This window comes from Scyliorhinus canicula, chromosome 7, assembly GCF_902713615.1.
Source record: "Scyliorhinus canicula chromosome 7, sScyCan1.1, whole genome shotgun sequence".
Taxonomy (NCBI): Eukaryota; Metazoa; Chordata; class Chondrichthyes; order Carcharhiniformes; family Scyliorhinidae; genus Scyliorhinus; species Scyliorhinus canicula.
In genome coordinates, this window is record NC_052152.1 from 56,703,462 (window position 1) to 56,825,807 (window position 122,346).

Here is a 122,346-nt window from a genome sequence, read left to right on the forward strand (position 1 = left end):
CTGTGTTCTGAGTGTTCATTGGTCATCCTGTGTGTCAATCAATGACTGTCTGTGCACCATCATATACTTGTGTGTATATTATGACATCTCCCCCTTTTTAACAAATGTGTAAATATCAATAAATAGTGAGTGTGTGTATGAGCCTGACTATGTACAAAGTATGTGAGCGTATTTACATGAGTAGGAGCCTGACTATATACAAAATACATGAACGTATTTACATGGGAAGGTGTCCAGTGCAGATAGAGGGCATACAACAAATTAGGAAGAAACGATATGTACAGATGTGTAAACGAAGCACAAGGCAATGAAACATTCAGTCTATAAATTCAGTCTCTCTGGCGGGTGACAAATTCTGGTTGACCGTAAGGGTGGCACACCACTCATTGTCCGGATCAATGCTCATCACTGGGAGTGGTTTAGCCTTTTTTGCGGAAAGCATCGTATGCTTGGTGATGATGCCCACCCGGAATGGGGATGTGAGGCCCTCTGTGTCGGGATCTGGAACCATGTCGGAGTCTGCAACGGGTTGCTTTACTCACCGGACGTTCCTGTGCTGTTGCTGTGATCGATGTGTGGTGGGCAGTTGAGCAGATCTGCGCAGGGCTGCGTAGTGGCCAAGCTTGCCACACTGGAGATAGCGTCGAGATTTCGCGGGACATTGCAGCTTTAAGTGGGCGGAGCCACAGTTGTTGCACGACATGCCGCCGACGTCAGGACGCTCCGTGTGCCACCACGCATGCGCGGTGCGGTCGAACAATGTGTGCACCTGCGGAGTTCGGTCCTCGGCCTCGCCGTCCCCTCAGTTGTTGCGCACATGCGCAGGAGCCCGGGAAAAGTGCGCAAAATGGCTGCCCTCATCCAGACTCAGGCCCTGGAGCTGTTTTTTTTTATTTTATTTTTTTTATTTTTAAAAATAAATTTAGAGTACCCAATTCATTTTCCAATTAAGGGGCAATTTAGCGTGGCCAATCCACCTAACCTGCACATCTTTGGATTGTGGGGGCGAAACCCACGCAAACACGGGGAGAATGTGCAAACTCCACACGGACAGTGACCCAGAGCCGGGATCGAACCTGGGACCTCAGCGCCGTGAGGTAGCCGTGCTAACCCACTGCACCACCGTGCTGCCCCCTGGAGCTGTTTTACGGCCTGCACCCGCTCTGCATCGTGGGGGCCTTGCCGCGCCGTCTCTGCCGCCTTGATATGGGAGTACCGGTTATTAGCGTGCTCATGTAGGATGCGGCTTCGAGGTCGGTAGCTTCAAGATACAGCTGAAACTTCTACTTAAAAATCTTCCAGTTGGCACCGAGGTTGCCAGCGATGTGGAGCAGCAGGGGAGGGCGGACGCTGTCCATATTACCGGATGGCTGATCGCTGGTCAAAGGCAGATTATCTCAAGGTAGGTCCGTCAAACTTTAACATGACTCACTGGTACCATGATGTGTTGGGTAAGCTGGGTCTGTGAGGACTGCGTTTACTGCAGCAGTGAGAGAGAGACAGGCTTCCAACACTTGGTGAAATGCAACTCTATTTTATTGAACTCTTAACTATTAAACATATTTAACTGTGGGTTGACACTATGCTGAGTTGACTGGAGACCTGAGGCTAACCTGACCAGGCTATCTTACTACATAGGCTCTGACTGTCTCAGAGGCTGCATCCCCAGAGAGCAGGAAAACTAGTGCCCTCTGGCTTTATAGTGACCGTGTCCTGTCTGGTGATTGGCTGCTGTGTTCTGTGTGTTCATTGGACATCCTGTGTGTCAATCAATGTTTGTCTGTGCACCACCATATACTTGTGTGTATATTATGACAGGTGGCACAGTGGTTAGCACTGCTGCCTCACTGCTCCTGGGAACCAGTTTCAATTCTGGCCATGGGTGACTGTCTGTGTGGAGTCTGCACATTCTCCCTGTGTCTGCGTGGGTTTCCTCCGCGTGCACCGGATTCCTCCCACAGTCCAAAGATTAGGTGGATTGACCATGATCAACGCACAGAGTTATAGGGATAGGGTGCGTGAGTGGCCCTAGGTAGAGTGCTCTTTTGGAAGCTCGGTACAGAATCGATGGGCCGAATGGCCTCCTTCCGGACAGTATAGACACTCTGGATCCTATGGAAGGGCCCAAACCCTAACCTCTGAGAGTATTTGTACAGTGGGAGTTTGGGAAGTCGGGTGCTTCTCCAAACCCACAGACAGAGCTTCACCGTGAAGCTACATCGGCCTTTATGGGAAATCTGGTAGCCACTGTTAAAGCTATAAAGCAGATTCAATCTGAAGTTGCCATCCTACATCCAGAGAGCCAGCTGCACCCATCACTTGACCTGCCTCTGTTAAATCCAGAATTGGGCACTCTGGCAGCGGACTGGGGGTCACATTTGGAATTTTATAAATTTTGATCTCTGACCTGACCGCAACCAACATATTGTGGGATTAAGATTCCCCCTCTGCCACTGACCACTGCACACTCTTACAGTGATAAGTACAACTAACTGTTCCAGCTGGCTCCTGCCAGTCAGAGCAACAACAACATTCAATTTTTTGCCTTGTTATCTTTCCAGGCTGCAGCAAGTGATACCAGTTATGTTGGTCAATATACCTGCAATCAAAAGCTGATATCCTCGCTACTAAGACCAACCATTTTACAACAATTCCCATGGATGGCAGTAGTTAGCAGGGTGGTTTTGCTGCTATAACAGATTGCCACAAGATCAGGCTGTGATTGACTGCAGCATGTAGTCATCAGGACAACTCCCAATGAGCCAGTCACCTCTGCATTGAGAGGAGAAGACACTCATCCTGCTAATGTTCAGCTGGTGACTAACCACTTTGAGTGAATCATGCAGTTCTTGTATCCAGTTTCCTTACAGCTGTCATAACACCTGTCCTAGATACTGGATCAGTCCACCATCCTCCCATCATTTGACCCAGGTCAGGAAATCAGAGGTTGGCTGCTTGAGGACAAAAACGTCTGGGCTCTGGAACATCAATGAAAGCTGGGTGAATCGTCATAGCATCTGAGCCATAGAAGCTTACAACAAACAAAGCACTGAACAATTACCTGGTGGGTAGAATGAGGCTTTCTGTTGCACAGGCAACAGAGATGCCCTGCAGATTGTGGGCACCTGCTGCATTCGACACAACTGCATTGTGCAAATGGGGCCTGCACATCAAAAATGCCTTTCTCCATTTCATGAGGAAATTTCTAACAGCAGCAGGAATGGAACTGAAGCTGGTAAGAAACTGCATCAATCTGCAATGAGAGCTCCTCAGCAAGAATTCATTAACCAATTCTTCAGCTGATCGCTTGTAACATTGCTTCAATTGGGCGGCATGGTGGCACGGTGGTTATCATTGCCGCCTCACAGCACCAGGGACAAGGGTTCGATTCCAACCTCAGGTTACTGTCTGTGTGGAGTTTGCACATTCTCCCTGTGTCTGCGTGGGTTTCCTCCGGGTGCTCCGGTTTCCTCTCACAGTCCAAAGATGTGCGGGTTAGGTGGATTGTCCATGCTAAATTACCTCTTAGTGTCCAAAGGTTATGGGGTCACAGAGATGGAGATGGGGATTGGGCCTAGGTAGGGTGCACTATAAGGATTCTATGATGACAAAGTACTTCTAGTATCTGATTAGCATTGATAAACATGACATTTGACATTGCAGGTTGATGGAACTACAGAACTGCACTGCTGACATTCAGTTTAGAAGATATTTCAATGGTTTACCTTGATGCCATCAAAAAATATTTTCAACCACATGTTACCATAATGTTCTTCTTAAAACATTTTTGACTATTCTTGTGCTCCTATGAGTTGCTCCTCCAGTGGCCTCAGCTTGGCTGGTGAAAAGCTGCTGGTGCTCAAATGAGAATACGAGGTAGTTTTGGTCAGTGAATTCCGAGAGCTCAGGCCTGAGATGGCATCACTGCAGGTTGCTGTTGTGTCGTGTGTTCATTGTCGAGCAAGGAATCTACAGAACTGCTGATGACTTGTCCAAACCAGGTTTTTTATTAATGTACACGCGGTGAGGTAACGAGCAGATACAGAGCAAGTTATCACAGAGTTTCTTTAGACTCCCCTGGAACTGCCCCTATGCACGACTGTCCTCATGTACGTCTCACAACCTTCTGGGGATGGCTGGATGTGCCCTGACTTATATCTGACGCTACCTGCTGGTGGGAGGTCACACTGCTGAGTACATGGCTACCTGCTGGTGGGAGGTCACAATGTTGAGTACATGGCCACCTGCTGGTGGGAGGTCACACTGCTGAGTACATGGCCGCCTGCTGGTGGGAGGTCACACTGCCGAGTACATGGCTACCTGCTAGTGGGAGGTCACAATGTTGAGTACATGGCCACCTGCTGGTGGGAGGTCACACTGCTGAGTACATGGCCGCCTGCTGGTGGGAGGTCACACTGCCGAGTACATGGCCACCTGCTGGTGGGAGGTCACACTGCCGAGTACATGGCTACCTGCTGGTGGGAGGTCACACTGCTGAGTACATGGCCGCCTGCTGGTGGGAGGTCACACTGCCGAGTACATGGCTACCTGCTAGTGGGAGGTCACAATGTTGAGTACATGGCCACCTGCTGGTGGGAGGTCACACTGCCGAGTACATGGCTACCTGCTGGTGGGAGGTCACAATGTTGAGTACATGGCCACCTGCTGGTGGGAGGTCACACTGCTGAGTACATGGCCGCCTGCTGGTGGGAGGTCACACTGCTGAGTACATGGCCACCTGCTGGTGGGAGGTCACACTGCCGAGTACATGGCTACCTGCTGGTGGGAGGTCGCAATGTTGAGTACATGGCCACCTGCTGGTGGGAGGTCACACTGCTGAGTACATGGCCGCCTGCTGGTGGGAGGTCACACTGCTGAGTACATGGCCACCTGCTGGTGGGAGGTCACACTGTTGAGTACATGGCCACCTGCTGGTGGGAGGTCACAATGTTGAGTACATGGCCACCTGCTGGTGGGAGGTCACACTGCTGAGTACATGGCCACCTGCTGGTGGGAGTTCACAATGTTGAGTACATTGCTACCTGCTGGTGGGAGGTCACAATGTTGAGTACATGGCCACCTGCTGGTGGGAGGTCACACTGCTGAGTACATGGCCGCCTGCTGGTGGGAGGTCACACTGCTGAGTACATGGCCACCTGCTGGTGGGAGGTCACACTGCTGAGTACATGGCCACTGGCTGGTGGGAGGTCACACTGCTGAGTACATGGCCACCTGCTGGTGGGAGGTCACAATGTTGAGTACATGGCTACCTGCTGATGGGAGGTCACAATGTTGAGTACATGGACACCTGCTGGTGGGAGGTCACAATGTTGAGTACATGGACACCTGCTGGTGGGAGGTCACACTGCTGAGTACATGGCCACCTGCTGGTGGGAGGTCACACTGCTGAGTACATGGCCACCTGCTGATGGGAGGTCACACTGCTGAGTACATGGCCACCTGCTGGTGGGAGGTCACAATGTTGAGTACATGGCCACCTGTTGGTGGGAGGTCACACTGCTGAGTACATGGCCACCTGCTGGTGGGAGGTCACACTGCTGAGTACATGGCCACCTGCTGGTGGGAGGTCACACTGCCGAGTACATGGCCACCTGCTGGCGGGAGGTCACACTGCTGAGTACATGGCCACCTGCTGGTGGGAGGTCACACTGCCGATACATGGTCACCTGCTGGTTATCAATGCAATATTATCTACACTAATATCACCACAGTTGCAGCATTTCAGCTGCTGCCTTAGCACCATAAAGGCCATTGGTTAAAAGAGGTGGCTAGAGAGAAGACATGCAGTCATACTGAGAGAGGACCACTTGTACCGTTCCAGATCTGCCAAATATTCCATCTTACGTTACAACGGGCTGCTTGTCACCCCTGGTAACATGGGCAACTCATCAATGAAATTTAATAGAGGCCCATCAATTAAAATAGCCTAGGCCTCAGACTGATGACACAGGGCAGCAGTTCAAGGGCCCTGCATATCACTTGCCTGAAAATTGCCAGGTGAAAATCTGCCCCCATCTCTAACATATTGGCGAGTTCTACTGGCTACATTATTCCCGAAAGGCAGCATGGTGCAATACATTTGGTAGATGCCGGAAGATCCCTCTTCCGGGATCGACCCGGCTCGCCATGCCTCGTGAGATCTAACGCAATCTCGTGAGACTTGCGATGTGCATCACTTTTTGGCAAATCTACATATTAGAGCGAGACAGCTAGTCCCACTCCTGTGTGTATTCCCACAATCTACCCAAGACATGGGTCTAACTCCCTTGTCTTGGAGATCTCAGGTGAGTGAAGGTTCCCACAAACAGGGACCAGATGGAATGGCACTTGTGGGTGTCTCCCAGGGGATTGGAGGCCCCCAGGTGTGTGCTATCTGGGAGGGTGGCACCCTAGCACTGCTGATGCCACCTGAGCACTGTGGCACTGCCAGCCTGGCACAGGTGGTACTGCAAGTTGGCAGGGGCACTGTCAGGCTAGTTGGTGCTGCCAGGCTGACATTTTTCCTGTGATGGAGATTGGGCCTGGGGTACCCTTTGTGGATACAGGAGGGTCTGAGGACCTGTTTATTAGTGAGTTGGGGCTGGTGGCGTTTGTGCGTCATGAGCGGAATTAAGTTCGGTCTCGGCCATGCGTTCCCCGCTAAGGCCCCCACTCTACCTGAATGGCCATTCAATAGCATGGTGTTTCTTGGTGCTCTGAGAGCGGGGAAACACCCAGCTAATTACACACTACGGGACTCCATTCCCACTCGGGTACATCACGTCCATTAATCTATTTAGGTTGATGCATTGGATTGGCCCATGTGTACAGTGTTCCCTTTTGTAGTTTATGTTTCAGTCAAGCTGACTTGATCATTCTTGAACGCAAGCATTGAAAAAGAGAGGGACTACTGATGGTAGTTCCAAGTTTTTTGACAATTGCACTTCTCTAAATTTAGCATTGATGTTGGCTTTGAATATGCACATAATGTTAGCTGTTATTTTCAAGGGAAGTTCATCAAAACAGGACTAGCTACCAAAAATGTACCTGGGAACCCCCACCGCTAAACAATTGAATGAAATTACATACAGTTCCATAAATAATTTTCCTAAATAGGGTAAGCTCAAATGGTATGCAGTGATAAATCACAAATACCACTGTGTCAGATAATAACATTCTTTATTATTAATGTTGGGTGTTTTAATATGTTTATAATTCGGTAGATTTTTGGTGGCTAATATTACTAGTATCAGAATAAATGTAAACCCCAGTCTGAACCATTGCTCAAGCTGAATTTCCTGCAGTGTATCCCAGGCCTCTTAAGATCCTCCCTGGCCTCCTCCACCAGCTTCTTTAAGTTCCACTTATGGAGCCCCGTCCACTCCCTCGCTACCTGAATCCCCAAGTACCTAAACCTATCCCTCGCTACCGTAAATGGCTTCCCCCTAAATGAGCCCGCTGTGCCAGCTCATTCACTGGGAATACCTCGCTTTTCCCTACATTCAGCTTCTATCCTGAGAACCCTCCAAACCTCTGTCCCCTCATTATCCCCTGCCACTCTGCCGACCCCCTGAGAGTCATCGCCAACGGCTCTCTGGCCAGCGCAAACAACAGCGGCAACAGCGGGCACCCCTGCCTCGTACCCCTGTGTAAGTCAAAGCTTCGTGAGCTCATATCATTCATCCTCACCCTCGCTCTTGACGCCACATACAGCAACCGCACCCATGCCACAAATCTCGTCCCAAATCCAAACCTTCCCAATAGTACCACCACTCCACCGGATCAAATGCTTTCTCCGCGCCCATGGACACCACCGCCTCTGGTACCAGAGCTCTCGACGGATTCATCACCACATTAAACAGCCGTCTTATATTGCTCGCGAGCTGCCTGCCCTTCACAAAGCCTGTTTGATCTTCTGCAACCACCCCCGGGACACAATCCTCCATCCTCCCCGCCAACAACTTAGCCAATACTTTCACATCCGTGTTCAATAGTGATATGGGTCTATACCACCCACATTCCACCGGATCCTTCCCTTTTTTTGGGGATTAGTGTGATTACTGCCTGCTTCATCATCTCCGGCAATTCCCCCTTCTCCACAGTGCATCATTAAATGCCCCCAACAGATGTGGTGCCAGGTCCGCTGCAAATTCCTTATAAAATTCTGCCGGGTACTCATCCGGCCCAGGGGCCTTCCCTGACTTCATACCCCTGATACTATCCAGCACCTCCCTCAGCCCCAGGGGCTCCTCCAATGCCTTCCTCTTTGCTTCCTCCACCTGGGGAAATTCCAGCTCATCCAGAACCACCCCATGTCCCCCTCCTCTCCTCCTGGGTCTGCCTCATAAAGTCCCTGGTAATACTCTCTAAATGCCTCATTTATCTTCTCTGGCTCTGACACCACAACCCCAGCCCCAGTCCAGATCTTCAATACTTCCCTGGATGCAGCCTGCCTCTGAAGCTGGTGCGCCAGCATGCGGCTCGCCTTCTCCCCGTACTCATATTGCACCCCGCTTGGCCTACGCAGTTGCCCTACCGCCCTCCCCGTTGTCAGCCTGTCAAATTGCCCCTGTAACCTTTTCCTCCTCGCCAATCCCTCCACGGCGGGCACCCTCGAATATTCCCTGTCCACCTCCACTATCTCGCTGACTAGATGGTCATGTTCCGCCCTCCTTTCCTGATTCGCATGAACCGTAAATGAGATAATTTCTCCCCGGACCACTGCCTTCAGTGATTCCCAAAAAATGCCCCCCGACACTTCCCCATTCTGCTTGAACTCCACATAATCCCTAATCGCCAACCGCACCTTATCACAAAAACCTCCATCTGCCAACAACCCTGAGTCAAACCTCCACCCCGGCCTCTGCTCTTGTCCTGTACTGAACTGAATATCCAGCCAGTGGGGTGCATGGTCCGAGATAACTATCCCCGCATACCCTGCCCCCTCCACCCCAACCAAAATCTCCCAACTCACTACAACGTAATCAATCCTCGAATACACCTTATAGACATGTGAAAAGAAGGAATACTCCCTTCCCCCGGGTTCTGAACGCACCATGGATCCACCATACCCATCCTCTCCATAAACCACCCCTCCCCTGCCATTCATACCCTACAAGCTGAATTTCCTGTTGGAATGTAGGGAAATGCAAAACTCCTTTGGAACTGAATGTAAGGTTTGTTTGAGTGTGATATATAGCTACTCTGGATGAGTGTAGACAAATTCAGCCAACTTTCTTCTTCCCCATCCATCCAGCTTAAGCTAAGTACTTCATGAGAGTCAATTCGCACCCTCTGTCCTTTGTGTCCGGAATGCCTGGGAATCAATGCACATGGGGTTATGGAGACAGGAAAATCAGCCCCTATGGGTCAGATTCATCTGGTTCCTTTACAAAAAAGAATGACCTGCGTGTGAAAGGACAAACTATCTAGCTATTTGAGTACAACAGAACTAATCACACGAAAATCAACTACTTGTTGGCGGGTAAGGGCCGATGACCTCCTTCCATACTGTATATTTCTATAGTTCTAAGATTCTATATTGGTATCCAAACATCTAAAAGTGCAAGAAGGTGTTTTGTTTTTATTTATTTGTTCTTGGGATGTGGGCATCACTGGTAAATAACATTTAATTTCTATCCCAGGTTTCTCTCAAAAAGATGGTGGTCAGCAGTCGTTTGAATCACTGCAGTCCCTATGGTGTAGATACTGTTCCAGAAACTGTGTGAGAGAGGTGTAATATCACTCTCCTGTCATACAGCCCAAGTCTGACCACAACAGAGCTTTTGAAGACTTTAAAAAGATGAAGGTATTCACTCAGTGTCTGTGTTCAACCATTCATGTGCTAATTGCAATGAAACAAGTCGGACAGACTTTATTGAAGTTTAAAACAAAAAGAGCTTTGTTTTTATTAAGTTAAAAACCCACCCAGGTAATGATAGCAAAATACTTAAGACATAGGAGTGGAAGTAAGGCCATTCGGCCCATCGCTAAAAGGTAATCCCACATGAGGGGCAGCACGGTAGCACACGTGGATAGCACTGTGGCTTCACAGCGCCAGGGTCCCAGGTTCGATTCCCCGCTGGGTCACTGTCTGTGTGGGATTTGTACCTTCTCCCCGTGTCTGCGTGGGTTTCCTCCGGATGCTCTGGTTTCCTCCCACAGTCCAAAGATGTGCAGGTTAGGTGGATTGGCCATGCTAAATTGCCCTTAGTGTGCAAAAAGGTTAGGAGGGGTCATTGGGTTATGGGATAGGGTGGAAATGAGGGCTGAATGTGGGTCGATGCAGACTCGATGGGCCGAATGACCTCCTTCTGCACTGTATGTTCTATGTTCTTCAACCTTTCGTAACCCACTTACATGCAAGCATGCAAAAGTTATACTGTAGGCTGTTACTTTCATAGCCAAATTAAATTTCAATGCTGAACTGTAAAACAAAATTGCGAGTTCACTGTTTATGAGTTGTTTGCTGGTGACAATCGCTGCAGCAGAAGTATTTTCAGGTTTGCCTTTAGGTTTCAGGAGTTGAGTTGAAGCCCGTGTAACTGAAATTGCTGCAGACAATTTAATTTTAAAACGTAACCTACCTTTTCCAAAAAGCTGATAATTCTTGCACTTGAGATTTCTTTTGATGGAAATTCACTATCTCTGTGCTAGATTTTTAAACTAGAAAGATGGAACCTTGACTTGGGAGCGCAGAGAAGGGGCCTCCTTATTGCTTCACTGGTACCTTTTCCAAACTACTCACTTCTTCTTAGCAGCTTGCCTGTTGTATCAAAGAGCTTTCAAAATGTTTACTTCAGTCACATGACCCATCTCTACCTGTAATGGGTTCAAAAGGGGTTTGTTTACGTGATGCCTAAACCAACAGTTGTTTTTGTTTCATGGCCAGGGATGATTTGATTATTTAATGTCCCAGGCGATTAACTCCCCCAAATTAGTCATTATTCTGAATATGAAAAAAGGCACGGTGGCACCGTGGTTAGCACTGCTGCCACACATCTCCAAGGCCCCGATTCAATTTTGGCATCGGGTGACTGCCTGTGTGGAGTTTGCACTTCTCCTGTGTCTGTGTGGGTTTCCTCCGGGTGCTCCGGTTTCCTCCCACAGTCCAAAGATGTGCAGGTTAGGTGGATTGAACATGCTAAATTGCCCCTTAATGTCCAAAAGGCGAGGTCGGGTTACGGGGATAGGGTGGAGGCGTAGGGTGCTCTTTCCAAGTGCCGGTGCAGATTCAATGGGCCAAATAGACTTCTTCTGCACTATAAATTCTATGAAAAATACAACCATTGCTCTGACAGGTTTCTGTCTCTGCTGGAGAGGTAGCCTTTATAGAAATGCAAATTTTATGTCCAGTACATTTTAGTAAATCCTTTTGAAGTGGTTTTTGACATGCTCAGGTGTGAAAATCAATGAAGGTGTTTCGGCATTTTGCAATTGCAATTCACCGTGGAACTTTCCATAGGCTTGCAATACTAGACGTCAGGGGCGGAATTCTCCAGTAATGGGGCTATGTCCCCACTCCCACGAAAAAACACCCGCAAATCACTCTGGATCTACCTGGAGTAAGTGCAGGGTGATTCTGCAATTTCCAGGGGGCCAGCAGGGCCCCGGAGTACTCCTCACAGCTCCGGCTGCCGATACGGGGCCCTCCACTTCCAGTCGGGGGTCCGCAAATGTGCATGGCGGCAGCCTTGGTCGGCCGCACGGTGTAACATGGCCGACCCACACCGCGCACCGTCACCAACAACAGAGACCCCCCCAGATTGCATCCGCCCGCTGATCGATGGCTCCCGATAGGTACCCTGGTCATCCTGGAGGCCCCCCCACCCCTGGTGAAGGATCCCCCCGCCCCCCCCGCACCAGGGTGACAGGGACTGTGTCCACAGCCGCCACGCCGAGTGCCCGCCGGGTTGAACCATGACAGAACCACGCCGGTGGGAACTTGGCCAGTTTACTTTGCAGAATTGCCGCGGGCACCTGATTCAATGGCCCCCCGACCGACGCCGCATCGACCACACACACCCAATTCCCAGCAATTCTCCAGCAACCGCAGAATCGCGGGAGCAGCGTCGGACACGATCGTGGGTTTGAAGCCCATTCTCCGCCCCTGAGCCAAGCGCGATTCCAGTGCAGTGGCTCAGAAAATCCCGCCCACATTTCTTGTGGAAACCATCTTTGGTCATCATCTTTTCTTACTTTTAAACAATCCTTTTCATACAGTTCTGTATATGTTTGATTAGCTGGTGAAATTACAAATTGTTACCATTCATGCACAAGTCACTGCCATTGTGTCAGTATGCGTAGAGCATTGTTTGAGAAGGAAATCCAGGATGTTGACCCGGTAAAGGAGCGGCAATATAGGGCGCGATTCTCCCATCCCCGCGCTGGGCCGGAGAATCACAGCAACCGAGCCACGCAGCCCCGACGCCGGAGCGCGATTCTCCCATCCCCGTGCCGGGCCGGAGCGCGATTCTCCCATCCCCGCGCCGGGCCGGAGAATCACAGCAACCGAGCCACGCAGCCCCAACGCCGGAGCGCGATTCTCCCATCCCCGCGCCGGGCCGGAAAATCACAGCAACTGAGCCACGCCGCCCCAACGCCGGAGCGCGATTCTCCCATCCCCGCGCTGGGCCGGAGAATCACAGCAACCGAGCCACGCTGCCCCGACGCCGGAGCGCGATTCTCCCATCCCCGCGCCGGGCCGGAGAATCACAGCAACCGAGCCACGCTGCCCCGACGCCGGAGCGCGATTATCCCATCCCCGCGCCGGGCCGGAGAATCACAGCAACCGAGCCACGCCGCCCCGACGCCGGAGCGCGATTCTCCCATCCCCGTGCCGGGCCGGAGAATCACAGCAACCGAGCCACGCCGCCCCAACGCCGGAGCGCGATTCTCCCATCCCCGCGCCGGGCTGGAGAATGACAGCAACCGAGCCACGCCGCCCCGACGCCGGAGCGCGATTCTCCCATCCCCGCGCCGGGCCGGAGAATCACAGCAACCGAGCCACGCAGCCCTGACGCCGGAGCGCGATTATCCCATCCCCGCGCCGGGCCGGAGAATCACAGCAACCGAGCCACGCCGCCCCGACGCCGGAGCGCGATTCTCCCATCCCCGCGCCGGGCCGGAGAATCACAGCAACCGAGCCATGCCGCCCCGACGCCGGAGCGCGATTCTCCCATCCCCGCGCTGGGCCGGAGAATCACAGCAACCGAGCCACGCCGCCCCGACGCCGGAGCGCGATTCTCCCATCCCCGCGCCGGGCCGGAGAATCACAGCAACCGAGCCACGCCGCCCCAACGCCGGAGCGCGATTCTCCCATCCCCGTGCCGGGCCGGAGAATCACAGCAACCGAGCCACGCCGCCCTGACGCCGGAGCGCGATTCTCCCATCCCCGCGCCGGGCCGGAGAATCACAGCAACCGAGCCACGCCGCCCTGACGCCGGAGCGCGATTCTCCCATCCCCGTGCCGGGCCGGAGAATCACAGCAACTGAGCCACGCCGCCCCGACGCCGGAGCGCGATTCTCCCATCCCCGCGCTGGGCCGGAGAATCACAGCAACCGAGCCACGCCGCCCCGACGCCGGAGCGCGATTCTCCCATCCCCGCGCTGGGCCGGAGAATCACAGCAACCGAGCCACGCCGCCCCGACGCCGGAGCGCGATTCTCCCATCCCCGCCCCGACGCCGGAGCGCGATTCTCCCATCCCCGCCCCGACGCCGGAGAATCACAGCAACCGAGCCACGCCGCCCCGACGCCGGAGCGCGATTCTCCCATCCCCGCGCCGGGCCGGAGAATCACAGCAACCGAGCCACGCCGCCCCGACGCCGGAGCGCGATTCTCCCATCCCCGCGCCGGGCCGGAGAATCACAGCAACCGAGCCACGCCGCCCTGACGCCGGAGCGCGATTCTCCCATCCCCGCGCCGGGCCGGAGAATCACAGCAACCGAGCCACGCCGCCCCGACGCCGGAGCGCGATTCTCCCATCCCCGCGCCGGGCCGGAGAATCACAGCAACCGAGCCACGCCGCCCCGACGCCGGAGCGCGATTCTCCCATCCCCGCGCCGGGCCGGAGAATCACAGCAACCGAGCCACGCCGCCCCGACGCCGGAGCGCGATTCTCCCATCCCCGTGCCGGGCCGGAGAATCACAGCAACCGAGCCACGCCGCCCCGACGCCGGAGCCCGATTCTCCCATCCCCGCCCCGACGCCGGAGCGCGATTCTCCCATCCCCGCGCCGGGCCGGAGAATGACAGCAACCGAGCCACGCCGCCCTGACGAGGTGCGGAGAATCGGCGCCATTTGCGCCGGCGCGTTTGGTGAGACACTGGTCGAGGGCCCCCGATTCTCCGGCCCGGATAGGCCAAGTCGCCACGCGGAAAAAGCAGAGTCCCGCCGGCGCCATCCATACCTGGTCGCTGCTGGCGGGAACTCTGCGCGAAGGGTCAGGGAGCAACCTGTGGGATGGCTCCGTCTCCGGGTCTGGCCCGCGATCGGGGCCCACCAGTCGGTGGGCCGGCCTCTCCCCCCGGATCTACTTTGTTGCGCGTCCGGCCCCAGAACCCCCGCGCCATGTTGAGTCGGGGCCGGCGCGTTCCGTAAAGGCACCATGCATGCGTGGGTTGGCGTGTCGCCACTGCGCATGTGCGGGTTGGCGCTACCCGCAGTGTATGGCAGGAAGTGAGGCTAGAGAGGCGTGAACCGCTCCAGCGCCGTGCTGGCCCCAGAATCGCTAGTGCCCGCGCCCGTTTTGTGCTGTTGTGAAACGTGACGGCGTTCACAACGGCGCGGGCACTGTGTCCCACAATCGGAGAATCGCGCCCAACGTTCCTACTCAGAATGGTGTGTGACTTGGAAAGGAATGTGGAGTGTGACTTGGTGAGGTTCCCATGCATCTGCAGCTCTTGTTCTCCAAGGTGGTCGCTGGCTTTGACGATGCTGCCAAAGGAACCATGTGAGGTTACTGCAGTGCATCTTGTAGGTGGTACACACTTCAGCCACTGTGCACTGGTGGTGGAGAGCGTGAATGTTTAAGATGGTGGATGGTGTGCCAATCAAGCGGGCTGCTTTGTTCTGGATGGTGTCAGGTTTCTTGAGTGTTGTTGGAGCCACACTCATCCATGCAAGTGGAGAGTATTCCATTATTCTGCCCACATTTCTTGTGGAAGCCATCTTAGGTCAACATCTTTTCTTGCTTTTAAAAAGTCTTTTCATACAGTTCTGATTTGTGACTTGCAGATGGTGTAAAACCTTTGGGGTGTCAAGAGGTGAGCTGGTTGTCACAGAATTTCCAGCCTTAAAGCCACTGTATCTAAATGGCTGGTCCAATGGTAACCCTTGGGATGTTGATGGTGGTGCAGTTTGTGGAATTTAAAAATTCCTTCTCTGACCTTAACCCTTTGTGTGAGATCACTGAACATCTTCGGTCACAACATCAAAGGCCTTGGGACTAGACCTTGGCATTGACCATCACAGCTACCTGCTTCCATTGCCTTTGCACAGTTGGATGGAGTACCTGCCAGCCCCCTCTGTATAGAGCACCTCTCTCCTCCTGCTCCCCAATGCAGCACAGTGTTAGAACAGCTTCAAAGAACCTTTCAACCATTCTCTCTGTCCTGTTGCAGCATTATTCAATGTTCTTTTTGATGACAGTCTTTTGTACCCAATTGCAGTACCTGCTCTAGTCAGAGTGCATCTTCCCATTTGTAATGGGCCAGGGTTTTAGAGAACCCCAAAGTGTATCATGGAGTTCACCTGACCCACAACGTTTAATAGATTGTGGTATGGGGAGCACACGGCCCACTCTACATGTGTGGTAGAGCAGAAATGGAAAAGTATTTTTTAAAGCAAAATAATGTTTATTCTTTGATTATAGTTAACCATTTTAAAACATACAGTGAACATCTTAGCAACCATTAATTCAAAACCAACCCCCAAAGAATACAACTCTAAGTAATCCTTTATCTTTCCTTTTAACATAATTTAACATAAGACTTAAAACACCTTTTACCAGAAGCACATCAGGTTAAAGTCACTACTGTTATTAGTTTTAAATCACCAGGATGGATTTACAGTCTTTAGATTACAGAGAGAGACTCCAATACACCTTCTGGCTGTGACTGCAGTGATCCAGCTCTGAAAACAAAACTAAAACACACCCTGCAGCAAACAGCCTAAAATGAAAGTAAAAAACTGACAGACAGCCCAGCTCCACCCACTCTCTGACATCACTGCAGTAATAAACACCCATTTCTTAAAGGTAATCTCACTACAGATATTTATATACATAGCCATTTATAAACACCCATTTCTTAAAGGTACTCTCACATGACACTTTACAAGGGACAGGCTGGCTTTAAGTAGTGCTAGCGTCATGAAAACTGATGTACACAGCCACTCAACAGCAGGTTCAATATTGGTTCCACAAAGTTTGTGTGGCGCCTGTATCGGAAGCAATGGGTACAGGTTAATTAAACATTGTCGCACTTGCACTCATTTTCCAAACCTGGTCAATTTTGTGGTCAAGGCCTCCTGGGGTTCATACTGTTGAGATCCAGACTGTTAGTCATTGCCCTAGGCCTCACCCCGAGGTAAATTGAGGGAAATGGTTTCTTCTCCAAGCACTATCTGGTAATACAGTCCTTAAGATCATAATAAATAGGAACAACAGTAGGCTGTTCGGCCCCTTGAGCCTGTTCCGCCATTCAATAGGATCAAGGCTCATCTGACATTCCTCACGTCCACTTTCCTGCCCTGTCCCAGTAATCCTTGATTCCCTTACTGATCAAGAATCTATCTCAGGACTCTGCACCAACTGCTCTCTGTGGCAAAAGGTTCCAAAGACACTCAAGCATCTGAGATAAGAAGTTCCTCCTCATCTCAGTCTTAAATGGCACCCCTTTATTCTGAGACCATGCCCTCTGGTCCCAGACACTCCCATGAGGGGAAACATCCCCTCAGCATTTACTGTTAAACCCCTTAAGAATTCTGGATGTATCAATGAGATAACCTTCTGTATAACAAAGCTTTTTCTAACCTCCAAAATCCCTTGCATTTAATCGTATATTTTCTTCTCATTCTTCACCCCTTAATGATTAGAAGCAATCTGTTTCCATCTGCTCTGTATCAAAGGCTTCATAATTTGAAACACCCTCTATCAAATCACCTTTTCATCCCCTCTGCGTTAACAAAAGCAGACGTAAAAAATCTGCTGCTTTACTAATGTGCTTCATAATGGTCCTGTTTGTACCTAACAGAAACCGTCAATCCACCCAGCAAAAAATACCTGGCAATATGGGACAACAATCTGTGTTTTTAACCTCATGCTGTGCTACAAATTATTTAATAACTGTTGTGTTATGCTGCTTCGTGTAGTATAAGGTGCTGCCTTGATGTATGCTTTGACAAAGGAAGCTCCAGACTATGAAATGAGTTCAACTTATTTATTGAACTATTAACACAGTTCTTAAATGAGTTTGACTCGCTGCTAATCTAACTGTAGTAACTCAGTCTAACTGTACCAGCCTGCTCTAAGACATGTGCTGGGTGTGATGCTGCTGATCAAACCTGATGTACTCTCTAGATGCCTGTCTGTGGAAAGAGGCAGAGCATGTGTGCCCTGTCCGTTTATATGGGTTGTGAAGTGCCCCCTTGTTGTAATGCCACCTCTGGGTGCCCTGATTACCCATTGGTTGTGTCCTGTTATAATGACCCATTGGCTGTATGTCTGCATGTCATGACATCTCTGGTGCTCCCTCTAGTGGTTACTTAGTTGTAGTGTATTTACATTAACCCCTTGTGTATATACAGAGATGCATATCACCACAATAACAATACATTGTTCTTGCACATAAACACATCACAGAGTAAAACATTGGGTAAAAAGCATTGATAAAGGGAGAGTTTCCTGATTAATATTTACAGTTTCAGAGGACAATGGTTTACTTTAAAATATTATCTGAAACAACACGCACAGAATCACCAAAATAACATCAATGAAATGAAATGAAAATCGATTATTGTCACAAGTAGGCTTCAACTGAAGTTACTGTGAAAAGCCCCTAGTTGCCACATTTCGGCACCTGTTCGGGGAGGCTGGTACGGGAATGAGGTGACACAGGTTTTACCATTAGGTAGCAACTTCAAACTGAAAGCAAACCCATTTATTTTCTTCATACACATATCCCCTTCCCAATTCATCACTTCCCCTCTGCTCCTAATTATTTTATGCTGAGGATCTCGGGATGCCAGCAGCTCTCCAGTACTTCAATCAGCCATTTGCCTTCTGTGCAGTGAATATTGGTCTCAGCTGTGACTCAGTGGAAGCACCCCAGCCTCTGAGTCAGAATGATGTGAGTTCAAGTCCCACTGTACAGGGACCTGAAATCCAAGCCGTGCCTCACTGCAGTACTGAGGGAGTGCTGCCATGTTCAAAGTCCCAGCTTCAGGTTGAGATAGCAAATTGAAATTTATCTTCCATCTCAGATTAATGAAAAAAGATCTCATGGCACTATTTGAAGAAGAGGAAGGAAATTCTCCTGATTAAATTGTCACTCTCAGGCAATAACTTAAAAAGAAAAAAGTTATCCAGTCATGACGTCAATTCTGTTTGTGGGAGCTTGCGGTGGTCAAATTGCCTGCTACATTCCCCACAACAGTGTGTTACGAAAACCTTTAACTCACGGTAAAGTGGAATCGATTGGCGAGGGAGATGTGACCTTCTATGAAATTTGCCCAGAGACAAGTCTTTTGTGACCCGGTTGCCAAGGGAACAGAGGCCCAGGTCAAAACTTACTGAACACGGGGTGCAGGTGAGACACAAAGGAAAAGGCACCTGATCTTGCTGTACATAGCTTTGCAGACTCCAGGAGTCAATCAGACAAGTAGATCTGGGGAGAAAACCCTCAACAGGTGCAAGAAACAAGGAATGTTTTGGGGTTAATTACCAAACAGAGTGTTGGTGAGGATGAATCCTCTGTTTGAAGAAATGAGGCTTGTGGAGATTTAAAAACCAAAGAGTCGCTAGTGGGTGCCTTGCTACTTGAAGCCAAGTGGATTATGCTCAGAAGATCAAGTGGAGGGAATATGTTTAAAAGAACATATTCTTTTTACCGGAAAATTTACCGTAGTGATGCAGGGAGAAGATATCCTGTTAGAACTGAGAGGATTTTAAACACAAAACTACAGGTGGAATCTTGTAGTGGCATCAGGGATTTCACGTGCCAGCTGGAGGGCCAGCAAGAGGCCCGTGCTGCCTCTTTATAAAATAAAAATCCAATTAAGGGGCAATATAGCGTTCCCAATCCACCCACCATGCACATCTTTGGGTTATGGGCGTGAGACCTACGCAAACACAGGGAGAATGTGCAAACGCTACACTGACAGTGACCCAGGGCCGGGATTCGCTGCCTCTTTTCAAGTCGGTCTGTCGACCCACAAGTCAAACAGGCAGTGGTGAGGCCACCGGCAAGCCTTCCACTGGGATCAAGATCCCGGGGTCGGATGTCCCAACTAACAAGCGCTGCCTGCCATTCAGACACTGCTGAGGAGGCCATCGCCTTGCCGGAGGGACACCTCTTGGGAGTCCTAAGATTCCGAAGGACATAGGCTACAGTTAAGTAATGTGGGGGAGGAGGGCAGTTTTGTATGGTGTGATCATGGGGGAAGCAGGCAGGGGATTTGGAAGCAAGGGCAGCCAAGTAGATCTCAGCAGACACCCCTGTTCCCAATGTCCTGTCCCTCAATCACAAAGCTCTACCCAGATTCACTTGTTACGCACATCGAATAGTGACAAGCCTGCTTGTAGTTGGGTCAACCACAGCAATTACGGGATGAGACCATTAAGAGGTCATTAATTAACCACTGAAGGGCCTCAGTTGGCAGTGGAGTAGGAAGGCCTTCCAGCCCAGAACTGAATTCTGGTGGAAGCGAAAAGCAGGAAGGGTTCAGGTATACCACTACCCATCCCAAGTAAATGGCCCTCCCACCTCCAAACTTGCCACCAGTAAGAACAGAATATTCCTCTCTTCATTTCTACTCAAAGTGAAGTGTAATGAATAAACATGGCATGGGGTTTTCAATTGTGTTAATGAGATCATAGGGAATAATCTATAATTTAGTGTATTATTTGCCTATTAAGTAATGTTTAGTCACTTTGATTTTAGTGCGTTTGTTGCAGTAAAAGTCTTAAAATGTGACATTCTGTCACATGATTCTTTGCGCTGATCACTTGGAAATTCTCTTTCTAAAAATTATCATGGAATTCCTGCAGTGGAAGAAGGATGAAATTTGTCCCTTTGAGCCTGCACCAAGCCCCCGAAAGAGCACCCTACCTAGGCCCACGCCCTATCCTCATAACCCCAGTTAACATTTTGGACACTAGGAGGCAATTTAGCAAGGTCAATCCACCTAACGTGCACATCTTTGGGCTGTGAGAGGAAACCGGAGCACCCGAAGGAAACTCACGCAGGCACAGAGAGAATGTGCAAACTCCACACCGACAGTCACCCAAGACTCCCGGAACTGTACCCAATTCCCTGGCACTGTGAGGCACTGTGCCACCGTGCCGCCCGACCTCAACAGAATCATAACAGGTGACTACACTGCAAAAACACTTCATTGCCTGGGGGGAGGGGGGTTCCGAGGTCGTGAAAAGTGCTACATAAATGCAAACCTTTTTTCCCCTCTTTATCTTATATAGGAAGAGTCCAACCCAATCAAATTCCACTATCTAAAAGAGGGAAGTACCATCTGATCTTTTTCTCCGTATTTCAGGCGTGCTGAGAAAACTGTAGCAGCCTTACTGCTCCCACACCTCAAACTGGAGATTGAACCTGGGATTTTTTTGCCAATTGTGTGGTGTAATAATCCACTGGGAAATTCATTTGTTAGCATTTAGATGAACATTATTGTTTACATTTTTTGGGGAGCTCTTTATCTTGAATTCATTATAATGGAAAGTGAAAAAAAAATGCATTCAAAATCCCATAGTTTTGTTTGGTGTTCTTTATGTGGAAAAAAAATCTCATAAAATTTTTAGTGAGTCAGATTCACATCATCCGAATGGATTTTAGTGTTCCAGGAAGTGGGACTTCCTTTAAATTACTTGGTCCATTAAAACAGAGTGGAAAACCACAGGAAAGGGCTGCAGGTTTTAACTTTCGAGGAAGTGACATTAACTCTGGGTGTACATGATAAATACTGAAGATTGGGATCTAGTTAACACTGATTCACGTAAAAGAAATGTGAGCAGTCATTAAGGCACAATTGATGATCACAGGGAAAAACAAAACTTTTTGTCTGTGATTATTTATTTGATTCTTTTACAATGGAAGCCGAACATAGTTTCTGCAGCCTGTAGTAAGTACGCCACCCAGACGAGCTATATATACATAACAGGATCAATGCAAATACATTCTTCAGCAAGGTCCTGATATTCATCAGGTGATGCTGCCATTGTCCTTGCATGGTGACCCATCAAATAGACCACGCCAAAAGTCAATGGTCCAAGCCCTAGAATGACTGAATCCCTGCAGTGCAGCAGGGGGCCATTCAGCCCATTGAGTATACACTGACCCTCTGAAAGAGCACCCTACCCAGGCCCACTCCCTCGCCCTATCCCCATAATCCCACCATGAAATTTATCATGGCCAATCCACCTAACCTGCACATCTTTTGACAGTGGGAGGAAACCGGAGCACCCGGAGGAAATCCACGCAGACACGGTGAGAAAGTGCACACAGACAATCACCCAAGACCTGACTCAAACCTGGGTCCCTGTAACTGTGAGGCAGCGGTGCTAACCACTGTGCCACTGTGCCGTTCTATATTTAAATATAGGCATCCTGTCGGGGCTTTTCACAGTATTTTACCCCCACCTGCCTGCAGAAACTGTTTGAAGTTGGACAGTTGAAGTTGCTTAGGCTACCTACCTGGTAGGAAACCACCCGAAATTGGTCATAGTGCATTTTCACCTGCTTCAACGAGCCCAAAGCTGGTGAGGACCTTTTCTACCTATAGGTGTCAGGTCCTGATGACATTATCAGACTCCAACCACAATTTTAACTAGTGGTCTAAATCGGTGTGGCTTTCTGCAAGATGAAACAGCAAGAGGAGGAGTCATACCAAGAGGCAAAAAGAGGTGTATCTTTTTTTGGTTGTGGGAGTAATTGGAGCATTAGGAAAGCATGGGCCTCGCTTGGCCGGATTCTCACCCTACACGCCCCACGGCGCACCACGGTAGCACAGTGGTTAGCACAGTTCCTTCACAGCTCCAGGGTCCCAGGTTCGACTCCCGGCTTGGGTCACTGTCTATGCGGAGTCTGCACATTCTCCCTGTGTGTGCGTGGGTTTCCTCCGGGTGCTCCGGTTTCCTCCCACAGTCCAAAGATGTGCAGGTTAGGTGGATTGGCCATTCTAAATTGCCCTTAGTGTCCAAAAAGTTTAAGTGGGGTTACTGGGTTATGGAGATAAAAGGTATAGGGTGGAGGCATGAGGCTTAAGTAGAGTGCTCTTTCCAAGGGCTGGTGCAGACTCGATGGGCCGATTGGCCTCATTCTGCACTGTAAATGCTATGATTCTATGATTCCAGGTTGTGAGTGGCTTACAAGCCATATTTCCCAGTCAGCTGACAAGATCTAAATGTAACCCATGCCTCAATCCAGGACCAGGGTATTAAGCCAGTGCTAAATTCAAGACTATGGATGGAATCTTGTGGAGGCAATGGGGTATTAGCTATCGGTTGGAGAGCCTGTAAGATCCCCACGTCACCTCTTTACGGGAAAACCCGTTGCATCTTGTGCCATCAGGCACTTGACAGGCCAGTAGCAGGCCTCCCCCAGAATAAAGGATCGTGGGGGTGGCAGTCCTGCCCTCCGAGAGGTGCCGTCCAATCACAGGCCAGCAGCTTTTCTGTACTCAGCAGCGCCACCAGGGAGGCAGTGGCTGCTGCTGTTATGACATCCACCAGAAGCGTCAGATCTCAGATCGAGGGGGAACCCAGGCATGGGTGAGTGATGGTAGAAGCGGGGCATGGTGGGGGTCAGCAGCAAAGCAGGGGGTGATTCTCAGAAGGCCCCTCTTCCTGATGCTGGGCCCATGGATCAGGCACTGATCCACTGGTTTGCGTGTCATGCTACATACATGGCGAGCAGCTGCCCACCACTGGGTTAATACTTGCAGCGGTTGGATGAGGCCCTTAAGTAGGCATTAATTGCTTACATGGGGTGAAGGCTGTGAGATCCCCCACCTGCCAACCTCCTACCCAATTAAATGACACTCGGTCATCAAACTCATCATGCAGGAAGGCACAAGATTCTGCCCTCTACTATTGTTGGTAGCTATGGGCAACAACCATCTGTGTAATTTCTGGCTAGTTCATTAGCTATTACAGATGCTGGGCCTGATTTCAGTCTGCTGTACCATCAAGTCTTCCTATGTTTGAGGTAGGCAGTGGAAGAAAATTCTCATGACTCCTGCATATTGGTTCTGTTCCCTTGCCCAAAGGTTCTGGGGCATCCCCAAGGGGGCAAAGCACCTGTGCCTGTAATAAGTGCAAGTGTTGGGTTGCCATGTGAATGAGGCGGACGGGCTTACTCGGCAGGCCTTCCAGATCATTTATTTTCACATCTATTGGGAAAACATCATTTCAGAGAGGCACCATAAGAAATTGCAGGCCGCTCTTGTGCCTGATCCCATCAGGTCAGAGAATGAGAGGCAGCAGCAAAATGGGGTTGCCCTCAAAAGGTAAATCAATTTTCCCCTCATAGGTCCTAAGGTTTATTTATTATGGAAGCCTTTTGTCTGCTTTTCTTAAACAGTAATCAGCGGGTCTGTACGCGGAAACCATAACAATTTCAGAACAGTTGGATTTCAGTCCCCAATTCTGGGTGCAGTCCTCCGCTAATGAACAAATCTACACTTGGAGAACACTTGGAGTCCAAAGATGTGCAGGTTAGGTGGATTGACCCTGCTGAATTGCCCTTTAGTGTCCAAAGATATGCAGGATACATGGGGTTATAAGATTACAGCGATAGGGCAGGGGAGTGAGCCTAAGTAGGGTGCTCTTTTGGAGGGTTGGTGCAGCCTCAGTGGGCTGAATGGCCTCCTTCTGCACTGAAGGGATTCCATGAAAAATCAGGTTAACTAACACAAATAACATAAAACCGGAAACCCAGTCCGGTCAGGTTAGGTCATGTCAAGTGGAGCTCACCTCAGTTGCTATTTGTTGAACCTGTTTCTAATTAGAACATAAGAAGGAAAACACGGGTTGCTGTTTGTCTTGTCAAATAAATTTGGAACTGTATCGTGGGTAGTATTGCATAAAGAGAGCATCAGACAGAAGCCAACAAAGACAAGGGACTAGTTAGAAGATTCAGTGAAATTGAATAGTCGTGTTAAGAAATAGGGGACATGTTGTAACAGTTTGATTTCTGTTGAGAGTTATAAAAGGGATGTATTGAAAAGCAGGAGTGAAGAGTGTATTTATTGTTTTCATTCAGTGTTACTCATTGGATTGTTTAATGCTCGATTCATTTGTCAAATGAATTACACCCTAAACCATGTTTTGACAGTGAACATCTTCCACACCTGCCAAAGCTGAAAAGATCACGTGACAACACAGGCCGGAATTCTCCGGTCGTCGGCATTCGCTTTTCCCACTGGCAGCGCACACCCGGCCTTGCGGCGTGGGGTGACGTCAATGGGAAATCCCATTGACAAATGACGAGAATAGAGAAGCCCTCCACCAGCGAACGGCAAACCGCCAAGAAACACGCAGCTGGAAGAGCGGAGAATCCAGCCCATGGCATGGTAGCACAGCGCTTAGCACTGATGCTTCACAGCGCCAGGGTCCCAGGTTCGATTCCCGGCTTGGGTCACTGTGTGGAATCTGCACATTCTCCCCATGTCTGAATGGGTTTCCTCCGGGCGCTCCGGTTTACTCCCAGAAGTCGCGAAAGAAGTGCTTGTTTGGTGAATTGGACATTCTGAATTCTCTCTCAGTGTACCCGAACAGGCGCCGGAGTGTGGTGACTAGGGGATTTTCACAGTAACTTCATTGCAGTATTAATGTAAGCCTACTTATGACAATAATAAAGATTATTAATGTAATTCAGTAAGCTAGAGTACAATGACAAAGCTTCTCTATTTGATTCTGGGTCTCACGGTTCACATAGATCCTGGACAGGTAAAGGCAAACTCTGGTTCAGGGGAGATGTAAGATCCATTTGCTGGAATGGTCAGTAACTGACCATTCAAGGAGTTAAAAACCCAAAAACAAATGATCATCATGGAGAAATGCTTAGCTGCTTAGCACTTTGTCCATTTATTCCGGATTATAAACATGTGAGATATTTCCAGTAATGATTTATGTTTGGTTAACAGTCTGTGTGCATTTCTACCATTCCAAACCTTTACAGTAATTGGTGAACCAAAGTATATTTACCAACTATGCTCTCTGATTTTCCTCACCTCTATATTTTCGCTATCTCCTTTTCAATGCTCTCTCTCTCTCTGTCCATTTGATTGTCCCTGATAGCATGGTCTTTTTAGTTGGTATTTCCTCTTACAATATTTTCATATGTGTTTCTCTCTCGGACCACTTCTTCATCTTCTCTATCATCTGTTTGTTATCTGTTTCATTGTCCTCTTTCTTTTCTACTGAGTTATCTGTGCTCACTGTTGTCAGTCAAAACCCAATCTATAAATAAATAAATGCACACAGAGAGCCTGATGTTCTGCAGATTCCTGCAGAATGCCTCACCGACATACTAAAGCAAAAGTCATTTCCCCCTTTCCATGAAAAGGACAATGATTTATAAAAGAAAACATACACCTGAATAAATAAGTGTGTATTTTTGGTTTAGATGTTGATTTATGAAGTAAACAAACCACTCATCACACAGCCAACATAGTTCACACATTTGCAATCCGTTCTCTATTTAGTGGTTTATTTTCCACCATGTCCTGATGGACTAATCTTTTACTTTCTCTATTCAGGACAATATTCTAGTCTCCACTCATTGGGGCCGTCTGCAGCTGAGCTCGAGTCCTTCACCTTCTGTCTCAGAGATGGGAATACTGCACTAAACCAGAGGCTCGCTTCCATCTCTTTATAAAGATCCCTATAATATCATACTTTCATAATATATTTCCAGTGAAAATGTTTAATCAATATTGGTGGATGTGAATGACATCTTGCATTTAAATAATGTCTCTCAATCCTCCCTCGGCATATCTAAAGACACAAAACAATACTAAGGGAAAAATTGGGGAGACTGAACCATGAAGTAGGGAGGAGGAAATTACCACAAATCTACCTTGAAGTAAGTGAGATTGCAGCAGAGAATGTCGGAAAATATTGATAGGTGAGACCTATCTCTGGCTGACTGTGGGCACAATTTAATGGCCTAGTCGCGCCCAACGTGGTGATGCAACAAGACCATTGAATCTTGTAAGAGGCCTCTCGCGAGATTCGTGGGCTTGAAACAGATTTAGCGAGATCCCATGCGCGTCACTGAGCTCGTCAGTGCAAGAAATGAGTTCCGTGCCAAGACCCCCAAAATATGGCAAAATTCCATTAAATAGCGGTGTTAAACATGCACAAAACGGGACTCTCTTTTTGTCCCATTAAATCAGGTCCTGCTCTTCCTTCCTTGCCAGAACAGTCATCGCCCAATTCTTCCCCTCCAAAGACACAGGTGCAAGGCCTAGGTTTCTACTGGATCTCCTTGCATTCCACATTACTACCACTTACCAGGCTAGAAGCCATTTCCCGTCTTCAATAATAAATAACAATAAAAGTTTGAGTCTTGTTCATAAAACTCATATTTATAAAAAAAACAGCAGAGGAGGCACTAAACCCCAAAAGTAGAGGTAAATATCTAAATGATGGGAGAGAGCGTTTTGATGCAGACACCTCTCTACCATGTGACTTCAAAGACTTACCTGCTGAAGGTCTCCGCTGAATCCTCCCTCGCTCCAATTATCAGGATGTTTTTGCCCCTTTAGCCCTCAAATCAGGTTTTGAGTGTTGTGGCAGCATGCCTGAGGCAGACTGCTGGAATGTACTGACTGGTACTGGTTAGCTCCCTCATGATGGCAGGTATTGTGCCAGAAGCCCAATTCACATGTGTAACAAGCCCTCATCCAGAAGAATAGATTACGATTAGAGCAGACAGAGAGGAGTGAGCAGGTATATCACTCCTGACTCAGGCAGTTCAATAATCATGTGATTAAATATTAATATCACAGAATAGAATCATAGAATCCCTGCAGTGCAGAAGCAGACCGTTCAGCCCATCGAGTCTGCACCGGCCCTTGGAAAGAGCACCCTACTTAAGCTTAAGCCAACACCTCCACCCCATCCCCATAACACAGTAACCCTACCGAACCTTTTGGTCACTAAGGGCAATTTAGCATGGACAATCCACCTAACCTGCACATAGAACAGTACAGCACAGAACAGGCCCTTCAGCCCTCGATGTTGTGCCGAACAATGATCACCCCACTTAAACCCACGTAACCCGTATACCCGTAACCCAACAATCCCCCCATTAACCTTACACTACGGGCAATTTAGCATGGCCAATCCACCTAACCCGCACATCTTTAGACTGTGGGAGGGAACTGGAGCACCCAAAGGAAACCCACGCAGACACGGGGAGAACGTGCAGACTCCACACAGACAGTGACCCGAGGCCAGAATTGAACCCGAGTCTCTGGACCTGTGAGGCAGCAATGCTCACCACTCTGTCACCATGCTGGCCGTATGTTGGTTACTTCACTTTTTGGTTTTACCATCCACTGGGCATGGCGTACAAATCACGGTAACCACAACATGTTCTATAAATAGTGGGCACTGTAGTAGTTACTTTAATTTTTAATGGCATTTACTTATTTTTTATCTGGTCGAGGAAACTCTTTGGTTAAAGTCAATTTTCTGATGAGCTAGCAGACAACGTACAGCCAATTGAGGTTCCACAAAGTATTATGTACTATTGGGGGAAAAAATGCCGCTCAAAAATAAATTCATAGAATCGCAACAAAGGTTCATAACAGTAGCCAATATTTAAAAAACTGGAAAACAGATCCTTAAAAAAACTCCATTCCCTCATAAATTTTCCTTCCAGCTTACTAAAGATGTGCAAAGAGAACATCCAGCATTATTCCATTCCAAACAGACAACAGGTTCCACTGGGATTCATTTAAATCCACTGTTATCGTAATGAAGTTGAGGCCTCATTTTGGTGAGTATATCTGAGGGCTATCTTAAAGGTGTGCCAGAAACTGTACTCAACAGTCACGTGACACCAATCTGCCTAGCTGTGTAGATCTGAATATTTCTTCTAGTCTGTACAACCTAACTTATTTCTGCATGGCTCCAGTCGAGGCTAACTTTGGCACACGTTAATTTTTATCTTTCATCAGCCATTTCATATGTAAATGCAGTAGCACTAAGGAAACACACCAGAACGTTACCCATGCTTTCCGACAAAGATGCAGGGATTCGGGCAACAATATCCAGCTCATTGTGAAATGAGCCACTGGCTCACACAATGGTTTTCGCCCTCTGCACAGGTCACAGCAATTTCACCCCGAATGCAATTTACTTTTCGATATTTAAGCACACAAAATGGTCAAAAGTACTTTAGTGTCTCCCTGCAACACTGAACTTTTCCCTAATTTCTATGATTCACTCCTATTCATTCATGAGGAATGCTCGCTTTAAACATCCAACAGTAAAATATTTTCAAAAAATGAGTGGTGCTTTCATCTGTTAAAAATTCCCCTTAACCACACTTCTGACACATTGCACGTGTCTCTGCCACAGGACATGCCTTTGTGTTTCAAATTGAAATCATAAGCCTGGGATATACAGCTGTGCCAAGGTTGTCATAAAATTATACATTAGACAGCAATGGAGATTATCAACCATGTTAAATTCTAGCTTCAGGCAGCTCACAGCTCTAAGAAGCAAAGTCCAGCTCCATTGGATTTTCACGCTCTGAACAGTATGTTTTTCACATGTACCTCAAGTAGATATCTATATTTTCACATTATGCATTATTCAGGAAGTTGTACATAGTTACTGAAGTACAGAATTGTGTAAATCATATTGAAACACCGGTACAGATTGCCTTGCAATCACGTTGCTTTGAAATAGACACAAGTCTCACGGTCCGTGTGGAGTTTGCACATTCTACCCATGTTGGCGTGGGTTTCGCCCCCACAACCCAAAGATGTGCAGGGTAGGTGGATTGGCCACGCTAAATTGTCCCTTAATTGTAAAAAATTAATTGGGTACTCTAAATTTATATTAAAAAAAGACATAGACACAAGTGAATGATATGCATTAAAATACTTGACTCTGATTACTCCAGGGATATCTGGTGCCAATGTCACCAATGTCAGATTTTAGTAATCTGAACCCTAGTTTTCTATCACACGTTGCTAAAATAAATTGACTTGATTGGCATTTATATCATTTGCCACAGACAGAACAAGAGTTATTTCTAAATATACTAAATACAACAATGACTAGATGTTGAAAGCACTTTGTCAGCTGTAAACCCCATGGGAACATCTAGCATTGTGAAAGGTGCTATATAAGTCCCTTCCTTTAAATATGTTGTTAATATTTGCAACCTATGGACGCGTTTGGGGGGGGGGGGGGGGGGGGGGGGGGATTAGAGGGATTATGGGGATCCAAGAGGAATTTGGCAGGTTTTCGGGTTATAAATTGAATATGGGAAAAGCGAGGCCTTTCCGATCCAAGCGCGGGGCTGGAAAAGAGGCTGGGAGAGATGCCGTTCAAGGTGGTGGGAGGGAGCTTTCAGTATTTGGGCATCCAGGTGGTACGGGAGTGGGAGCAGCTGCACAAGTTGAATCTGGTTCGGCTGATGGAGCAGGTGAAGGGGAACTTTAGAAGGTGGGATATGCTCCCGTTGTCACTGGCGGGGAGGGTGCAGACGGTGAAGATGAAGGTTCTCCCGAGGTCTCTGTTCATATTTCAGAGCCTTCCTATTTTTATCCCCACGGCTTTCTTCAAGAGGGTGAATGTGGTGTTTTCTGATTTTGTGGGCGGGTAAAACCTCGCAGGTGAAGAAGGTGCTGCTGGAGTGGGGTCGAGGAGGGGGTGGCAGTGGTACTGAACTTTGTGAATTATTACTGGGTGGCGAACATGAAAATGAAATGAAAATCGCTTATTGTCACGAGTAGGCTTCAATGAAGTTACTGTGAAAAGCCCCTAGTCGCCACATTCCGGCGCCTGTTCGGGAAGGCTGGTACGGGAATTGAACCGTGCTGCTGGCCAGCGATTTAGCCATGTGCTAAACCAGCCCCTACATAGCAATGGTCAGGAAGTGGGTAGTGGAGGATGAGTTGGTGAGGGAGCGGGTCTAGGCGGCCTCATGTAGGGGCATGTGTTTAGCAGCACTGTTAACGGCACCACTGCTGTTCTCGCCGGCACGGTACTCTACAAGCCCGGTAGAAGTGCTGCCCTGAGGGTGTGGGGACAGTGGCAGAAGCATATGGGGTGGAGGGGCCATTGGTGTGGGCACCAATTTGTGGCAACCATCGGTTTTTGCCGGGGGGGTCTAGATGGGGGATTTTGGGGGTGGCAGCGGGCTGGGATCGAGCGGTTTGGGGATTTATTTATAGACGGGGGCTTTCCGTGTTTGGGAGTAATTGGAGGAGGAGTTTGAGCTGCCTGGTGGGAATGGGTTCCGTTACTTTCAGGTGAGGGACTTGGTGCGGAGGCAGGTATCGACCTTTCCGCACCTCCCGCCCCAGGGGGTACAGGACAAGGTAGTGTTGAAAATGGAGTGGGGAGGGAAAGGTATCGGAGATTTAGAAAGAGCTCATGAATTGGGAGGGAGCCCGATATGGGAAGTGAAGCGAAAGTGGAAGGAAGAACTGGGCAGAGTTGGACGTCAGGTTATGGGAGGATGCCCTGTGTAGAGTCAACGCGTCCTCATCATGTACCAGGCTTAGCCTGATACAATTTAAGGTGGGTCACAGAGCGCACATGACTGTGGCCCGGATGTGCAGGTTCTTTGAAGGTGTGGAGGAGAGGTGTGGGTGGTTTGCAGGTGCGCCTGTGAATGATGTCCATATGTTTTTAGGCATGTCCGAGGCTTAGGGGATTTTGGCAGGGATTTGCCAACATCATGCCGAAGGTATTAAAGGTTAGGGTGGTTCCGAGTCCAGAGGTAGCGATTTTTGGTGTGTCGGAAGACCCGGGAGTCCAGGTGGTGAGAGAGGCTGATGTTGTGGCCTTTGCCTCCCTGGTAGCCGGAGTCGGATCTTATTGGCGTGGAGTGATTTGGACCCCCAAAATCGGGGGTATGGGTTAGCGACATGGCTGGGTTTCTCAAGCTTGAGAAGATCAAGTTTGCCCTGAGAGGATCAATGCTAAGGCATTGGGGAAAACGATGCTCCAATTTGTATAAATACAAATGGGTCATAAATTTACATCTATTTAGCAGGCCCGGTACCCTATGCTCTGTCCTCCCATCATTCTCCTGCCCCCACAGTTGAGAATCACGTGGGCGAGGCTCACTTGTGGTTACCCCCTTGGGCCACTGCGAGGTCCACCACACCAGGGCCAGAATGGTAGAGACAATCCAAAGGCCAACCCCACCCTGCACAGCTACCTCCAACCCCTGGATTGCCTGGATGCTCCAGGTACCCCAGGTACGGGGGTGACCTGACCCCCCCCCCCCCCCCCACTCCAGGGCCCCTGGTATTAAGAAAACCCCGCACAGGGACTCCTGGTATAGAGGAACCTCCCACAGAGAACCCTGAGATAGGAGGAATCCCCCACAGAGACTCTTGTGATCGGGTGATCCCCCCACAGGATCTGCTGATTAAAATGACCTCCTAGGATCCCCTCACAAACAGAATCCCCCGAACCTCCTGACTAAAGGGTCCCCCAGGGACCTCCTGGTAAGTGAAGCCCTCCACAGACCCTCCATCCAGAAAAGAGACCCCTGCCTGGAATCTAGAGAGCAATCCAGACAGGGGCTGTGGGAAGCATTATAGCAGCTCCACGTGTCCATTTCTGGAAGGAGAGCAGCTGTGCCTGCATCTGGTTCCCATAGACCCACTATCTGCAAGCCATTCATATCTTTCGAGTAGTGGTCTGTGAGTGACAGTTCGTAAAAAACATCTGCTGCTTTGATCCATTCTTATCCTTCTCACTTCTGGGGCGGGATTCTCCGTAGCCCTTCGTAACGCGGGTTGCCTGCGAGAAAAATCGGTGTCAATCACTCCGGCGCCGGGGCCTTCTTGAAGGCCGCTATTCTCCGTTCCCGGAGGGGCTAGCAGCTGACTGACGCGATACGCGTCAGTTTCACCAGCTGCGGAAGTGGTGAGACCCGGCGTTTTTTGGAGGATAAGGAGGAGAGAGACAGGGGGGGGTGTGTGTTCCGGCATTTGGGGTGTGTTCCGGCATTTTGGGGGGCGGGGGGGGGGGGGTGTGTGTGTGTGTGTATGTTCCGGCATTTGGGGGGGGGGGGGGGGGGGGTGTGTGTGTTCCGGCATTTGGGGGGGGGGGGGGGGGGGGTGGTGTGTGTTCCGGCATTTGGGGGGGGGGGGTGTGTTCCGGCATTTGGGGGGGGGGGGGGTGTGTGTGTTCCGGCATTTGGGGGGGGGGGGGTGTGTGTTCCGGCATTTGGGGGGGGGGGGGGTGTGGTGTTCCGGCATTGGGGGGGGGGGGGGGGGGGGGTGGTTCCGGCGTTTGGGGGGGGGGGGGGGCTGTGTTCCGGCATTTGGGGGGGGGGGGGGCTGTGTCCGAATTTGGGGGGGGGGGGGTGTGTGTTCCGGCATTTGGGGGGGGGGTGGGGGTGTGTGTGTTCCGGCATTTTGGGGGGGGGTTGTGTTCCGGCATTTGGGGGGGGGGGGGTGTGTTCCGGCATTTGGGGGGGGGGTGGTGTGTTACGGCATTTGGGGGGGGGGTGTGTTCCCCCCTCTCTCCTCCCCCCCTCCCCCCCCTCTCTCCTCCCCCCCTCCCCCCCCTCTCTCCTCCCCCTCCCCCCCTCTTCTCCTCCCCCTCCCCCCCCTCCCCCCTCTCTCCTCCCCCCCCTCCCCCCCTCTCTCCTCCCCCCCCTCCCCCCCTCTCTCCTCCCCCCCTCCTCCCCCCTCCTCCCCCCCCTCTCTCCTCCTTCCTCTGTTAGTGGGGGGGGGGGGGGGGGTGCGGCGTTAGTGGGGGTGTGGGGTGCGGCGTTGGAGGGGGGTAGGGGTGGTGAAGGGGGTAGGGGTGGTGAAGGGAGGGGGTTGGGGTAGGGGCAGCTGCGTGCAGAGGGGGGGCGACGGTGCATTGGCCCCGGGCATCCGTCGCCCCCCTCCTCTGCACGCCGCTGCCCCTACCCCAACCCCCTCCCCTCACCACCCCTACCCCCTTCACCACCCCTACCCCACTCCAACGCCGCACCCCCCCCCCCCCCCACTAACGGAGGAAGGAAGGGGGGAAGGAGGAAGGAAGGGGGGGGGGGGGGGGAGGAGGAAGGAAAGGGGGGAGGAGGAAGGAAGGGGGGGAGGAGGAGAGGGGGGGGGGGTGTGGGTACCGGCCTTCAGAGGGAGGGGGACGGGGTGTGGGTTGCGGCGTTGAGGGTGGGGGGTTGCGGCGTTGAGGAGGGGGGGGTGGAACCCGGCGTTGAGGAGGGGGGGGGAACCCGGCGTTGAGGAGGGGGGGGGGGAACCCGGCGTTGAGGGGGGGGGAACCCGGCGTTGAGGAGGGGGGGGGGGGACCCGGCGTTGAGGAGGGGGGGGGGGGGGACCCGGCGTTGAGGGGGGGGAACCCGGCGTTGAGGGGGGGGGGGAACCCGGCGTTGAGGGGGGGGGGAACCCGGCGTTGAGGGGGGGGGCGGTTGCGGCGTTGCGAGAGATGGGGGGCGGCGTTGGAGGGGGGTAGGGGTGGTGGGGAGGGGGGTAGGGGCGTTGGAGGGAGGTAGGGGTGGTGAGGGTAGGGGGCAGCGGCGTACAGAGGGGGGGGGGGCGTTGGCCCCGGGCATCCGTCGCCCCCCCCTCTCTGCCCGCCGCTGCCCCCAAACCCCCCCCGATGCCGCAACCCACCCCCCCCCCCCCCCCACCGATGGCCGCAACCCACCCCCCCCCCGATGGCCGCAACCCCCCCGATGGCCGCAACCCCCCGATGGCCGCAACGCAACCCCCCGATGGCCGCAACGCAACCCCCCGATGGCCGCAACGCAACCCCCCCCGATGGCCGCAACCCACCCCCCCGATGCCGCAACCCCCCCCCCCCCCCATGGCCGCAACCCACCCCCCCCCCCCCCATGGCCGCAACCCACCCCCCCCCCCCCCCATGGCCGCAACCCACCCCCCCCCCCATGGCCGCAACCCACCCCCGACACTGAACGGCGTCAGCCATCATCAATGGTTGACGCCGTTTTAAACCAACTCTGATTTGCGCCGACGTGACCCGTGGCCACGTCGGCGGGACTTCGGCCCATCCGGGCCGGAGATTTCAGGTCAGTGCAAATAAAATGAAATCCCGCCGGCGCCAGCTGTTTTCACAGGCCGCCGACGGGATTTGCACAACGCCGGTTTTTTTCCGGCGGGAGAATTACGAAACCTGCGGGAGCGGAAATGACGCCGCTTCCCGCCAATTCTCCGACCCTGCGTGGGGTCGGAGAATCCCGCCCCTGGTGTCTAAGTAGTGAAACCAATATATTGGTAAACATTGACCACATCAAAGAGATGTAAGTGCACTAAATACATTCCAATCACTTCCACGTGTGATTTCACTGCACATACCTCTCTTTAATGTGGTCACTGTTTACAAACTTTGGAGTTTCACTACCCAGATCACTGAAGTGCAAAGGGATATGAATGGATCAAAGCAGCAGATGTTTTTTACGAGCTGTCACTCACAGACCACTACTCAAAAGCTATGAATGACTTGCAGATAGTTGATCTGTGGGAACCAGAGGCAGGCACAGTTGCTCTCTCTCAACGAATGGATACTTGGAGCTGCAAGGTAAGTATTGCAGCTATAATGCTTCCCACCGCCTCTGTCTGGACTTCTCTCCAGCTTCCAGACAGGGCTCACTTTTCATGGAGAGGGGGGATCTGTGAGTGGGGGGGGGGGGGGGTCTTTGGAGGCAGTTTCTTTAGGCAGAGGGTCTGGTTGGGAGGGTCCCAGGATTAAAAGGGTTGCTGTGGAGCCCCCCCCCCCCCCCCATTACAGGGGTCCCTCTAGGAGCCCTGTATTATGGGGGGTCCCTGGGGGTTTCCCCTTTACATGGGTCTTGGGGGGGGCTGTCCCCCTATTACAGGCTGGTTTAGCTCAGTGGTCTAGACAGCTGGTCTGTAATTCAGAACAAGTGCAGCAGCGTGGGTTCAATTCCCGTACCAGCCTCCCCGAACAGGCGCCGGAATGTGGTGACTAGGGCCTTTTCACAGTAACTTCATACTTGTGACAATAAAAGATTATATTATATATATAAAAATTGGAAAGCGGGTTCTGGGCTGGGTGATAATTAAGTCCAGGAACCTCGTGTTCAGTGTGCTGAGTGGCCTGAGTGTGTGGTTATGCTGGTTGGTGGTGCTGTACTCTTTCTCTGACTGGTGCCCTTTAGTGTGAGTGATACGGAACGTTCCATCAGTGTGCTGTGCTTGTGCAGGTCTCTGGAACATTCTGCATGTTCATTGGTGTAGGGGGCCTGTTTCATCAGCCATATGACTGAAGATCTGTGTCACCTGTTGGTGCAGGTTCCAATATCAGCTGGAGGTGACGGCAGCTGTGTACATAGTGGCCACCCTCTGGGGCAATCGCAAATTGTTCAGTTGCAGGACGTGGCTGTGTACCACTGCCAACTGGTCATGGCTGCATGTGGACTGGATCCAGACCATTTGACCAGATGCTAAGGGACTGGGTCTGTGGGCATCTCGATTATAGTGTGTTTTCCTTCTCAATCCGTGTTGCGTAGGGGATTATTTGTGATTTGCTCAAAGTCCCATGTGTGTGCAAAGTTGAGAAAAATTCTGTAGAGACAAATTGGTGAGCATTGTCTGTCATGAGTCTCTGAGGGATGCTTTGCGCGGCAAAGTGACTCCTGATTTAGATGATGACTGTGGTACTCATCGTATCTGGCAGACAGTCGGGTTTAAACCACCCAGAATACAAATCAACTAAGGTTAATGCTGTTTACAATTCCATCTGAAAATATCAGCTCCTGTGAATGACCATTGGAGATCCAGGACCTCATGCAAATGCAGTGGTCCTTTGGCTTGATGCAGCTTGAGTGCATTGCATGGTGCACATCTAGAAACATCCCTTTCCACGTCTGCGTACATGGAAAGCCAATATAGTGATTCCTTGGCACTGTATTTGGTTGCTTCCAAACTGGGATTCCCTTGCTGAAGTTGTTGGGTGTACTATCACTGAAGAGCACTAGGGTTGATGAAATGCTGTCCATGCAGTATCAGTCCATCCTGTACTATTAGTTCATCTCTGATGATGAAGAATGTGCAGAGATCATGGGGAAGCTCAGTTGCAGACTCTGCCCAGCCATTCGTGATGGCACAGCGAATTGTCTGCATGTATTGTCCACTTGCAAAGTGTGTTTGAGTTCCTGAATTCGACAATAAGTCAGCATCTCTGTTGTCATGCTGTCTATGTTTTCCTCATGATCTGTCTGGTCTGTGATAGGCAGGAGGGCTCTGGAGAGGGCATCAGCCAGGTACAGCTCCTTACCACGTTTGTAGACAATACTGGAATTGTAACTTTAGCATCATGCGTTGCAGCCATGCAGATGCACTGTAGGGAGGCTTTTTCAGATAATTATGAGTAGCTGATGATCGATTTCAATAGTTGCAGGCGACCATATATGAAGTCATGACATTTCTGACAGGCAAAGATTAAAGTAAGAGGTTCTTCTTCAATCTGTGCATAAGGAGTCTCAGTGTCAGTGAGGGCCCTTGAAGTAAAGGCTTTTGGTCTGCCATTCAGGGTGCAGACTGTGCCAACGCCTTGTGGGGAGGCACCTGCTGATATAAGTGCAGGTGCTTGAACGTCAAAGTATTTTAGCACCAGTGAGGCTGTGAATGGCTGTTTGAGTCAGTTGAAGACTGCTGTGTGGTGCTCTTGCCAACACCATTCGGCATCGGGGTGGAGAACATAGAACATAGAACATAGAACAGTACAGCACAGAACAGGCCCTTCGGCCCTCCCCAGAAGTTAATGAAGAGGTCCAATGACCTCACAATAAAATGGGATAAACTTAGAAAGGTAAACTGTCACACCAAGAAAGAGCTGTAAAGCGTGCTTATCCGCGGGAATGGGCCATCCGTTGTATAGTTATTGTCTAGATCGGGCTTTACATCATCGGCTGTGAGTAAATGGCCCACATATGGAACCTGGTTGAACCTGATCTGCATTTCACAGGGTTAAGCTTTAATTGGATGGTCCTGATTCTGTTAAGGACGAGACAAAGGTGTGTATGTTCTTGCATAGTACACCCCAAACAAGATTGTCATCAACAATGATCTTGCAAGGTTGGCCTGCAAAGAGTTGCTCCATGCGCTGCTGGAACACCTCACTGCAAGTAGAGATCACATAGGCAGTACGAAGAGCATGATATGTACCTACAGCAGGTATGAATGTGGTTAGTTTCAAGGATTCATTTAACTGAATATGCCAGAACCAGCATTATGCATGTATGGTATCACCTATTCTATTGGCTTCATGGGTTGATGTCACCTGAACAGTGCCTAGTTCACGTGCACTGGGTCAATATATATCCTGACTGGGCCATCTTCTTTCACTGCAGTCACCACTGCTGCAACCCAATCTATGGTCTAGTCTACAAAAGTTACATACATCTAGTACTGTCATCCGATGCAGCTCATTGATTACTTTCTGCTTCGTGGCTTCCGGTACTCTTCTCAGAGCACAGAAAGTTGGTGGCACCAAGACGTCTAGTCTCAGGGGCTAGGCCGGCAGCGAAGGGGCTTGGCACCGCGCCAACCGGCACCGAAGGGCCTCCACTGGCCGGTGCGAGTTGGCGCATGCGCGGGAGCACCAGCGTGTGCTGGCATCATCCCAGAGCATGTGCAGGGGGGTTCATCTCCGTGTCGGTCATCGTGGAGGTCCACAGCAGCCGACGCGGAGAAATAGAGTGCCCCCACGGCACAGGCCCGCCTGCGGATTGGTGGGCCCCGATCGCGGGTCAGGCCACCGTGGGGGCACCTTCCGGGGCAGATCTCCCCGCGTCCCCCAAGGACCCCATAGGCTGCCCGTGCAGCCAGGTCCCGCCGGTAAGTACCTGTTGTAATTTACGGCGGCAGGACCGGCCTAAAACGGGCGGCCACTCAGCCCATCGCGGGCCGGAGAATCGCCGGGTGGGGCCGCTGCCCCCGCCAAATCCCCAGCGCCGGAAAATTCAGCAGCCAACGGGGGCGGGATTCATGCCGCGCCCCGGCGATTCTTCGACCCGGCGGGGGGTCGGAGAATCCCGCCCAGTCTTTCCAACGATGCCCACAACACATTAAAGAATAAAGAAAAAAAGTGGAACTGATGGGGATCAAGTGTTAGTGGCATCTCTACTACGCTTCCTGACTTCACTTGTAAATGGCCCAGCTCTAATTAAAGAATATGTGCCCTAGTTCTGGTTTGTCCTACCAGAGGAAATCATTTATTTGTATCTATCTTATTGAACCCCTTTACCATTTTAAACAACTCAATTAGATCTGACCTCAATCCTCAAGGAAATGCAAATAAGTTTGTGCAATCTGTCTTCAATCACTTCCTCATGTTCAAACCTTGTAAGAGAAAGGCTGACATTCCATTCTCCTTGGTATTTGAGAAATCTGAAAAGAAACAACTTACTATTATTACTGACTTCACGACTTCAGGATATCATAATGCACTTTTCAGCCAATTAAGTACTTTCATCATGTAATCACTATTGTAATGTAGGAAACACAGCAGCCAATTTTTGTAGAGGAGAGCCCCACAGTGGTGAGGAAGCTGATCAGGTAGCTTGTTCTGGTGGAGATAGTTTGGGGATGGATGTTGTTGGACACTGACAGAACTCCCTTCCTCATCTTCATATTGTGCCCTGGGAGCTTTTAAATCCACCAGAGACGAGAGATGGATTTCAATTTATTGTTTCATCTGAAAGATGGGACCTAACTGTCCAGCATGAAAGGTGGGCAGCTGCTAGTTTTACCAGCTGCCAGAGATGGACAGATACCAGAATGTGGCCAGAGTGACACCAACACCCCTTGGGCCCATGTCAACAGGTCTTAATACTTCAGCTCCCTGGTCCACACTGCCCAGGGTCTTGCTCCCAGGGCCCCGCACAAACTCGCCATTGGCCGGGGTTTGCGCACACATGTGCGATTGGCCCCGAGTCAGTCACATGGTCCATGCTGCCTTTTCCCTTAAAGAGGCTGCGCTACCACAGTATGTTATTAAGAATTTTTAATTGCTTTGGGGTGAAAGGTCAGAAGGTCAGGTAGGCATTTTTGGTAAAATAACAGCTACTTCATTCCATTGGCTGGTGTAAGCTTGACGGGTGGTTATTTTCAGCAATTGGAACTTCACAAGTACACTGACTATACGAGGCAGTGGGTTAAAATGGGGTTTGATTTACACCTTCAAGTCTCAGTCAACTGTTGCAAATGGTGTTTGAATAGTTAATTCACTGGTTTCAATTCATTGACATAATTATTCATAATTGCGTGCTCACGTACCAGCCTCCCCGAACAGGCGCCGGAATGTGGTGACTAGGGGCTTTTCACAGTAACTTCATTTGAAGCCTACTTGTGACAATAAGCGATTTTCATTTCATTTCATTTCATCAAGTTAAAGGAATGGAGACCAGTAAAACGGATTGTCACAATCAGGGGCCAAAAATTCAACAAGCTTTTGAGTTTAATAATCAAGTCCCACATCTCATGTGTCCAACTTGCTGTGTGTGACTTTTGGGAGGTCAAAGTGGCAAAGACAAAGCGACATATTTAAAGTATTGAAGTGAGATGGCAGGCTGAATCTTGTAAATTAGACAAAGCTCCAGCCCTAACATTCACCTCACTCATATCGATGGATGTACAGCTTCACTACACACCTGACCTTATTTGGAATCACTTTCAAAGCAAGGTAAATGCTGTTTAAGATTTCATTCCCAATAAGCATCTGTCTACATCTCATTCATGAACAACCTGTATTTTTCGTCCTGTGCATTTATGTCCTTTTGCTCAAGTCTTAATGTTGTAAGCAACACTCTCCTGCCACCTAGGTGATCGTTCGAGCATTTCAAGTTGCAACTACTATAGTTAGGAGGCTGACACTTTCCACAGTGGAATGAGAACAATTTTATGAGGGAGCAACATCTATAGGTTCAATGGTACCTCAGGCAATTTGATTTTTCCCATCAATGCACAAGGTAATATTACTGGACTGAGCTGCTAGCGAAATAGGCTCCTCAGTGGTAGCAAAGATTCAAAACATTGAAGTGTTGTTTGTTGGCTAGACGCCAGTTTGTGACGTGCAGGAAATTGGGTGTCCCAGACCCCACTTAAGACAGCCAGCACCTCTTAAAGGGAAGGTGTATTGTTGCAGTAGGCATAAGGACAATATTCTCAAAGGGATAAGGTAGCTGGAAAAGATGCAGAGAAATAGATCATGCTCACTAATGTAGTGGTTCCAGATGGTTGGCAAATGAAGGGTGATCCTGCAGCCCAAGGGCAGAATGTTTGATATCAACCTTACCTTCCAGACAACGATAGGCAAAATAGTGGGAAGAGATGTTTAAAGAGTTGAATGCAAGGAGCTCAGTCCCCAGGCCATTGCTTCAATGCTGCAAAATGGTTACGGACCCCAGCAGAGTTGGCAAAGTTAGAATCTTACCTCTTGCTTCAATCTCTTTCTGCTCACACCTGTAGATCCAGCACTTACAGCCCTCTCCTCCCCTGCTTCCATTCCTTCCCCTACTAATGCATGCCAGATTTCACTCCACTTTATTCTCTGCTGCACCTCCTGCTCTCAGTACTCTTGCAACAAAGGACAAGGGTACAGTATAAAGAGATAACAGGTTGAATATGTGAATATGCAAATATATGACATAAATGATGATGTACCACTGATGTCAGTCAGTCATGTGTTCGACTCTCTCTTGTGAGAGAGAGAATTCGGGAGAGTGAGAGTTTTGAATCTTGCCGAGGGACGCTGCAAGTGTCAGGAAACATGAGGCCAAACGCGCTCGCTTTGGGACTTTGTTCCCTTTTGGGGAGATCGTGTCCAATGTTTCAAGTTTGTGTGACCATTCTATTCTTATTGCTAAATGCAACCTCCTCAGCTTCTGAAGGTCGAACTTCCACTTATGTATAAAACGTTGAAGATTGTTGTGTGAAAGACAGTGGACGAAATTCTCCCCTACCCGGCGGGGTGGGGGGTCCCAGCGTAGCGGAGCGGCGCCAACCACTCCCGCGCCGGGCCTCCCCAAAGGTGCGGAATTCTCCTTTAGGGGCTAGGCCTGCGCCGGAGTGGCACCCGCTCCGCCGATGGTGCCAAAACTGGCACCAACAGCCTTTGGCGCTACGCCGCCCGGCGTCGGGGCTGGCCGAAAGGCCTTCGCCGGTCCGCGCATGCGCCAGAGTGTCAGCGGCCGCTGACGTCACCCCCGGCGCATGCGCGGTGGAGGGGGTCTCTTCCGCCTCCGCCATGGTGGAGGCCGTGGTGGCGGCGGAAGAAAAAGAGTGCCCCCAAGGCACTGGCCTGCCCGCCGATCGGTGGGCCCCGATCGCAGGCCAGGCCACCGTGGGGGCACCCCCTGGGGTCTGATCCCCTGATACGTTTGGAAATTAAATTAACGTACAACCTTGGGTTTAATACACTCCTGGAGAAATTCAATAAACAGCTTACCTGTTCTTAACTTATCTGTATGTCGAAGTATGTAGTTGTAATCCCAAATTTGGTCTTTGTTGCATCTCTGTCTCAGGTATACAGATCGTTGTTTGGTAGGACAGAAGTCGAGCATTACTGAAAAGAAAGTACATTTTTGTCAAAACTTTGAACAGATTGGTGACAGGGTTACTAATTTATGCTGTGCCCTACACTCTGATTGGTCTAAGGCAGTGGCAGACTGGCCAGGGTGTCAGCTTGCCCAATGGCAAGTGGGCCCCTGATGAAGTGGGCCCCCTATATCAAATAAAAATGCAATAAAGAAACAAACACAGACAACTGTTTTAGTAATAAAAAAGAATAAGAAAAAAAACAGAACAGGACACAAATAAGCAGTGCATGAAAAGGAACGAAGCAGGGGAGGTGGTGGAAGGATGTGGAATAGGGGGGCCGGGGTCGGGCATAATTAAGGAAATTCCATGTTTTCAGCAAGAGTGTGTGAATTTAAAGATAAAGTTACAATTCGTGATTTGAGATGGTCGGCAACTTCAAAGGATATCAAGCAGTAGTCTTGGTTCAGCCGGTACATCGGTCCGGGGCCCTGAGAGCCAAGAAGCGGCCCGTGAATCTCTGAAGGGCCCTTAAAAATTATAATTAATTAGATAAATAAATCTCCAACTTCTTTCCTGAGATTTGTATTCTAACTTAATAAAATATAATTGTTTTTAAAAAGAGCAATACCAAATAAAAATGCAATAAAGAAACAAACAAATAATAACTGAGCGTATGAAGGAAAGAAGCAGTGTTAAATGGATGTGAAAAGGAGTGGGGGGGGGCTGGTTCACCCGGGTCGGACATAGTTGGAAATCCACGTTTTCAGCAAGAGTGTGTGAATTTAAAGATAAAGTTACAGTTCGTGATTTGAGATGGTCGGCAACTTGAAAGGATATCAAGCAGTACACAGGGTTGTGAGGTCACAGAAAAGGAGAAGCGGTACCTTTGACCGTGAATCATGAGGTCAAGGATATTGAAGTGATAAGCCATGATCGGTAACTCAAAGGGTTGCGACTTGTAACACTACACTGGTATCAAACTGGACATGTTAACTTTGGTTGTGGGAGGGGCAGCACGGTGGCTTAGTGGTTAGCACAACCGCCTCACGGCGCTGAGGTCCCAGGTTCGATCCCGGCTCTGGGTCACTGTCTGTGTGGAGTTTGCACATTCTCCCCGTGTCTGCGTGGGTTTCGCCCCCACAACCCAAAAATGTGCAGAGTAGGTGGATTGGCCACGCTAAATTGCCCCTTAATTGGAAAAAATAATTGGGTAATCTAAATTTATAAAAAAAAAAACTTTGGTTGTGGGACCATTCTTAATGTCTTACTATAGTCGGACCAAACTTCTAAGTTTCCACAGTTGTCTCAGTTGTTTGCTGGTGTGAACACTGGACAGTGGATTGTCTCCTCTTCTGAAGCTGCATAGGCCACAGTAGTATTGACTAATGAACATAGCCTATTGAAGTGTAAGTAAGTTATTTTATATTTTTTATCAAGTAGGGGTTTATCTGGCGTTCCTTCAAGTTATTCTTGCAATCATCAATATTCATTTTTCCCAATGTGGGGTATTTTTAATTAAGTTTTTATTTCAGGAATATTACCCCTACCAGCATGGAAAAGAAAAAGCATAAATCTGGGTCACTAAAACGCAAAGAACAAAAAGAAGCAGAAAGGAAGGAATCAGCCAAGCGATGCAGGCCTAATACAGAGTTTATAATACCACAAGCACAATCCACATCAATATCCAGTTCTGCAACAAATAATCAAGAAGCAAGAAACAATGCTCATGGTGATGATCAATGACATGTGAGTTACAAGAACAGAGAAGAGCTACTTTGAATGTAGAGACAAATACAAGTGCATCCATTACTAATCAACCCAGGCCCAATATTTCTCCTAGCTTCCTTGTTCCGGTATCTGTACTGCCTGTAGTTGCAACATCTGAACACATAGCTTTAACTAGTGACAGGGAATCAGATATTCCTTCAAGCATAAATGACTTGGTTTTTGAAGCACATCCTGTAAATGAACCTACGCAAGAAAATGAAAGATCAATTACTGGAATCTTCCACTATCCATCACAAGCAAAGCTAAAACAGTTTTTTGCTGAACATCCACTTCAGCCACTTGATGATCTGCCATTTGATGCTCGTTTGTATGAGAGGAAAATTATGAATGACTCAGTCCCAAGAAAATGGCTAACATATAACAAAGAAAATAGATGCTTATATTGTTCATACTGCTTAGCCTTTGAGTTTCCCAACACTTGTAATCCATCACCCTTTGTACGTGGCTTTAGTGACTACAGGCGTATTAGCCAGAGCTTGACTTTACATGAATCGACAACAACACATGTCAGAAATGCTCAGCAATATATCAGTGTGGTTAATGATGGCACCTTAGATAATTTTTTTGCAGCATCACTAATTAAAAGGAAAGAAGAAGTATTGAAGCTGAGAAGTATTGTCATGAGGATTATAGACATCATAAAGATGTTAGGCAAGCAAGCACTTCCTGTTCGAGGTCACAGAAATGAATCGGCCTACACTCTAGATAATGAGGTTCTGAATCATGGCAATTTTTTAGCTACAGTGCAGTTGATGGCAAAATATGACCCCATTATGGCAGCTCATGTTTCTGCAGTGCAAACCAAGTCTAAACAAAGAATCAAACGATTAGAGCAACAAGGAAAGGCTCAAAGTAAAGGCCGTGGTGGACTTGTTACATACCTGAGTAAAACAACTATAAACATGTTAATCAAAATTATGAAGAATATGATACAAGAAAGAATTAGTCATGAAGTTTCTCAAGCAAAATATTATTCTATTCAGGTTGATTCAACACAAGATAATTTATCCATCGATCAGTTTAGCATTATTATTCGGTATGTGCTTAAAGGTATTATCTGTGAGCGACTACTTTCAGTTGTGCCAAGTAATGATGGTACAGGACAGGGACTTTTTGATCTATTGATTGAAACATTACAGCATCTTAAAATTGACCCCCAAAAATGTTTATCTGATAGCACAGATGGCGCTGCAAGCTACCATGGCCAGTATAATGGTTTACAAAGTAAAATTGCTGATGTGGCTGATCAACATGTTCATATATGGTGCTATGCCCATGTCTTGAATTTGGTGATAATTGAAACAACAAAATGTTGTGTGCCTGCAGTTTCTTTTTTCAATTTGCTCCAGAATATAGCAACTTTTGTGAAAGCATCATACAAGAGAATGGCTGTATGGATAGAAGTTGTTGGAAAACATCTAGGACAAGAAAAAATGAAACGGTTAAAGCTAATTGGTGAGACCAGATGGTCAGGAAAATCCAATGCAGCAACAACTATATTTGGACATTTTGATGATGCCGCTGCCAGTACTTTCGTAAATCTATTGACATGCTTATCAACGATACAAAATTCAGAAAAGTTTGATGCAAAAACAAAACATGAAGCAAATGTTTTACTTCAAAGTCTTCTAAAGTTTGAAACCATATTGACAGCATTTACTTACTTGTATATATTTGACCCCGTTATCAAGTTTCTACAGACAAGTGGTTTAGATATGTTTACTGCATGGAGTTTGGTAGATTCAGCTACAACAAAGTTGAAGGAACAGACAAGAACATTTGATAACGTTCACAGCAAGGCTTTGGAATTTGTAAATAAATGTAATGACAGGATTTCACAGATGAATATGGATGAAAATCAAACATTGGAAATTGATGCATTGGAAACAGCATTGCCAGTTAAGAGGCAGAGGAAGAAGAAAAGAATGGCAGATGAGCTTATTGATGATGAAAGAAATTCCTCAGATTCTCTAGCTGATTTTCGAGTAAATGTGTTTAACCTAATAATGGATCGCATTGTCCAGTCACTAGAATCACGCTTTGTACAACACAAACAGTTGTATAAAGATGTGTCCTGCTTGGACCCAGCAAAGTTAAAACTATTGCAGAGAAGGGCCTTAAAGATGAAGCATTGGAAGGTATTATTAAGCTGTTTCCACAAATCAGCAAAGATCAAGTAATATTGGAATTGTTTCCTTTTGCTTCAAACTTTGACGTATTAAAGCTATTGCTTAATGATGGTGAGAATATGGATTCCAGTTGCAACAATTGTAAAATTTGCAGCACTTGCCCATCGTGTGTACTAAAAATTCTGGCATCCAACAGACTTCATGACAAGGCATATGATAACCTTTATGAACTTTATAAAGTCATCTGCACACTATCAGTTACTCAAGTCCAATGTGAGAGGACATTTTCAAAGCTAAAGATCATAAAGACAAGGTTAAGAAATTTGCTGTCTGAGGAGAATTTGGAATCATACATATTGCTATCCATTGAAAAGGAATTGTTAGATGAATTGGATGCAGAAGCAATTATTGGCAGATTCGCACAATCATCTAGTGAACACAAACGATTGCTCTTAATATAGTGGACTGCATGCAATGCTCTATTGTGCTTTTGAACTATCTGTTAACGTGTAAATTGTGCAGTAAACTATTTAAAAATATCAACCAATTACTTTTTAAAAAATTTAAAATTAAAAATTCAATTATAACATTCTGTATTTACATTTGGTATCTACTGCCAGTAATATGTACAGTACATGTACACTGTAATTACTAAGAAATACACATTTTTTCCACAAAAATTTTAATTGTACCCTTTTTTCCATATGTATTTTTTGAAAATTTTATTTATTCGTTATGAAAATTAAATGATAGCATTGAAGTTGTGGGTGGGCCCCCTTTGTCTCCTGGCAACCAATATTTTTAGACCCAGTCTGCCACTGGTCTAAGGTGTGCAAACAATGCATTCTCTATGGCAACACTTCTACCAATCGGAGTCCACTTGCTGGCTGGTCAGCACTCTCCCCTCATGCCAACTTCCTTTCCTGATTGTCTTACAGGAAGTTGGTCATTTTTCCATTTTGTTATTTAAGTTTATTGGAATTTCAAATCATCAATGCCTTTTCAATCATCAATACAGCAGTAGATGGTACAGCTGTAATGGTCTTCTCTGAAGTTGAAGATCATTCCTCTGCTGAAGCTCTTTCCTGCTGCAAGGGAGCAACAAGTTCCTCTGAAAGTCCTGAGTTCTCTTCTAGTGCCAGAGGGTCCCAAGGTCGAGTTTCTCCAATCTTTTCTCTTGGATCAGACTTTTGTTGAAAAGTCCCTGTTATTCTTGCAGTTCAGTCACAGTGCAAGCTATATTCTGCTTCACAGCAATGCTGGCAGCAATGACGCTGAAGTGCTGTCCCATTCTTCAGGTGATGATGTCCTACCAAATGCAGAAGAAAAGCTCTCATATCTCCAAGGCATCTTCCCTAAGGGCTCAAAATACTGTGCAAGAGAATCCCCCAGGACTGTCACTCAGGAAGGGGAAGAGGAGGGGTTGGAGTCGGGTAGAATCTGTTTAAAGGGAAATGTAATGTAAATAGTTAAAGATAAAGTTTCACATTGTTGTTCAAACGAGGATAGTATACTTGGGGTGAGATGTGGTATAATGGGTTAAGAAATGGAATATGATGTCAGTCATGTGTCAGGCTAGAGAGGGAGAGAGGTTGGAACATCATGCCTCGGAGCATCATGCCTTCTCCATAATCTGTTTAGATGTTATACTAATAAATAAATGCTGAGCAGAATGAGACTTTTTCCACAGTCTGTCTAAGATCAAGTCCTTACCTGGAGTCTAAGAGAGAAGAACCAAACCGCCACGACAGACACTATTGGAAGACCTACTGGTCGCAAGTATCCTAGAGAAAGGGAACTGTAGTGACATGTATGACCGACTGGTAGATAGGGACGACACCGTACTGGACGCAACAAGAAGGAAATGGGAGGACGACCTGGGGATGGAGATAGGGTGGGGACTCTGGAGCGAAGCACTGCATAGGGTCAACTCCACCTCCACGTGCGCAAGGCTCAGCCTGACGCACTAAAAGTGGTACATAGAGCCCACTTAATGAGAAACCGTATGAGTAGGTTCTTCCCGGAGGTGGAGGACAAATGTGAGCGGTGCCAGAGAGGCCCGGCCAACCACGCCCACATGTTCTGGTCTTGCCCCAGACTTGTGGAGTACTGGACAGCCTTCTTCGAGGCTATGTCCAAAGTGGTGGGGGTGAGGGTGGAGCCATGCCCGATAGTGGCGGTCTTCGGGGTTTCAGACCAGCCAGATCTATTCCTGGGGAGGAGGGCGGACGCCCTTGCCTTTGCCTCCCTGATTGCCCGCCGTAGAATCCTGTTTGGCTGGCGGTCAGCAGCACCACCCAGAGCTGCAGACTGGCTGTCCGACCTCTCGGAATCTCTCCAAATGGAGAAAATCAAATTCGCCATCCGAGGGTCGGACGACGGCTTCCACAGAACGTGGGAGCCATTCATGCAACTGTTCCGGGACCTGTTTGTGGCCAACGTACATGAGGAAGAATAGTCGGGTGGCCAAGAACCAGGGGAAAATGGGCGGGAATCGGGGGAAGGTAGCCGGGGGGAGGGGGGGGGGGGGCTACGGGCTCGGTATGGGGGTTTGATGGCAAGCCAAGGCCCAAAACCAAACTATAAATAAATGCCTATAAACATGTGCCTCGGCCATATTGGGGAATGTAAAATATGTATGCTGGCTAAAGGGGGCGGCCACAATTATTGTTATGAAGATGCTTACCTGTAAATATTCATGTAAAAAATTTTTGTGTTTTCCTTTTTTTTTTTTCCTCTCTCTAATAACTTGTAATTTGTCATATATAAAATATGAAAACTCAATAAAAAAACATTTATAAAAAAAAAAAGAGAGAAGAACCATCTAAGAACAAAGGGCATAACCCACTGGCTGACAAACATGTCTGCTTGTTAGAGCCTTAGAATTCACAGTTGTGAATGGTAGTTGAGAGGCATTCACAAGGAGGAATGTAAAAGTTCTCCATGAATTATCTCAGATCTTTGACAATCTGGTATCATAGAAGCAAGTACCAGAACCTTTTATGTTTCTCAACTGATCCTTTGTTCTTCCGAATCTCCGTACATTGTGCTATAGATTTTATCACCTCCCTCTGATCTCACTGAGAAAAAAAGCAATAACCATCTACAGTCTTCCATTTGAATTTATTCTTTCCCAGGATCTCAAATTTATTGAACTCCTTCCCACCCTCATCTGTGCTACAGCCTGTTAAGACCTACGTTTAGCTCAAATCATCCCTAACTGTTAGCATAACCAAGATTCGCTGAGTCTCTTCATTGCTGATAGTATCCTTACTGTGAACTTCAGTTTCTCAACAGAAGGGTTTTAGAATGGTGACCCTTTGTCAGATAGAAATGGCAAATACGACCATCAGAAATGTACTCAGAGGTTCTCCCCACTGACTGTCATAATTTAGCAGAAACCCATCAGAATCCTTGTTCATGTCATTTATCTGGAGTTTTCCAATCTTTTATCCAATGGTCGAATTTTCTTTGCCTCTTGTGCATCTTAACTAAATGAGCAACTGGAACTCCTATTTATTAGATTGCTGCTGATTTGGGGATCGCCAGTGAAATTCCTGTCAAGACTCTTAATTAAAGTGGGGGATGGGAGGGAGTGAAGCACATGTGATTAACACATGAAATATAATTCCTGATAGGATAGTGAAGGTTATAATAATGACCTCAGAAAAAATTTTGAGAAAGCTGCCATTGGCCGCCAGTGGGAAAGGTCAGAAAAACCTGCCCATGGTTTCTGATGGGCTTTGGAGTATATATTTTTTTAATTTATTCATTCTTGGAAAGTGGGCGTCACTGGCTGGGCCAGCATTTCCTCCCCCTCCCTAATTGCCTTTGAACTGAGTGGCTTGCCGGGCTATTTCAATGGGGGCAGAGTCAACCTGTGTGGGTCTAGAGTCACATGTAGGCCAGACTGGGTAAGGACGGCAGATTTCCTTTGCTGAAGGACATTAGTGAACCAGATAGGTTTTTACAAATTTGGTGTCATGGTCATCATTAGACTTTTTAATTCCAGATTTTTATTGAATTCAAATTTCACTATCTGCCATACTGGGATTCGAACCCGGGACCCCAGAGCATGAAATGAAATGAACATCACTTATTGTCACAAGTAGACTTCTAATGAAGTTACTGTGAAAAGCCCCTAGTCGCCACATTCCGGTACCTCTCCCGTAACAGCCTCCCCGAACAGGCGCCATAATGTGGCGACTAGGGGCTTTTCACAGGCATTACCCTGGATTTCTGGATTACTAGTCCAGTGATAATACCACTACTCCACCGCCTCCCCAAAATTGTGATGCACAATTTGGATGACCAGTGTGTCCTTTCCTCTTCATCACTGCTCGTATGTTTATATGTTTGTGTAGAGTGGCACTCAGAATGGCGATAACCTGTCCATTAAACTGCATTGTGCTTTGAGTTCAAACATCTTAATGGTGAGGCAGAGCCGTGACAGAGAAGGAAAGAAAAGGAAGCAAATCTTATGAGGAAAGGCTGAGGAACTTGAGGCTGTTTTCGTTAGAGAGAAGAAGGTTAAGAGGTGACTTAATAGAGGCATACAAGATGATCAGAGGATTAGATAGGGTGGACAGTGAGAGCCTTTTTCCTCGGATGGTGATGGCTAGCACGAGGGGACATAGCTTTAAATTGAGGGGCAATAGATATAGGACAGATGTCAGATCTTTACTCAGAGAGTAGTAAGGGCGTGGAATGCCCTGCGTGCCACAGTAGTGGACTCGCCAACATTAAGGGCATTTAAATGGTCATTGGATAAACATATGGATGATAAGGGAATAGTGTAGATGGGCTTTAGAGTGGTTTCACATGTTGACGCAACATCGAGGGCCGAAGGGCCTGTACTGCACTGTAATGTTCTACGTAAATCTGTACTCCAGAACTCAGTACCTTGTGGGACATTCTGCCCCATGTGCCCAAATATGTGCTGGTTCATGAATAACCACAGCCTGTATGGGAATTGAACCCCCGCTGCTGGCCTTACTCTGCATCACAAACCAACTGGCTAGCAAAGTGAGCTAAACTAGCCCCCTCTTTTAATTAAAGCATTGCAAGCTGTCACCTTGAAATGGCAGCTTCCTGTTTTGTATGCTCCATGACACCGGGCCTCAAGTTTGATGAAATTTATATTGTTGAAGTTCAAAAAATCTGCAAAGAAAAGACTTGCATTTAATCATGGCCTCAAGATGTCCCAAAGCACTTTACAGCCCATAATAACTTGTGAAACGTAGTTTAGACGGTAACTATAGGAAACATAGCAACCAATTTGTACACAAGGTCCCACAATCAGCAATGAGATAATCTTCATCAGAAAGGCCATCAACCCAAAGGGTTAAGTCTGCTTCTCTCTCCATAGCTGCTGCCTGACTTGTTGAGTATTTCCTGCACTTTCTGTTATTATTTCAGCTTTTCAGCACCTGCAATATTATGCTCATGTAGGAGTTTTCTATCTACGTATTCCATTAATTGACATGTATACTGCTTAATACTGAGGTTAGTAACAGCACAGACTGGACCCAAGCTTTTTCATGACTCTCAAAAATCTTCACTTTTTCCTACCTGGATTGTTTTCTGTCCCCAGTGTCCAACTCTGTGGCTGTAAAATCCTTCGGATGACCTTTCTATTGGCCTCTCGCCTGCTCCGACCTCTCCACAATTTTACGGTGGGACAGGCAAGGCCTAGGCCAGCCTGCCCGCCCTTGCCCCATTTGAGGCCCTTAAGCCAATTAATGACCACTTAAGGGCCATTGCCCACACGTCCTCAATTTTCAGGCTCTCAGGAGAAGTTCAATGGCAGGCAGGAAAGTGGGGGGTAGACCTCCTATCAAAATCACATTCGTCTTCCCCCCCCCCCCCCCCCCCCAGCTCACAAGACCTGGTCGCTGCAGCTGCTCCTCCGCTCCCCCACCTCTCCACCAACATCCCTACCCACCTCCATGGACCTACCCCCACCCTCCCCACCCTGAGACCCCCCCACACACTTCACTGGTCCTGGAATCCTGGGACCAGGACTCTAAGGGGCCTACATGTAATGCCAGTCCTGACCACTGTAGCTTCTGGTGCTGTTAGGACTAGAGAGTTGCCAACCAATCAAATTGGCCGGCAGCTCTTTGTGGCACAACTTCCTCCCAAGAAAGGGGCAGAATTCCCATCTCCAGGCCATTAACATTTGTTGGAGTGTCAAAGGGCAGCCAGTATCAGCGGTAATCCACACGCCACCAACTCCTTGGATGGCAGGAAGAGAAACTCCGACATCTGAAAACTCCTGGCCCATATCTCTTTAATAGCACATAAATATTATGGATGAAAACATACACACCATTCATACATTCAAAAAACAGGAAACATATAAAATTCCCTGACCTCAAAGACAGATGAAGCATAGTATAGATTAACCAGCAGTAAATAGGACATTCCTGAAATGTTGGTCATTGCCTAAGCTCCAGTGTTGCACTCCACACGATTGCTCACATGTGTTCATTTAAATGCAGAATAATAGGGCGAATCTGAACACACAGTTCTCTATGACATTTATTATGAAAGTCGGAACTACTGAATGGTATTTATTTTAATGTAGGAGTCTGACAAACAAGGCAGATGAGTTGTGGGCACATATTAAAGCATGGGGCTATGATGTCATTGCTGTTACTCCGGCATGTTTGAGAGAGGGGCAGGATTGGCAGCTCAAGGGCAGCACGGTAGCATAGTGGTTAATATTACAGTCTCAGGGCGCTGAGATCCCAGGTTCGATCCCAGCTCTGCCTGTGTGGAGTTTGCACATTCTCCCTGTGTTTGCGTGGAATTCGCACCCACAACACAAAGGTGTGCAAGGTAGGTGGATTGGATATGCTAAATTGCCGCTTAGTGGAAAAAAATAATTGAGTACTCTAAATTTATAACAGAAAAAGATTGGCAGCTCAATATTCCAGGATAGAGAATCCTCAGGTGAGATAGGGAAGGAGGTAAAAGAGGAGGTGGTGTCACAATTTTGATGAGCAATAAGGCGAGACAACGGGCTGGATTCGGCAATCGCCGACGCCAAAACCGTGTTCGCCAATCGGCCGGAGAATGCATTTTTATGCTGGAATCATGGGTGGCACTGCTTTTCCGAAGCTCCGCCCTCTCAAAAACGACATACTTGAGGAATATGCCACACGTGTCGGGACGGCCTCAGGACATCACCTGAGGCCATCCCCTGATGCTCCGCCCCTAATGTGCCAAGTCCCCGACGGCGTGGGACACGTGTCCTCACAACTTTCGGGGACCTTGCGTGGCAGCTGCGGACTGTGTTCAGCGCCGCTACAGTCGGGGGGGGGGGGGGGGGGGGGGGGGGGGGGGGGGGGAGCCGTTCCGCTGGTAGCGGATGCTTTGGTGGAGGCTGGGGTGACTGGTGGGCGGGTGGTCCGGGGATGGCGAGGGGGTTACAGGTGGGAAGTTTTTGAAAAGCCCAGTCCGTGCACGGCTGGCACCATGTTGTACAGCACGGCCGCCGCCCTGCGCATGCGCTGCCACGGACCCAGCCATTCTGTGTCCTTATCGGCAGGTAAAGCCAGCTTTACGCTAGCCCCCACTGGGCGGAGGATCTACCCATATGGCTTCAGTTGAAGAACTTACTAAGATTCTGAACTGGATTATCTGATTCTGTGGCTATGTTATGAGGATACGTCTGGTCTTTTGGTCACTTGAGTGGATTGGTAGACATTTAGGTAAATCTGTGACAGAAGAGTGGGACATATTCGAGAAGGAAATAGGGGGAAATACAGGGCAAAAATGTTCAATCAAGAAAAAGGGTAGGGCCAGCAAATCCAGTGAACCTTGGATATACAGCATTGGATGAGGAGAAAAGGGAGGCTTATGACATATATCAAGTGCTCGAAATAGAGGCATATAGAATGTACAAGAGAGAACTTAAAAAAGAAATTAGGAGAGCAAAAAGGGGACATGAAAGGATACTCGTAGGTAAAATACAGGAAAATCCTAAGCTGTTTTACAAGTACCTTAAGGGTAAAAGGATAACTAGGGAAAAAATAGGGCCCATTAAGGACCACAGTGATAATTTGTGTGTGGAGCCGGAGGACGTAAATAGGGTTCTAAATGAATACTTTGCGTCAGCGGTCATTTGCGAGAGGGACAGTGTGGATATAGAAATCAGGAAGAAGAACTGTGATAAAATTAAAGAGATTAACAGAGACAGAAAGGAGGTTCTGAGTGGTCTGGCATATCCCAGGCTATTGAGTGAGGCAAGGGAGGAAGGGATAAACTAGGAAACTACAGGCCAGTCAGTCTAACCTCAGTGGTGGGGAAATGATTGGAAGCAATTCTGAGAGTTAGAATTAATCTGCACTTGGAGAGGCAGGGATTAATCATGAACAGTCAGCATGGTTTTGTTAAGGGGAGGTCATGTCTGACCAACTTGATTGAGTCTTTTTGAAGAGCTGACCAGGTGTGTAGCTGAAGGAAATGCATTTGACGTAGTCCAATTGGACTTCAGCAAGGCTTTTGATAAGGTCCCATATGGGAGACTGATAGCAAAGTTAAGAACCCATGCGATCCAAGGAAATTTAGCAAATTGGATCCAGAATTGGCTGAGTGGTAGGAAGCAGAGGGTGATGGTCAAGAGGTGTTTTTCCGACTGGAAGCCTGTGTCCGATAGGGTTCAGCCGTGTTGGGGCCTTTGTGGTTTGTGGTTTATATAAATGATTTAGATATGAATCAAGGAGAGTGATCAGTATGTTCGTGGATGATGTGAAAATTGGTGAGGTAATAAATAGTAAGGAGATTAGTCTTAGATGAAGGTGGTGCACAGGGTGCATATGACTCGGGGGAGAATGAGTGGGTTTTTTCAGGGGGTAGCAGATGAGTGCGAGAGGTGTGGGCGGGGGCCAGCGAATCACCCGCACATGTTTTGGGGTTGTGAAAAATTGGGAAGATGCTGGACGGGAGTGTTCGCGGTCTTAGCCAGGGTAGTGGAGAAGGAGGTGGACCCGGACCGTTTGGTGGCGATATTTGGGGTTTCAGAGAAGCCGGAGCTCATGGAGAGGAGGAAGGCCGATGTCATGGCCTTCGCCTCTCTGATTTCACGGCGGTGAATTTTACTGGAATGGTGGTTGGCATCACCACCGGGGGTAGCGGCTTGGTTGGGTGACCTGTACAACCGGTTGGAGAAGATAAAATATGAGTTAAGGGGGCTCATCAGGGGAGTTTGAGAAAAGGTGGGGGAAGGTTTGTGACCGTGTTTAAGGAGCTGTTCGTCGCAGGAGGATGAGAGGTGGGTGGTGTGGGGAGGGGGGAGGGTGTGAAAGGGGAAAAAACTGGACAGACTGTGTCTTGTTATCCTCTTGACGTAGCATAAGCTGCTTCCTTGATGTACACTCTGACAAAGGAAGGTTCAGACTTGGAGATAGCTTTAACACATTTATTAAACTATTAACAATTCTCCTACTTGGATTCGACTCTCCTGTGAATCCTGCTATAGCTACTCAGACTAACTAACCAGTCTGCTACAATCCACGTGGTGGGTATGATGTGTTTCAATCAACCCTGTCTGTACTCACTAAGTGTCTCCACTGGAAGGAGAAAGATCATGTCTTGTCTTTTTATACGGGTAGCCCCCTTGTGGTACTGTCACCTCTAGATGTATTGTGAATGCCCATTGGTTGTGTCCTATCTTACTGACCTATTGGTTGAATGTCTGTATGTCATGATGTCTCTGGTGCTCCCTCTAGTGTTTATCTAGTCTAAGTGTATTTGCATTAACCCCTTGTGTATTTACAGTGATGCATATCACCACAGACTGTATTGCTGATTGTTGGGAAGTGTGTTTCCCGGGGTGTTTATTGGCTGTAACCGGTTGTGATACATGTTTGTAATAAAATACATTTTTTTTTTAAATTATGAGGGGCATTGATAAAGTAGACAGGAAGAAACCTTTCCTCTTGGTGCAGGGATCAAGGACCAAGGGGCATAGATTTAATGTCAGAGGCAGAAGGTTGGAGTCTGAAGCACACTGCCAGAAAGGGTGGTGGAGGCAGAGACACTCATAACATTCAAGAAGTATTTAGATGTGCACGTCCGATCCCAAGGTACACATGGCTATGGGCCAAGTGTTGAAAAATGGGATTAGAATAGGTGATTGTTTTTGATGATGCAGACATGGCCGAACAGCCGTTTCTATACTGTAGACTCTATGACGCTATTGGCTCAAAGACACGAAGGACATTATGATTTGCAATCATTTGTGGTGGAATTTAATGTGTCGTCACCCCCTCTCTTTTGGATGTGGATTGGGGAGGTGGGGGGGGGGTGCGTATGATCTGTTGGGCATGTGCAAGGTGGAGATTCGCTGCCCTCCTGCCTCCCTCCATTCAAATCCAGGGAGGGAGGTCTTGCAGGCAACCTTTCTACCAGGGGGCAAATTGAGGCCCTTAAGTAGCCATTTAAGGACCTCATCCACCCCACTGTCACTGATATGCACATAGTGACAGGCATGGGTCCCCCAGCCTCTCCCCTGATGAGTGAGATTCCTGTTGTCCTTTTAATGTCTTTTATTTTGCTAAATTAGTCAAAATTTGGTGACATTGAAGAAATTGTCTTTTTAATTTTTAAGGTTTTTAACAAATGTTCTCTCCTTTGTTCTCTCCTTTTCCCATGTCATGTAGAATCCGTGGCTGAGAGAACAGCTGGGCAGAAAATCTGCTTCCAGTTCTGAGCCAAAATCATCCTGAATCTGGTGACTGGAAAATAGGGTCTGGGGCCAATCTTGCATCAGTTTCCCTCACTCTCTCTCTCTCTATGTCAGGCCTCTACTGGTGCGATCAAGAATTCCACATTTAAAGGTCATGGTCACTAGCTATGTTCCACAAATCGCCTGCTTCCAATTAGAAACTATACACTTTCCAATTTTAATGTTGGAAGTGTCTTTGAGCCAGTTTCTGAGAGATTCATTCAGCGATTCCTACCATCCCAACAATGCTCCATTCCTGGTGTCAACCATTCAGTTGCAAGGGATATTGCTGCTGCAAACCCATACACAGTCTCAAACTTCAAGAAATGTAAAATAAGAAAGAGGTGTTGGGAACACAACACAGTGTCTGAGTTTCAGACATGGGAGGGTTAATAATGCAGTCCAGGCGCAGTGTCACAGGCTGCTTGCTCTTTGGGCATCTGTATTCTTGCACAAAAGTTGAAGCACTTGTCAAGAGGAAGAAGAAGGCTTATGTTAGGATGAGACATGAAGGCTCAGTTAGGGCACTTGAGAGTTACAAGTTAGCCAGGAAGGACCTAAAGGGAGAGTTAAGAAGAGCGAGGAGAGGACACGAAAAGTCGTTGGCGGATAGGATCAAGGAAAACCCTAAGGCTTTCTATAGGTATATCAGGAACAAAAGAATGACTAGAGTAAGATTAGGGCCAATCAAGGATAGTAGTGGAAAGTTGTGTGTGGAATCAGAGGAGATAGGGGAAGCGTTAAATGGATATTTTTCGTCAGTGTTTACACTGGAGAAAGACAATGTTGTCGAGGAGAACACTCAGGTTCAGTCGACCAGGCTAGATGGAATTGAGGTTCAAAAGGAGGAGGTGTTAGCAATTTTGGAAAATGTCAAAATAGATAAGTCCCCTGGGCCAGATGGGATTTATCCTAGGATTCTCTGGGAAGCCAGGGAGGAGATTGCAGAGCCTTTGTCCTTGATCTTTATGTCGTCTTTGTCGACAGGAATAGTGCCGGAAGACTGGAGGATAGCAAATGTTGTCCCCTTGTTCAAGAAGGGGAGTAGAGACAACCCTGGTAATTATAGACCTGTGAGCCTTACTTCGGTTGTGGGTAAAATGTTGGAAAAGGTTATAAGAGATAGGGTTTATAATCATCTTGAAAAGAACAAGTTGATTAGCGATAGTCAACACGGTTTTGTGAAGGGTAGGTCATGCCTCACAAACCTTATTGATTTTTTTGAGAAGGTGACCAAACAGGTGGATCAGGGTAAAGCTGTTGATGTGGTGTATATGGATTTCAGTAAGGCGTTTGATAAGGTTCCCCACGGTAGGCTATTGCAGAAAATAAGGAAGTATGGGATTGAAGGTGATTTAGCGGTTTGGATCAGTAATTGGCTAGCTGAAAGAAGACAGAGGGTGGTGGTTGATGGCAAATGTTCATCCTGGAGTTCCGTTACTAGTGGTGTACCGCAAGGATCTGTTTTGGGACCACTGCTGTTTGTCATTTTTATAAATGACCTGGAAGAGGGTGTAGAAGGATGGGTTAGTAAATTTGCAGATGACACGAAGGTCGGTGGAGTTGTGGATAGTGCTGAAGGATGTTATAGGATACAGAGGGACATAGATAAGCTGCAGAGCTGGGCTGAGAGGTGGCAGATGGAGTTTAATGCGGAAAAGTGTGAGGTGGTTCACTTTGGAAGGAGTAACAGGAATGCAGAGTACTGGGCTAATGGCAAGATTCTTGGTAGTGTAGATGAACAGAGAGATCTCGGCATCCAGGTACATAAATCCCTGAAAGTTGCCACCCAGGTTAATAGAGCTGTTAAGAAGGCATATGGTGTGCTAGCCTTTATAAGCAGGGGGATTGAGTTTCGGAACCACAAGGTCATGCTGCAGCTGTACATAACTCTGGTGCGGCCGCACCTGGAGTACTGCGTGCAGTTCTGGTCACCACATTATAGGAAGGATGTGGAAGCTTTGGAAAGGGTTCAGAGGAGATTTACTAGGATGTTGCCTGGTATGGAGGGAAGGTCTTACGAGGAAAGGCTCAGGGAATTGAGGTTGTTTTCGTTAGAGAGGAGAAGGCTGAGAGGTGACTTAATAGAGACATATAAGATAGTCAGAGGGTTAGATAGGGTGGACAGTGAGAGTCTTTTTCCTCGCATGGTGATGACCAACACGAGGGGACATAGCTTTAAATTGAGGGGTGATAGATATAGGACAGATGTCAGAGGCAGTTTCTTTACTCAGAGAGTAGTAGGGGTGTGGAACGCCCTGCCTGCAACAGTAGTAGACTCGCCAACTTTAAGGGCATTTATGTGGTCACTGGATAGACATATGGATGAAAATGGAATAGTGTAGGTCAGATAGGCTTCAGATGGTTTCACAGGTCGGCGCAACATCGAGGGCCGAAGGGCCCGTACTGCGCTGTAGTGTTCTATGTTCTATGTTCTATGATTGTGTGCCAAGATATGTGGCATCCATTAATTTAAATATTTCCGTGGCCCTCCTAATGCGCAGTCCATAATTTGAGAGCACAGTTGTGGTTAGGAACAGGAATAGTGGGGACTGGAATGATGTGTACTATCAGCTATGAAAGGCTGCTCATTGCCATCATTCCTTGTTTCCATGCAGGATCAGTGAAAGCGTACAATGGTAACAAGAAAGGGTGGACCTATGTCCAGAAGATGGTACAAGGGGCAAAATGTTTTACTTCACCCAAAGTGTCCAATCTAAAGAGATGCTGATCTCTGCAGCTTGGATGCTCCAAGTGAGGGGGTGCCCCTCAATTCACTTCATCTTCCACCTGGAAAATCAGAGGGGGCGTGCCCTCAATTTCCTACTATCTACTTCAATAGATGAGGAGGCATTTCTGATACAATTGGATAGAACTGAAGGAGGAATCACAAGGTGAAACTGGAGAAGCAGCCAACCAAACAGAGCTGGGAAAGGAATTGGACAGTCATAGAATCCCTATAGTGCCAGAGGAGGCCATTCGGCCCATCGTGTCTGCACCGACCCTTTGAAAGAGTGCCCTACCTAAGCTCACCCCAGCCGCATCCCTGTAACCTCACCCAACCCACGCATCTTTTGGGCACTAAGGGGAAATTTTACCATGGTCAATTCACCTAACCTGCACCTCTTTGGATTGTGGGAGGAAACCAGAGGGCCTGGAGGAAACCCATGAGGACAGGGGATAATGTGCAAACTCCACACGACAGTGACCCAAGCCCAGAATTAAATCCGGCCCCTTGCGATGTAAATGCAGCAGTGCTAACCACTGTGCCACCCTGTCGCCCCGGTGAATAATAAGGTCACAAGTAATAAGGCCTCGTCTCAATTGCCTCAGAGGGTTATCGAGGAATTTCCTAGATTTCTTCTCTCAAATCAGCCTGGTGTTTTTATCCATTGTCTTTTGTCCTCATCCAGGAGATCACGTAGTTCCTGGTGGGATGGAGTGTATTGTGATGCACAAAATATCACAATTATGTGGGACAGGTTGGGTGAACCGAAAGGCCTTTTTCTATCTGTTATTATTCAAATGTCCAGAAATCCATACTAAGGGCTAAATCAACATAAAACCAATCTATCCTTCAACAAGAATGAATTATCTTCACTTCAGAAATTAAACAGCATAACTAGAGCAATGTGCAGTGCTTTATTTCACCAATTGCATGCTGGGTTCTGTTTTACTTACGCACAAAATCCTACCAGGAAGGTTTTGCCCGCAATCTGTGAGTTATGAAAAAAAATTAGAATGGAACTCTCTGGAAAACATTATGAAATAAATGTAAACAAAGAGCTTTTTTCCCGCGGAAATAGTTTGAAATAAAAGTTCTGAAAATGTTGGAAACATTGAAATGCTACTGGTACATTTTCCACGTATTTAAGCTCCTTGTTATATAGCACAAAACTGCAATGGCCACAGATTTGCTACTTGCTGGAACGCCAGCACATACCTTTGCAGCTCAGAGGGAGAGATGCTCTAAAAGCACTAGTACCTTTCAAAGATCAAATGTGATAACCCTGCTCAGCTCTGATATCACTCTGGCAACTGACAGCTGTGTTACCATGTTTTGCACTACAAAGGGGAAGATTTTAGGTCCATAATAGCAGCAAGTCACTGCGATGCCAGTAACGAAACATTTTAATTAAGAGTGGTGAAGTTAATGCCATGTTACTGATTCTATCAATGAATTGGTTAAAACAGGAAACCATCATAGAGTCATACTGCTGGCTTTGCCACTCAGCACCATCTGGCCAGCAGAAGGTCTGTTTAAATGTGAAATAAGGAAGTACTGTTTTTTAAAGCTCCACCTCTTGTTTGCTTTACAAGTTTGGCACAGAAGCATTCCGAGATTTCCTCCCAGCACACACAAGCAGCCAGTCAACTTATCCAACGTCTTGTTGGTATCCAAAATGTGGCCAGTGTCTTTGACAGCTTTCCAAAAGCATTGGAAGATTCTGCTATTCTCCTGTGCATGATCTCTCAGTGTTAAAACATCTGGCAAATTAGTCTTTAGCTACTCGAGAAATCTATTGGTTATCAAAGCAGTCCATTGTATTGAGGGTAAATCTCAAAAGTCCCATTCACAGAATGGAACTTGCATTATGCTGTGGTTCAGCATTACTGCAAAAAAGGTTAGTGTTCAGATTAACAGTTATTTACTCATTTTGGACAGCTTGAAAACACTCGAGTTTAAAAATTTAACAGTCAGAAAGGTTTCTGATAAGATAGCCCCAATATTTAATGAGTATTTTTAACCATGTACTCAATCCTAAACTTTCTTCTCCACCTGAAACTAGAATTCTCAATAAAGGCAACAAATCTGCATTGAAATACTAATCATAGAACATACAGTGCAGAAGGAGGCCATTTGGCCCATCGAGTCTGCACCGACCCACTTAAGCCCTATCCCTGTAACCCAATAAGCCCTCCTAACCTTTTTTTGGTCACTAAGGGCAATTTATCATGGCCAATCCACCTAACCTGCACGTCTTTGGACTGTGGGAGGAAACTGGAGCACCTGGAGGAAACCCACGCAGACACGGTAGAACGTGCAGACTCCGCACAGACAGTGACCCAACGGGGAATCGAACCTGGGACCCTGGTGCTGTGAAGCCACAGTGCTACCCTCTTGTGCTACCATGCTGCCCCAAATCTTTGTGTAGTATTTAATCAACTCACTGTTATTCACAGAAGGATCAACAAGGTATAAATTCAACAATGTTGTACTTGATTCCGAGATGTACAATGGTCACCAGTGTGCCAATTTAGCAGGGAAAAAGCTTACTCCCCCATCTGCACCGATGTGCAGGCAACTAGGGCCTTTCTGTTGGCAACAAACATGAGGACAAACTTTATTTCAATATTGAAATTAGGCTTCTGCACGCATTTACGACCTGTAATGTGCAAACGGTGTCTTGTATGGTCTAACCAGCAGTCCTCAAGAGAAGCACTAGAGGCCACACAAACAATTGCCCCAAAACTTTGGGAAATTCCATGATTTGTGACATCGGAAGGAATAGGGGTGCCCTTTTTGATTTCACAAAATGACTGCAGGCCGCATGCACAAAGAGAAGTTATTGCTCTGCTTAAAAAGCTTCCACATAATTTCTGATTGAAAAAGCCAGGATATCCTACCATTATCTACACAGAGCAGATGAATATGTTGAAGTTATTGTGCTGTGTGGAAATAGGAAAGCAGATGATGTGACCTATCACATTTCTGCACTGGCGAATGTGGGGAAGTACTACCATAGCAACCAAATTATCAGCATGCTCCATACTTCCTCCAAGAACAATCAACTCACGGATAGAGGCTGGTGGACTGACAAATACGTCACTCCTGTTGTTGTATCTACCTCAAAAATACTTCATGCTCCATTTGCAGAAGTTAGAATTAACTTTCTGGAGAATTGTTGATGCACGGTTAGTAAATGTGTATGAAGCAATTTCGACTGAGTGTTAAAAGATCTGTGAGGAGAACTTGGCAGATATGTGGAGCTGTGTCATCTTGGCCTTGACGTCTCTAGCACCCATGGCATTAAGCTTGAATACAAGAGCTAAAACCATTGCTAACATAACAAGGTTGAAACCGGTCTACAACTTTGGCAGGAGCTTTCTGGGTTTGGACAAATGCAACGCCTGTATAGGGACATCTCTGTGCAGGAAGTTCTTCAAAGAAGAAATCAGGTGAGATTAGAGGAAAAGTTGATTACAAAGGAATCATATTGGCTGACTATAAACGCCATCAGGTATGAGAGCTAAATATATTCTGAATACCATAAATCGTAAGTATGAAGTCTAGACCTTAAAAAATTTGTTCACATTGAAAATGAAAAGTACGGCAATGTTCATATAGTTTCTAGGACAGGATGAGGTGTTTTATGTGGGCTCAGGAAAATATTGAAACAAATCTGTACAAAACAATGGAGGTGCAGCCCTACTTTGGGATTTTGAATTTATTGTCTTCAGCTGAACAGAGAAGCATAGAAAATAAGAGCAGGAGTAGGCCATTCAGTCCTTCCAGCCTGCTCCACCATTCATTATGATCATGGCTGATCATCCAACTCAGTAACTTGTTCCTACTTTCCTCCCATATCCTTTAAATCTTTTGCCCCAAGAGCTATATCTAACTTTTTCTTGAAAACATGCAATATTTTGGCCTCAACTACTATCTGTGGTAGCAAATTCCACAGACTCACCACTCTGTAGGTGAAGACATTTCTCCACATCTCAGTTCCAAATGGTTTACCCTGTGTCCTTAGACTGGGCCCCAGTTCTGGACTCCCCACCATCAGGAACATCCTTCCTGCATCGACCCTGTCTAGTCTTGGTAAAATGTAATAGTTTTCTATGAGACCCCCCTAATTCTTCATAACTCCAGTGAATATAATCCTAACTGACTCAATCTCTTCTCATACAACAGTCCTGCCATCCCAGGAATCAGTCTGGTAAACCTTCACTGCACTCCCTCTTTAGCCAGAACATCCTTGCTGAGGTAAGCAGACCAAAACTGCACACAATATTCCCATTGTGGTCTCACCAAAGCCCTGTATAATTACAGCAATGCTGCTCCAGTACTCAAAATTCTTGCTATGAAGGCCAAAATACCAGTTACCTTCTTTGCCACCATTTTCAGCAACTGGTGTAGAGGGAAACCCAGATCTCGCTGCATATTCCCCTCTCTCAATCTAGCCATTCAGATAATAATCGGCCTTCCTGTTTTGCCTTCAAATTGCACAATGACACATTTATCCATGTTATACTGCATCTGCCGTGCAGTTGCCCATTCACTCAACTTGTCCAAATCTATGCTGAAGCATGTCTGCATCCTCCTCACAGCCCGCCCTCCAACCCAGCTTTATGTCATCTGCAAATTTGGAGATGTTCCACTTGAATCGTAAAATTCAGAAGCATTTGGAAGGTGAAAAGAAACATCCTTGGAGAGCAAAAGTGACAGGTGGGACTACCCCCTTTGGGCTCTCACCTTCTTGCTCAATAGTTCAGGTTGGAACTTCTCCTCAAGATTGGAGAAATGGGGGGTGGGGGCACAGTGGTGGCAGCACTGGTCAAATCAAAGGGTAGGGCAGAGAACTGGATTTTTGCCCCCTCTTTTATTCCTTTGATACAACACTTTATTTGACACTATGGCCAGGGGGGATATCGGCCCATCATTGGTGGTTTCTCTTTTTAGTTTAATGCCTGGTGTGATATAAATTAAATTGAAACTTTATTTATCAAAAAAGTTTTGAAATATTCCAGAAAGACTGAGCATAAGCCAGAGTCTATCTTTTCACTGTAAATGCATTAAGTAAATGACAGAATAGTTGTTTCCTGATCCTTTGAGAATGAGAATTGTTTCCGGATCTGTTTTAACCCCTCCTCAACAAATCCGTTTTGTTTTAGCTTCCTTCCCAATACTCCACACTAATCATGAGATTAAAAAGAACTCTGATGCTGGAAATCCGATAATTAGTCATAATTAATTGGGGGTGAAATTAATCTATGCCAGTACCTCAAAGTGGGCTCAGAGTGAATCAGCTATCTTCTTGTATAAAACAACTGCTGATTGGCTATGAACGTACTTCACACTACTGGCACAGATCATTTCCCCCCTCCTAGAGGAAGTTACCCTCCTTGCCTGCCCACTTCTCAAACCGAGTAAACAGTGATGCAGGCAATATTGAAAAAGTAGGAAGGTTTTCAATTAAAATAGAGAGAGGGAGAAAAAAGGACATTTCCATGGTAATGGATGTGTAATGTCCACAGGGAGAGATAATGAATGATGCCCATTGAGCTACATATGCCTTTCCGACCAGCAAATCATGCACCACATTTCTTTCTGTTTTGAGCAACTATTGCCAGGTCTCCTTTGTGCATCATGTCATGAACATTATGAGAAAGGTGATGTCTCAATGTATGAACACACAATGTCAAAAAAAGTGAAAACATTCCAATTTGGCCTCCTCAAGCCCATTTCTTTCATAAGCTCAGGTATATCTTTGTGGTGTTTTTAAAGGATAGGCTTGCAGACACAAAGGCACAAACAAACACAAGCTTTATTAGAAAGGTGTTTACTCTACAGGCTGTTAGGTAAGACACCCCATTTGCCCACACCCAATGGTGCCATATGATCATATGATCAGACTCTTAATGTGTTCCAACAGTATGAATACACAACACTTTCCTCACCCTTTACATTAGAGATTCCTGCAATGAAACACATAGGGCGCTATTTAATGGCACCGCTGCGCTCGAAAAGCAGCTCGCCGCAATCTACCTGGATCTACCTGGCTCGCAACGCCTTGCGAGATCTAGCAAGGTGTTGCGATGTGAATCCTGCCCATTATGGGCGGAATGACTTTTAGCAAATCTTCATATTAAAGCAAAACAGCTAGTCTCACTTTAATGTGCAGATTCCTGAGTTACCCAAGGCACGGAATCAATTTCCCTTGTATTGGAGACCTTAAGTGAGCACTGTTCAGTACTGGTCTCCACAAATGTGGAGCAGGCTGGCACTGTCAAGGTGCCCAGGTGGCACTGGCAGGGGCAGTTCCAGGGTGCCAGGTTGGTGCTGCCAAGGTGTAATTTTGTGCATGGGGCTGATTGGGCAGGGGGTGCCATTGTGCAAGTGTTGGCATGAGTGCAGGGGGGCCCAGGGACCCTTCCATAGTTCATTGAAGCTTCCCGAACTCTTGTTATATTGAACAGTTCTGGTGAGCAGAGCTCTCCTCAGTACAGAAAACGGGGCGATGCACAATCTCTGCCACACGTTCCCCGTTGAGGCCATTTATCAAATGTGAATCACGTTTTATAGCCTTGTGTTTCTTGGCACAGCGAGCTAAACAAGCTCGCTATGGGACTTAGTTAAATTGCACCCAATATCATGTTAACAATCAAAATTTACAATATGAACAAATTTTTAATTTTAAAAATAAATGTATAATACCCATTCCTTTTGTTTCTAATTAAGGGGAAATTTAGCATGGCCAATCCACCTACCCTGCATGCCTTTGGGTTATGGGGGGTGAGACCCACGCAGACATGGAAAGAATGTGCAAACTCCATACGGACAGTGACCTGGGTCTGGGATCGAACCCGGATCCTCAGCGTGTGAGACGGCAGTGCTAACCACTGCACCACTGTGCTGCCCCACAATATAAACAATTAATAAACACCACTGTCAATGAGTTAGATGTTTCAGAGGACATGTGGTTGCCGGTGAACCTAAGGCATCTGCTTTTTTGTGTTGACACCAACCTCTGGTATTTTTGGTTTAGTTTGGATGTCACCTGTAGTTGTCTCAACCGTAGTTGACGTTGTGTTCGGAGGTTGACTTACTGTTGTAGTATCCTCAACTGGGTACTGTCTTCCACAGTTCTTTCTGATATAGTCAGGTTCTCGGGAATATCTAGATCTTCACTCGTAACAGTTTGTTGTAGACTCTCGGTTGACTCTGTCTCTGGCAACCTTGTTCTTATTGCTAAAAGTTGGTCAGCGTGTCTTCTCCATACTACATCATCCCGAGTTTGAACTGTGTAGGAGATGGGTCCTGTCTGTGCTAAGATGATGGCAGGATCCACTTCTCAACAGTGGTATGGTTCCCTGCCAATACTTCCTGTCCTTTCGGAAAAACACAGTGTTTAGCCATGCTCTCACGTCACAAAACCTGGCTTTGCTCTTTCCTCTCAACAATTTCCCTTACCTTAGGTGGCTTCAGCAAATCAAACAATGTGCACAACTAATGTTTCGCTATGAGTAATGCAGGAGAACTTTGGGCTGTCAAATGTGTTGTATTCCTGTATGTGCATCAGGAATTGGCTTTGTGATTTTGACAATGATCCTTGCTCGCCCATCACCTTCAATGAATGCTTCATTGTTTGAATAAACTTTTCAGCCAGCCCATTGTGGCAGGATAATAAGGAGGGGATCAGATGTGTTGGATACCATTCTCCTTTAGATAATTTGATTTCTTGCAAATATAATTGTGCCAACTGTCGCCAACAAGTTGTTCAGGGTAACCAGATTTTGCAAAAATCTCACTCAGTCTTTCTATTGTTCTCTCCAAGGCCACAGTCTTCATAATGGTGACTTCAGGCCATTATTTCAAATGCGTGTCTACCACAATGAAAAGCATTTGTCCTTCGAATGGTTCAGCATAATCTATATGAACTCTAACCCATGGCCTATCTGGCCATTGCCATGGGTGTAATGGCATTAGTGGTGGCAGGTTTCAAACCTTTGCACAAGCTCATGTCATGTGAGAGTACCTTTAAGAAATGAGTGTTTATTACTCCAGTGATGTCAGAGAGTGGGTGGAGCTGGGCTGTCTCTCAGCTTTTTACTTTTGTTTTAGGCTGTTTGCTGCGGGGTGTGTTTTAGTTTCGTTTTCAGAACTGGATAGCTGCAGTCACAGCCAGAAGGTGTATGAGTCTCTCTCTCTGTAATCTAAAAACTGTAAAGTGATCCATTGGTGGTTTAAAACTAATAACTGCTCTCAGTCGTGACTTTAACCTGATGTGCTTCTGTTAAAGGTTATGTTTTTAAGTCATATGGATGTTAAAAGATTACTTAAAGGATTACTTAGTGTTGTATTCTTTGGTGGTTGTATTTGAATTAATGGTTGAGAAGATGATCACTGTATGTTTTAAAAAGGTTAACTTTAGTTCATAGAATAAAAATTGTTTTGCTTTAAAAAAATACTTTTCCATTTCTGCTGTACTGCACCTGTAGAGTGGAACGTGTGCTCCCCATACCACAATCTATTAAAAGTTGTGGGTCAGGTGAACTCCATGATACCCTTTGGGGTTCTCTAATCCCTGGCCCATAACACTGAACACATGCCTACCTTCTCCTCAATTTCGCTATCAAGCTCTGGCCACCAAAAGTAGCTTCTGGCTATCTCCTTTATCCTTACTACCCCACAATGACCTTCATGAAATTGGTTTAGGACATGTTTCCTGAACAAAGGTGGAGCAATGACTCTCAGTCCCAGTGGAAATAGCCTGCCTGTACAGATTGTTTGAGTCTTTGGATAACATACGGCTTCAATTTGGGCTTGCCTCCACTGTCTTGTCACAAAGTGCAATGCCCACAACTTCTGACAGTGGTAGATTATTTATGGTATAGTTCTTAACTTGTCCTGCGGTTACAGGGATGTTATCAACTTCTTCAAAATAGAAAATACTACTTTTTTTTAAAAAGTATTTTTATTCCAAATTTTCAACATTTTCACAATTTACAGCAAATACAAAATTCTGCCCCCACACCCCCCTACCTCCCCCTCTCCCCCCCTCCCATCCCAAACCAGTCAACGGTAGCCAACTCTCCAAAGTAAAAAATGAACAAACCCCAACTATTGTAGAACCCACTCCCCCCCCTCCCTCAGAGCAAATTTCACTTTCTCCAGGGCTAAAAGGTCCAACAGGTCCTCCCCTCCAGGCCGAGGCACGAGGTGGAGAAGCTGACTTCCACCCCAACGAGATCCGCCTGCAAACAATCAGCGAGGTGAAGGCTAAGACACCAACTCTGGCCAATCTGACACTCCGAATATGGCTTCCAGGGGACCAGGCTCCACATCCACACGCAGAACCCCCAAAATGGTGCTGAAAACCGCCCTCCAAAACCCTCCAGCTTCGGACATGCACAAAATATATGTATAAGGTTTATAGGCTCCCTCCCACATCGCTCACAGACATCCTCTATCCCCTCGAACAGCTGGCTCATCCTAGACTTTGTCAGGTGCGTCCTGTACATAACCTTCAACTATCAGCCCCAGCCTCGCACACAAAGTCGAGGCGTTTACCCTGTGCAGCATATCATGCCACAATCCCTCCTAAAGTGTTGCCGTCAGCTCTTTCTCCCACTTTGCCTTAACCCCCTCCATGGACACCCCATGTTCCTTCAAATTCCTCCCGTAAATTGGCGAGATGACACCCCTCTCCAACCAGCGTCTGCAACCCCGATCCTCGACATGAGCCTGCGTCCATCCTCATCCACAAAGCCCCCACCTCTCTATTCCATCCCTGAACCTTCTCTGTATTCGCTGCCCAATGTCTCTCTCCCCCCCCCCTCCTGCTGTCCCCTCTGCAGTATCACCTTCATTATCCTCACCACCTTCTCCACCCAGACTAACGGGGAGACCAGCCTGTCCACACCATGAAAAATGCCTTGGGCAGTGACCGACAGGCACTGAAACAAAAACAAGAATTGTGATAAAATATTCATCTTCACTGCTTGTACATGGCCCACCAACGACAGAGGAAGATTATCCTGCCTCAACAAATCAGCCTTCACCCTCCCCACAAAGCTAGTAAAATTGAACTTGCGGAGACCGCCCAGTTCTGGGCTACATCCACCCCCAGATACCTTAAGTGAGATACTGCCAGGCGAAATGCAGCCCCCCCCCCCCCCCCCCCCCCCCACACACCTGCAGAGGAGACCATAAAGTACTCACTTTTCTCTAAGTTCATGTTGTACCCAGAAAACATGCCAAATCTCTGATGCAACCCATTGGCTGGATTCCCCGAGCCTCCGCACTGGAATTGCGCTCGGAGCGGGGGGCAGGGAATGGCCGTTTACCCGGAAATCGGGACTGGCACCGCTGAAGCGACTCTCCGGTCCCCGGAGAATCGCTCAGGAGTCACTCGCACGTGATCTACGCAGCGCAGCTAGGGGGCCATTGACAGAGCCCCCCCCCCCCCCCATGCAAAACTGGCCGAGTTCCTGACAGCGTGGTTCTAACCACGTATCGGCCATCAGAACCCAGGGTGGCAGCTACGGACTCAGTCCGCAACCACCCTGGTGGGAGGCGGGGGGCTCAATCACCGGGGGTGGGGGGCCTTATGGACGGCCAGGGGAGTGATCGGGCGGCACGGATCCAAGAGCTTCCCAAAATACGGGGGGGCCTATGTTTTTGATGATGGTCCGTGGTGCGAGACCACCATGTCGCAGAGCGCGGCCATTGCAGGCTGCCGCCGTGCGCATGTGAGGGGTCCCGTATCCGCAGCCAGAGCTGTGAGAAGCACTTCGGGGTCCTGACAGCCCCCTGCAGGTAGGAGAATCGCTCAGGACTTTCTCAAGGAAAGTCCAGAGTGAAACGCCAGCGTTTTGAATCTCTCCCACTGAGGAGTCAAGCTGTAAAATATATAACAAGTTATCCGCATACAAGGATGTATGCTCCACCACCCCCCCATTTCATACCCCCTTCCACAATCCCAAACCCCTAAGTGCAGTGGCCAAGGGTTCTACCGCCAATGCAAACAGGGTCATAGGGCACCTCTGCCTCGTTCTCCGGTGCAATGCAAAATGCCCTGAATTCATATTATTCATGCCCATGTTCGCCATGTGCTCCTCATACAACAACTGCACCCAGGTCACAAACTTCGGCCCAATCCCACATTTCTCCAACACCGCCATCAAATAACTCCATTCCACCCGATCAAACGCCTTCTCCGCATCACCACCTCCGTTTCCCTTCCCTCTGCTGGAGAAAGCACCAATTCAACAGCCTCCTCACATTCGATGACAACTGTCTGCCCTTATCGAGCCCCATTTGATCCTCTCCACTCTCACCTTTGGGAGACATCCCTCCAACCTTAACGGCAGCACCTTAGCAATACCTTGCCGTCCACATTCGGTTGAGATATGAGCCTGCATGACCCACATTCCACCGGTTCCTTGTAATTCTTTTGCAACAACGAGGTCGAGGCCTGCCCCATCATTTTAGGCACGACCCCCCTATACATCGCATCCTCAAACATTTCCAGCATCAATGGTGCCAGACCATCCTTAAATCTTCTATAAAATTCGACCGGAAACCCATCGAGTCCTGCCGCTTTCCCCGCCTGCATCCTCCTGATTGCCATCTTCACCTCCTCCAACCACGATCAGCTCTTCCAGCCCTGCCCTCTCCACCTCTCCCAACCTAGGGCACTCCAACCCGCCCAGGAACTCTCTCATCTCCCGCTCATTCTCTGGTGGCTCCGACTTATACAAGTCCCTGTACAACTCCTCAAGCACCTTGTTAATCTGTTCCGGAGCCACCAGCAACTCCCATGTCTTGTCCCGAACCGTTTCCCTCACTGTGGTCTCCCTACGGAGCAGACCTGCCAACACCTGCTTCTCCCTGTACTCATAAAAAGGCCCCCCTCTCAACTGACGCATTGCTTTCTCGCGGACAATAGATCCAACTTCATCTGCAGATCCTTTCTCTTTGCCAGGAGCCCCGGATCAGGCCCCCCCCCCCCCCCCCCCCCCCCCCCCCCCGTGTACTCCCATCTACCTGCAAAATCTTTTCTACCAACCTTTGGTGTTCTTTCCTCTCCTCCTCATCCACTTTGGCTTTAAACGAGATCACCTCCCTCTTCACCACCACCTTCATAGCCTCCCAAACTACCGACCCGTGAAACCTCCCCCGTGCAATTGAACCCCACGTACTCCTCAATCATCTTTCCAATCTTGTCATAGAAACTCCGATCCGCCAACAACCCCACATCCGTCCTCCACCACAGCTTAAGGGCTGCCCCCTTCTCCAATACCATGCCCATCCAGTGTGGAGAGTGATCCGAAATCACAATTGCTGAATACTCTGCCCTCTTAACTCCAGCCAACAGCGCCTTTCCCACCACAAAATAGTCAATCCTTGAAAAACCTTGTGCACCGGAGAGAAAATTGAATATTCCTGATCCCGCAGGTGTAAAAGTCTCCACAGATCCAACCCCCCAATCTCCCTCATGAGCCCAGACAATGTCTTTGCACCCCCCCTGCCCCCAACAGTGTCAGTGAGCGTGGCTGGGACCCTTGCTGCAGCATATGTTCCAATCCACCCCTACTATCAACTCACGGTATCCAGATTTGGAATGGCAGCCAGCGTTCTCTTCATGAACCCTGTATCAGCCTAATTGGGGGCATATACGCTTATCAATACCACCACCAACCTCCTCTCCAGCGCACCCGTAACAATCACGTACCTGCTCTGCTGATCTACCACCACCTTCGCCATCTAGAACCTCCCCCGCTTACCCACCAAAATCGTCACCCCCTGAACCCCTACTATCAAACTGTGAATGAAACACCTGGCTCACCCAACCCATCCTCAGCCTCATCTGGTCCTTGTCTTTCAGATAGGTCTCCTGCAGCATCACCACATCAGCTTTTAAACTGTTCAACTGCACAAAAACTCCCACTCTCTTCACTGGTCCCCCCAACCCCCTCATGTTCCAAACCCCCATTCTGACCGGGAGTCCCCTGCCCCCACCATTTACTCCTCCCAGGTCCAGCGAAACCTGCTCAACCAGCCTCCAACGACTGTGACCCCCTCCCCTTCACTAGCTAAACTATGTTAACTAGTGCAATGAACCCTGCCAGAGCCCTCCCTCCTCCCCACACCCTCCTCAGTAACCGACCCATGTGCCCAAAACCACCTCCCTTAAACCAAAAAACAAAACAGAACCGCACCCATAAGGAAAATACAGAACACATGTAAATAACCTGAACGACAAATGTTCCTGTCCAACTCATAGCAGGTGGTTCTTTTCCCTCCCCCACCAACTCCACAAACATCTTTGCAAAGTGCTCGGTTGACCCCAGGCCCTCCACCCCCTTGCGCAGACCCAGGATCCTCAAATTTTGCCTCCACGACCTATTTTCCAGATCCTCCACCCGGCTCTGAACCCTTTGTTGACCTCCGCCACCTTCCGCCGCTCCTCACCCGTTGAGGTGATCTGGTCACTGTGCTGCCACAGAGTCTTCTACTTCTCTCCTTGCTCCTGCACCTCGACCGACGTCTTCATCACTGCCACCTTTATCCACCCACTTTTTAAGCAAAAGCTGTCATCTCCCTCCGAAACACCTCCAAATGCTTGGCAAACAGTCTTTCAAACTCCACCAACATCACCCTGGTCAGAGTTTCAATGTGAGAGGACTAGCCCCTCCATCTTTCTTTCTGTGAGGCTGAAAGCAAAACTCGCCGGAGGACTTTCACTCACCCCCTTCTTTCCAGGACCTTTCTTCTGGGACTTCAATATTTCCCAAGCTCCTTATGACTTCCCACACCAGCTTGCCCAAACACTACCCCTGAGACCGGACATAAAAGTCCAAAAAGCAGAGATTCCAGCAGGAGCCACCTAATGTTTGACCTCCACCTACATGTCCACAGCAGAACGGATCAACAGGAAATATTACTACACAAACTATTTATTGATGACTGATTAGGTAAAGGTAATCTAAAGAATCCATTAGCGTTTCCATGGAGATCTGATTGATGATATTTTATTGTGTATGTATGTGCTGACACAGTAATGCCCATCTCTGCATCTGGCTCACTGCTAGAGATGGAATACCAGTGTACGGCCCAAAGTAAATTTCATTCCATATGGGTATTAGTAAAAATGTTTGATTCCGAAAATGATGCCTAGAGCTTCTTTCTCTATCTGCATAGTTAATTTCTGCTTTGTTCAAGGATCTTGATGCAGACACTATTAGCTTCTCTTCCCCATTGGGCATTATTGTGCTCCCACCGTATAAGGTGATTCGTCGCAAGCCTGTTGCAAGGATAACTTTGGATCAAAGTGTGTCAGGATTTCTGACTTTAGTAGCGCCTCTTTAGCTTGTATGAAGGCCTTCTCACACTGATTCCCCCATTTCCATTTCATGTTTTGATACAATAAGTTGTGTAAAAACTTGAGAATAGTTGCTACATTAGGGACAAACCTTGCATAATAGTTTAAAAGCAAATTACTGCAGATGCTGGAATCTGAAACCAGAAAGAACATGCTGGAAAATCTTAGCAGGTCTGGCAGCATTTGTAGGGAGAGAAAAGAGCTAACGTTTCGAGTCCAGGTGACCCTTTGTCAAAGCTTTGTTGGGCTTCCTTAACTACTAATTCCATAGAGATCGTAACTTCTACAGCCTTCCTTAGGTTTAAGTTGCTTTCTGCCAACAGCTTTGTTTGGATTGGTTTGTTTCTTAACCCAAGCATTAATCTGTCCCTAATGATGTCGTTCAAGATATCTTCAAATTCACAGTATTCAGCTAATTTCGTCAAAGTAGCAACAAACTATATGATTGATTCACCTTCTTGTTGGTTATGTTTAAGGAACCTGAAACTCCCGGCAATGATCAAACCTTACTTACTACTAACAGTGCTCCCTGTAGAATTCCAGATCTTTCCATGCAGAGTACGTGGCAAGCTTCTTTGCGATGTTATTCCCTCCTAAATCTGCATTTAAATTTCAGTCCCTTCAATGGCTACTACCGATATTTGGCACCCCTCCATCACCAGCTTTCATGTGGCAAAGTTCTGAGCTTCTTAATGATTTTCGGATTTCCATAATTACATGGATCGACGATTTTTCTGTACTTTCTTTTACTTCTCCGGGAGTCTGCCAGGGTAGTTCTGAGTTCCTCATCGCCAGTCTTCTTTGTGGTGTTTTTCAAGGATATGCTTCCAGGCCATGAAGGTACAGATAAACTAGAGCTTTATTGGAAAGGTGTTTATTCCTAAAACAGGCTGTTAGGATAGACTGCCTGTTTTCCTGCGTAAACAGCAGATGATGTCATCAACACACCATGTAATCAGACTCAAAGTGACCTTATTCTAACTAGGAACAAACAGGAATGCAAAACAATCTTCCTTTTTGCAAACTTCCTAAACGTCTTCTTAAGAAATAGCTTGCATTTATATAGCGCTTTTCACGTGAAAAAGAAGTCCAATACAGTGTTAGAAGCAGCTCTGGGAAGGTTTATTGGGTGAATACCAGGTATGAGTATGTTGCCTTATGAGGGAAGGCTGAATGGGCTAGGTTTGTATCCACTGGAGTTTAGAAGAGTCTGAGGTCCTGAAGGGTATTGACAGGGTGGATGTGGAGAGGATGTTCCCTCTTGTGTGGGAGAATCCAGAATTAGGGGTCATTGATTAAAAACAGATTAAATTCCTACATTCATTAAACCGGGATCATTGGGACTGTTTCTGGGGAAGGTGGGACCTGTATAAGCAAGACGGTCTACATCTGAACCATAGCAGAACTAACATCCTTGCTAGTGGGTTTGCTAGTGCTGCTGGGAGGAGTTTAAACTAACTCGACAGTGGGAGGGGACACAGACTGTTAGCAGAATAGGGGCACAGCATAATACAGAAAATCAATCAAGTCAGATGGAGTACAACCGTATTAAGTTTCAAGGGAGTAAGGTAATGCTGGATGGCCTCTACTTTAATGCCAGGAGTATCACATCATAAATAAGATGAGTTAAAGGCGAGGATTGACATGTGGAATTGTGATATAACAGCCATCACGGAGACGTGATTGAGGGAGGGGCAGGATTGGCAGCTCAACACCTCAGGATATAGAATATTCAGGCAAGTTAGGGGAAGGGGTAAAAGAGGAGGAGGCATTGCATTATTAGTTAAGTGTCAGTTGCTAAAGTAAGGAGAGATGTTTGGAGAGGACATTGAATGAAGCTTGGTAGGTAGAGCTTAGGAACAAAAAAGAGGCAGACACATTGCTAGGTGTTTATTACAGACCAGAAGATAGCCAGCAGGAAATTGAGGAGCAAATATATGTGCCATTCACAGCGATGTGTAAAAATAATAACAGTAGGGTAATTATATTAGTTGATTTCAACCTTTCCAACATTAATTGGGATAGTCATAGTTTTAAGGGCTTGATCGAGTGGATTTCTTAAAATATATACAGGAGAATTCTTGTGGTTAATATGTAGAGTCCAACAAGGGACGGCGCAGTGCTGGACCTAATTCTGGGGAATGAATCCGGACAGGTGGTTGAGGTGATGGTGGGAGCATTTAGTGATAGCGACCACAACATGGTAGAATGTAAGCTTGTTATGGACAAAGAAATAGACAAGTTGCAAAAAAAGGTTTTGGATTGGGGAGGGCGGATTTTTAGTAATATACTGTAGTATCTGTCTAAAATAGACTGGGAACAGCTGTTTATGAGGCAATCTACATAAGAGCAGTTGGGGAGTGGCATTCAAAAAGGAAATGGGGAGGATGCAGGCCCAACATGTTCGCTCTCCGGTGATAGAAAGGAGTAACACGCCCAGAGAACCATGGATGACCAGAGATTGTCAGGCTATGATGAGAAGGAAAAGAAAGGTGTTTAGCTCGTACAAGGGGAGCAAATCAATGGAGGGATTAGTGAAGTACAGAAAGTGCAGGGTAGAGTTTAAGAAAGCAATTAGGAGAGCAAAGAGGGGATATGAGAATGTTCTTGCTGGTAAAAATAGGGAAAATCCAATATATTCTATAAGTATATCAATGGGAAGATGATACCCAGGGAAAGAGTAGGGCATATTAGTGACCAAGGGGGCAATCGCTGGGTGGAGCCAGAGGATATTGATAGGGTACTGAAAGAATACGTTACATCTGTCTTCACCCAAGAGAATGAGGAGGTAGGTATGGAACTCAGGGAGAGAGACTAGGAGATTCTTGAGCAAATTGACATAGGGAGTGATAAGTTATTGGAGGTGTTGACAGTCTTAAAAGTGGACAAATCTCCAGGTCTGGATGAATTGTGTCCCAGGTTACTGTGGGAGGCAGGGGAGGAGATTGCAAGAGCTCTGTGGCCACAGGGGAGGTGCCAGAGGACTGAAGAACAGCTAATGTTCTATTTAAGAGAGGTTTACAGGGAACTATAGACCAGTAAGCCTCACGTCAGATGTAGCAAAATTATTGGATAAATTTCTGAAGGAGAGAATCTATCTCCACTTGGAGAGGCAAGGTTTGATCACGGTCAGGCAACATGGCTTTGTCAGAGGGAGGTCATGCCTAACAAATTTGATTGAATTTTCTGAGGAGATGACTGGGTGTGTAGATGAGGGTAATGCAGTTTATGCAGTTTATATTGATTTCAGCAAAGCCTTTGACAAGGTCCCACATGGAAGACTTATAAAGAAGGCAAATGCACATGGGATACGGGAAAAATTGATACGATGGATTCAAAATTGGCTTAATTGTAAGAGACAGAGGGTGATGACAGAAGGCTCGTTTAGTGCCTGGAAACCAGTGTCCAGTGGCACCCAGGGATCTGTGCTAGGTCCCCTAATATTCAGTATTTATATCAACAACATAGATGACAATGTGGAGGTAGGATCAGTTTGCAGATGACACAAAGATTGGCCGGGTGGTTAACAGTGAAGTTGAGTGTCTTGGATCATAGGAAGATATGGACGGGATGGTCAAATGGGCAGATAAGTGGCTGATGGAATTTAACCCTGAAAAGTGTGACGTGATACGCTTTGGAAGGAATAATTTGACAAGGAAGTATTCAATGAATGGTATGACACCAGGAAGTTCTGAAAAACAAAGGGACCTTGATGAGTTTGTCCACAGATCTCTGAAGACGGAAGGACAGGTTAATAGGGCCATGTAAAAAAAAAAGCATATTGGGCACTTGCCTTTATCAATTGAGGCATGGATTACAAAAGCAGGGAGGTCATGTTGGCGTTGTATAGAATTTTGGTGAGGCCACAGCTGGAGTACTGTGTGAAATTCTGGTCACCACATTACGGGATGAATGTGATTGCATTGGAGGGGGTGCAGAGGAGATTCACCAGGATGTTGCCTGGGTGGAACATTTAAGTTATGAAGAGAGGTTGGATAGGCTTGGCTTGTTTTCGTTGGAACAGAGAAGACTGAGGGGCGACCTGATCGAGGTGTACAAGACTATTAGGGGAATGAACCCCTCAATTGAAAGGTCGGTCATGAGGGGACAGAAGCTCAAGGTGAGGAGCAGGAGATTTAGGGGAGATGTGAGGAAAATCCTTTTTACTCAGAGGCTGGTGATGGTCTGGAATGCACTGCCTTGGAGGGTGGTAGAAACGGGTTGCCTCACATCCTTTATGAAGTACCTGGATGAGCACTTGTCACATTATAACATTCAAGGCTATGGGCTGGCAAATGGTATTAGGTAGGTCTGTCAGGTGCTTTTCATGTGTCGATGTAGACTTGATAGGCTGAAGGGCCTAACCTGCACTGTATGATGCTGTGAGCATGCCTGGTCCATGCTTGTGGAAACCAGTACTAACCAGTACCCTGTTGAGGCCTCACAGGTGTGACCGTTGACTCCCGGACGCCAGCTGAATGCGGTGTCAGTATATTTAAATTAACCTCATGTATCATTTAAATAAAATTACCTGGATCACGTCCGTGCTGGGCGTGATTCAGATCGCGCAGGGTGTAGCGAGTCAGGAGACTCGGGATTGGTGAGACATCAGGCCCATTTGGGGCTCTCCCGGGATTCACCTGTCGTGCCTGGATCCATGCCGGGCGCAATGCAGTGGCTGAATCGCACCCTGTATGTTTTCAAGCAGGAGTTAGATATAGCTCTTGGTGCTAAAGGGATCAAAGGATATGGTGGAAAGCGGGAATTGGCTACTGAGTTGGATGATCAGCCATGATCATATTAAATGGCAGAGCAGGCTCCAAGGGCCAAATGGCCTATTCTTCCTCTTATTTCCTATGCTTCTACTTGGCAGTGAGGTAAAGCTAAGTAGTGTCAACGTACATATGGATACCAATACCAAAGGTGGAATTCTCCCACCCACACGACGGGTTTGGTGGCGGGTGTGAGCGGAGAAGCTAGCAGGAGCTAAAATGTCTGAAACCCCCTCCCAATGGCGGGTTTATGATGGGTCAATCTTATCCTGGCTGGTGATAGCTGTTTGGTGCTGTGGCAGGGGCTGGAAACTGATTCGAGGGATGAAACATTGTGTTCAGCTTCAAAATCAGTTTTTCCTCAGCAATTCAAAGAAAACCACTTAATCGAAAAATGAAACTTTAACCTTTGTGAAGAACAATTGAGTTCTGCACCTAAGACAATTAGTTTGCTTGATGATGTCATCAGTAAATGCACTAACACTGAAAGGATAAAGATTTGTGGCAGATTAAAGCAGTGTGTTCCTATATGATGTAGAGTAATTTGTACTCCATTTCCATGTTTCTACATCTTTGGTACAAATCAATCTACTTCTTGCAGATTTGAGAATTGGCTGTCTGCAGGCTTAAAGCTCCCTCCCAGCAACAAGAAGATGTATTTTGCAAATTACACCGCTGATACTGAGAGCTGGAAGCCAGTCATCATCTCTCGGTTACAAAGCAAGTATCAGAATGATCTTTTTGATCGGAAAATTTGCATCTCAGCATCAAAGAAAGTTACATGCAGCATTGAAAATGTTCTGAGAGGCACTGAACGTTTCCAGAAATGGCTAAGAGCTGATCGGCTCACTGCTGAGCTAGTTCAGGTACGTTACTGGATCACTCACTGCAAAATAGAAAATAAAATAATAAATAAATATCACTTATTGGCACGGGTAGGCTTCAATGAAGTTACTGTGAAAAGCCCTTAGTTGCCACATTCTGGCGCCTGTACGGGGAGGCTGGTACGGGAATATATGACAAAATCTCTCTGATTATACTAAACAAAAATGGTCGAGTACCCTGTTTCATATCTGTAGGAAAACAGATGATCGCCAGTCTCAACTGTGAGTTATAGAAATTACCAGCTATGACTGGGACATCTTAAAAACAATTTAAATAAAAATACAATACGTGCAAATATTCAGTATGCCATGTTCTGCATAAAGTTGATAGCCATCAGCAAGACATATATTTTCTTACATTTCCCTTAATTGTATGAATGTTGCTAACCCCCATTGAAGCATGTAGGGTTAATACATTTCTGGAGATGTTGATCAGTGTGGTAGGTTGGTGGTTAATGGTGGGGAGCTGGGGTGGCAGAGAAACTTTGTGTGAATGTTTTCTTTTGAAATAGTCAATTGTGAAAACATTTACTCCACCCCTCATACCTGTTAGATGTTATATTTGTCACTTGACTGTTGGCCTTCAACCCCATTGCATATCATAATATCGAAACTACACTAACACACAATGAAACATGAAAGTTCCAGGAACTAACATTTGATGATGTTACAGCATAACATTTACTGTGATTGGGAGATGTATAAGTAAATCTATGGGTGCACAGATTAGTAATAAATCACATTTAAAGTGAAATAGTTGCCTAATTTTGAACTTAAAATTCAATTTTATTGGGAATCATTTCAGATCAGAGGAACAACATAATATAATATATGATAATCTTTATTGCCACAAGTAGGCTTACATTAATCTTGCAATAAGGTTCATAGATTTAATAGAATTTACAGTGCAGAAGGAGGCCATTCGGCCCATCGAGTCTGCACCGGCTCTTGGAAAGAGCACCCCACCCAAGGTCAACACCTCCACCCCATCCCCATAACCCAGCAACCCCACCCAACACCAAGGGCAATTTTGAACACTAAGGGCAATTTATCATGGCCAATTCACCTAACCTGCACATCTTTGGACTGTGGGAGGAAACCGGAGCACCCGGAGGAAACCCACGCACACACGGGGAGGATGTGCAGACTCCACGCAGACAGTGACCCAAGCCAGAATCGAACCTGGGACCCTGGAGCTGTGAAGCGATGGTGCTATCCACAATGCTACCGTGCTACCGTTACTGTGAAAATCCCCCAGTCGCCACATTCCGGCGCCTGTTCGGGTACACAGAGGGAGAATTCAGAATGTCCAAATTACCTAACAGCACGTCTTTCAGGACTTGTGGGAGGAAACCGGAGCACCCGGAGGAAACCAACGCAGACACAGGGAGAATGTGCAGACTTCGTACAGACAGTGACTGACCTAAGCCAGGAATCGAACCTGTGACCCTGGCGCTGTGAAGCAACAGTGCTAACATTCTTCTTGCTACTTCCTGTTTGCACCTAAAAATTAAACCGTAATGGGGTCAAATCTGCACAAATGATTGACCTCCTTGATAGACCACTGTTTGTCTGCTAATTTCTACTTTCCAGCACACTTCGATTTAAGGAGCTGGGGTTCCTCCCAGAAATAGCCAAAGACCTCATCCATAGTCTGGACTTTACAGTAGTAATGATGGGGACTACTGCCAGCTGGTTTAGCACACCAAGCTAAATCGCTGGCTTTTAAAGCAGACAAAGCAGGCCAGCAGCACGGTTCGTATTCCCGTACCAGCCTCCCCAGACAGGCGCTGGAATGTGGCGACTAGGGGCTTTTTACAGTAACTTCATGGAAGCCTACTCGTGACAATAAGCGATTTTCATTTTTCATTTTCATTTCAGCAATCACTGTCGTTCCTCCTCTGAAGCAGAGAAGGGCTACTGCTATCTGCACATTGTGCAGTTAAATGTGGAAATTCAGAAATAGCTCTCAGTGATTCTTTGCTTATGTTGCACTGTTGAAGATCCCTCAATCAATTAGAAATCACTAAACTGATGAGATTGTCTGCTTTTATGCTATTAGCCTCACCTAAACCCCTGTAAAACATTGTGCCTTGTTAGATGAAATGAAAGTGAATTCTTAACATTGTATTAACTTCATAATTGCTTCTGGTCCTGAGAAAATAATATTATATTTGTGGATTGTCATATTTCTCCAATACCAATAAAAATTGGATATTTGAAAAAAAAAATTTTAAGAGTTTGTTTCTGATATTTCCGTTTCTGTCTCAATCCCATGTGAATGTTTTAGTGAGCTCATTTGCTTTTTGTAAAATTTAAATTAACGTGAAGGAAAATGAGTGAATTTACTTGGTTAGACGTCTGCCAGGCGACTTGGCTGCTGCCTGAGAAATCTGAGCCAAAATGATTCCGCATGAGGTCCACCATTAGATAGGATAGGATTTTACCACCCAGTGATTGTACAATATAAGTGTAAATATTAACACAAACAGAATTGAAACTGGATACCTGAGTGATTTTAGTTTTAATTAATATTGCCTCACTTGTGTACTTATCATGGAGGTTCTTCTATACTGTCATGTGTCTTTTTTAAATCACAGAGTCTCCCTAGCCCTTTCCTGAGATGTCCATCCCAACGATTGTTGGACCGGATTGTTCGACGTTACGCTGAAGTGAGGGATTCAGGAAGTGTCCTGATGCGACAGTTCTCTGATCGGGATAAACTGCGCCTGCTCTATACCCTGTCTGTCAACACCCACCCCATTGTCCTACAGGTACTATTCCTTACAATTACAGCTGACTTTTAATGTCACTGCTCTCTCTCTCTCTGGGTGAGGCACAAGTTTTACTCTGGAATCAAACTTTATAATAAAAAAACTTATTCAAATATTTGATTAGAATCTATGTTTTGTCTTTTTAGACGGAGCAGAAATAATATAAATTATCCGATAAGATTTCAGATATTGAAATGGACTTTCAAGAATTTATATATCGGTGTCTGCCTGTTCACTTGGTAAAGTTAAAGTAATAATAATAATCATCATTTATTGTCACAAGTAGGCTTCAATGAAGTTACTGTGAAAAGTACCCGAGTCGCCACATTCCGGCGCCTGTTCGGGGAGGCCGGTACAGGAATAATAATAATAATCATCATTTATTGTCACAAGTAGGCTTCAATGAAGTTACTGTGAAAAGTACCCGAGTCGCCACATTCCGGCGCCTGTTCGGGGAGGCCGGTACAGGAATTGAACCCACGCTGCTGGCCTTGTTCTGCATTACAAGCCAGTTGTTTAGCCCACTGTGCTAAACCAGCCCCATTCAGTAATCAAAACTCCATTATCCCTTGACATCTTTATTGCCTTAAAAACGCTGAGCTTAATGAAGACAATAAACAATGTGGGGAACCAAGTGAGAGTGAGAAAATTAAAGTAATTAACCCTGGCAAAGAAAAAAGTACACATGAAATTAGTTAAACTAAAAGCTATCAATTCCCCCAGACCTGATGGCCCACATCCTTGGGTTTTAAAGGAGATGGCTGCAGAGATAGTTGAAGCATTGAACATAACAATATAAAGTAATAGGCCATTCAGCCCCTGAAGCCTGCTCTGTCACCAAAAGGATTACGGTTAATCTTCTACCTCAACTTTACTTTCCTGCCCTCTCTCCATGTCCTTCGATTCCCTGAGTATCCAAAAATACATCAATTTCTGACATTAATATACAAAATGATTGAGTATCCATGGTTGTCTGGGTTAGAGAGTTCACAATGATCATAACCCATTGAGTGAAGAAATTGTCCATTGTCTCCATGCTATGTGGCTGACTCCTTATACTGAAACTTTCACCCATAATTCTAGACTCCCCAGTCTAGCAAAACGTCCCAGCATCTACCCAAACAAGCTCCTTAAAAATATGTTTCAGGGAGCTTACCTCTCGTTCTTTAACATCCAGGGATGTTAGGTGGGAAATTTGGCCAGTTGGGTAACAAACTGGCTAACTGATAGAAGACAGAGAGTGGTGGTGGATGGCAAATATTCAGCCTGGAGCCCAGTTACCAGTGGCGTACCGCAGGGATCAGTTCTGGGTCCTCTGCTGTTTGTGATTTTCATTAACGATTGGATGAGGGAGTTGAAGGGTGGGTCAGTAAATTTGCAGATGATACGAAGATTGGTGGAGTTGTGGATAGTGAGGAGGGCTGTTGTCGGCTTCAAAGAGACATAGATAGATTGCAGAGCTGGGCTGAGAAGTGGCAGATGGAGTTTAACCCTGACAAGTGTGAGGTTGTCCATTTTGGAAGGACAAATATGAATGCGGAATACAGGGTTAACGGTAGGGTTCTTGGCAATGTGGAGGAGCAGAGAGATCTTGGGGTCTATGTTCATAGATCTTTGAAAGTTGCCACTCAAGTGGATAGAGCTGTGAAGAAGGCCTATGGTGTGCTAGCGTTCATTAGCAGAGGGATTTAATTTAAGAGCCGTGAGGTGATGATGCAGCTGTACAAAACCTTGGTCAGGCCACATTTGGAGTACTGTGTGCAGTTCTGGTCGCCTCATTTTAGGAAGGATGTGGAAGCTTTGGAAAAGGTGCAAAGGAGATTTACCAGGATGTTGCCTGGAATGGAGAGTAGGTCATACGAGGAAAGGTTGAGGGTGCTAGGCCTTTTCTCATTAGAACGGAGAAGGATGAGGGGCGACTTGATAGAGGTTTATAAGGTGATTAGGGGAATAGATAGAGTAGACAGTCAGAGACTTTTTCCCCGGGTGGAACACACCATTACAAGGGGACATAAATTTAAGATAAATGGTGGAAGATATAGAGGGGATGTCAGAGGTAGGTTCTTTACTCAGAGAGTAGTGAGGGCATGGAATGCACTGCCTGTGGAAGTAGTTGAGTCGGAAAAGTTAGGGACCTTCAAGCGGCTATTGGATAGAATAATTAGGGTAGAATAATGGAGTGTAGATTAACTTCTTAAGGGCAGCACGGTAGCATTGTGGATAGCACAATTGCTTCACAGCTCCAGGGTCCCAAGTTCGATTTCGACTTGGATCACTGTCTGTGTAGAGTCTGCACATCCTCCCTGTGACTGCGTGGGTTTCCTCCGGGTGCTCCGGTTTCCTCCCACAGTCCAAAGATGTGCAGGTTGGGTGGATTGGCCATGAAAAATTGTCCAAAATTCTATGATTAACATAGGACAAAAGTTCGGCGCAACATCGTGGGCCGAAGGGCCTGTTCTGTGCTGTATTTCTCTATCAAGTACTGAGCTGTAGGGCTCAAACAGCCATCACAACAAAGATCCGAAATCGACCAGAGGTAGGGTGCAAGGTGAGGGCCGGAGGAGGGAGGGTGGCCTGACAAAGTGAAGACGAGTGGGGGGGGGAGCAGGGAGGTGTGAGGGCTCATGATATCTAGTAGTAGGCACCAAGGTGGATGAAGATGAACAATGGAAGGTGGAGGGAAGACCGAGTGGAGGGAAGCTGGACCACTACAAGGTTGCATGAAAAGCTCATAAACGCGGGGGTCAAAGAAGTACCAAAGTGGATACTGTAAGGGGATGCATGAGAACTCCAGATGGGGTGGACAAAGATGCAAGTGCAGGTGATGGGCTCAGGGTGAGGGTGAATGTATTGAGGAACAGGCTTCTTTTTGAGGCCCGAGCCTCTTCCCACGTGGAGTGGATCATCTCTGTCTGGGACTGCACCACATCACGCTGCGACTGTGCCACCACCCTGTGGGTCTGTGCCACATCAGCCAGTGACTAGGACACCTTCCTCTGGGGCTGGGACACCTCGCTCTGCGTCTGTGCAATACTGGTCAGCATCTGGGCAATGCCGCCGTTCCCAGCCATGGCCTGCTGTGACTGGGCCATGCTGAGCGCTGCTGCAATTTCCAGGTGGCTCTGGCACATGGCAGCCCTGTCCTGGGCCTTGGCGACCACCTGCACAGAATGCCCCAGGCCTAGGATTCAAAGCTAAAACCATCGTACCAATGCCTCCACGTGTGGTGTCGGCCTGGGTGGCACGCATGACCGGCACCACCCCTTGCTCCTGAACGCGGATGGACTCCTCCACCTGCGCCTGCAGGTGCTGGATGCTCGCTGACATCCCGTCTTGTGGTCCCTGACTGTCTGACTGCATCTACACTGTGGCTGGGACTGGATGTTCCAGAAGCCCGGGACCCGTCTGGACAGCAGCTGGTTCCTGTCTCGGCCTGCCCAATCAAGGTGATAGTCTCGGAGATGGTGGAGGGTGTTGGAGACAGTGATGGACGGTCAGTGTCACCTCTAACCCGAGCTCCGGGGCGTCCTGAGTCTTGGGCGGAGGGCTGGTGTTCGTGCTGCTCTCCCCGTCAGTGCTCGGCTGGCGGGAGTACCGGATCTGGCACTGGCTGGGGGCGGGGTCACTGGATGGACTGGCCCCATGTTCGGCAGGTCCTGTAAGACACAACGGGCCAGGGGACGGTAGGGGGGGTCTGCGTGAGGCAGTGAGGGGGATGATGGGGTGGGAGGTGAGGGGGATGTAGGGGTGTCCACACACGTATCCTGGGCAACCATTACTCAGCGGGGTCTCATTTGCTCGCCCGTGACAACTCTCCAGCCCGGCAACGTCCCTTTGCTCTGGGCTGCTGTCCACGACCAGTACCCTCTGCTCGGGAATGGTGAGGGTCCGCAGTTCTGCTGGTCCCCCTCCAGTCTTCTCCCACTCCCGGCGGTTGTGCATGGTCTGCTCCCTATTTTCTGTTTTCTGTCCATTAACCAATCCTCAATTAATGCTAATACACCCACAACCCTGCAAGCACTGATTTTGTATAACTGCTTATGCATCACCTTGTTGAATGCTCTTTGAATATCCAAATATCAACATCATCAAAAAACTCTTACCAGATTTGTCAAACATGATTTCCCTTTCATAAATCCATGTTGACTCTGCCCAATAGTATTCTGATTTTCTAAGAGTTCTGTAAAAGCTGCCTCGGTGTCCTTGCGCTGTGTGGAAATTGTGTAAAGCTACAAAACATGAAACAGCCCTTCAGCCCTCATCGCCTCCTACACTCCACATGCACCACCCATGATAACCCCTGACCTCAACCCCAACCCTGACCCCTCATTCTGCCCATGACAACCTACTCCTCTTCCGTGGCTCTTTATACAAACAGATGAATTAAGAGGAGGAGTCAGCCATTTGGCCCTTCGAGCCTGCTCTACCATTTAATAAGATCATTGCTGATCATCTGACTGAGGTCTCAAATCCACATTCCACCTACCTACCCCCAATAACCTTTGACTCTCTTGTTATTCAAGAATACATCTACCTCTGTCTTAAAGATATGCTATGACCCTGCTTTGTCGAGGGAAGAGTTCCAAAGGCCTATGAGCCTCTGAGAGGAACCATTTCTTCTCATCCCTGCATGAACTTGGAGACTCCTAAAGTGTATTTCCTAGTTCTAGTCTCTCCCATATGGGGAAGCATCCTTTCAGCATCCATCCAGTCAAGTCTCCTTAGGATCTTTGACAAAGAGTCATCCAGACTTGAAACATTAGCTCCCTTCCCTCTCCGCAGATGCTGCTCAGATTGCCCAATGTTTTCTGTTTGTGTTTCAGATTCCAGCATTCGCAGGAATTTGTTTTTATTTCCCCCTCAGGATCTTGTATGTTTTAATAAAATCGATTCTCATTTTTCTAAACTCCAGTGGATACAAGCCCAACCTGTATAACCTTTCCCCATAAGATAATCCCTTCATCCCAGCAATCAGTTGAGTGAACCTTCTCTGGACTGCTACTAAGGCATTTATATTCTTTCTTAAATTTAACAACCATACCTTCAGTCCTTCATCCAAGTTATTTATATAAATGGTAAAAATTAGATGTCCCAGCACTGATCCCTATGGCACACCATTCAACACATCTAGCCAACCTGAAAGAGACCTACTTATGCCTATTCTCTGTTTCCTGTTGATTAGCCAATCCTTTATCATGCTAATATGTTACCTACCACACCATGAGCCTTTGATGTGGCACCCTGTCAAATGTCTTCCGGCAATCTAAGTATAGCACATCGACTGGTTCCTCTTTATCCCCACATTACTTTTTACTTCCTCAAAGAACTCCCAATAAATTAGTCAAACATGAATTTTCCTCTCAGAAAAAGTAAGCTGAATCTACCTGATTGCATTAGATTATCTAAGTGCCTCACTAGACCTCCTTAATAATATATTCCAGCAATTTCCTTATGACAGATGTTAAGCTAACTGACCTGTAGTTTCCTGCTTTCCCTTTCCCTCCTTTCTTGAATAAAATAGTTATGTTTGCTATTAATCTCATGGGATTTTCAAGAGTCTAAGTTTGGAAAACTAAAACCAATGCATCCACCATATCAGCAGTCCCTAGAATGCAGGCCATCAGGTCAGGAGGACTTGTCAGCCTGTGGTTTTAATAATTTTCTCACTACCCTTTCCCTACTGATTGTAATTGTTTTAAATTCCTCCCTTTCACCTCCTGATTCAATAATTACTGGAATATTATTTGTATCCTCTACAGTGAAGACAAATACAAAATATCTGTTCAATTCATCCGCCATTCCTTAGTTTCCATTATTAATTCCCCAGACTCACTCTTTAGAGCACTAACTTTAATTACTCTTTTCCTTTCTAAATGCCTCTAGTAACTTTTATGTTTCTAGCTAGCTTCACGGGCAGCATGGTAGCACAGTGGTTAACACAGTTGCTTCACAGTTCCAGGGTCCCAGGTTCGATTCCCGGCTTGGGTCACTGTCTGTGCGGAGTCTGCATGTTCTCCCCGTGTCGGCGTGGGTTTCTGCTGGGTGTTCCGGTTTCCTCTCACAATCCAACGATGTGCTGTTAGGTGGATTGGCGATGATAAATTGCCCTTAGTGTCCAAATGGAGTTATGGGGATAGGGTGGAAGCATGGAGGGTGGGGTGCTATTTCCGAAGGGTCGGTGCAGACTCGAAGGGCCAAATTGCCTCCTTCTGCACTGTAAATTCTATGATTTTATGATTCTTCTCATCCTCTATTTTCTCTGTCCTATTAATTGTTTAGTCAATCTTTGCTGTTAACCATAAGACCATAAATAGGAACAGGAGTGGGCTGTTTTGGCCCCTTGAGTCTGCTTCGCCATTCAATGGGATCATGGCTGATCCAACATTCCTCATGTCCACTTCCCTGCCCTTTCCCTGTAATCCTTTATTCCCTCACTGATCAAGAATCTATCTCCACCTTAAATATACACAAGGACTCTTCTCTACAGCTCACTGTGACAAGGAGTCCCAAAGACACAACCCTCTGAGAGAAAAAATCTTCCTAATCTCAGTCTTGTATTGGCACATCTTTATTCTGAGACTATGCCTTTGGCCCAAGACACTCCCATGGGGGGAAACATCCTCTCTGCATTTACCCTGTCAAATCCCTTAAGAATCCTATATATTTCAATGAGATCACCTCTCATTCTTCTAAATTCCAATGAGTAGAGTCCCAACCTGTTTAACCTTTGCTCATAAGACAATCCCTCCATATCGGAGATCATTATAGTGAACATTCTCTGAACTGCCTCCAATGCAATATCTGCCCTTGCATAAGGGGACCAAACCTTTTCTCTCTACTCCAGATGTGGTCCCACCGGTACCTTCTCCAGCTGCAGCAAGACTTCCCTACTCTTGTACACCAACCACCTTGAAATAAGGGCAAACATTCCATTAGCCTTCCTGATTACCTGCTGCACCTGTGTGCTAGCTTTCTGTTTTATGCACAAGTATCCCTAAGTACCTTTGTGTTGCAGCTTTTTGCAGTTTTTCTCGATTTAAATAATACTCTATTCTTTTGTTCTCGCTTCCAAAATTAACAACTTGACATTTTCCACATTATACTACACTTGCCAACTTTTGCCCACTTACTTAACCTATCAATATCTCTTTACAAACTGTATCCCTCTCGCAACTTGCCTTTCCACCTATTTTTGTGTCATCTGCAAATTTAACTACAGTACATTCGCTTCCTTCCATTAATAACTATTATATAGAACATAGAACAGTACAGCACAGAACAGGCCCTTCGGCCCTCAATGTTGTGCCGAGCCATGATCACCCTACTCAAACCCACGTATCCACCCTATACCCGTAACCCAACAACCCCCCCCTTAACCTTACTTTTATTAGGACACTACGGGCAATTTAGCATGGCCAATCCACCTAACCCGCACATCTTTGGACTGTGGGAGGAAACCGGAGCACCCGGAGGAAACCCACGCACACAGGGGGAGGACGTGCAGACTCCACACAGACAGTGACCCAGCCGGGAATCGAACCTGGGACCCTGGAGCTGTGAAGCATTTATGCTAACCACCATGCTACCCTGCTGCCCCAAACATATCTATATGTTCTTTATATTCCTTCCAATCTTCTAACCTGCTGCTCACCTTTGCAGAATTATATGCTTCTTCTTTTAATTTGATACCATCTTTGATTTCCATAGTGAGCGATGAAAGATGTTTTCCCTGCAGTTTTCTTTCTCAATTGAATGTGTTTTTTCTGAGTATTCTGAAACATCTCCTGAAATGTCTGACACTGCATTTCTACTGTTTAGTCAGCTCTGCTCTCGTCCTCATAATTACCCTTATTTAAGTTTGATTCACTAGTCTTAGATCTTCTCTTCCTCAAACTGAATGTGAAGTTCAATCGTATTATGATCATTGCTACCCAGGGACGCTTTCTCTATAAGGTCATTAATTGATCCTGCCTCATTGCATATCCTGTATTGCCTGTCCTCTGGCTGGCTCTAGAAAGTGCTGCTCTCAGAAACTGTCCAGTAAACACTATGATCTCATCAAACAGTTTACCTTTGCCAATCTGATTTATCCAATCTATATGTAGATTAAAATCACCATGATTATCATCATACCTTTCTCACAAGCCCCCATTATCTCTTCCTGAAAACTTCATGTGGTTATTGTCCAGGGGCCTATAAACTAACCCCACAATTGACTTCTTACCTCTACTATTTCTCATCTCTACCCAAAGTGTTTCTACATCTTGATCTGCAGAACTAAGGTCATCTCTCGCTACTGTACTAATGCCATCCTTAATTAACAGAGCTACCCCTCCACCTTTTCTAGCTTGCTGTCCTCCATACATGTAATGCACCTTTGAATATTCAGGTTTTAGTCTTTGCTATCCTTTAGCCATGTTTTGCATTCCTACCTTCCTGTTTCCAACCGCTGACTAGAATGACTTCCGCATCAGTGTTCTTGCCCCTTCCTGATGCCCCACAACATCTGCACCTCAGAGTCCAGCTCAACAACTTTGAACTGTAGTTCCTGTGGTTGTCTGGAATTGCAGTGCTGTCCACATGCTGTAAGTAGCACTCCAGGGAAGAGGCAGGGTGGTCGGACAAGATTTGTTGTTCTTGCTGATAGCACGAACGCAGTAGGCTGAATGGCAACCCTCTGTCATAACTGTTCTATGATTATATAATTTCAGTGTCCTTATACACGCATAATGGGAATTAACATGCAGTTATAGAAAAGGGCAGAGAAAACCTCCAGGCCAATAAATAAACAAACCTTTCTTTTTTTTTAAAATAATTTTTATTGAAATTTTTCGATACAAACATTTACCCCTACTACATTTTAAATTATAACACAACAAATCCCCCCTGGAAAATCCTCCCCACGCCCTCCCCCGCGCGCACCCCCCCCACCCTCCCCCCCCCCCCCCCCCCCCCCGCGCTACCCGTCTAGCAACCAAACCGTTTTTCCCTTTCTGCCGATGGCCTCGGGCAGTCGTTGCCCGCGACCCCCCGCTGACGTGCTCCCTTCGTTCCTATCCCCCCCCCCCCCTCCCTCCCCCCCCCCCCCCCCCTTTCTCCCCGGGTTGCTGCTGTTTCGGCCTCCAGTTCCTATCTCTGATCCAGAAAGTCAAGGAAGGGCTGCCACCAGCCGGAAGAACCCCTGTACCGACCCTCTCAGGGCGAATTTGATTCTTTCCAATTGGATGAAGCTTGCCATGTCGTTTAACCAGGTGTTAACACTTGGTGGCCTTGTGTCCCTCCACTGAATCAAGATCCTTCTCCGAGCTACCAAGGACGCAAAGGCCAATATTCCGGCCTCCCCTGCCTCCTGTACTCCTGGCTCCACCCCAACCCCAAAAATCGCTAGCCCCCACCCTGGTTTGACCCTGGTTCCCACCACTCTCGATACCGTCCCCGCCACCCCCTCCCAGAACTCTTCCAGTGCCGGGCACATCCAGAACATATGTACATGGTTCGCAGGGCTTCCCGAACACCTAACACACCTGTCCTCACCCCCGAAGAACCGACTCATCCTAGTCCCCGTCATATGGGCTCTGTGCAGCACCTTAAATTGGATGAGGCCCAACCTTGCGCACGACGACGACGAATTGACCCTCTCTAAGGCATCCGCCCATGTCCCATCTTCTATCTGCTCTCCCAGCTCCGCTTCCCACTTGTCTTTCAGCTCCTCTATCGATACCTCCTCCACCTCCTGCATTATTTTGTAGATGTCCGAGACCTTCCCTTCTCCGACCCAGACCCCTGACAGCACCCTATCACTCACCCCTCTATCGGGAAGCAAGGGAAATCCTTCCACCTGTCGTCTGGCAAATGCCTTCACCTGCAGGTATCTAAACGTGTTCCCCGGGGGGAGCTCAAATTTCTCCTCCAGCTCTCCCAGGCTCGCAAACCTCCCCTCTATGAACATGTCCCTCAGTTGCCTGATGCCCGCCCTGTGCCAGCTCTGGAATCCCCCGCCAGTGTTCCCCGGGACAAATCTGTGGTTCCCTCTCAGTGGCGCCGCCATCAGACCCCCCACTTCCCCCCTGTGTCGCCTCCACTGCCCCCAGATTTTCAGGGTGGCCGCCACTACCGGACTCGTGGTATACCTTGTGGGGGGGAGCGGCCATGGTGCCGTTACTAGCGCCCCCAGGCTTGTATTGCCGCAGGACGCCCTCTCCATACGTTTCCAAGCTGCCCCCTCCCCCTCCATCACCCACTTGCGCACCATCGATGCGTTCGCCGCCCAGTAGTATCCGGAAAGATTGGGTAGCGCTAATCCTCCCCTGTCCCTACTCCGTTCCAAGAAAATCCTTCTCACTCTAGGGGTGCCATGTGCCCACACATAGCCCATAATGCTGCTAGTTACCTTCTTGAAGAAGACCCTGGGGAGAAAGATGGGCAAGCACTGAAACAGAAACAAGAACCTCGGGAGGACCGTCATTTTGACTGACTGCACCCTCCCTGCTAGCGACAGCGGTACCATATCCCACCTCTTGAACTCCTCCTCCATCTGCTCCACCAGCCTTGAAAAGTTCAGCTTGTGGAGGGTCCCCCAGTTCCTTGCCACCTGCACCCCCAAGTACCTGAAGCTCTTTACTGCTCTCTTAAAGGGGAGCCGCCCAATTCCCTCCCCCTGATCTCCCGGGTGTATCACAAAGACCTCACTTTTACCCACATTTAATTTATATCCCGAAAAGTCCCCAAACTCCGCTAGTATTTCCATTACCTCCGGCATTCCCCCTTCCGGGTCCGCCACATATAACAACAAATCATCCGCATAGAGTGATACCCGATGTTCCTCCCCTCCCCTTGTCAGTCCTCTCCACCCCCCTGAACCCCTCAGTGCCATCGCCAACGGTTCGATCGCTAATGCAAATAGTAAGGGGGATAGGGGGCATCCCTGCCTGGTACCTCGATGGAGCCCAAAATACTCTGACCTCCTCCCGTTTGTAACCACACTCGCCATCGGGGCCGAATACAGCAGCTTCACCCACTTGATAAATCCCTCCCCAAACCCAAACCGTTCCAGCGTCTCCCACAGGTATTCCCACTCCACCCTATCGAATGCCTTCTCCGCATCCAGTGCTACCACTATCTCAGCCTCCCCCTCCACTGCTGGCATCATAATCACATTCAACAGTCTCCGGACATTTGTGTTAAGTTGTCGTCCCTTTACGAACCCCGTCTGGTCCTCATGGATTACCCCTGGCACACAATCCTCTATTCTGGTTGCCAGGACCTTTGCCAACAGTTTGGCATCTACATTCAAGAGGGAGATAGGCCTGTAGGACCCGCACTGTACAGGGTCTTTGTCCCGCTTCAGGATCAAGGAGATCAGGGCCTGTGACATTGTCGGGGGCAGAACCCCCCCCTCTCGCGCCTCATTGAAGGCTCGCACCAGCACTGGACCCACCAAGTCCACATACTTCTTATAAAATTCCACCGGGAACCCATCCGGCCCCGGCGCCTTCCCCGCCTGCATCTGGCCTATCCCTTTAACTAGCTCCTGCAGCTCTATCGGCGCCCCCAGCCCCTCCACCCGTTCCTCCTGGACCTTTGGGAACCTCAATCTATCGAGGAAGTTCTCCATTCCCCCCCTCCTCCTGGGCGGCTCAGACCGGTACAATTCCCTGTAGAAATCCCTGAAGACCCCGTTCACCTCTTGCCCCCCCTGCACCACGTTCCCTCCCTTCTCTCTCACTCCCCCAATCTCTCTGGCTGCATCTCGCCCACGCAGCTGGTGCGCTAGCATCCTGCTCGCCTTTTCCCCGTACTCATAGACCGCGCCCTGTGCCCTTCTCCATTGCGTCTCCGCCTTCCTAGTGGTCAGTAGGTCAAACTGGGCCTGTAAACTGCGCCGCTCCCTCAACAGCCCCTCCTCTGGTGTCTCCGCATATCTCCTGTCCACTTCTATAAGTTCCCCCACCAGTCTCTCCCTCTCCTGCCTCTCCTTCCTTTCTCTGTGTGCCCTTATGGAGATCAGCTCTCCTCTGATCACTGCTTTCAGGGCCTCCCAGACTACCCCCACCTTCACCTCGCCCGTGTCGTTCGTGCCCAGATATCTCTCAATGCCCTTCCGGACCCTTCCGCACACCTCATCGTCCGCCAGCAGCCCCACATCCAGGCGCCACAACGGGCGCTGGTCCCGTGCTTCCCCCAGTTCTACCTCTACCCAGTGTGGTGCATGGTCCGAAATCGCAATGGCCGAGTACTCCGTGTCCTGCACTCTCGAAATCAGCCCCCTGCTCAGTACAAAAAAGTCTATTCTGGAGTACACCCTGTGGACGTGGGAGAAAAAAGAATACTCCCTCGCCCTTGGCCTGCCAAATCTCCAAGGGTCTACCCCCCCCATCTGCTCCATGAACCCCCTTAGCACCTCTGCCGCTGCCGGCCTCCTATTCGTCCTGGAACTCGATCTATCCAGCCCAGGGTCGAGCACTGTATTGAAGTCCCCCCCCATGATCAGGCCCCCTGCCTCCAGACCCGGAATGAGGCCCAACAGGCGCCTCATAAAACCCGCGTCATCCCAATTCGGGGCATACACATTCACCAGCACCACATTCTCTCCCTGCAGCCTACCCTTCACCATCACGTACCTACCCTCCTTATCTGCTACCACCTGCGCCGCCACGAACGACACCCTCTTTCCCACCAAAATCGCCACCCCCCGGTTCTTTGCGTCCAAGCCTGAGTGGAACACCTGTCCCACCCACCCCCTTCTCAGGCGTACCTGGTCTACTACTCTCAAGTGAGTCTCCTGCAACATTGCCACATCCGCCTGCAGTCCCTTTAGGTGTGAAAAAACCCTTGATCTCTTGACCGGCCCATTCAGCCCCCTCACGTTCCAAGTAATCAACCGGGTCGCGGAGCGACCTGTCCCTTTCCCCTGTCTATTAGCCATGTCCTGTCCCCTGTTCGCCCCGGGTCGACCCTCCCCTTCTGACCCGTTCCCCATGGCGATGCCCCCCCCCCCCCCCTCTCCTCCCGTTCTTCCCTTCCCGTCCTCGGCCTTTCCAGCAGCAACCCGGTATCCCCCCCCTAACCCCCCTTCCCCCCCCCCCCCCCCCCCCCCCCCCTGGCTAGGACCCCTCCTAGCCGCGGTGTATCCACCATCGTACTCCCGAGAGTCAGCTGATTTTCGCTGACCCGGCTGCCCCTGCCACACTCCGACTCCTCCCGATGTGGGGGGGAGGGGCCTCCCCCCCCTTGCCATCCCTCTCTGACCCCGCTTCAGCGCGGGAAAAGCCGCCATTGCTGGCCACACCCCACTCTTCTCTCCTCCCCCTTCCTCCGTCCCGCGCGCGGGAAACAGGGGAAAGCCCGCGCTTTCGCCCGGCCACACCCTACCCCGCCATCTTCAATTCCACCCCCGTCCCCATCCAAGCCCATAAAAAAGCCCCCTTAGAGGAGGTATCGATAGAGGAGCTGAAAGACAAGTGGGAAGCGGAGCTGGGAGAGCAGATAGAAGATGGGACATGGGCGGATGCCTTAGAGAGGGTCAATTCGTCGTCGTCGTGCGCAAGGTTGGGCCTCATCCAATTTAAGGTGCTGCACAGAGCCCATATGACGGGGACTAGGATGAGTCGGTTCTTCGGGGGTGAGGATAGGTGTGTTAGGTGTTCGGGAAGCCCTGCGAACCATGTACATATGTTCTGGATGTGCCCGGCACTGGAAGAGTTCTGGGAGGGGGTGGCGGGGACGGTATCGAGAGTGGTGGGAACCAGGGTCAAACCAGGGTGGGGGCTAGCGATTTTTGGGGTTGGGGTGGAGCCAGGAGTACAGGAGGCAGGGGAGGCCGGAATATTGGCCTTTGCGTCCTTGGTAGCTCGGAGAAGGATCTTGATTCAGTGGAGGGACACAAGGCCACCAAGTGTTAACACCTGGTTAAACGACATGGCAAGCTTCATCCAATTGGAAAGAATCAAATTCGCCCTGAGAGGGTCGGTACAGGGGTTCTTCCGGCGGTGGCAGCCCTTCCTTGACTTTCTGGATCAGAGATAGGAACTGGAGGCCGAAACAGCAGCAACCCGGGGAGAAAGGGGGGGGGGGGGGGGGGGGGGGAGGGGGGGGGGGGGATAGCAACGAAGGGAGCACGTCAGCGGGGGGTCGCGGGCAATGACTGCCCGAGGCCATCGGCAGAAAGGGAAAAACGGTTTGGTTGCTAGACTGGTAGCGCGGGGGGGGGGGGGGGGGGAGGGTGGGGGGGTGCGCGCGTGGGAGGGCGTGGGGAGGATTTTCCAGGGGGGATTTGTTGTGTTATAATTTAAAATGTAGTAGGGGTAAATGTCTGTATCGAAAAATTTCAATAAAAATTATTTAAAAAAAAAAAAAAGCCCCCTTAAAACGAGAGGAAGAAAAAGAGAAAAAGAAAACACGCATAACCAACTTGCACCCCCCCCGTCCCGCCTCCCCAACTTAACAATATAACAATATAAATAACAAATCTCAAATAAATACATAAATACATAACTATGCCTGCATAACTAAATAACTACCCAATAATAACGTATTTAACCATCACCCTCCATCGAACAGAACAGTAACCATAACCCTTAAAGAACAGATCAAAAAACAGTAAAAAAGCCCCCCCTACAACAACAATAATTAAGGGAAGTTGGCAACGGGAAGAGACACACAAAAAGGAACAAAGAAACCCCCCATAACACAAGTTTCAAAGAAACCAAACGATCCATCAACTTTAACCAAGTTCCGACCTGGCCTAAGAAAGACATGGGCCACTTGATCAGTCAAGGGTACTCGGGCGGCCTCGACCGCCGGCGTTCCCAAGTTCTAGTTCAGGTCCAGCTTTTCCTCCCGAACAAAAGTCCATGCCTCCTCTGGGGTCTCAAAGTAATGGTGCTGGTCCTTGTAGGTGACCCACAAGCGCGCTGGCTGCAGCATTCCAAACTTGATCCTTTTTGCGTGCAGCACTGCCTTCGTCCGGTTAAACCGGGCCCGCCGCTTTGCCACCTCCGCACTCCAGTCCTGATATATCCGCACCGTCGAATTCTCCCATTTGCTGCTTTTCTCCCTCTTGGCCCACCTCAGCACTTTCTCCCGATCACAGAAACGCTGGAATCGCACCAGCACCGCCCTCGGGGGCTCGTTCGCCCTAGGCCGCCTAGCCATGACCCGATATGCTTCTTCCAGCTCCAGAGGCGATGGACCGGCCCCCTCTCCCATCAGGGAGCTCAGCATCTCCGCTACATATTTCGGGAGATCAGGCCCCTCCAGGCCTTCTGCTAGGCCCAGGATCCTCAAGTTCTTCCGCCTCATTCGAGTGTCCAGCTCCTCAAAGCGGCTCTGCCATTTCAGGTGGAGTGCCTCGTGCACCTCCACCTTTCCCACGAGGACCGTGGCCTCCTCCTCCCTTGCAGTCATCTCCTGCTGCAGCTCTCTTATCGACGCCTCTTGGGTCGCCTGGGCCCCCATCAGCCTTGTGGTCGTCGCGTTCATAGACTCTAAGAGTTCCACTTTCAGCTCCGTAAAACACCGGAGGAAAGCGGCCTGCTGCTCCTCCGCCCATTTTCTCCAATCTTCTAGTGCGCCACCGGCCGCCATTTTGGTCCTCTTCCCCCGCTTTTTTCGGGGAGCTGCTGCCGCTTTTTTTGTCGCCCCACTCCGAGTACCGACCATAAAGTTGGTCTCACTCTCCTCAGGGAGCCTTCCCCCACCGGGATTCGTCTTTACAGTACCGTCGGGGCCCTCCAATCGGCCCTTAAACACCTTTGTCGCAGGAGCTGCCAAATGTGCGACTTAGCTGGTCATAGCCGCAACCGGAAGCCTAAACAAACCTTTCTTTCCAATTATCAAAACCAGTCCAGACCATAAAGTCTTTACATGATTCAATCTCTAGCCCAGTCAAGAACCAGTCCAACTCTCTCTTGAAGGCAAAATGGCAGCACTGACTGCAGCAGCTGTCCATTATTAACCTAATTTAATTACTGTTTGTAAGGGACAGAACTTCTTAACAATTCTTTCAATGAATTAGAATTACAAAGTGCCCCACTACTATCCTGCAAAATTGACACTGGTACCCTTTCAGCTTTTTCCAGGGTCAGAAGGATGGCCATTTGTGCGCTACTTTGGATCTTGCGGTCGAGTAATTGTGACTTCGTGGATGAATCCAATCAAAACATTTTACAATGCATCTCTGGAGGTTACTGCAGACATAGCCTACCAGCTGCTGAAAATTACCCACTCTCTGAGAAACAATGATTTGAATTATTTTTTCTACTATACCAGCGTCCATGATAACATGTTTGGCAGTTTTGAGGATGGACGTCTGTACATCACAGATGCCAGCGGAATAGGTATCATCGATAAACAGGAAGGTAGGTATTTTTGCTGTGGCTTTTTTTAGTTACTAGGCCATCCATTACCATTAAATACTGCCAGAACGTTGTAACGTTTTGTACAATTCACTCCTGTTACTCCATTCCCTCTCTGGCAACCTCTGAGGGTGAACTATCCTATTCATGAATAATTGACTCTGAGATGAGCTACCAATCATATATCCACACTAGGATCACCTACCTCCATCTCCTAATCCCACCCCTGCTTCAGCTCAACTGCTGCTGAAACAGTCATCCAGGTCTTTGTTACCTCCAGACTCCATTCTCAGCCAGGCTCCTATCGTCTACCCTCCAGAAACCTAAGCTCATCCAAAACTTTCCTGCGTCTTTCCTAACTAACATCAAGTCTTGTTCACCTATTATCTATTGGCCCACTGAGCTACATTGTCTCCCAGTTAAGCAATGCCTCAACTTTCAAATTCTCATCCTCATTCTCAAATCCCAACATGGCCCCTATTCTTCCTACATCTGTAATCTCCACCAGCTCCACAGTGCTCCAAGGTCATTGTGCTACTCGAATTCTAGCCTCTTACACATCCCAGATTTTAATTGCCCCACCATTGGTGAGCAAGCTTTCTGAAATTTCCTCCTCAACCTCTCCACCTGTCTGCCTCTCTTTCCTCCCTTAAGACACTCCTCAAAATGTTACACTTTGACTAAGTATTTGGTCATCTGCTCTATTATCTCCTTATGTGGCTCAGTGTTAAATTTTGTTTGTTAACACTCTTTCAAAGCACCGTGGGATGTTATATGATGTGACACTATAACCATAGTTTTTATATCAATTTTTTTTTTTAAAGTTTACATGATTTATATATATTTTGAATTGCTAATGCATTTTAATGAGTTGTTTTCTAGCATTCATCACTCCTCAGTTGCACAACCAGTCCCTGTACAACGGAACCATTCCACTCTTTAATTATCCTTACTTCTACTTTAATACATCTTAAGACATAAGGTGACTCCTCTTTGAGAACATAGTGTAGCCCAAAAATATTGGGCGCCGTATAACGGAAATGTTTCTGGGCGCGCTGTACCTGAATGCGAACAGAGTCCGGTAGCGAGCACGTTTAGCTGGGCGTTTTCCGGTGCTCGGAGCGTCGAGAAATGCCACGCTATTGAACGCCCATTCAGGTAGATAAGGGGCCTCAGCGGGGAATGCCCCAACGAGGCCGCATTTAATCCCGTTTTCTGCACTGAGGAGCTACACAAGCCGGAATTCATCAGTGCAGAAGGACATCAGGATCTTGCGACCCCCCAACGTGACCCCCACCCCCCCCCCCCCCATGCCCCAATTCATCTATAAAGGGGTCCTCAGATCCCCACACAAACCCTGCATCCACGCAGGGTACCCCCTGGCCCCAGGACTTGATGTGAGTTAGGAGTGATGCAGCAGTGTTTCCGATGAGCTTGGGTTTCTGGCAGGTAGACAATAGGAGCCTGACTAAGAATGGAGTCTGGAGGTCATAAAGGCCCGGATGAAGGTTTCAGCAGTGTGATTTAACACAGCCTCGTCATATTGCCTCGCGCTACATCAATTGCTGTGCGTATTTTGTGCACAACAATTTATGTAGGGGTTTCAAAACTTTGACAAAGGGTCATCTGGACTCGAAATGTTAGCTCTTTTCTCTCCCAACAAATGCTGCCAGACCTGCTGAGATTTTCCAGCATTTTCTCTTTTGGTTTTAATCAACTAGGTTGTTGACAGTGCTCCAATTCAATTTAATCCTTTCCAGGCAAGAGCAGCCAAAGAGAGCTGGAAAACTTCCTCACACCATGTGGGTTGGTAACTGTGCGGTTTCTCCACTTAGCTGAACTTCGACTGTGATGTAACCTCTCAGCGGTATTATCTCTTTAGTATATCTCCTAAGATCACATAGAACATAGAACAGTACAGTACAGAACAGGCCCTTCGGCCCTCGATGTTGTGGTTAAATTTCTGCTGGTTTTTAAGGCAGGTGATTAAATTTCTGTTCTGAGGTGGTCTCAGAAATAAGGAGATGGCAGCCCCCGTATCAACCTCCATTTTAATAGGTTGACCATTCAACTTTGGCACTACCCAAAACGGTGGGTCAAATTCAACCGAAACAAAGTGTCATTTTGGGTGAGTTTGTCAGGGTTTCTCAATGGCGTTTTGGGTGAAATTCACACCTCTATTCAACAACACATTTTTGGAGCCTTGGGGAGTATCCCTCCAATTAGAATATTTTTATCACTCGGGTGCTGAACTCGCCGGCCAGACCGTCTCCTCAGAGATCGGGCAGCCATTTTGAAAGGGTGCCCTGATCGATAATTGAGTTCAAGAGTCCCCCACACCCCCCAAGTGTGGACACCCTGCTAGGGGTCACTGAAATCCCCCCTTTTCAGTCTTCCGCACTCCCCCTTTTCGGGCAACCCCTTTCAGGACTCCCACCCTTCATCTCTCCAACCTTTATGAGGCCCCTTCATACCCGCCCTTCACCTCCCACCCTTCATAATCCCCCTCCTCTCCCCTTTCATGAGCATGGCCCCCTCAGGCCTCTACCCCTGGCAGTGCCACCTTGGCACCCGGGCACCCCGGCACTGCCATCCTAGCACCTTGGCAGTGCACCTGCCAACCTGACAGTGCCACCTGTGAATCCTAGCAGTGTGGCAGTGCCACGGTGTCTAGCTGGTTGTGTCAGAGGTAGAGCCAGGGGACTACCCTGCCCTGACCACCCAGGGGTCCCCGATAGCCTTGGAAACGCCGCAGGTGCTGTTATGCCTGGTACACGTTTGTATGGATCAGTACTAAACGGTGCCTGGTCAAAGCCTCGCTGGGGTGCCATTAGTTCTCGGGCGCTGGGAGAATCCGGTGCAAACATATTTAAATGAGCCATACAAGGGTGAGATCCAGATTGAGATGATTTGCTACGTTGGGTTGAATCTCACGAGACGTCTTAAGCATCGCGAATCTCGTGAGTGGCCGCTATCTCGATTCAATGGTCTCATCACATCAAGTCAGTGCGATGAGGTCGGCAAACCACACCCTGTGTGACTCACCCTGAACTGATAACATGTTCGACTTTAATTCTTCATCGGAATGAAGTGTTTTAGTTTCATTGTGGTCATTATTCTCTTCTTGCACATTATGAATTTTCTTAACTGAATTTGGTTTGTTTCTTCCTTTGAATGAGTTCTGCATTAGATTTTGAGTATTCTTCTCCAGAGAAGTTATTTTATTCCAGCAAGCTCTTGCTGTGTAGCCAGTTTTGCCACAGTTTTTACATTGGCTGTCCTTGCTCCAGAAATCAGCCTTTAAATGGTTCCATTTTGCACAGCGAAGACACGGCTGTTGCTGGGTAGACTTCTTCTGGGCGGCAGCCACTTTAAGGATCCTCGTGCTTGCTTCGGGCTGAGAAGCCCCCTGAACCATGACCTCCATTGAAACAGCATCGTATGCAGGTTGCAATGTACCCACCGCGTTGTGTCCGAAAGGCACGTGGCCGGTTGATGCCAAGAACTCCCTCTTCCGGGATCTACTCAGCTCGCCACGCATCGCAAGATCTAATCCGATGGCGCATAATGTTACGATCTGAATCCCGCCCATTTTGGGTGCGATCACTATTTTGCAAACCTGCATATTAGAGCGAGGCAGAAGCAAATGGGTTTGATGCAAGATTACTGGAAGTTTATTGAATTGGTCTTCAATGTACAAGGTGTCACATTAGACTCCCTAAAAGCCCACAAAGTAGCCGATGGCACCACACTTGTCATGTGACTCCGATTCTAAAGAGACATTGCACACAACTGCAAAACTCACATATATAACATTCTGGTGCAGTGCCTTTCATTGAGTAATTATTAAATCTGTGCAGTAATACATCTAGTACCTCTTCTCTGGATTATTTTAAAAGATGTGAAAGGAATTCATCCAAGCTAGGGGCTTTGTCCTCAGAGTTTGATTAGTTTACTCAATACAACCCCTTTTTAAAAATGTAAATGAATTTCTCAATTTTCAGATCATCATTCAATGCCTTGTCCACCTTTTCTATCTCACTGGTAAATCCGGAAGAAAAATAATTATTTAATAATCTCTCTGTCATTACCTGCAAACTTTAGGCCAAACTTTGAGGTACTGGAACTTTAAGAAAATGTGTGGCCATGTCATTTCTAAATCTACTATTAATAATAATAATCTTTATTGTCACGAGATGGCTTACATTAACATGAAGTTACTGTGAAAAGCCCCTAGTCATCATATTCCGGAGCCTGTTCGGGTACACAGAGGGAGAATTCAGAATGTCCAATTCACCTAACAGTACATCTTTCAGGACTTGCGGGAGGAAACCGGAGCACCCGGAGGAAACCCACACAGACACAGGAAGAACGTGCAAACTCCGCACAGACAGTAACCCAAGCCGGGAATCGAACCTGGGACCTTGCCGCTGTGAAGCAACCGTGCTAACCACTGTGCTACCATGCTGTCCTTTCACTGTTTTCCAATATATTAATCTGTTGTGTCCACAAATGCCAGTAAAACTATACCTTTTAATTGAAAAATATTAATGCCAGAAGGCATTTTATTTTGAATCATGTGGTATTTTAAAACATTAGTCTTTAACCTAGCTAGAATTTAATTATGCAATAATTTAATTATTTAATACAAGCCTGTTAAAACATGAATTATAGTCAATCTTACTACTGATTGGGGGATGATATCTAGAGTGATCACTGCTTTTCTTGATTTATATTTATTACCTAGACCTGGGTGCATCGGGCACTGTTTCAATATTTGGAGTAGGTGCAAGACTTGGAAGCATTGTGAACTGTGATGATGGGGTAGTGATAGACATCTAGAGAATATAGATAGGCTGGTGGAAAGGACAGACATAAGGCAGAAGAAATTGAATGTACAGAAGTATGAAATGATACATTTTTGGTCAGAACAACAAAGAGGTGATTTGAAACAAAAGGGTGCAGAGAGACCTGTGTGTATATGTTCATAAATCACTGAAGGTGGCAGGACAGGGTGGGGAAGCAGTTAATAAATACTCTTGAATCCTGAGTTTCAGGGGCATAAAATACAAAAGCAAGTAAGATATGAATCTTCCTAAAACATTGATTCAGCTTCACCAGGAACATTTTAGAAACGATGCAGAATTGCTGAGAACCCGGGTTCGAATCCCGGCCCTGGGTCACTGTCCGTGTGGAGTTTGCACATTCTCCCCGTGTCTGCGTGGGTCTCACACCCACGACCCAAAGATGTGCAGGTTAGGTGGATTGGTCACGTTAAATTGCCCCTTAATTGGAAAAAAAATAATTGGGTACTCTAAATTTATTTACAAAAAAAAATAAAGAAAAGATTTACAAGAATACAAACAGCAATTAGGAGCAGGAATGGGGCCACTCAGCCATTGGGTCTGCGCCGCCACTCAATGAGATCATGGCAGATCTGATTGTAACCCCAACTCCTCATTTCTGTTTATCCCTGAAAACCATTCATCCCCTTGCTTACCAAGCATCTATCCACCGCTACCTTAAAAATATTCAAAGACAGGGCAGCAAGGTGGCGCAGTGGTTAGCCCTGCTGCCTCACGACGCCGAGGTCCCAGGTTCGATCCCGGCTCTGGGTCACTGTCCGTGTGGAGTTTGCACATTCTCCCCGTGTCTGCATGGGTCTCACCCCCACAACCCAAAGATGTGCAAAGTAGGTGAATTGGCCATGCTAAATTACCCCTAAATTGGAAAAAAAAGAATTGGGTACTCTAAATTTATTTTTAAAATAAATAAATATTCAAATACTGCTTCCATTTCATAGAACATAGAACATACAGTGCAGAAGGAGGCCATTCGGTCCATCGAGTCTGCACCGACCCACTCAAGCCCTCACTTCCACCCTATCCCCATAACCTAATAACCCCATCTAATCTTTTTGGACACTAAGGCCAATTTATCATGGCCAATCCACCTAACCTGCACGTCTTTCGACTGTGGGAGAAAACCAGAGCACCCGGAGGAAACATACGCAGACACGGGGAGAACGTGCAGACTCCGCACAGTTTTCCTTTTCAGGGAGAGAGTTCCAAAGAATCTCAACACTCTGAGAGAAAAAAATTGTCCTCATCTCTCTTCTAAATGGTGAGCCCTTCTTTTCAACCTATAGCTCTAAGTAATGAATTATTTCACAAGTGGAAATATCCTCTCCACATCGATCCAGTTAAGACCCCTCAGGATCTTATATGTTAAATGGTTCCAAGGATGAGAGACTTAAGCTATATTGTCAGATTGGCAAAGCTGGGGCAGTTCCCTTTGGAGAAGAGAACGTTGAGAGGAGGTTTGTTAGACGTTTTCAAAATCATAAGGGTCTGGATAGAGTAAATGGAGAGAAACTGTTCCCATTGGCAGAAGGTCAAGAACGCTACGGCGATAACAAGAGAATCAGAGGCGGCATGAGGAACACTTCTTAATGCCACAAGTGGTTTGGATGTGGAATACACTGCCTGAAATTGTGGTGGAGACAGATTCAATTATGGTTTTCAAAGGGGAACTGGATAATTATCTGAAGAGAAAAGATTTTACTGACCTACAGGGAAAAGTGTGAGGAGTGGGACAAACTGAGTTGTTCTCGCAGAGAGCTGACACATGGACAATATGTTGAATAGACTCCTTCTGTGCTGTAACCATTCAATGATTCTACTTTTGACACACTCAAGGAAGTTGATAAACATATGAGGAAGGAAGAAGCTGGATGTTACCCTGGTAGTGTGATCAGGCTTCTGTGGAATATAAATACCAACATAGATGGGATGGGCCAAATGGCCTGTCTCTATGCTGTAGATTCAATGTAAATCTGCCAGCAGGTTACATAAACACTCTGCTGCATTTCACATCTTGAGGCCATCTCAGCTAAGGAATTATTGTTCAGTGGGCAAATGCAGCAGGGTGTTTTCTCCAATCTATTAGCCTGATTTTCATCATTCTTATGTCCTTCTCTATCACCATCTCAAATCTCATGATATTATGACCACTGTTGCCTATATTTTCCCTACTTTTATTTCTCTTGTGTCTTGGTTCATTGCCCATTATTAGATCCAATAGAAAATCTTCCCTTGTTAGGCTTTGTAAATATAGGAGTCATGCACACATTACAGCAAGTATACAATGCATTTGTCAAATAAACAAAAGTTTAGGGTACCAATCATTCTCCAGTTCGTTCCACAAGGCAATGCCTTGACCAATCAAAGTCGACCTGCCTGGTTTGAATTTGAATAAAACAGGGTAGTTAACTCTTCCATGCTGTATTCTCCACGGCAATCCTCCACCAATCAGAGTCCACTTGCCAACCAATCAGCACTCTAATCTCATGCAGTATGAGTTGTTGTTTCCCTTGTTACGGTTGGAAAAGTCTTGTCAAGTATCCTGATGAGTTCAACTTGAAAAGTTTTGATAGCATGTCTCTGTTTTCATCAAAACCCCAGTCCTTTATCCCCTCCACCTACCTCCTCTGTCCAATTAATATCACAGAAATATTTTTTACTCAATTCTACAATTTGTCTGTGTATATTTTTTCCTCTATCTCCCTTCCACTGTTCGGTCGTCTGTAGTCTTCACCTGTTAATGAGATTGATCTTTTATTATCTTTTATCTCTATCCATATTTTTGTCATGCTGATAGCTGAACCCTTTTCTATACAGACATTTTGATACCCTTACTCAGCCCAGTTATGCCAACTCTCGTTTATCCTTCTTATTTTTTCTGAATATGTTATGTCCTGCAATATTTATTTCCCTGTCTGATTATCCATAACCATGTCTCAGTAATGTCTTTAATGTGTGGTCCCTCGAACTACATGGTTGCCACCAGCTCCCCTGTTATATTACAGGCACCGGCAGTGAAATTGGAGGTTGGCCTTCTTGTTCAAAGGCCAATGGTGTTATTTAAGTGTCCATTTGAAGGCATATTAACAATGGAGGGTGGGCCTTTCACCAGTAATCATCTGATGAGCATTGATGGCTTCCTTGCAGGCTTGGGAGAGGTTGCACCTCCAATCGGGCACTTTGTGACTCATGGAAGGGCCCCTGACAGCAAAGGTGGTCCATGCAACACTCCCTTGCCCTCACCCTTCCCTCACCAACCACCCCACCCTGATCCAGAGCTTGCCTGACAGGCGCCAATGACCTCCGACCCCATTTACCTTGCTTTGAGAGCAGGGTCAATGATGCTGCCCCAGCAATGACCACCTGGTGGCACTGCTGAGACTGAAGATCCTCAGCCCTCCAATTGTTTGGCAGCTTTTGGAGGCGGTCTCTCGATCAGCAAAGGGATGTGAATCACAACGGCAGCTCATTAGCTGTTAGATTGACAGAAAACTCAGCGGGGGCATCCCCAAACGGCCAAGTCGGGATTGCCCTTGTCTTTCTGACCGAAAGTCAGCGAAAACACTGCCTTGAAAAAAATCCTGGCCACTGTGTGAATTGTTGCACCAACATTTCAACTCATTCAAGCCATTTACTGCAGTAAACACATTTACAGATTGGAATCAAATTGATTGTTCTTTCAACATCAGGCTAGTTTTGTGTTTGTGTATTTTAAATCACACATTAAGATTCCTTGTGCTATATTTCTGCAGATAAGGAATTTGTACATGATATGCCTGGAGAAAAAGATGTCTTCTCCTGTTTGGCGTCAGACTGTAAGACGGGCCTTTCACCCTGCGACAAGGTCAATGAGGCACAGAACTTCATAAAGATTTGCAAGGACATCCTCTCTCACTTACTAGCAGGCAAATTCAGTTCATCTCCATCGCTCCAAAAGAAAATAGACAGATTTCTGGAGCTCTGCAGTAATGAGATGCTCTCCCCCAAGGTTACCCTTGAGGCAGCTGGCTGGCTTATGGAGTTGTTAAGGTCCCAGCGATCTTGTGATCCTCGTTTTGAATACAGATATCCAGAATGTAAATACATTAAAGGTTATTGATACCCAACACGCTGTTATATGTGTTTTGCTTTTTGAAGGTTGGACTAATCCTACAAGGGTTATGAGTTTGTTTGAACTGAAATGAACGAATGGCATTGGTAATAATTGCATTCTAATATGGATGCCACGGATGCAGTCCAGTACTGCTGTGGTTATGTTATTTAACTGGTAATCCAATGGTTTGAGCTAATAATCCAGAAAATGTGAGTTCAATTTCCACCATGGTAGTTTGTCAATTTGCATTCAGTTTTTAAAAAAAAGATCTGAAAATAAAAAACTGGCGTCAGTAAAGTCACCATAAAGCTGACAACTGAGAGTAGAATCTGGTTAGGGTGGAGGGCCCCGCAACGGCCAAGGGCAGCAAGGTGAGTGAGCGACCTGCTGGAGCTCTTACACCCTGAGAAGGTAATGTTTGCCATTAGGGGGTTGGAGGAGGGGTTCTACTCGAAGTGGAGGCTGTTCATCTCCTTCTTAATAATAATCTTTATTAGTGTCACAAGTAAGGGTCGCACCGTGGGTAGCACTGTTGCTTCACAGCTCCACGGTCCCAGGTTCGATTTCCAGCTTGAGTCACTGTGAGGAGTCTGCACATCCTCCCCATGTGTGCGTGGGTTTCCTCCGGGTGCTCCGGTTTCCTCCCACAGTCCAAAGACGTGCAGGTTTGGTAATTTGGGAATTCTCCCTCCGTGTACCCGAGCAGGCAGCCGGAATGTGGCGACTGGGGGATTTTCACAGTAACTTCATTGCAGTGTTAATGTAAGCCTAATAGTGACAATAAAGATTATTATTTAAAAAAAGTAAGGTTACATCAGACGATACAGCAGGAGTGGAGGTCGCCTGCTGTGATTCCTGCCCTGTGACCTCAGACCCCGTTGGCGGGCGTCTTCTAGGGCTGCCAGGCCTGGATGGGCCCCGCTGCTGCTCGGGTGTCCCAGGTGGCGTGGTGTCGCCCTGTGCTGCCGCTGCCCACCAGATGGGCCAGGGACAGGAGCGGGGAGTCCAAGGTGCTGCAGTGATACACTCTCTTATTTATCTTCAAATAAGAGTCACAGGTCTGGTTGACTGGAAGTGTCCAAAAATACAACTTCATTGCTATTCATTCACCTCGACTCTCTTATATAAACATATCAAAGCTTAGATCAAATAATACATCAAAACATAAGGAAGAGAGTTAAACAAAAACATGAAAATATTAGAAAATCAACAGATGGTTCAGAATTCCTTAAAGGATAGATTCAGAACAAAACTTTAATCATGAAGCCTTATTCTTAAATAAATTCTTATGGCCCTTTCACTCTCATTGCTTTCTAATTCTCAGCTGAAGTTTCCTGATTTATTCAAACAACTGTCTGTCACTTAGAACGTGGGGCTGGTTTAGCTCACTGAGCTAAATCACTGGCTTTTAAAGCAGACCAAGCAGGCCAGCAGCACGGTTCGATTCCCGTACCAGCCTCCCCGGACAGGCGCCGGAATGTGGCGACTAGGGGCTTTTCACAGTAACTTCATTGAAGCCTACTCGTGACAATAAGCGATTTTCATTTCATTTCATTTTTTAAATTGTGGCACGTCAATTGCAGATTTAAAAGTAAACATCAGTTCCAGAAGCCTGAAACCAGTCTGGATGGCAGCTAGTCCCTGGGGTCAGGGATTTGGCAGGTTCGTGATTGGGGTTGATGAGGCCTACATGCCACAGCCACACTTAAATGGTCCTTCCCGCACACACACGCCGTCCCAGTCAACAAGATGGCTGCAAGGAGAGCAGCGCCACGGTTCAGGGACGCTGAGCTGAGCGAGACACCGTGGAGGAGAGGCAGATGATCCTATACCCTGGCCCGGGAGGAAGGCTGCCAGGCGTCGCCATTCACCGTCCCTGGGCGAAGGTGGCAGTAGCGGGCAGCAGCGTGGGTAACGTCGCCCAGACTGGCATGCAATGCCGTAGGAAACTCAAAAACCTCCTCAGGGCGGCCAGGGCTGCTCCGTGCTCCTGGCACTAACCCCGCCCCCCACACACACCCGTAATCTGGCTCCTCTCCCCCGGGGGTCAGCTGAACCCCCACCCTGCCCCACATGTCAGAACCCATACCTGCCGCCATGGCCGGGTCCCTGGCCACTGAGGCCACCATCTACCCTAACGCTGGGCTGCATTCGCGGACCGTCTAACACTGTCATTGTATGTGTTTCCACCCCCCCCCCCAGGAGAAGACCAGAGGGGCACCATCAGATCTGCGGCCCCTCTCCATGCCCAAGTTCAGTCCCCCGCCCGAGACACAGGACACACCGGAGCTCAGGTGGAGGACACGGACTTTCCGTTGCAGCGGTCTCCAACACCCTCCAGCATCCTAGAGACTAGCACCTTGATTGGGCACTTTAGTGAAGAGGCTCCTGGGACACCTTCTGGTGTGCGCCACAAATCGTATCCAGTACAGCAGGTGGAGGTAGTGGTGCCGGTCATGCATGCCACCCAGGCCGACACTGCACGGGTGGCGTCCACGATGGAGGCATTGGGGGCGACGGTTTCGGCTGGCAATGTCGGCGGCTTTGCTCTGGTACTGAACGGCGTTGGGCAGATATTGGGCAAAGTGGCCCAGTCCCAGAGGGCATCCTCTAGCTGTCCACTGGCTCCAGCGGGATGGGCACATTCCAGTGCAACAATTGCCAATTGTTGGCTGGGAGGGTGTGTGTGGGGAGTGAAGTGTGTATATACGGCTGCAACTTGTCAGCCTCCTGAGTGTCAATCACAGACCTGGTGAAACTGGCACCGTTTTTTATTGGAATTGATTGTGTTCCATGTGGTGGCGGTGCTGGCCTCTCCACAGTCGCTGAATCGGTCAAAGTTCAGCATCAGTTTTGCTGTTGGGGAAGTCCATGAATCCTGCCCCGGCATCAACACTTGGTCTCAGGAACGGTCCAGCCGCGTAACTTATATTTTTTTATTATAAAACATGGTGGACCAGAGTCATAGGACCGCTAATTAGTTTTAACAACAAGAAATATTTTTTTTAAATATCAAAAAATTGGATTATGATATAATCTGCTTTTACTCCCCCCTTAGTTTACTAATGACACACAGGTTTTAGGATTAACATGGATTACAAAGTGCATCTTAATCTACAAATAGTTTCATTAACACGCAAAGTCCTTTTTAAGCACACAAGATGACTGTGGTAAGGCACACTCCACTCTGAACCCAAGTGATGACTGTGGATTTTGCCTCAAAATCCCCCAGAATGTTCTAATACCGTGAGCCATCTTGCCTCACTGAACGTCGGCTTTATTACATTTCTTTGTTTCCATAAAACAAAATGGAGGTGCCCACACTCTAGATTCTTGTAAAACGCTATGAGGGGTTTATTGAGAGGTGTTGCTTGTACAATCAAAGATGGTGATCTCCCAAAGCCTACACAAACACTCTGCTGACGTCATTGCACATCACGTGACGTTTAACCAGCAGGAATGTAATTTCTGATACATAACACCTCTCCCCCTTTATATCATTAGTGTAATGACAACAATTAACATTTAGACAACTGATCCACTATGCATTATTTCTATACATATATACAATTCAATAAGCCTCTGTGGTGGACATCTACTGCTACTTGGCAGAATTTGGTGTTTTTGAACATGGCTACTTGACATCCCTGAAATGTTCTCATTCCTTTCTGTAGATGGTACTTCTTGGGTAGTTATTTCAGTATCTGTCACTATAGGTACTGAAAAGTCCCCCAAAACGGAATCTGAACTCGTCACTGTACCTGGTCTTCAATCCGAGGTGCAGACCTCTAGATTTTCCAGGGGAAGAACCTTTTGAGAAGTTTCTGTAAACTCACTTCATGCAGCAAGTAAATGATCAGCATGATGTCGCCAAACTCTTTCATCATCCATCTATAAGGTGTATGATATTGGACCTGAGTTTGCTAGGATCATAGCAGGTACCCATTTCTCGGTGTGGTGTAGCTCCTGGCTAACACAGTTTCTCCCTGGATTAATTCTCACTTGATAAAGTGTTTCTCCCTTCTAGCAATTGTGCTGACAAACTGTGAAGTATCAGGTGGCGTTAACACATCGAATTGTGTTCATAGTTTCCTCTTGAACTACAGCATTATCAATGGACTTTGCATGGTAGCATTTATAGTGTTCCGGTAAGACATTACAAATCTATTTACTCTACTTGCCAATGTCCCTGGCCCTTCAATGCTTTGATAGAATGCTTTAATGATTGCAGAGAACGCTTGGCCAATCCATTCATTGCTGGATGAAGTGGAGCTGACATAAACTGTGTACCATTATTACTGACAATCTGCTCCAGTGTTCCAAATCTTGCAAATATTTCATCCTAGTTTCTCAGTCATCGTTGACTTCTTTATCGCAACTTCTGGCCATTTCAAGTGTGCGTCCATAATCATCGAGAGAATGTGACTTTCCAGTGGATCAGTATAATCTATGTATGCTCTCTACAATGGCTGTCAGCCATTCCCATGCATGTAATGGTTGTAATGGTGCAGTGTCCTTTGTTTTAAACAGGGTTGTCATTGCCTAACTTTCTCTTCAATTTGAGCATCTAATCCCGGCCACCAAAAATAACTGTGCCAATTCCTTCATCCTCACCACACCAGGATCTCCCTCATATAGTTGGTCAAGGACTCTACTATATAAGCACGGAGGAATAATCACACAGATTCCCCATAATGGAACTCCAATCTGCAATGTCAACTCAAGTCTTTGTGTTATGTAGGGCTTGAGGTATGGATTTTTCCTATGAATGTTTCCAACAACGTTCCGATTTGGACCAAGTCAGTTTGGATCGGTTCTTGAATACCTTGAACTTGAGATAAAGTCACAGGTACACTATCCACGAGCAAGAAATACAAAATATTGACAAAATGTTCTTCAGGTTTATGCCTGACTTGTAACAGCAATCGTGATAAAGCAGCAGCATTTGACTTGCGATATTGGAGTAAGTGTGTGCCGACAATATCAATGACCATCTTTGTAATCTACTAGCTGCCGAAGAAGGTCTAACTTTATACAGCCCAAAGAATGTGGTCAAGGGTCGATGATCTGTCAAAAGGGTAAAACGTCATCCATAAAGGTAATGGTGGAACCTTCTTACACTGAAAATGATGCTCAAGGTGTCTTTTGCTAGTTGAGCGTAATTTATTTCTGTGCTAGTAAGAGTGAGTGAAGTAAATGCTATCGGTCGATCCTCTCCTGAAGACAATGTGCGAAACAATTGCACCAGCCCCATAGGGTGAGTTATTGCAAGCTAATTCAACTTCATCTTGGGATTATAATGAACCAACAGCTCTGACTTCTGTAAAGTTACGTTCACTTAATTGTATACATTTTCACACTCTGCTGCCCAGTGCCATGCCTGTTTGGCACATAGCGAAATGTGTAAAAGCTTCAATCATATTTCTGAATTCGGCATGAATTTACTATAGTAATTTACCAATCCTAAACACAACCTGAATTGTGTCACAGTTTGTGGATGTGGTGCTTCAAAGATTGCTGACATTTTTGTTGGCTCTCTGTGCAAAGCATCTTTGATAATATGGCCAAGGTAATTATGGATGACTTGAAATAGTCACACTTTTCCTTTTTAATTCTCAGGTTGTGACTCTGTAACCGCTCCAGGGTAGCTCCCAAATTCTCCAAATGTTCCTTTTGCCTTTTTATTTGAACCGGCGATGAGTAAGTTATTTTAATTACATTGCACTGCATTTAACCAACTTTGAATTTGATCCATGGCCCTTTGTCAATATGGTGAGTGGTGACTGTGATTCAGCAGCCAGATTCCTCTGCACATGTGCCTGTGAAAGATCAATTTCACTGAATTTCTGCCCTCTATAAAGTCCAGCAAACATCAACAGAAGTGCATAATAATCTGTGCACAATACTGGATTAATAGTAGTTTAAAATCTCCACAAATTCTCACTGAGCCATCACTTTTTAATACACAAAATATTGGTGTCATCCAATCACTTGTAGCAACAGGTTCAATGACTTCTGTCCTTACTAACCTGCCTCGTTCTTCTATAACTTAAGGCCTGATGCTGTAGAGCATGGTTCTAGCTTTGAGACATTTGGGTGTGCTGTCTGGCTTGATTTTTAAGTTCAACTCCAGTAATAGAGCCTAGTGAATCTTCAAACACCACTGTATGTTCTATGTTCTATGTTCACCTTTCCGTACTTCTTCAGCCGTTGTCGCAAGTTGCTCTTTGAATCCATTAATTAGTTGACTGTTTCCCAGTCTTAAGCCTAATCTTAGCCAGCCATGCTCTGCCAAATAGAGCAGGAAAACTGCCACGGACAACGTGAAGAGGCAACTTTGCTGTCTGTCTGTTTGCTTCTACTTTCACCGGAATGCAGCCTTTTAATGGTCTGACCTTTTTGGGTATGTCCTTCGGATCACATTTGATTGTTTTAAAGGCAAATGCTCTAGCTTTGGGTGATAAATTGTCTCAGGTATTAACAATGCTGCTTTACCCAAATACACTTCCATTTTAATGGTAGCATAGTGGATAGCACTGTGGCTTCACAGCGCCAGGGTCCCAGGTTCGATTCCCCGCTGGGTCACTGTCTGTGTGGAGCCTGCACGTTCACCCCGTGTGTGTGTGGGTTTCCTCCGGGTGCTCCGGTTTCCTCCCACAGTCCAAAGACGTGCAGGTTAGGTGGATTGGCCATGATAAATTGCCCTTAGTAACCAAAAAGGTTAGACTGGCTTACTGGGTTACGGAGATACTCTCTCCAGAAATGCTGTGAGCTGCTAGATTTCTGAAAGTACAAAGACCTGAATGAATCTGCTGTGAAAACCTCAAACTGAAAGACAAGTTTGAACAGAAGAAAGGTGCTAGAAACAACCATCTGAAACAAAGAATCTTGGGCAAAATTCTCCCCTACCCGGCGGGGCGGGTGGGTCCCGGTGCAGCGGAGTGGCGCCAACCACTCTGGCGCCGGGCCTCCCCAATTCCACACCTTTAGGGGCTAGGCCCGCGCCGGAGTGGCTCCCGCTCTGCCGGCCGTCGCGAACGGCCTTTGGCGCCACGCCGATCGGCGGCGGGGCTGGCCGAAAGGCCTTCGCCAGTCGGCGTGAGTCTGCGCATGCGCCAGAGACCGCTGGCGTCACCACCGGGCTCATGCGCGGTGGAGGGGGTCTCTTCCGCCTCCGCCATGGTGGAGGCTGTGGTGGCGATGAAAGAAAAAGAGTGCCCCCATGGCACAGGCCCGCCCGCTGATCGGTGGGCCCCGATCGCGGGCCATGCCACCGTGGGGGCACCCCCTGGGGTACGATCGCCCCGCGTCCCCCACCAGTACCCCGGGGCCCGCTCGCGCCACCTGCTCCCGCCAGCACAGAGGTTGTTTAAACCACGTCGGCGGGAGAGGCCTGACAGCGGCGGGACTTTGGCCCATTGAAGGCCGGAGAATCGCCGCGGGGGGCCCGCCGATCGACGCGGGGGGCCCGCCAACCGGCGGGGCGTGATTCCCGCCCCCACCGATTCCCGGGTGGCGGAGAATTCCGGCCACGGTGGGGGCCGGATTTATGCCAGCCCGGGCAATTCCCCGACCCTGCGGGGTCGGAGAATTCCGCCCCTGACCTTTTTACTTTCATCCTTATCATTTTCACCCTTCTCTTCCCCTCTGTATTTGTTTGTTTGTGTGTGAGTGTGTGTGTGTATAGAGGGTAGTGGCAAGTTAAAGTGGGGGATTAGAAATTAGATAATAGTTAACCAGTTGTATATGCTGCATATTTCATTATAATTCTTGCTATAAATAAAAAGTAATTGTGATAAATTTACAAACCTGGTGACTGTAATTATTACACAGCCAAAGGCCAAAGACTTTAGTTATTTTCCTAAGATTTATTGGTTAATTCAAGTGTGTTGTTACTCAAGGTCAGGGAGGGCTGGTATTGACGGTGCCCTAGCCAAGGGTGCCGTAACACTAGTGTAAGTTCTGAGATCTCACTGGGTCCTTCTTCCTAAAACCCTATTGTTTCTGATGTCTTGCCTCGGAGTCACATGATTCTGGATTTAGATCCCACTTTTCTTTTTCAAGGGATGTGAGTGTTCATTGCCCATCCCTAATTGCCCTTGAGCTGAGAGGTTTGCTGGGCCATTTCAGGGGACAGTTAACAGTCAGCCACATTGCTGCTGATCTGGAGTCACATGGGGCAGCACGGTGGCACAGTGGTTAGCACTGCTACCCCACAGCGTCAGGGATCCGGGTTCAATTCCAGCCTCGGGTGACTGTCTGTGTGGAGTCTGCACATTCTTCCCGTGTCTGTGTGGGTTTCCTCCGGGTGCTCCGGTTTCCTCCCACAGTCCAAAGATGTGCAGGTTAGGTGGATTGGCCATGCTGAATTGGCCCTTAGTATCCAAAAGGTTCGGTGGGGTTACGGGGATAGGGTGGGGGAGTGGGCCTATGGTGCTCTTTCCAAGTGCCGGTGCAGGCTCAATGGACTGAATGGCCTCCTTCTGCACTGAGGGATGCTATGTAGGCTGGACCAGGTGAGGATGGCAGATTTACTTTACATTAATGAACCAAATGGGTTTTCACAACAAAGTTTTTATGGTCATCATTAGACTTTTAATTCCATATTTTTATTTGATTCAAATTCTGATTTGAACCTGGATCCACAGAGCATTAGTCTGGGTCTCTGGGCCACTAGACCAGTGACACTACCACTATGCCACCACCTCCATAGGATCTGAGCACAAACAAAATCCAGGCTGACATACAGTGCAGCACTGAAGGAATATTGCACTGTTGGATGTACCGTCTCCTGAGTGAAACATTATGCCAATGCCCTTTCTGTCCTTTCAGGTGGATGTACAAGATTCCATGACACTAGTTTAAGAATAGTTATCCCTGTTGCCCTGACCAACATTTATCCATCCACCACCATCACAAAAACAGATTATCTGGTAATTTTCCCATTGTTGTTTGTGGGAGCTGGGCACAGATTAGCTGCCAGGTTTCACATTGTAACAATGACCACACTTCATTGGTTATAAAATGTATTGAGATGCGTGATGGCCTTGAAAGGCAAGACCTTCTTTCTTATAATGAAGAAGGGATGAGCCTGAAACATGAAACTCATATACCATAATGATTACATCAGAGAGTAGTGCACCGTCCAATATTCCCTATCTTAAATTTGCCATTTTGGACCCACGATATGCCCCTTAGGTTCCCCACCTGTATTTGGAAGATATAAAGAATGCAAGAAGTTGTGACATGTTCACCAGATTTTCTAGTAAGTAATTGCACACTACATTCTTTAGGGTACAAATAAAGTGGATTTTAATTTTGCCCACAGCAAAGATAAGCTGTTGCTGCAGCTTGGGTCGCCTCTCAGCACAGGTAGCTGCTTTCATTGATGCTTTTTAAACAGTTAGAAATCTCAATGTGGAACCGAGCTCAATGAGAGTACGTATGGAGAATCTGGAACTCCTTAAATTTGATTTATTGACCACTAAATCAGATTCTCCGATTCGCGTTAAGAATATTGCCTTGCAAAACGTAACCCTATATTTCACTAGAATCTCCTTTATCTGTTCTAATGATCTATTTTACTGACTATCAAAGTCAGTTTGTAGAACAAGGCCTTGATGTCATCTCATTGTTAAACAATATCGCCTTGTCTGCCATAAATCAATTCTGTAGTCCAAAAGCGATTTAATTAAATTTAGATTGTATTTATTTTCATTCTCATTCACACAGCACTGATGTGTAAGACCAGAATTTATGGATGATCAATTCATCGTTAATCTCCATTACAACAGGTAATGCAAGTTCAATGATCCATTTGTCTCTGCTTTTTAAAACTATGTCTGCTTTCGATACGTTTGGTGGTGTGATTCTCGGAGGCTCCAGCGCTGGGAAACACCCCGGGAGTGATTCTCCGAAATGGAGCCAGAGCGTCGGCGCCGTCGTTAACACCGTAGCGTTTCACGACAGCGGTAACGGGTATGGGCACTATCGATTCTGGCCCCCACAGGGGCCACGCATGCGCGGGGGACTTCCTCAACGTGCCGGCCCCGTGCAACATGGCGTGGGGGTTCAGGGGCCGGCCGCGTAACAAAATAGGGCTGGGGCTGGAGAGGCCGGCCTGTCGATCTGTGGGCCCCGATTGCGGGCCAGACCCCATCGGAGGCCCCACCCGGTGAAGGAGCACCCTTCCCCCCCACCCCCACAGGCCGCCCCCCCCCCACCCTGTGCGCAGAGTTCCCGTCGGCTGCGAGCAGGTGTGGACGGCACCGGCGTGACTCTGCCGTTTCCGCGTGGCCGCTCGGCCCAGCAAGGCCGGAGAATCGGGGGCCTGGCCACCGACAGTGGCCCGCAACTGGCGCTGCGCCATACACGCCGGCGCAAATGGTGCCGATTATCTACTCCTCGGAGAATCTCGTGCCGGCATCGGGGCGGCGTGGTGCGGCTGCGGCGATTCTCCAGCCCGGCGCGGGGCTGGGAGAATCCCGCCGCCCCGTTATTCAACAGCACTTTGCCGTTTTTTGGCTTTGAGGAGTTTCTCCCCACTGAGGCCACAATTCTGAGTAATTTCCTGCTGGCTTGCTGATCTCGCTAACAGGAATGGCTGCTCACAGATCAGGGCAGCATTTTGCGCAGCAGCCCCATTCTTTCCTATACTCCTCCCTTTCTGGTGCCAATGATGTGATAATGTACCAGCCTGCCCTATTCCCGGCCACTCGGAGTCTGCCCTACGAGAAGACTCTTCCCCCCCCCCCCTCCCATCGAGGTGCTGTTATGCCTGGTCCATCAATATTAAACGCGCCCTGGCGAGATTTTGCAAGCGTGGCCTTTGTGTACTGGACGGAGGGTGAATCGAGCGTCCGGGTATATAAATAAGCCATTTGGCTACTTAAAATATGCAATCCTGGCAAGGTGCAGATTGCGGCGGGCAGAACGAGTTGGCTCCGCACTGGGCCCAATGGGGTCACTGAATCGCACCCACTTTGCTTGACACACATTGCTCAGTAGTTTGTCATAAACAGTAGAAATATATAAACATATATTTGGAATTAAGTGATGGAAATTCAGTGATATAAATGCAGCATCATGAATCAGGTTCATTGTCCCCTCCAGCTCAACTTCACTTCCTCACACCCTACTTCTTTTGAGGACTCCATTTCATTCTCCCAGTTTGTCCACCTCTATCACGTCGCTTCTGATGCTGTTACTTTCCACAAGGGCACTTTTGACATGCCTTCCATTTTCCTCAAGAGGTTTTCCCCCAACTCTGGTTGACAGGGTCTTCAGCCATGTCCAACCATCTCTTGCACCTCCGCCCTCATCCCTCCCCTCCCTCCCTTCCAGGACAATGATCGGGCTCCTCTTCTCCTCAATATTAGCGCCCACTAGCCTCCTTATTCAAAGGATCATCCTCCGTCATTTCTGCCACTTCCAGCATGATGTCATCACCATCTTCCTGTCCCGTCAGCATTCCCAAGAGGTCGCTCTCTATGTGACACCCTGGTCCACTCTCCCGCAACATCTCTTCTCCTTCCCACACGTTCCCATGCAATTGGAGGAGGTGTATCACTGCTCCTTTACCTACTCACCATCCAAGGCCCCAAAGCCTTCCAGGTGAAGCAATGATTTACTTGTATTTTGTGCAATTTAGTCAACTGTATTTGCTGCTTACAATGCGGTCTCCTCTACATTGGGGAGAGATTAAGTGTAGGCTGGGTGACTGCTTTGCTGTATGGTCTGGCTGTAGTCCACAACCATCTGATTCTTTTCCCCGGTCCGGACGACCACCACTTGCGCTCTCCAGGGGCTGTTGCTGGCCTCAATGATCCCTTCACTCAACAGTCGCTGGACCTCCGACTTGATAAACGTCATGTCTAGCGAACTGTACCGCTTGCTCCTGGTGGCAATGGGCTTACAGTCGGGAGTGAGGTTCGCAAAGAGCGAAGGGGGGAGGGCGACCTTGAGGGTCGCGAGGCTGCACACCATGAGGGGGGGGCAAGGGTCCACCGAACTGTAGGGTCAGGCTTCGGTGACTGCATTGGAAGTCTAATCCAAGCAGTAGGGGGGGGGGGCGCAGAGGTGAGGGAGGACGTACAGCTTAAAACGGGCGTACCCGGCGACCTGCATCGCAACGTTCGCGATACAGTAACTTTGAAGCCTACTTGTGACAATAAGCGATTTTCATTTTCAGTACCCCCGAATCTGGACCGAATGGGATCCGGAGGCAAGGGAGATTGTTTGGGATGCGGGGTATATGGGAGGGCCTTACCGTGTCAGGGTGAACAAAGCTCTCCGTGCTCCCGGAGTCGAAAAGACAGGGGGTCTCGTGCCCGTTGACCCGGACGACCACCATTGAGTTATTCAGGTGCTTCGGCTGTGACTGGTCGAGGGTGACTGCGCCCAGCTGTGGATAGCCAGCGTGGTCGGCGGTATCAGGGTCACAAAATGGCGGCCCCCATGAGTCGCATGTGTCGGGCTGGGTCGAAGATGGTGACCAAGATGGCCGCCCCCATCGGTCACACGCGTCGGTCGGTGTCGGTGCCGACGGCCAAGATGGCGGCTCCCACAAGTCGCACGTGTCTGTCGGTGTTGGAGCCGGTGGCCAAGGTGGCGGCCCCACGACTCGCACGAGGCTGATGACGCGTCTGAAGGGGGCATCCTGGGCAGGCACGCAGCCACATTGCGGGGTCTGCGGGCCTGGGTCCATGGGTTGGGCCTGGTGAATTTTCGATTTCTGGGCTTTAGGTCGGCCCAGACAGACTCTGGCAAAGTGTCCCGTTTTCCCACAGTCGCTGCACATTGCTGTGCGGGCCGGGCAACGCACCGGGGGTGTTGACCCTGACCGCTGAAGTAGCACTGCGGTTCCCCGGGGCCGGACTGGCAGCCGCGCGGCACAGGCCCGCGGCGTAGTCAAGTCCGACGGGGCTGCGACGATGGCGTCCACGAGGGGTTCACCGGGTCCTCGGGGAACACACTGAGGTTCTGGTAGGCCACCTCTAACGAGGTAGCTAGCTTTACCGTGTGTGGTGAATGTGTAACCACTATAATTCACACTGAACATTACTGTGTCCCTGTGGGCTCCATCTGTGAGCCGTTGCGCGGCTCTGCCCACAGGGGGAGATGAGTTGCATGTACAGGGCTCCACCCTTGGCTCTGCCCCCTACAGGAAGAATAAGTGCTGCGGTCCTGAGAGTCCGCCTCCAGTTCAGCACAGTCGCAGGCAGGCTCAGTTGTGAGCCGATTAAAGCCACAGTTTACTCCAACTCGTGTCTCTGGTTGAATTGATGGTCACATCAATTTAATCGGCTTAAAGAACTACCATGGAATCAGCCCTCAAACCTGACCGACTGGAACTCGGTCCACAGGCCGCAGAGGCAAAGGAAATTTGTTTGCATTGGCTTCGATGCTTCAAGGCCTACCTGGCTGCGTCGACGACTTCCTCTGTTACAGATGAACAGAAACTAAGTCTTCTCCACGCACGGGTAAGCCATCGCATTTCTACTCAACTTAATGAAGCTGACTCTTACAACAAGGCCCACACGATGCTCGACCGCCTGTATGTGCGGCCCGTGAACGAAGTCTACGCACGACACATCTTCACAACTCGTCGCCAGCGCCCTGGGGAGTCGCTAGATGACTATCTACGTGACCTCAAAGCCCTAGCACGCGACTGTAACTTCCAGGCCGTGACAGCCTCTCAGCACATGGAACTCGCCGTCCGAGATGTGTACGTTGCGGGGGTCCGATCAAATTATGTGCGGCAGCGTCTTCTTGAGAAAGGGCCCAGGACCTGGAGGACAAGGTAAAACTGGCGACCTCGTTAGAGGTCACTTTCCAAAGCTTAACTGCGTTCCCGGCCGATCACACGACCGCATCGTGGACTCCCGACCAAAGGCTGCCCCCAGCCTGGGCCGCGCGGCCACCCGCCCACCACGGAGGACTATCGTGCCATTTTTGCTGCCAGCTCCAACACCCCCGACAGCAATGCCCGGCCCGCAACTCGACCTGCAGCAGCTGCGGGCGAAAAGGGCACTTTGCTAAAGTCTGCCTGGCCAAAGCTAAAAACTCGAATCCCAGCCCGAACACTCGCTCCTCTGACTCTCCGGCTCGCAGACTCCGTAACGTGGCAGCGTGTCTGCCGACTCCACCTCCGCACAACATGTGCGACTCACGGGGGCCGCCATCTTGGCCATCCTCCCCCACACGGCCAGCCATGTGCGATCCATGGGGGCCGCCATCTTGGATGCCGTCTTTCTCGCTGCCCGCCATGTGTGATCCATGGGGGTGGCCATCTTGGACATCATCTTCCTCGCCGCTTCCACGTGCGATCCATGGGGGCGGCCATCTTGGACGTCACCCGCTACCCAACTCGAACAGTCATCGCGGGGCCACTCCAGCATCGCCGACCACACCGCCGTCTACCCTCAACTCAGAGCCGTCACCTTGGACCAGTCGCGGCCCAAGCACCTCAAAAGCTCCATGATGGCCGTCCGGATCAACGGCCATGAGACACCGTGCCTCTTCGACTCCGGGAGCACCGACAGCTTCGTTCACCCGGACCTGGTAAGGCTCTGTTCGCTCCCAGTATTCCCAACGCGGCAAACAATCTCTCTCGCCTCGGGGTCGCACTCAGTCCAAATACAAGGGCGCAACTCAGCGACTCTAACGATACAGGGCGCCAATTACATGAATTTCAAATTGTACGTGCTCCCAGACCTCTGCGCCCTGCTCCTCCTAGGACTGGATTTCCAGTGTAACCTCAGGAGCCTCACACTCAGCTTCGGCGGGCCCCTGCCCCCACTCACTATCTGCAGTCTAGCAACCCTGAAAGTCGATCCCCCCTAACTCTTCGCTAACCTCACCGCC

The 122,346-nt window shown here is 47.9% G+C and overlaps 1 protein-coding gene across 1 annotated transcript; it reads left to right on the forward strand.

Moving 5' to 3' along the window:
- Nucleotides 1-62,452: 62,452 nt before the first annotated feature.
- dipk2b (divergent protein kinase domain 2B) lies at nucleotides 62,453-107,494 on the forward strand. The gene is made up of 5 exons (XM_038802079.1): nucleotides 62,453-62,810; nucleotides 79,115-79,379; nucleotides 81,998-82,171; nucleotides 98,241-98,529; nucleotides 107,141-107,494. The coding sequence occupies exons 1-5, from the start codon at nucleotides 62,614-62,616 to the stop codon at nucleotides 107,485-107,487; spliced, it is 1,272 nt and encodes a 423-aa protein (XP_038658007.1). The 5' UTR covers nucleotides 62,453-62,613; the 3' UTR covers nucleotides 107,488-107,494.
- Nucleotides 107,495-122,346: the final 14,852 nt, after the last annotated feature.

Coding starts and splice junctions, on each gene's coding strand:
- dipk2b (XM_038802079.1), top strand. CDS start 62,614: ATGTGGAGCTGTGTCATCTTGGCCTTGACGTCTCTAGCACCCATGGCA. Junction 62,811..79,114: donor TTCTTCAAAGAAGAAATCAG/GTGAGATTAGAG, acceptor TACTTCTTGCAG/ATTTGAGAATTGGCTGTCTG. Junction 82,172..98,240: donor CCCACCCCATTGTCCTACAG/GTACTATTCCTT, acceptor GTACCCTTTCAG/CTTTTTCCAGGGTCAGAAGG.